Source organism: Thamnophis elegans, chromosome Z (genome assembly GCF_009769535.1).
Source record: "Thamnophis elegans isolate rThaEle1 chromosome Z, rThaEle1.pri, whole genome shotgun sequence".
NCBI lineage: Eukaryota > Metazoa > Chordata > Lepidosauria > Squamata > Colubridae > Thamnophis > Thamnophis elegans.
Window position 1 is genome coordinate 123,370,446 of NC_045558.1, and position 144,179 is coordinate 123,514,624.

At 44.6% G+C, this 144,179-nt stretch overlaps 4 protein-coding genes across 4 annotated transcripts in view; 3 read left to right on the forward strand and 1 right to left on the reverse strand.

Annotated features, from left to right (window-relative positions):
• LOC116521618 (carbonic anhydrase 4-like) overlaps positions 1–10,207 on the reverse strand; it is a 14,679-nt gene extending 4,472 nt beyond the window's left edge. Inside the window, exons 1-5 of the mRNA XM_032236276.1 lie at positions 10,165–10,207; positions 9,177–9,206; positions 8,230–8,394; positions 4,292–4,440; positions 1,566–1,655 (exon numbers count right to left, since the gene is read on the reverse strand). Of these exons, the coding sequence (XP_032092167.1) occupies positions 1,566–1,655; positions 4,292–4,440; positions 8,230–8,394; positions 9,177–9,206; positions 10,165–10,207 (477 nt within the window). The remainder of the gene's footprint in view (positions 1–1,565; positions 1,656–4,291; positions 4,441–8,229; positions 8,395–9,176; positions 9,207–10,164) is intronic.
• Positions 10,208–47,427: 37,220 nt separating this feature from the next.
• ARMC5 (armadillo repeat containing 5) lies at positions 47,428–61,144 on the forward strand. Its single transcript, XM_032235388.1, has 6 exons — positions 47,428–47,834; positions 49,846–49,953; positions 51,390–52,218; positions 54,954–56,206; positions 58,296–58,428; positions 59,439–61,144. The coding sequence occupies exons 1-6, from the start codon at positions 47,510–47,512 to the stop codon at positions 60,232–60,234; spliced, it is 3,444 nt and encodes a 1,147-aa protein (XP_032091279.1). The 5' UTR covers positions 47,428–47,509; the 3' UTR covers positions 60,235–61,144.
• An 18,555-nt stretch (positions 61,145–79,699) lies between these two features.
• On the forward strand, positions 79,700–102,386 carry TGFB1I1 (transforming growth factor beta 1 induced transcript 1). Its single transcript, XM_032236277.1, is given in 15 exon segments — positions 79,700–79,742; positions 80,417–80,446; positions 80,449–80,549; positions 83,913–83,992; positions 85,397–85,539; positions 88,483–88,579; positions 89,392–89,468; positions 89,471–89,490; positions 91,685–91,820; positions 91,823–91,956; positions 94,319–94,397; positions 94,400–94,491; positions 95,874–95,955; positions 98,592–98,740; positions 101,436–102,386. Coding segments are annotated over 15 exon segments (1,530 nt in total). The 3' UTR covers positions 101,703–102,386.
• A 19,605-nt stretch (positions 102,387–121,991) lies between these two features.
• The window catches only part of LOC116521620 (integrin alpha-D-like), a gene marked incomplete at its 5' end in the record, with an annotated part of 48,228 nt that continues 26,040 nt past the window's right edge, over positions 121,992–144,179 (forward strand). The window contains 14 exon segments of the mRNA XM_032236278.1: positions 121,992–122,106; positions 122,554–122,684; positions 124,404–124,537; positions 124,976–125,128; positions 125,467–125,618; positions 126,626–126,699; positions 129,122–129,254; positions 131,103–131,236; positions 133,116–133,250; positions 134,911–134,947; positions 134,950–135,152; positions 136,682–136,754; positions 136,757–136,811; positions 137,651–137,804. Of these exon segments, the coding sequence (XP_032092169.1) occupies positions 121,992–122,106; positions 122,554–122,684; positions 124,404–124,537; positions 124,976–125,128; positions 125,467–125,618; positions 126,626–126,699; positions 129,122–129,254; positions 131,103–131,236; positions 133,116–133,250; positions 134,911–134,947; positions 134,950–135,152; positions 136,682–136,754; positions 136,757–136,811; positions 137,651–137,804 (1,683 nt within the window).

The following is a 144,179-nucleotide window of genomic DNA, read 5'->3' on the forward strand; positions in this document are numbered from 1 at the left end:
AGTCTCCTCCCCTAACCAAATGCTTCCAGTTTTCCACCCGTCTATAATTTTAGAGTCAAAACCACGAACACAGGGAGGCATTCCTGATTGACATTGCTGATAGCATATTATGAAACTTACAGTGAAAAAATATTGGATTGGCAATGTTAGTTTTTGATGTCTGTTTGCTGCCACCTAGCAATGGTTTCTAGTTTTGCAATACAAATCTAATAGCCTTAAATGCAACTTATTGCAATTGAAATGCTGAAATTATACAACAGCCAATTATCCACCCCAAAAGTGCTTCTTAGGACGATATTTCAAATCAATTGGGGAAAATGAGCTATAGTTTGTAGGGAAATAGATTTTTCTCATCTCTTTCATTTACATTACACTCAAGTGGTGGCTGAGAGCAGATAGGGGAAAAAAGAAGCACAGAATCAAACCATATTTTGAGAATCGGATTAATTGCTTTTGCCTTTTTTTTATTTTTCTCTTGGTTTCTTCTTCAAAGTTGCAAAACTATTGATTCCCTCACTTTGGATCAATTAATCAATGGGAAAAATACAAAGATTTTCATACTCATTTCTCTGACAGAATGAATTTCTATACAAGTGGTTCTCAATATAGGACTGTAATTGAACAAGTAATTTTGGTCATAAGTTGTGTCATAAAACTGGTGACGTAGATTACTACATCATCAGACCTAATTTTACAAACTTTTTTGTGGCAGCCATTAAATGAATGCAGCAGTTGCTAAGTGAATCCTTTGTTTGCTATGGGTGAAGCCAAAAGTAAATGTCGGTTTTTGCAAAAAGATTATAGTAGTCATGTGATCAAGGGGTACTGTATATGGCTATAAATACAGGCAGGTTGGTGAACACCCAAAATGTGACCACATGATTACAGGACAATGGTGGAAATCAGAAATTCAAATCAGGGTTGTAAATATCTTTTGGGGAGGTTTGTCGTAACTTTGAGCTGCTTTTTTTTTTGATGTGATGAAATGTTACATGGTACACATAAAATTGCTGAGCAGGAATGTTATATCACAAATGACTCAAATGATGTTCACCAAAGAAAGAACTCATTGTTCTGGTTGTTAGTTGCAAAGGCATGTCCAACCCATCACGACCCTATGGACAATGTTCCTCCAGGCCTTCCTGTCCTCTACCATCCTCTAGAGTCCATTTAAGCTCACGCTTACTGCTTCGGTGACTCCATCCAACCACCTCATTCTCTGTCATCCCATTCTTCTTTTGCCCTCATTCTTTCCCAGCATTAGGCTCTTCTCCAGGGAGTCCTCCCTTTTCATTTGGCGGCCAAAGTATTTGACTTTCATATTCAGGATCTGTCCTTCTAAAGAACAGTCGGGGTTGATCTCCTCTAGGACTGACCAGTTTGATCATCTTGCAGTCCAAGGGACTCGCAGGAGTCTTCTCCAGCACCAGAGTTCAAAGGCCTCAATTCTCTGGCAATCAGACTTTCTTTTTGTACATTTTTGTAAATATCTTCTTTATCTTACTACCTGATTTTTATAGATAGGCATATTTGGCCAATGTAGCTGATTTGGATCAGACGCTCACCTCAATAAAAAATGCCAGCACCGCGATGCCCTTTGGATCCTTCACAGCATTTGCTATGCTAAGGTTGTTTCTGGTATGTACGATGTGCAACTGAAGAGAGAACACAAAGATTTTGGTATCCTGATTGTATATAGACCAAGCTTCCTTACCTGATTTTCATTTACTTTATTTATATGAATCCCGTCTTTATTAGTTTTACAAATAACTCAAAACCGTGAACATATCCAACACAACTCCCTCCTAACTATTTTCCTCACGGCAGCAATCCTGTGATGTGATTAGGCCGAGAAAGAATGGCCCAAAGTCACTCAAAGGCAGTGGTGGGATTCAAAAACTTAACAGCCAGTTCTCTGCCCTAATGACCAGCTGCGTAGATGTGGCTGGGTGGTCATGTGACTGGGTGGGCGTGGCCAACTCAATGTCACTCAGGTCGATGGGCGCTTCACCTTAGCTGTTACAATGTAATAAGGGTTAACCGGAGAGGCAGTTTCTGTAAGCAGGGCAATAAAGATGAGTCTAGAAACAACACCAGAATGTTTCCTTCCTGCCTTCCTTACAGGATTAGCCTTGTAAAGTGAAATAAAACAAAATGATATTTCTTCCAACAACCGGTTCTCCTAACTGTCTTAGAAAGTTAACAACCGGTTCTCCTGAATAGGTGCGAACTGGCTGAATCCCACCACTCAAAGGGCTTCCATAACTAAGATGGTCTCCTGCTTTCTAGTCTGGTACCTTAACCACTAGACCAGCCTGTTTTCCTCCAAGTATAGTGGATTATAACTCCCACAATTTTCCCTCAATATTTATTTATTATTTTTATCCCATCAACTCTTGGCAATTAACCCTCCTGCCTCTTGTTTCCCCCCACAACAACAATCTCTTAATGCAAATTGGACTGAGAAAGTGTGAGTGGCCTAATGTTATCTTTCAATGCTAAAGAAGAACTAGAACTCACAATCCCCTAGTTTCTAGTCTAGCATTTTAACCACTGACTCTTGAAGTCTATACAACATGAGCAGGGATGGGCTGCTATGGGTTCGGCCGGTTTCAGGAGAACCCGTAGCTGTTATAGCCAGTTCGGAGAACCTCCAAATCTCACCCCTGGCTGCCCCCCCCCCCTTCCAAAGTTTTGGAGTCTTCCAAAACTTCTGGGAGGCCCGTTTTCCCCACTCCCCAACCTCCACACAGCCCGTTTTGGATGTGAGGTAAGTACAGGGCCTGCATGGAGGCTTGCAGAGTGGGGAAAACAGGCCTCCCAGAGGTTTCGGAAGTCCAGAAACATTTCCATCTTCTGGGGGGCCTCCAGAGCCCAGGGGAGGCAGTTTTCACCCTCCCAGAGGCTCGAGGAAAGCCTAGGAAAAGGCAAAAACTGTCCCCCTGCCATGGTGCAGGAGGCTGACTAGGCCACACCCACCATGGCCACACCCATCCAGTAACCGGGCAGAGAACCCATCGCTGATATTTTTGAAGCCCACCCTTGAACATGAGGGATATCACATTGGGAAAAGTTGAGATATGCAACCAAGCCATGATAGATGTTGCAGCTTTCCCTTGGAAACGTGGAAGTTAAGATCCCATGTGGCCCTCGGGAATCTGAGATACAGTCCCCAACACAGTTCCAGAAGCTGCCAGAAGGTTGCTATTTTGAATGCAATAGAAACTATAAAACACATATAACTTAATGCGTCAATGCAATGCAATTGATGTGATTTTAAACTATATATTTAACTGAACCCTTGAACTAACTCCATTTCATTTGGGAAATGTGCCCGTGGTTGCATTCCAGGTCTGGCTTCAGTCCTTAAAATATTGCAAATTCTTATATTCTGTGGAAAATCTATAATTGGGAGAAGGACAATCAATTTCAGAAATTGCAATGGCAAACTCAGTCCTGAAAGCTCTTGGTTTTCCCAAGCTTCAGGCAAATTTTCAGAGGATTTAACCTTGTTACAGATAATCCTTGACCACAATTGAGCCCAAAATGTCTGTGGCTAAGCAAGACAGTTGTTGAGTTTTGCCCCATTTTACAATCTTTTTTGCCAGAGTTGTTAGATGAATCATGGCAGTTGTTAAGTTGTAGTCGTGACCCGACAAATGCGTGCCCAACAAATGCGTGCTGACAAAACCGCCACGAGAAAACGGCGACGTTGAAAGCGCGCCCATTAAAGCGTGCCAACAAAACCGCGCCCACAAAACCGCGATTAGGGTTTTTAGGTTGGATTAGGGTTAGGTTTAGGGTAAGGGTAAAGGTTAGGGTTGTTAACGTTGTTACTGTTATTTTCACATTGTTTCGATGGCACGCTTTTGTCAGTGCGCATTTGTCGACGCACTTTAGTGGGTGCGCTTTCGACGTCGCTGTTTTGTCGCGACGGTTTTGTCAGGCGCGCATTTGTCGGTGAACCGTTGTAGTAACATGGCTGTTAAGTGAATCAAGCTTCCACATTGATTTTGCTTGTCAGAAGGTCACAAAAGGGGGTCATATAACCCCAGGACATGGCTATCGTCATAAATATATGCTACATTTTGATCAAGTGTTCAAGTCATTTTTTTTCAGTGCCGTAACTTTGAATCATCACTAAACAAATGGTTGTACCTAAGTCGAGGACTATCTGTAACTGGCAACAGCTAAAACAATTGCTTATGCTGTAATAAAGCAGTATCGATAGACTCTTTGGGGGCACAAAAAGGAGAACTCCACGTAAGTCTGCTGGGGAATCTGATCTCACCTCCATTGAGTATTGTTTGCCATCAATCTGATGCTCCGAACCATGCCCTTTGGCACCGTCTCCCCAGTGAAGGTGAAAGGATTTGGCTGTATAGCGGGCGGGAAGGCCGAAACCAGCGAGATGAAGACCATCTTCCAGGGATACATCAGCTGCCGATTAAAGAGAGAAGAAAAATCCAGCTCTGTGCTCAGCGTTCTTGATCCTGTCTTCAACCTTCGGAGGCTTTTGATTGTGGAAGTTTAGCCCAAAGCACTTCAAGAGCCCAAGTTTGCTTTCCTTTGAGCTATAATCAAGGGTGGGTAACCATGGCAACTTTATGACCGGTGGACTTCAACTCCCAGAATTCCTGAGCCAGCATGGAGAGTTGAAATAAAGTTGCCACAGTCATCCACTCCTGAGCTAAATGCTAGAAATGAGAATCAATTATGCTAATTAGTGCAATTGAAAATACAGTTGGTCCTCGATTTATGACTACTGTTTATTTATTTATGACTATTATTTGTTTGTTTGTTTTGTCAAACATGTACAAGATAACAGGTATTAATATAAAGATGGACAAGAACAAGGAAATGAGCATAAATAAATAGGGACAGTAGGACAGGGATGGTAGACACACCTGTGTGCTTATGCACAATTGGGATCACAATTTCAGTCATTAAGCAATTCTGTTATTAAGCAAGCCATCATGTGACTGGACCTGATCTTACAATCATTTTTACTGCAGTTGTTAAGCAAAGCACCGGGGGTGTTCAACGAATGTAGTTTCCAAACTGATTTTGCTTGTGGGAAGATCACAAATCACAACTATGTGACTACCAGGTGCAACAAGTGTTATAAATGCGAGCCAGTTGCTAACACCCAAATTGTAATGACAAGATTTGCATGGATGATGCAACAGTTATCACTTCAAGGCCATCATAACTTCAACTTATCATTAAATGAACAGTCATAAGTCAAGGACTACCTGTATGAACTGTACACCTTCTGAAGATTTCATCTGATCTGGGTTGCCTGTTTTCCCCACCCTACATTTACCAAAGGCTATAACTAGGTAAATGTTCCCCTTGCACATATGTGCTAATTGTTCCCAACTCTAGGGAGCAGTGATCATCTCCGTTTCAAAGCCGAAGAGCCAGCGCTGTCCAAAGATGTCTCCGTGGTCATGTGGCCGGCATGACTAAATGCCGAAAGCGTACAGAACGCTGTTACCTTCCCACCAAAGGTGGTCCTATTTTTCTACTTGCATTTTTACATGTTTTCGCACTGCTAAGTTGGCAGAAGCTGGGACAAGTAACGGGAGCTCACTCCATTACGCAGTGCTAGGGATTCGAACCGCCGAACTGCCGACCTTTCTGATCAACAAGCTAAGTGTCTTAGCCCCTGAGCCACCACGTCACCAGGAAGTTGTAACTACAACTCCCAAAATTCCAAGCCAAGAACAACTGAGAACTCTGGGAATACATCAGTGACCATTGAGTTACAGGAAGTGGCTATGTAATTTTACACAATGGTAGCTTTTACATTCATTTTCATATCTAAGAATACTGATTTTAGTGAGATTAACTTTTGAAGCAAGGATTTGAGTCTTCCCTTTATTTCTACTTGGCGCTTGAGGCCTCATTTGTGGAAATATGCCTTTCCTTGGGAATTTCTAACGCATCAGCAAAGGAAAGAGCATCATTACTCAACTTGATGGGAGAAATGCTTGGTTCCTCCCCCTCCTTGGGTAATATGCTTGCAAATTACAACAATTGTGCAAAAACAAACATCAAAAGATAATCGCTGTATGGCTAGTTGCATGATCCCTTCATAACCAACATTCCTTTGCCCAATTGCTGTAGGAGTAAATCCACTGGGTAAAGTTAACACCTCTTCGAATTAAATTCACCCCTTGCATGCACCTACACAGTGTTCTTGGCAACATTTTAAGATTTGTTTTCCGCACTTCAGAGATTTCCATCCAAACTCACTCATCATTGCATTCACAAGTGGACAAGTTGCTAATTTTTGAGAAGCAATGCAGAGAAATTCACACTAAAGCAATTCCTGGCATGAACACAACTAGAGCCAAGGGATCGTGGAGTTTCTAATCTAATATTTAGAGAGAGAGAGAGTTTGGCACAGTGGTTAAAGGACGTGGTTCAAAAGCTAGGTGACTGTGAATTCTAGTCTTGTCGTAGGCAGTTGGGCTACATTAGGTCAGCCACTCTTGATCAGCAAATCAATGGTGGAAAAGATTTCTATGTAGTCTGTAGCGGATTGATCCTAGTTACCAAAAGCCAGGATCAACTGGAAGAGCCATACTAACAAGAGCCTAACATTAGAAGAGCATCAAATCCATTTTGACCCAGTTTCTTCTTCCCTTCTCCAACTATCAACTGTTAAAATTTTCCCTCACTGTAGTCCCTTTATTTTTCCTCCCCTACATCCTGCAACACAAATTCCCCAATAGTCTGAAATTCAGAGTGATTGGAGCAGCCTATAAATGCAGCACATACATTTCCACACAGCTAGGGAATGGACCCAAAAGAAGACCAATAAAGATGATTAGGGAACTGGAAGCTAAAGCATATGAAGAAATGTTGTAGGAAGTTTAATGAAAAGAAGGACTAGGGGTGATATGATAGCAGCGTTCCAATATCTCAGGGGCTGCCACAAAGAAGAGGGAATCAAGCTATTCTCCAAAGCACCTGAAGGCAGGACAAGAAGCAATGGGTGGAAACTAATCAAGGAGAGATGCAACCTAGAACTAAGGAGAAATTTCCTGACAGAACAATTGATCAGTGGAACAACTTGCCTCCAGATGTTGTGAATGCTCCAACACTGGAAGTTTTAAAGAAGATGTTGGATAACCATTTATCTGAAGTGGTATAGGGTTTCCTGCCTAGGCAGGAGTTGGACTAGAAGACCTCCAAGGTCCCTTCCAACTCTCTTATTCTATACTGTCACGGGTTTTGTGTTCCTTCTTGCACTTTGGCTGTTTGATTGGAGTCCCGTCCCCCACCCTTCCCGCTGTTCCTATTTTAGGACTAGAAACATTTTCATTTTAAAAGAGTGCATGAGAATTCTATATGCAAGAAATTGAAAGATACATAATCCCCACAAGAGAAGTAGGGATGGAAAAAGGGATGGAGCTAGCAGAGATGGCAAAAGATTATTTTAATAGGGGAAAAGAAATATTTCCAGGTTTGTGTCAACCGTTTCTGGACTTTGTGCTGGGAACAAAACAAAATGAATTCTTGGCATTGAGTTTTGCTGAGTAATCTAGTTTGTTGTTACATAAATGGCTAGTATTTTGTTTGTTTGTTTGTCCCTGCCTTTATTTATGCAAATAACTCAAGGCGGCAAACATGCCTAATATACCTTCCTTTTTCCCCATAACAACAACCCTGTGAGGTGAGCTGAAAGAGAATGACTGGCACAAAGTCACCTAGCTGGCTTTCATGGCTAAAGTGAGACTAGAACTCACAATCTCCTGATGTTTGGCCAAGGACACCCAGTTGGGTTTCATGTCTAACATGGGGTTTGAACTCATAGTCTCTCATTTTCAAGCCCGGTACCTTAACCATTGGACCAAACTGGCTCTCTAGTACTTGTCAGCACTGGGATTCACTTACCTTCCCTACTGGTTCGCAAATGTGAGCACATGTGCACTGTACCTGCACATGCGCAGTGCTTGTGAATTACATTGGGGCGGGTGGGCGGAGCTTCCGCAGCCACCACTACCGGTTCACCTGAATACCACTTCTGGGTATAAAATAAAAGTTGAGGCTATACAGTAATTCTATTTTGCATTTCATTGTGCTGAAAATAATTGGAAACTAATGCTTCTTTTTTTCTTTCCCCCTTCTTCCCTTTTTTTCCTACTACATTTTCATTTGTATTTCACATCATGATAATTTTAATAAAATTGCTGAAAACACAACATAGTAATTCACCTGTTTTCCCAGTATTCTTGATTTTCAGCAGCTTTTTGGGGTTGTCATAACCAACAAGATCCACAGGACCCAGACTGGGGTTGTGGGAAGCGTCTCGCCGAATAATGTTGATGGGTGATTGTCTCTTCCCGTTGCAATGGCCAAGAGATATCCAGGTTTTAGGACCTTCCCAACAATCCCCCCAAAAAGGGATAGCCATTAGACTGGAAGTGCCAAAGAAATACTTGGGGGAAAAAAAGCAGATGGATTCTAGTTTTCCTAAAGGCTACTATCGCTGCTGGGTATCCTGCTCATGGTTAGCAAATCATAAGAATAGGATTTTCTCTTTTTTTAAACTACAAAGTAAAGCCATGGGATGAGATATAGTAGCAAAGCTGAGTTTTGGAATTTAAATGCAATGGACGATCTCTGGCTGAGACTAAGTACAACTTGCGATCTAAGGCAGCGATGGCTAACCTTTTTGTCCTCGTGTGCCAAAAGCGTGTGTGCACGCAATTGTGTGTGTGTGTGTGTGTGTGTGTGTGCCTACACCCATAATGCAATGCACATGTGAAACCCTCGCCACCTGCAGATGTACACATGAACCACCCGCTCCCACACCTCCCTAGGCATGTGCGCGCCATCCCCCCCCCTTAACCCCGTTTTGGGCCTAGCAGGCCTTTCTGAAGCCTCCTGGGATCAAAAATGGGGCGTCGGGGATGCTTCTCCCCACACTATTCCCCGCCCCATGTACGTGTGCACAACCCTCCCCCCCGCGCATCGTCCCCGTCTCCTGCATGCATGGCAGAGAATTGAAAATCAGTGGGATAGTGGGAGGTGCACACACATGCGCTGGGCGACCGTTCGCCTGTCCACAGAGAGGGCTCCTCATGCCATCTGTGGCACATGTGACATTGGTTCTCTATCCCAGATCTAAGGGGTCAAAAGGAAGCTCTGTTTTTTCTTACCACAATGTGGCTCCATGTAACACCAGGATCCTAGAAAAGGAAAGAAATAGAGTGAGCTGGACTTCTAGCAATCTCAAGAATTTTTTGGAACTAGGGTGTCTAAAAATTATGGCGCAAAAAGTCAAAATGGCCACCCTAATCAAAACCTTGCTTAGTTTTGGACCATTAGAGGACCTCCAAGGCCCCTTCCAACTCTGTTATTCTATTCTTTTCTGTTCTGTTCTGATTCTACTCAGTTGCCGGACGTCTAAATTTTGATCATGTAACCATGGGAAAGCGGCAATGGTCATAAGTATTGAAAATGGCCCTGTTACTTTTTCCAGTGCAATCTCGAATGATCACTAAACAAACCGTTGTAAGTTGAGGACCACCTGTACTTCTGTGAGCGTTGACGTCATTTGACTTCGCCTGCTTCCACCTGCCTCTCAACAGGAAGTCAACTCTACCAACCAGCACGCAGGGCGTGCATTTCCACACATTTGGGAGCTGTACACATTGAGCTGTCTGCAGTTATCTGCAACCCCCCCACTTGTACATCAACCCCTTCGCAACATAGTTGTGTGCAGTGGTGGACAAATCAAAATCAAGATTCAGCCCTGCTTGAACTCTGTTCTGGTACCAATTCAGGGCTGAATTTAGTGGACTCGTTTCTTGTGTATAGGCCTGGGCATGAAATCTGGGCTGCAACCTAACACATGCCCCGGATCCTTGCCCCTGTCAGGATGCCTTGAATCCAGCCATAGTCCTTCTAACTTCCACGTATTTTTCATGGCCTCCAAACCAAAGTGTTTAGTCACCCATTTTTTTCCAACCCATCTCCAATCTAGCATTTCCCATTCAGGCTCAACCTTGTTAGCTTTCCAAAGTTGGGGAGCCAAATCCATCCAAAGAGGGTTTAGTTGAACCCTGGAAGGCCTTACTGGCCTTCCGCTGACCTACCCCCCCGCTCCCACCTCCCCATCAACATGCTTCCTAAATTCTGCATTACCTTCAGAACTGGAGTAACATCCACTTGGAAGCCAAAAGACCATCGTGAGGGTGGTGAGTATCTTGACAGAATCCATGGGGCAGGATTTTGTCCAGCTATGGGGAAAAGTGCAGGCCGATTGGTTAATCCATAAGGCGAACATTAGTAATAAGAACTCTGGTGGCACAATAATTAGAATTCAGGATTGCAGGCAAACTCCGCCCACAGCCTGGAGTTTGATCCTTATAGGCTCAAAATTGATTCAGCCTTCCAACCTTCCGAGGTCACTAAAATGAGGACACAGGTTGTTGGGGTCAATACTCTGACATTGTAAACTCCCCAGACAGTTCTAAAGCACTATGGGGAGGCATATAAGTCTATTATAATTAATAGTATAGGTATAAAGTGTTTCTTTTTCCTGGCTAGCTTTAGGATGAGTGAACTCCCAGAATTCCCCAGCCTTCCAGAATTCTGGGCGAGGAAGTCCATACATCTTCAAGTAGCCAACATTAAAAAAAACACTTATATGAACTATAGTAGCACTTATTTAGCATTAATAGTAGTAATAATATTAGTGGGATAAACAAATGGTAGTAGCAATACTAGTAGTATAATAAGCGTCATTGTGGCAACAAAGCATAGATAGATAGATAGATAGATAGATAGATAGATAGATAGATAGATAGATAGATAGATAGATAGATAGATATAGATATATAGATATATAGATATATAGATATATAGATATTTGTTTTCTGAGGTTTTCGCGGGTGTTAGTATGTAGGTCTCTAGTTGTTCGGGTTTTCTCCCGCGTAGAATTGGAGATGTCTTGGCGACGTTTCGACGAAGTCCATTGTTCACTGAAGCCTGAAGATGACGAATGTGACTTCGTCGAAACGTCGCCAAGACATCTCCAATTCTACGCGGGAGAAAACCCGAACAACTAGAGACCTATATATAGATATATAGATATATAGATATATAGATATATAGACAGATGTATAGACATATAGATTAGCTATCTATATCTGTCTGTCTGTCTGTCTGTCTGTCTGTCTGTCTGTCTGTCTATCTATCTATCTATCTATCTATCTATCTATCTATCTATCTATCTATCTATCTATCTATCTATCTATCTATCTATCTATCTATCCACCAGAAATCATTTATGAGAAACTAAGCATGGGATGAAACTTTGTTCAAAAGAAAAATCAAGATTTAGTCTTAGCATATGATTAATCTCGACAATCATCATACAAATTAGACATTATATCGAGTTTATGAACATATACTTGGTAAACTTAATGGCTGAACAATTTGCTGAATTTTTTCCTGCAGTTGTTTTAAATTTTTAAAATTAGAATTATTTCAAATTACTCCCCATAGCAATGCTGAATTCTAGAATCTTTTGAAAACAGGATTAATGGCAACTGATTGCAATTGTTCTTTGCAATTGTTGGTTTTCTTTTAAAATATTAGAAGCTTCATGGGCTGCTAATGCAGCTATAAACAAAAAGGACAAAAACTATATAGGATTGTTTATACATATTAATCAGTTGTCACGTCCCAACGTTCAGTTCTGGCACCAGAATGCCTAGATAAAAAGCTGAGTGTTTTGGGTGTAGTAGTTTGGTTGCCAAATTTTGAAAGAAGTAATCTATGATTGAGCGGATGACTTCACACACACATTTGCATTGGGCACCAGAAGCCACAACTAACTTCCATAGTGCAAAGCAAACACTTATATAACAACAAGGAACGTGTGATAATGAGACCATTGATAAGGAGTTGCCATACATGTTGCAACAGAGGAGAAATTTCTGTACACATACAGAAACTTTTAGGAGTGAGTACTGTATAAGATGAAACATTTTTTAAAAAAAACACAAGGCTAAGTGTTACCATATGATGAACGATAACAGTCCTGAGTTCTAATTAACTCATAGACATCCTTACCACAAGATGTGATAACAAACGTCTGAGACAAATTTACAGGAAACCAAACCATCACTTTCTAAATGAAGCTTCGCTTTTTCTGGTATCATTGTGCTCACAACATTTTTCTGCTCAGATTAAGCGAGGGGAAAGATGAGATTGCTTTCATGCCTTGTTTGATGGCAGTGTTCTAATATTTGAGGAACTGCCACAAAGAGAAGCCGGCAACCAGAAAGTAAGACAAGAAACAATGGATGGAAACTAATCAAGCAGAGAAGCAATCTGGCATTAAGGAAAAATTTCCTAATGGTGAGAACAATGAACCAGTGGAACAGCTTGTCTTCAGAAGTTGTGCATGCCCCATCACGCACAAGAGACTTTCAAGAAGAGACCCATTTATCTGAAATGGTATAGCATGTCCCTTACAGCTCTGTTATTATGTTCTGTATTTCTAGTATTTCTATACATGAAGGAGGATTTTATACCTTCCTTCCCCTTTCCTTTCCTTCTCTTCTCTTCCCTTTTTATTTATTTATAATTTATTTTATTGCTTTCATGCCTCATTTCTGTATATCAAGGAGAGTTTGGTGCATTTATTTCTTTAAGTTTTATCCCGCCTTTATTACTTGAGTTATTTGTAAAAATAATTGATGTGGCACTTAAACAAATAAACACACTGCAGGCAGCAAAATTTCTAATATTCCTTCCTCCTCCTATTTTCCCCATAACAATAAACCTGTGAGGTGGATTGGACTAAGAAAGGGAGAGGGAGGGAGGGAGACAGAGACAGAGATGGTTCAAAGTCACTTATTTGATTTTCATGTCCAAGGGAGGACTAGAACTCACAGTGTCCTGGTTTCTAGGTCAGCACCTTATACCACTACACTAAACTGGCTGTACATTATTACATTATTCTCAGAAAGACGCTACGGAAATATAAGAACTAGAAGTAAAATTGTCTGTGTAAAAACAAATTAATAGAATTAGCACAATTAATAGAGTTAAATAAAGTAAGAAGTATAGCGTTAGATATTTTAAATATTGGTATTAAACTGGAATAGATAAATAATGAATAGGATTGTAAATTTGAATTGTTATTGCACAAAATATTTGTACCCAGACGATACACTGTTTAATGGATGATGGCTTGTTTATATTATAATAAAATAAAAAACTTACTAGAAAAAAGAAAATGGCTATGAAAATTGATGGGTCCTTGGAGTAGTATTGAGTAGCATTTATTTTCTCAGTAAACCATAGAGGCCTTGATCACCACTAAAAATAGCCAGAAATTCAAAATCTTCTCCATTAGAAAGGTGCTCACCCACAATCTATCACAAAATAAAACTCTCCCAGCATCAATCGTCCAGCTTATCCAAATTTCTAACCCATTTATTTTTTGTTATTTAAAACCCCACCACTGGAAGGCTCACCTATCCGGCAGATGTCCCTCTTTCTGTCCTTCTATGACAAGGTGACAGTGATGATGGCAGAAGCATCCTTCCTTCTTTTTATATGTGTCTCTCTGCCTCTGTCTATATGTGTATGTGTATGTGTGTGTGAGTGAGTGTGTGGGCAAGCAATAAGGTCACCACCCTTCTTCTAATGGGGCGGGTGGAATTACTTGCAAAGGAGGGTGAGTTACAGTGAAGGAAAGGAAAGAGAAGCAGGTCAGGAAGGCTGCAAACTCCTAGCCCCGTGTACATGTGCAAGGAAGGTGAGCAATCAAGAGTTACACAATTCTTAGGAAATCATCTTTGCAGAAGCCGCCTTTTTAGACAAGGATGTAATCTGTTAGTCTTCCCTTTCCTGGTTTTGTTGGGATCTAGGTCTGAATGAAACCACTGGGCTCTTTCTCCCCCACCCCCCAATGAGACCTCCAAGGTCCCTTCCAGCTGTGTTCTGATTGATTTGTATTTATAGCAGTAGACTTATATACCGCTTCATAGGCCTTTCAGGCCTCTCTAAGCGGTTTACAGAGAGTCAGCATATTGCCCCCAACAATCTGGGTCCTCATTTTACCCACCTCGGAAGGATGGAAGGCTGAGTCAACCCTGAGCCGGTGAGATTTGAACCGCTGACCTGCTGATCTAGCAGTAGCCTGCAGTGCTGCATTTAACCACTGCGCCACGTTGGCTCTTCATTAGTTTATTACAACTTTATTAGTTTATTACATGTACAAGATAGCAGGTATAAATATAAACATGGATATGTACTAAAGAAACGAATACAAATAAATGGGGACAGTAGGACAGGGACGGTAGGCACGATTGATATAATATAGGGGCCTATAGAAAGGGGTGGGCTATTTTTCCTTAATGAAAAATCTGTCCGCTTCTCCCGTTTTAATCTAACATAGTTACTTCCCACAGAAGGTTGACTGGTTGATTTCCACCAGCCATTACAATTTCTAACTTTCTTTCTTCGTTAGAAGGTCGCCTGGGCATTCCTCTCTGAGCAGGCAATGAGACATTTGGTGCAAAACCATCTTGAGTGTGTGTTCACAGTTTTTTGTATCCTGCTTGGGAGGGTGGGGTGGGTTACCAGTGGTGAAATTCAATTTTTTTAAAACTATCGATTCTGTGGTTTTGGTGGACGTGGTTGGCTTGGTGGGCATGGCAAGGGAAGAATACTGCAAAATCTCCATTTCCACTGCATTCTGGGGCCAGCCAGAGGTGGCATTTGCCGGTTTTCTCCGAACTACTCAAAATTTCCACTACCGGTTCTCCAGAACCTGTCAGGATGTGTTGGGTTTTACCCCTGGGGGATACTCTTAAAAGCACAGGATCCTTGAAGGGAGACAACCCATGGCATTCATCTAACTCTTCATCAGCTGTTGTTCACTGGTTCTAGGAGTCTACCTTTACTATTGTTCCAGTGTTATATATATATAAAATTCTTACTTCCTTTTCAGAAATAACCCAGGAATAGTGCCAAGTCATGCTGGGTTTCCAATTCCTCAGAATGATTTTAAAAAAAAGATCATGCACACCGATGGTTTGAGGTTTTCTAAAGTATTTTAGAAAACTCTTTTCACAGCTTTAGTTTAGTTTAGTTTAGTTTATTTGTCTTGTATGCCGCCTACTCCCGAAGGACTCCGGGCGGCTCACAATAGACAAGGGAAGGGGGGATAAATAGACAAAGACAACATTTTAAAAACGCAACATTCACAATTTCCGTGGGGCTGGATGTTTCACCAGTCCCCCAGCTTGCTGGAGCAGCCAGGACTTGGTGGCTTTACGGAAGGCCGGGAGGGTAGTAAGGGTCCGGATCTCCACGGGGAGGTCATTCCAGAGGGCTGGAGCTGCAACAGAGAAGGCTCTCCCCCGGGGAATCGCCAGCCGGCATTGGCTGGCAGATGGAATCCGGAGAAGACCTAACCTGTGAGATCTAATCGGTCTAAGGGAGGTAATCGGCAGGAGGCGGTCTCTCAGGTACCCAGGTCCGATGCCATGTAGGGCTTTATAGGTTACGACCAGCACCTTGAAGCGGGTCCGGAGACTAATGGGTAGCCAGTGCAGCTCGCGGAGGATAGGTGTGACGTGGGTGTACCTGGGTGCACCCACAATCGCTCGCACGGCTGCATTCTGGACTAACTGAAGTCTTTGAACACTCTTTAAGGGCAGCCCCATGTAGAGCGCGTTACAGTAATAAACTTTGAGTGACGTTATCTGCAATTCTGGCTTGTAAGGAAAACAAGAGAATACTAGGTTGCATAAAACAACTACAATAACTCTACAATCCACCTGACTTTCTCCCCCGGAAGGAATAAAAATCCTGGGAATTATTTCCTGATCCATTTGGGTTCACTGGATTCTTTTTAGCTTTCGGAGACTTCAAGAATGAGGTTTGAGCTGTCAGGAAATCAAGGAAGAGAACTGTCTGAGCAAGCACTGTGTATGCAGGTAGTCCTCAACGTACGACCACAATTGAGCCCAAAATTTCTGTTATTAAGTGAGAAATTTCTTCAGTGAGGTTTGCTCCATTTGATGACTTTTCTTGCCACATTTGTTAAGTGAATCACTGAAGTTATGAAATTAGTAATACAGTTATTAAGTGAATCTGGTTTCACCATTGACTCTGCTGGTCAGAAGGTCACAAAAGGGGATCACATGACCCTAGGACACTCCATTCGTCATGAGTATGAATTCGTTGTCAAGTATCCACGTGTGAATCATGTGGCCATAGGGATGCTATAACGATCATAAGTGTGAAAAATGGCCATAGCTTACTTCTTTCAGTGCTGTCGTAAGTTTGAATGGCCACTAAATGAATGGCTAAAAGTCAAGGGCTGCCTGTACTTATCTTTAAGCTTAATTCAAATTAAATGTAGCTAATATGATTATCCTCCAGGCATTTTTTCCTAATTTCCCTTTTCTAATGATATGATCAGGAACATTCTACCTACAGATATGTAATTTTAATTTTAATCTTCCCCAGTTTACGATTGTGGTTTGCCATCCCCCACTCCAACGTCTTGCAGACATTTCATTACCTAAGCAGGTACCGTCATCAGTTTTACAGGCAGGATTGATGATGTTATCTAGTCCGGAAACGAAACCCCTGCAAGGAAACAGGCAAACTCAGACAATGACCTCCTCAGTTCAACCCTGAGCTGCAAATGTCGCTTCCCTCTCTTCCTTTTCCCATAAATATAAATATGCCTTTGATCTAAGTCACTTTGGATGGTTACTGAGCAGGTTTATTCTGTTATGTTTCTGGACATGACTTTGTCATCACTATAAACAGGATCAATTTCAGGAGAACCGGTTGGGTCAGGGCAGGTAGACATACCAGCTTTGACCCTCATTGTATACTCTTCCACCCCTTCCCCTATGCCCGTGGTAAAATGGTGACCCTTCCTCCATTGCTCCGGGACAGGGAAAGCCACCAGAAGTGTAGCCTGTCTCCTCACAAAGAAAATATCCATGTTTTCTTGCAACACAGAAATGGTTTCACCGCTCTAGGATGAGATTCCCTTGCCTTAACGGGATCTTACTTGGCTCATGTTTCTGAGATCAGCTCAAGTTGGCTAGCTGTTGTCTTATTTCATTCTCACGTTGACCTGGGGAGAAGGTCCAGCAGAAGAAGTACGGGTAGACCTTGGCTCACGACCACAACTGGAACTAGAACTTCTGTTTCTAAGCAAGGCAGCTGTTAAGTGACTTGCAATATTACAATCTTTATTTTGTTGTTAAGTGAATCATGTAGTTGTTAAGCAAATCTGCCCTCCCCCATTGGCTTTGTTTGTCTGAAGCTCTCTAGGAAGGTTGCAAATGATAGTTCTAGGATCTCAGGATGCTGCAACCATCATAAAAAAAATGCCGGTTGCCTGGCACCCAAATTTTGATTATGTGAGGATGCTGCAGTGCTGTTATAACTTTAAATAGTCACTAAATAAATAGTTGCAATTCAAGGACTACTTACATTGCATAGAAGAGAAAAATGCATTGGTAGAATGAAATAGGCAAATTTCAGTCAGGGCAGTACAGATAGTCCTCAATTTATGACCACAATTGAACCCAAGATTTGCATGGCTAGGGACGGCGTTGAATCTTACTAGATTTACAAACTTTTTCGCCACAGTTGTTAGGCGAATCACTGCAGTTTTTAAATGAACCATGGGGTCGTTAAGCAAATTTAGTTCCCGGTCCCCCATTGACATTACTTTTCAGAAGCCAGTTGGGATGGTCACAAAGGATGATCACATGATCTGAGGACAATGCAATTGACATAAATACATGCCAGTTGCCAAGCTCCCAAATTTTGTTCATATGATCGTGGGAATGCTACAACTGTGGAAAACCATCATACATAAGTCACTTTTTTCAGGCCCATTTTAAATTTCAACGATCACTAAATGAATAGTAAGTCAAAGACTACATTTAAGGTGGCATTAGGAAGTATGGGTGATTTGCTGCTGAGAAAGAGATATGAGATGGAAAAGAGGGGAGTTTTTCTGATTTTTTGGGGTGTGGGGGAAATAAAGGATTACCTTATACAGGGAAGGGATGGGGAAGGAATATGAGGGCCTCAAAATGTCAAATGACTTGATTGTCTTGAAAGAAATACCACCCCAAATGCTAAGAGCCAGGAGGGATTATGCTTTTCTAGTGGAAGAACTCAGAAACCGTCAGATACAGTATAGATGGGATGGGCCATTTGGTATTATAATTACATTTGATAAGCAAAAATATCGTCTCAACTCTGTATGGGAAGCCCGAGATTTCTGTCACAAGACCCTGAAGGTGGGACACCCTGAATCATCTGGATCTGGAGAAAGATTACGAGAAGGACAAAATAAACAGCAAATCACACAACTACCAGACAGAAAGCACAATTTCCTCCTTCTGGAAGGGCAAGGGACCAGAGAACAAGGACCTAGCCGTACGACTACCAGACGAATGGGAAAACAAGGCAGATTGCAACAACCTCAATAATCATCGGCCATTGATCAAGGAGTTATGTCTGAACTCTTTACAGAAGAGAAAGAAAATATTTTACTATTTCAAACAGTTCAAGAACGATATAACTTGTCTGCAAGAAATTCATATTAAATTAACTGATCCAAAATATCTGTTCAACCTCGAACTTGGTCAATATTTTGTGACCTCTGCTACGCAAAAGAAAAATGGTATAGTTGTATACTTAAGAAAAGACATTAAGGCTGAGTGAACTGAAGCAGATCCCTTTGGAAGATATATCGCATTAGACCTAATTCTAGAAGGGAAAAAGACTTGATGGACAACTTTGAATTTTATACAAATCACTAATGATTTATCTTCTAGGGTGAAGAAGACAAAGATTGCGGCGAGGGTTCTCTTGGATCATAACCCAGTCTGGACGGAATTGGGAAGGGTAGTGCAGGCAAGAAGGTCTTGGAGGTCGAATGGGAGTTTATTTTGATATGAAAAGTATATTAATGATTGTAAAAAATTGCTATCTGAATACTTTGTTCTGAATATGAATAAGGGTATATTCAGGCAATTTGTAGGAGATGTAAGTAAAGCATATATGAGAGGAGTACTGATGAATACAAAAAAAATATATAGACAGAAACAAGGGTAAAAACGAAAAGAGTTGGGAGAGGATACCAAAAGAAAAATTTGAAATGTATCTAAATTGTGTTATAGAGCAGTGTTTTTCAACCTTTTTTGTGCAAAGGCACACTTTTTTCATGAAAAAAATCACGAGGCACACCACCATTAGAAAATGTTAAAAAAATTAACACTTACCAAGTTGACAGCGCGCGTTCTCCTCGCTGCTCCGGTCCTCCGCGATTGTTGCTATGGGCGCACGCATGGGACATCAGTGCGTCCCTGTATGCGCTACCTCCTGGCGGTCCCCGCGTTTTTAAAGTAAACGCGGGGCCGCAGGGACTTAATAGAGGCATCCCTGTGTCCCGAAAGCAACTTTCGGGACACAGAGATGTCCCGAGGCAAAAACACCCGGCGGGTGTTTTTCCCACGGCACACCTTACACTATGTCACGGCACACTAGTGTGCCGCGGCACAGTGGTTGAAAAACACTGTTATAGAGGAAGGAGGCACAAAGGGGACAAAATTAAGGGTTTAGAAACAGACAGATACTTAGATAAAGAGATAAGGCCCCTAGCTAGAGAAGAGTACAAGCAAAAACTGAATCAACAAATAACTTCTGGGGAAATCCTGCAGGTAATCAAATAATTAAGATTAGGAACAATGTAAACTGCTTAAAGTTTGTGTAATGGTAAGAAGCTGAGTTCAACGCAGAGATTTTACTGACTTTTTTTCTTCTCTTTCTTTTTTCTCCCCCCCCTTTTTTCTTTATTATTATTTTCCCCCCCCAACTTTCTTGGTTTTAATACATCTTAGATTGTGTTTGATAAAAAGCTATACCGTGTACGGGCTCTGGGAAGTCGGGAGGGGGGAAGGGAGGTGGGGTCATAGGGGGGAGGGTGGGAGGGGGGAAATATAGTATGTGCCAGATTTTAAAGTAACATGATTGCACTTGTACACTGTTGCTTTTTTAAATTTTAGTATAAAAATAAGAAGCTGAATATATCGATAGATAGTAGAAATACACCCGAAGCGAGGGAAAGAAGAGGGAGGGGTAGAGAGGGTGGGAGAGAGGATCGGAAGGAGGGGGAGATGGAAGGGAGGGGGAGAAAGGAGTGACAGAGGGGGAGGGGAAGTAGGAGAGGGGAAAGTTGGAGGGGAGAAAGGAAAGTTGGAGGGGGGAGTAAGAAAGGGTGTATGGAGGGTTGAAGTGGTATATTGGTTTTGTATTTTGGGGAGTACAAGGATGGCTGTGTTTATTGCCCAATGTTATATGGCCCCAATTGTGCACAGTATATATGTGACTGTATGAAATGAAAATGAAAAAATGAAAATAAAACACTTGAATATCAGAGGGCCTCAAAATGTCTGGACCCACTGAGGCAAGGGGTTCAGCTCTAAGAAAGGGGGTCGATCCAAGTATTTGCATTGGTATTTGTATTTATTAGTTTGTCAGACATGTACAAGTTAGCAGATATAAATATAAACATGGATATGAACGAAAGAAATGAATACAAATATATAGGGACAGTAGGACAGGGATGGAAAGTACGCTGTTGCTCTTATGCACGCCCCCTTTACGGACCTCTTAGGAATGGGGTGAGGCCCACAGTAGACAATTTAAGGATAAAGCTGTGGGGGTTTGAGGATGTAACAATGAAGTCAGGTAGAGCATTCCAGGCGTTGACCACTCTGTGGCTGAAGTTGTATTTTCTGCAATCGAGTTTGGAACGGTTTACTTTGAGTTTGCATCGATTGTTTGCTCATATATTGTTGTGGCTGAAGCTGAAGAAGTCATTGACAGGTAGGACTTTGAAGCAGACAATTTTGTGTACTGTGCTTCCAAACCCAAAATTTCGAGCCTGGTGGCATAGGGAATTCTATTGTGAGTAGAGGAGTGGAGTACTCTTCTCGTTGATCCCAGTTGAGGTGACTCAGGGATGTGGTGTAAAAGGTGGAAACTTGAGCACCCACAAAGTAAGTAGGAAGAAGCCAGCTTTCAAAATTCAGGAAGAAATCCTATCAGGAAATTGGGAACCAAGGTTTTCCCCCCCTTACCATAATTTTGTTTTTGGTTTTAGGAAGTTGAGTCAACCGAAGAGCCTGAGGCAGAGAGAAGAATCAGTGAACATATTACTAAATGGAATGCAACTGGAGGAGGCCATTTCTTTCGTCATCCTGCCAGGTCCCAGTTTCACCCGGTGAGGAAACAAAGACCAGGAACCTCCGATTTGCATGAAGGGCATGATAAGAAGGATGTCCAAACCAACTTACTCAAGTATTGGCTGCCAAGTACAGACAAGGAATCTAGGAGCTGTCCAGGAAACACCTGTCAATTAAGATGTGTCCTACTTTCTATGCTAAGGCTAAAAAAGCAAAATGACATGTATTATGACAAGTTTACAACTTGGGTCCTTTCCTTCCCTTCCCTTCCTTTCCCTTCCCTTCCCCCCCCCTGTCCTCCCCCCTCCCTTCCCTTCCCCTCTCCTTTCCTTTCCTCCTTTCCTTTTTCCAAAATGTCTCCAAAATTAAGGTTGCGTGAGGCAAGCCCACGAACGTATTGGGACGGTTCAAGGCACTGTGAGTTTCTGCATTTGTTGTTATGTTTTTATGTACTGGTTGCCATATGCCCAGGATTATGTTGTGTAAGATGGGAGGCTATATAAATATTTTAAATAAATACCCAGATAAATAAATAAAAGATTGATTCTGCATGGGTGAAGTCTTTTGTGATGACTGGGCAACATCAGGCTTAGTTATCTGGGATCAGTTCTGGTTCACAGAGTGGGTAGGTTGCCTTCATGGTTGCTCACTTATTTATTTATTTATGCATTTTTTTATTTTTAAACATAAAAAAACAACATAAAAAATTCTCATCCATTACATACAGTATGTCGTTTGGTTACAAGTGTTTTTGCATCCATATTCTCAATTACATATACAATCACAGATTTTCCGTCTAATATAACTAGATACCTCACTTTCATTGTACAACATATATTCAATTACAATTAATATTTCTTTCTTTTCAATAAACCTAGTTCCCTTACATTCTTGATTGTCTGCTTAATAACAATATACCTTTATATAATCACTTATCCCATTCTGAATATTTTTACAGTATAAAAGAATTTACCAACTGTTTATATTTATATATCACTATTTTCAATTATGTATAATTCCACCAATCATCCATCAAGTATGCTCATGTTCATTATTGTCCTTGTCATGGTTGCTCATTTATGATCTTGGTCTAGGAGTATTCAATACCTCACTGCATGATGAATTGATGTCAATCACCATCAAGGGGACCAAGGTGCATTACTCCCCCCTCAGGGGGTCCTCCCTGAATCCATCTGTACTTGATACATATAATCCAAATCAGAATTCCTCTACAGAATGTGTCCTCAAACTATGGGCCATGGGCCACATATGACTTGCTGAAGCTATTAATCTGGCCCGCCCAGGATCACAAGGCTGCCCCGCCCACATTGCCCCACCCACTCTTCGGCCAAGTGCAAGACTTACCTTCGCGAGCTGTTCTGGAGGCAGGAGAGGTGAAAAACAGGGCTCACGGGCGCCCCAGGAGGCCAAAAACCTTGTGAAAAGAGTCTGTTTTTCACCTCCCCTTCCTGCAGAAGATAGATAGATAGATAAATAGATAGATAGATACATAGATAGATAGATAGATAGATAGATAGATAGAAAGAAAGAAAGAAAGAAAGAAAGAAAGAAAGAAAGAAAGAAAGAAAGAAAGAAAGAGGGAGAGGGGAGAGACAGTTGTTGATTGTAAACTCCTTGGGGCTGAGAAGAATTGCTGCAAAACCGAGTTTCCTGAAGTGGACCACTAGACTCCCAAATATCTGAAAAAACAATCTTGTAAAAAGAAAAGGCAACCAAAAGAGCAACATGCAAACAAAAGCAGGAGCAAAACAAATTAAAGTTGTTCAATGAACTGATAAATTGCCCACACCCACCTATTCACATGACCTAGCCATGCCCACCCAGCCGGTCCGGCACCCCAACAGTCTCCGGAACCATGAATTGGCCCCCTGTTTAAAAAATTTGAAGACCCCTGCTCTACAGAGTCCCTTTAGAAGAAGGACATCACCTGGCGGTTTTCTACTTGGGATTCAGACCTGGGCATGATACTGAGACAGTCTTATTTGATGACTTGTGTCATGGGATGTATAGAGAACGCAACTCTCCCAGATCTACTTTAGAAGTCTTCAGTACCATCAACCATGGCGTTCTTCTCAGAGGTGGATTCCTACCGATTCAGCCCGGTTCAGCCAAGTAAGTAGTAACTTGGCCACTCACGCACCCAAACCGGTTCTATTGTCGGTGGCAACATCTTGAATTTTGGTTCTACGCAGAACAATCTCCATTGCAGAAATATAATTCTTTCCCCTTTTCTAACGTTCTGCGCATGCAGAGGCATTTTTAGATGTAAATGTGCACATGCGCAGAGCACGTGTTTGATGTGCGCTTGAGCGATGCGTGCACACACACAATTTTTTGTGTGATGAACCGGCAGCAGTGCCGGTAGCAACCCACCTCCTGATCCTTCTAGATTACCTACAGGAGTTGGGAGATAGACACACTGAGTTGAATAGATCTGATTCTACTTCAGTGGACAAGTCCAATCAGTTTCTGGGAGGTTCATCACTGGAAGCTTTCAAGAAGAGACTGGACTGCCATCTATCAAAAATGCTGCAGAGTCTCCTGCTTGGATGGGGGGGGGGGGGTTGGACTAGATGACCTACAAGGTCCCTTCCGACTCTGTCATTCTGTTAAACCTGATACTGTTGAGAAGTAATAAATTTCACTTCCCATGGCTTTGTGCCATTGGACTTTGGACTGGTTAGGAATTATAGGAACCAATATACAGTACATCTGGACAGCATCAGGTGGAGAGAATCTGTAATGTAATTTAAATTCTTTATTATTCTCAATGTATACCTAGTTGAGTTGATTTCCTAATCATCCAGGTGACATTCGAGATGAAACCCAATCCTTTTGAAGTACCCTGTGTTGGTAAAGATTGCACCAATCTGTTATGTGGAAAGATTCCTAGGAATACAGGCCCAGAAAAGACCTGACAGAACATGAAGCAATTCATGAAGTGCAATTATGCGGTTTTGCTCTTTATTTTAAATGAGCTGATAACCTGGCATTGCACAGGTGTTTATTTTTCCTAATCCTATATTAAACAGGAAAAGCCCTGATTTTAGCGACAATTAAATTAGTTACAAATATTTTCCCTGTTCTCCCATAAGCCTCAAGGAAAGTGATACCACCTTCTTGTTTTGCTAGCTGATCCATGATCATTCTAAATCAAGATTCTGATCTTGATTTAGAAGTGGCTTCTTGTCCGCGATATTTTGCACTACGCTGTTCAACATTGTAGTTCTTTTCCCGTATGTAATCTGTGTGAAGTACGTCATGTGGGTCTTGTAGTGGTGCAGGCAGGCCGAGTTGCACTAATGTTTTATTGATCATGGCCATACACTTGTCCTCAAAAATAATCACAGCCTTGTTGAAAATGTCCGGACCAAATGTAATTTCTAATGTTGGATTTTCCCCCTTACCAAAGGGAGCCCCCTTTTGGAATACTGTGAAGCTTCTTACTATGGCAACTCCGCTGCACTGTACAGTAGAATCCATTTTACAGCAGTACAGTAGAAGCCATTTTAAGGCACAACCTTAACAAAACACACACCTCGAGGGGTGTTAGGGGTGTCTTACTTAATATTTGTTTCCAGAGTAAGTCATCTGTGTACCAAGTTTGGTTGAATTGCTCAAGGTGTTCCAGAGTTATGCTGGAATGAACACACACACACACACACAGCCATTTTTATATATAGATAGATACAGTTTGGGTCAGGAAGATGTGAACAGGGCTTTGATGCTCTTATGATCATTATTTATTGTTAACAAAAGATTTGCACAATTGCTATCAACAGGTAATATTTATTTCCAGTTCATGCTGTTACTACTTTGTCTCTCTTTTTCCAGCAGGATGAAGGTTCCGAGGCGCAATACAATATTTTACAGAAGTTTAATTTCTCCCGGAAGGAAATCAATAGAAGCCTCTGGAATTTCGTAACAGTAGGATTTGATTGCAAAAAGGGAATAGGAAAGGCACAGCTCAAAAGGACCAAAAATAAGCCAAATCCATTTGCGCTGCACCCTATATCTGAAGGTGAATGGAAATAAGAGATTGGCTGAGTGGTCCCTTGCTTGCAATGGCTGGTAAGGTTTGTTCCTTTATCTCCTACTCTTCAACTTTTATGTGAAACTCCTAAGAGAGATCATCAGAAGGTTTTGGCTTCAGATTTCATCAATAGGCTGATGACACCCAACTCTACATTGCTACTTGTTTGTGTTTTGTGGCTATGAGGATCTAGGTGGGGCAGAACAGGCTGACAAGATAGAATTATTGCTTGCTCATTGTGAGTTCTCAGTATCTCCTCCAGTTGTATTTCTTGATGGGGTGGCAGCGCTACATCAGGCTTGGGAACTGAGAAACTTCCTTGACTATTGACTATTGCGTGACAGTTTCGGCCTTGCTTAGGAGAGAATGATCTTGCAACACTGACTTGTGCCATCATCACCGTTGGCTAGAGCACTGTAATATGCTGTACACGGGGACACTTCTGAAGACATAGGAGCCTCAATGCATACAATGCAGCCACCCAATTATTGAAGTGCCAACATGAGCATATTAAACTTACATCCTAGTCTTGCACTGGCCTTCTATTAGCTTCTGTGTCCAATCTGAAGTGCTGTCTTCGAACTTGGAAGACCTACATGTCTTGATTCCAGAATATCTCCAGGGCCATCTCCTCCATTCATTATTAATTTGCCCAGTGGGGAGCTCTCAGGGGTATCTATTAAAAGCCCCTCCACTCAATGAGATAAGGGAGAAGCAGTTGTCCAAACGTTTGGCAGCCCCAAAGTTATGGAACTTCCTCTGTCTCCTAACACAGGAGGACCCTTAACTGCCTTGATGAGCTTCAGGAAATGATAAAAATTACAAATATCTAAGAGCGTCTTTAAAAGGGATGCGGTGGCTCAGTGGCTAAGATGCTGAGTTGTCGATCGGAAAGGTCAGCAGTTCAGCAGTTTGAATCCCTAGCACTGCGTAATGGAATGACCTCCCTTGTCCCAGCTTCTGCCAATCTAACATGTAAAATTGCAAGTAGAAAAGTAGGAACCACCTTTGGTGGGTAGGTAACAGCGTTCCATGCGCCTTCAGCATTTAGTCATGTCAGCCACATGACCATGGAGACGTCTTCGGACAGGGCTGGCTCTTCGGCTTTGAATCGGAGATGAGCACCGCCCCCTAGAGTTGGGAATGACTGGCACACTTGTGCAAGGGGAACCTTTACCTTTAAAAGGGTCTTTGGTTTGCAATACAGGTAATCCTCGAGTTATGACCACAACTGAGCCCAGTTTTTTGGCTATTAAGTGAGACATTTGTTAAGTGAGTTTTGTCCCATTTTATGATCTTTCTTGCCACAGTTGTTAAGTGAATCACTTTAGTTGGTAAGTTAGTGACCTGGTTGCTAAGTGAATCTGGCTTCCTTATTGACTTTGCTTGTCAGAAGGTTGCAAAGGGGATCACATGGCCCCCGGGGAGACTGCAACCGTCATAAATTTGAGCCAATTGTCAAGCATCGAAATATAAAATGTGACCATGGCGATGCTGCCACGGTTGTAAGTGTGAAAAATAGTCATAAGTCGCTTTTTTCAATGCTATTGTAACTTTGAAAGGTCACTACGAACTGTTGCAAGTTGAGCACTACCTATAATGGTAAGTATTTTTGGTTTTAATTATAGTCTTTCTATTTTATCTGTGGCTTAATTTTTGTTTATCATTATACAAAACTGTTGGTACAATGTATGCTTTATTGTTGAGACTGCCACAAATCTATTAACTGGCAGAAGAAAAAAGAAGAAAACAAATAAATACAGATAATCCTCAACCTACGGCCAAAACTGGGATCAGCATTTCTATTGCTAAGCAAGGCAGTTGTTCAGTGACTCACACCCAATTTTACAACCTCTTTGCCATAGTTTTTAAGTGAATCAGTGCAGTCATTAAGTGAATCCAGTTTCCTCCATTGATTTTATTTCTGAGGAGCCAGCCGGGAAGGTCACAAAATGGAGATCACACAAATAAAGACACTGCAACTGTTGTAAATGCAAATAGTCCTCGACTTATGACCACAATTGAGCCCCAATTTTCTGTTGTTCTGTTTGTTTTCCCCATTTTATAATAGGGCATTTTTCTTGCCATGGTTGTTAAGCGAATCACTGCAGTTGATAAGTTAGTAACCTGGTTGTGAAGTGCATCTGGCTTCCTTATTGACTTTGCTTGTCAGAAGTTTGCAAAAGGGGATCACATTGTCCCCAGGACACTGCAACTCTGGCAAATATGAACCAGTTGCCCAGCATCTGAATTTTGATCTTGTGACCAATGGGATGCTTCAATTGTCATAAGTGAAAAACGGTCATAAGGCACTTTTTTTAGTGCTGTTGTAACTTTGAATGGTCATTAAATGAACTGTTGTAAAGTGGAAGACTGCCTGTATGTGCCAATTGCCAAGGGCCCAAATTTTGATCATGTGACTGTGGGGATGCTGCGATGCTCATAACTACAAGAACCCGTCATAAGTCACATTTTTCAGTGCCATTGCAACTTCAAATGGTCACTAATTGAATGTTTGTAAGTTGAGGACTATCTGTGCGGCAGTGGTGGGATTCAAATTTTTTTTAGTACCAGCTCTGTGGGCATGGCTAGGTGGGCATGGCAGGGGAAGGTTGCTGCAAAATCCCCATTTCCTCCTGATCAGCTGGGACTCAGGAGGCAGAGAACAGATGGGGGCAGGGCCAGTCAGAGGTTGTATTTACCAGTTCTCGGAACTACTTAAAATTTCTGCTACCGGTTCTCCAGAACTGGTCAGAACCTGCTGAATACCACATCTGCTGTGCAGGCACCACAGCATCTATGCCTGTGATGGCAAACCTATGGCATTTGTGCCACAGGTGGCATGCGAGTTGTCACCCAGCTCAGCAGCACCATGCATGCACATGTACCTGCTTCCCACTGGCCAGCTGATTTTTGGGTCTCTGCTGCAGATGTGGGAGACATGCACATATGCGTGGGGAGTGGGAGGAACTCAGGGGGAGCGGCGTGCCCCCTTCCCCGTTTTTGTTTTCAAGAGGCTTCAGGGAGGCGTACTAGGCCCAAAATGACCCGGGGATGTCATGCGCATGTGTGTAGGTAGCACGGGGGAGAATACGGGGATGGGTGGGTCACATGTGCTATTTCAGCACATGAGGAGAAAAAGGTTAGCCGTCACAGATCTATGACATTGCCTATCATGGTCTTTCCAGTATGTTTTGCAGAAGTACTTTTAATAAGATGCATCTTTAACCCATTGACCCATTTGGCTTGAGATGTTATCACATCTGAAGCAAGAACAATTATCCTCTTGTCTTTGTTGGGAATATGTGCAAAATCCAGGGGGTGTGGGCAGCCAGGAAGTGAGAACATGCACGCTCCAACCTGCCCCACTGCATCATCCAACTCTGGGATTTTTATCAAGTGTCACCTGGGGAGGTAAAATCCAGAATGAGTTGGCATGTACAAAATAGAGCGTGTGTAGGATTACTAATCAACCCATTAGGGTTCCAGATGTTGGGAATGGGGATGAATGAAAGTCTTGGACCTGTAGTGCACCTGTAAATTTAATTCAAAGATGGTGGATAATCCAAGTGCGGAGGAAGCAGGTGGCCTGGATTAAAAAGAGGGGGAGGGGTTCGTGAACATGTCCTTCAACCTATATTTCTCTGTTTGTCTGAACTCGGTGCAGTACTGGAGGAAGTTTGAAAAACAGTGCCCCAAAGCTCCATTCTTCTTTAATGTTTAGCCAACACTTGTTTTGATTGTCCAGTTGATAGAAATAACCTGATAAATGTGTTTTTAGGAAATGTGAGATTGTTCCCTCTTGGGGACACTCTGCCCCCGCGCCACAATCTGATTTGCACATATAGTAGTGGCTACAGGTTGTGTGAGTTTACACTGTAATCAACCTTCTGTTTACCAGCTTGAATGTCCTCCACATCCTTTCTACGGAGAAAGCCAAGATGCCTCTAGATTTCCAGATGAGGCCAGTTCTCTCGCTATCAAGGAAGCCAGAAAATGGTCCCAGCAACGGAGAGACCTCCACCAAGGAGATTCTTAGTGTCCTGGTGTACCAGGATCCTTACTTTGACTCAGCGATCTTTTGACACAGGATATGAGTAGGAATAACAGAATACAGAAGAACAGACTTGGAAGGGACCTTGGAGGTCATCTAGTCCAACTCACTGCTCAGGCAGGAAGTCCTGGCCTACACCATTTCAGGAAAGAAATGGTTAACCAATCTCTTCTTTAAAAGCTCAGGAGTTGGAGCACATGCAACTTTTGGAGGCTAGTTGTTCCACTGATTAATTGTTCAGGAAATTTCTCCTTGGTTCTAGGTTGCGTCTCTCTTTGATTAGTTTCTATCCATTGCTTCTTGCCCTGACTTCAGGTGTTTTGGAGAATCCGTTGACCCTTTCTTCTTTGTGGCAGCCTCTGAGATATTGAAACACTGTTATCATGTCACCTCAAGTCCTTCTTTTCATTAGATTAGACCCGTGATGGCGAACCTATGGTATGGTGCCACAGGTGGCATGTGGAGCCCTCTCTGCAGGTACGCAAACCATTGCCCAGCTTACTCCACTGAGCTTGCGCATGCCTCTCACCAACCAGCTGATTTTAGGGTCTCTGCCATGCATATGGGAGATGCACATGCATGCACAGGGTTGTGGTCCATGCACACACGCGGGGGAGCAAGGGGAGCGGCAGGGGGTGCAGTGCGCCCCCCCCTTGCCCCATTTTTGGTCCCAGGAGGCTTCAAGGTGGTCTGCTAGGCCCAAAACAGGGGACGCAGGAGGAGGAATCACACACATGCATGGGGGAAGCATGGCAGGGGGGTTGCACGCATGTGTAGTGGCGGGACCCATTGCATTATGGCTGTGGGCACATGATCGTGTGCTGTCACGATGGCACACCAAGACAAAAAACTTAGCCATTACTGGACTACGCATTCCTACACCACAATAGGGCTATAGAACTTCAGAGAAGTCAAACTATAGGAGTTCATGAGAGAAGAATCTTTTTTCTGACAAAGTACTGTGGGAAGTTATCACCCAGCCCTCTCCCAGAAAAATGAAATATCCTAGGAAATATTGAAAAGGCAGAATATTATATTTCCCTGGATGTGAAAAGGAAAGGACGTTGGTCTTACCTGAACGTCTCTTTTCGGAGTGGAGGAGGGAGTGGTCACATGTGGGTTTTATCTTAGCCTGATTGGTCCAAGACTGAGAGCAAAGCTATAAATACTGGTGCCCTCCAATCCTGGCCCAGATTCTCGAAGACGAACGGTACAACTGAAACGACAAAAACAACAATACAACAAACCCCGGGAAACGCCCGGGCCCTCCCCTTGGCCCCAACCGACAGAACTCTGGGCGGGTTGTGACCACTCCCTCCTCCACTCCGAAAAGTGACGTTCAGGTAAGACCAACATCCTTTTTCCAGAGTGGGAGGAGGGAGTGGTCACATGTGGGACATACCCAAGCTAGAGTCCCAGGGAGGAAGAACAAGAACACTAGGGCCCAAGGGGAGCCTCAGTCGCCACCCCCTGCAAAACTCTCCGACCGAAGGACGCGTCCGCAGATGCGAAAGCATCCAGACGATAATGCCGGATGAAAGAAGTCAGAGAAGCCCAAGTGGCCACACGGCAGATGTCCTCAAACGGGGCCCTCATGGCCCACGCCGCCGTGGTCGCGGCACTCCTAGTAGAATGTGCCGTGATCCCCGACGAAGCCGGCCGATCCGAGGCCGTGTAAGCCTCCACGATGGCCTGACGCAGCCAACGGCCAATGGTAGCCGAAGACACCCTTGATCCCAGCGATCCTGGCTGGAAGGAGACAAATAGGACCTCCGACCTACGGACCTCCCCGGTACGCCGGAGGTAGATCCGCAGAGCGCGGCGGACATCCAACCGATGCCAGAGACGTTCCCTGTCATTGGATGGGCCCGGGCAAAAGTCGGGCAGGACGATCTCCTGGGCCCTATGAAAGAGAGTATTTATCTTCGGGACGAAGGCTGGGTCAAGATGAAGGACCACCCTGTCCTGATGAAAGTGACAAAGGTCGTCCCTGGAGGACAGGGCGCTTAGCTCAGAAATACGTCGTGCGGATGTGATCGCCACCAGGAAAGCCACTTTCAGCGACAAGAAGCGTAAGTGAACGGAGCGGAGGGGCTCAAACGGGGCCCCCGTCAAGGCCCTGAGGACCAGGAAAAGATCCCACGTAGGGAACCTGTGGACGGGGGGGAGGCCTGAGATTAGCCGCCCCCTTCAGGAAAAGCTTGATCGGGGAAACTGGGAAAGGGAAGAAGACCCTACCCCACCCCAGGACCGAAGACAGAGCCGCCAACTGGCGACGCAAGGTGTTCTGTGAAAGCCCGTCCTCAAGACCTTTCTGAAGGAAATCCAAGACGTTGGGAATGGTGGCCCTATCGGGAGAAATGCCCCTAGGCGAGCACCATCGGACGAAGGCCGCCCAGGTGGAGTTATAAATGCGGGTCGTTGACGGTCGTTGAGCCGCCTCGATGGTGTGAATGACCCTGGAGGACAGATGAGCCTCCCTCAGAAGCCGCCGTTCAAGAGCCACGCAGTCAGATGAAGCCACTGTGGCTCCGGGTGAACCACAGCCCCCTGCAGCAAGACCACCTCCTCCCACAGAATCCTCCACGGGGGAGCCACCGACAGCTGTACTAGGTCCACGAACCAGGGCCTCCTGGGCCAATACGGGGCCACCAGAATGACCAGGGCCCCCTCCGCCATTACCTTCCTGACGGTCCCCGGGATGAGGGGAATGGGAGGGAAGGCATAAAGAAGGCCTAGGGGCCACCAGCTCCTGAGGGCGTCCATGCCCTCCGCTGACCTGGACTGGAAACGGGTGAAGAACCGTGGAAGCTGGGAGTTTTGGGGTGACGCAGATCCTCCGGAACGACGGGTGGAGTTGCCACTCGCCGTTGTCCAGAGTCGCTCAACTGAGCCAATCCACCTGGAGGTTGGAGAGTCCCGAGATGTGTTCCAACACCAAGGACCGTAGGTGTTTCTCCGCCCAGGAGCCCAGCTGCAGAGCCTCCAGCCAGAGGCCCCATGAGTGAGTCCCACCCTGACGATTGATGTGAGCCTTGGTGGCCACATTGTCCGTCAGGAGGAGCACATGGCACCCCTCCACCGAGGACTGAAAGTGACGTAGAGCCAGTCGCGCAGCCTTCAGCTCCAGCCAATTTATATTGTGGCGAAGGTCCGAGGTCGTCCACCTGCCCTGTGCCATCCGAGAGCCCACCAGGGCCCCCCACCCGAACAGACTCGTGTCTGTGGTGATGGTCACCTGTCCGGCTCCCAGAAGCAGCAGCCCCGCTGAATGGCCGGGGAGAGCCACCATGCCAGAGAGACGCGGACCCCCGCCGGGAGATGGAGAGACCGAAGGGAATCGCTCAATCATCCCCTCTGGAAGGGGATGAGTTCCCACTGAAGGGGCCTGAGATGAAGCCTGGCCCATGGAACTATCCCGATGCAAGAGACCATCTTGCCCAATAGCTGTGTCAGAGAGAGGATGGAAGTGGACCGCTTTGCGCGAACGTACTCTGCCAGGCAACAGAGGCTGTCCTGCCGTTCCTGAGACAGACTTACCACCCCCAACTTGGAATCTATGACAGTCCCCAGATGCAGAATGCGAGTGGAGGGAGAAAGATAACTCTTGGCGAAGTTCACCAAAAAACCCAGGCTTTGAAGGCTGCGAATAGTGAGCCGAAGATCCGAGACGGCCTGAACCAAGACATCGTCTAAATAGCATTGGAGCCGAACCGGCACAGACCGCAGATGAGTCGCTAGAGCCGCCAGAACCTTCATGAAGGTCCGTGGAGCCGAAGCTAGGCCGAAGGGAAGAGCCCTGTACTGGTAGTGGCGGGACCCGTGAGAGAACCTCAAGAACCGGCGATGAGCGGGCAGGATGGGAATGTGAAGATAGGCCTCCGTGAGGTCCACGGAGGTCAGGAAGTCCCCCTTCCTGATGCCCTGAAGGATAGATCTGAGGGATGACATTTTGAAGCTCCTGTACACCAGGAACCTGCTCAGACGCTTGAGGTCTAGAATTGCCCTTCAGCCCCCCGTGCTCTTCGGAACCACGAATAGATTGGAGTAGTGGCCCAGGCCTCGCTCCCCTAAGGGAACCACGTCCACCGCCCGAATGTCGAGAAGGTGGGCAATTGCCTGACCCATCAGGCGGCGGCGCTCTTGACTCCGAGATGGAGGGAACGACTGGAAGAGATTTGGAGGGGTGGAGAGAAATTCTAACCTGAGACCGTGACGAACCGTGGCTCGGACCCAAGCGTCTCATCCCACTGATCAGCATAGAGGGAGAGGCGGCCGCCGATGGGACGACTCGGGTTCGAGTCACTTCCCTCTGCGGTAGGGACGGCCGCCTCCTCCACAAAAGGCCGCCAAGCCTGGCCCTGGAAGCCTGGTCCTGGAAGCGGTTCCTGTCCTCCGTATTTCAACTTTTTTATTTTTCTTTAAAAAAAAAAAACACAAATATGTCATCATTTGTCAATCATTAAGACATTGAAGTACAATTTTTTTTTTGTTGTGTGTATCCCTCCCTCCCTCCACCCCCCCACCCCCCCTCCTCCTTCCCCCCCCCCCCGACTTCCCAGAACCCGTACACGGTATGGATTTTTAACTAACACAGTCTAAAATCTATTGAGAAAAAAGAAATAAAGAAATTAATGACATTCTAGATTGACCTTAGCTTCTTCTTACTGAACTGACTTTTAACAGTTTAAATCATTTCTGATCTTAAGCATAGGCTAACTGGAATTTCTTAGTCCCGTATTTATTTTGTATATAGTCAATCCATTTTTTCCAGTCTCGTTTATATCTCTCATTTGAATGATCTTTGAGATATGCCGATATTTTAGCCATTTCAGCTAAGTTTGTTACTTTCAATGTCCATTCTTGGATTGTAGGCAAGTCTTCCTTCTTCCAATATTGCGCCACCAACAGTCTTGCTGCAGTTATCAGGTGCAGAGTCAAATTGGTCTCTACCACTGTAAAATCAGTACATATACCTAGTAAAAATAACTGAGGACTAAACTTTATCCTTCTTTTAAAAACATTTTGCATGACCCACCATATTTTTATCCAAAATGCCTTAACCTTTTGGCAGGTCCACCATATATGATAATATGTAGCATCGAGAGAACCACACCTCCAACATTTAGGCTGTACATTCGGATACATAGAAGCCAACTTTTTAGGATCTAAATGCCATCTATAGAACATCTTGTAAAAATTTTCTCTCAGATTTTGAGCTTGTGTAAATTTCACATTTCTTACCCAGATTCTTTCCCATGTATCCAACATTATTGGTTCCTCAATATTTTGAGCCCATTTTATCATACAATCTTTAACTAATTCTGTTTCCGAATCCATCTGTATTAATACATTATATATCCTCTTTATATGCATTAAGCTTTGATCTCTTATTTGTTTAAACAGATTATCCTCAACTTGAATAAAACCAATTTTTTGATCTATTTTCCACCTAGCCTGTAATTGCCCATACTGGAACCATGTTTGAACTACCTTCTCCTCTTTTAATACCTCTAAACATTTTAATTGTAATACCCCCCTTTCCGAGGTAAGAAGCTGTCTGTAAGTAATTCTGTCCTGTTTTTGTGCTGTATTCATATTTTCAATTGCGTGTCTAGGAATTGCCCACATGGGTATCTTGTCATTTAATTTATATTGATATTTCTTCCAGACCCGCAATAAAGCATTTCTTAAAATATGACTTTTAAAGGTCTTATCCAATTTTTTGCTGAATAACAGGTAAGCATGCCAACCAAATACCAGATCGTGTCCCTCAATGTTCAATATTCTATCATTAGTTAAATGAATCCAATCACTAATTACAGATAATGCCACTGCATCATAATATAGTTTTAAATTAGGTAGTTTCAATCCTCCTCTCTCACGTACATCTTGCATTATTTTCATCTTTACCCTCGGCTTCTTTCCTGCCCACACAAATTTGTTGATACCCTTCTGCCATTCTAAAAGGTTCGCATCTTTTTTAAGTATAGGTAACATTTGGAAGAGAAATAAAAATTTTGGTAAAATATTCATTTTCACTGCCGCTATCCTACCCAGCAAAGATAAGTGCAATTTCTCCCATTTTTTCATCTCTGTCTGTATGCTATACCAAAGTGGTTCATAATTATGCTTATATAATTTCCCATTTGAAGTTAAAATGTTAACTCCAAGATATTTGACTTTTTTAACTACCTCACATCCTAGCATCACTCCTAATTCTTCCTTTTGTTTAATATTCATATTTATAGCTAATATTTTCGTTTTTCCTAAGTTTATTTTAAAGCCTGACACTTGACCATATTGATTAATCATATTCATTAAAACCATACTGGATTCCTGCGGTTGTTCCAATATTATGACCAAATCATCCGCAAAAGCGCGGACTCTATATTCTTGCTGCCTAATCTTGATCCCTTTTAAACCATCCAAGCCCCGTATTTTATTCAACAATACTTCCAAAGTTATAATAAACAATAATGGGGACAAAGGACAGCCCTGTCTTGTACCTTTTCCAATTTGAAAAGAGTCTGTCAGACTTCCATTGACTATGATTTGTGCTGTTTGCTGTTGGTATATTGCTTTAATTGACTGTAAAAAATTATCTCCTATCTGCATTTTTTGCAGTATCTTCAACAGAAATTGCCAATTAACTCGATCAAAGGCCTTCTCAGCATCCAAAAATATAAACGCAGCAGGGATCTGGTTGTTCTTTCCCAAATATTCTAATGCATTAATAATTAATCTAACATTACTTTTCATCTGTCTCCCTTGTATAAAACCTGTTTGGTCCGTATGTATCAATTGTTGAATGACCAACATTAACCTATTTGCTAATATTTTAGCAAAAATTTTATAATCTACATTCAGTAATGAAATGGGTCTATAATTTTTGGGTTGAGTAGTATCTTGATCTTCTTTGGGTATCAAAGATATAAACGCTGTCTTCCAAGATGGAGGGACTTTACCTTCCGTTTGAATCATATTAAATAATTCTCTAAGAGGTTCTACCATTTCTAACTGTAAGTTTTTGTAGTAAACCGCTGTCAAGCCATCTGTACCTGGTGCTTTCCCTGGCTTTAATTGCTTAATTACCTGCAGGATTTCCCCCGAGGTTATTGGTTGATTCAATTTTTGCCTGTGTTCTTCTCTAACTGAAGGTATTTTCTCCTTGTCTAAATATTTGTCTATGTCTAAACCATTAATTTTATCCCCTTTATACAGTTCTGTAAAAAATTCCCAGAAAGCCTTTTGAATCTCTTCCTGTTGGAACACCTCCTTCCCTCTGTAAATCAGTTTAGATATATTTCGAGTTTTCCTTTTTTTCCTAATCTGATAAGCTAACCATCTGCCAGGTTTGTTTGCATTACAAAAAGTATTGTGTTTTGCATATAATAAATTAGTAGCTACCTGGTCAGAGATCAACATGTCGAATTGAGATTTTAATATGTTAATAGCTTCCTTAACCTTTGTATCGTCTGGTTTCCTTGTTAACTCCAGCTCTTTTCTCTTAATTTCCTCTTCCAGTTCTGTTCGTTTTAACCCTTGCTTATTTCTATGTGTTTTATTTATATTCATCAAAACTCCTCTCATATACGCTTTGCTTGCATCCCATACAAATTCCATAGATGTACCCTTATTCATATTCAAAACAAAATATTCAGATAGTAATTTTTTACAATCATTAATATAGTTTTCATATCTAAATAAATTTTCATTCAGTCTCCAAAACCTTCTTGCCTGCACTACCCTTCCCAACTCCATCCAAACTGGGTTATGGTCCGAAAGGACTCTAGCTGCAATCTGGTTTTCTTATCCTTCAGGCAAGAAGGAAAGAAGAAACTGTTTTGCTGGCAAATGCTCTTCGATTTTTGCAGCTTTTGTGCTTGCAAGGAAAGGGGGGCTAGCCCAAGGCAGAACGGCTGTCCGTGCTGGGAACTTCAAACTGCCTTGTGCAGGACAAAGTAGGTCTCTCCCACTCTGCTCTAAGTTTTGTTTGATTTAATCTTATCACGAGCTGAATCCGTTTACTGCGAGGACAATAATTGCTTATCAACATTTTAGCTTCTTCTCTTTTTCTCCTCCGAAAAATTATTTACTCAGAGGCTTTTAAAATGGCGCCGAGCAGGCTGGTTTCTCCGGTAATAACGAACACTTTTTGCTAATTCTCACAAGACTTCAAAAGAATTCAAAACAAAAGAGATAGCTTATCATATGTTTTGGTTTCACAATAGAAGAATTTTACTCCTTCATTAACTTTGCTTATTTGGAAGTTAAATGGTGACGAATCTGTTGAACGGTCTTGTTACAATGTTTACTCACTGAAACTTTTGCCAAGCCTTAAACTTCAAAATAAAAGCCTCTTTACTTAAAGCTGCATATTTAGGCAATAGAGTTTTATTAACTGCAGGCAGACAAATTTTGAAATGGCCTCAAAACCAAATATTAACTTGAAGTCGTCACCCTCCACTTCCAGGGGCACATCCTCAGTGCCTGGCACAAAGCTGCAGCCTCCGCTTCCTACGCCCCCTGCTGGGGATGTGTTAACGAAAGAATTTTTTCTGAGTAATCTAAGCGAGGCTCTTAATGCACAGACAATTAAAATGGAAGATAAATTTAGAGATAATAGAGAGGAGGGAAAAGAGGAAATAAAAGAAATGAAAGAAGAAATTAAAAGTGAAATTAAAAGTGAAATAAAAGGACTTAAACAGGAGTTGTATGAGAAATTTGAGGCTAAGGTTGATAAAATTAGAGATGACATGTTGAGTCTTGTAACTGTATTAACAGAACATATTTCTGGAGTGGAAGATACTCTAGAGGTTCTTAATGATGCCAATGCTAACTTGACATTGAAAACAGAGGTGGTGGAACAAAAAGTGGAAAATGCTGAAAAAGAAATTATTATGATACAGTACCGACAAATGGAGTTCGCATTAAGAGTAAGGGGGCTGCGTGAGGAGAAACAGGAGAACCTGAAACAGATCCTATCGGAAGCTTTTGACCGCCTGATGGGAAGACCAGGGACCAACCAAGGCTGGCAAATTGACAAAGCTTACCGCGTTAACTCCTGGCTGGCAAAGCAGAAGCAGCTTCCTCGAGACATCGTTATATATTTTACTACAAGAGAGTTCAGAAATATGGTACTGCAAGCGTCTTATAACACTAAGCTTCAAATTGGCGGTGAAGACCTGGCTGTTTTGAAAGAGATACCACCTCAAATGTTAAGAGCCAGAAGAGACTACGCTTTTTTGGTCGAAGAACTCAGAAATCGTCAGATACAGTATAGATGGGATGCACCATTCGGCATCATATTTACATTTGATAAGCAAAGGTACCGCCTCAACTCTGTATGGAAAGCCCGAGATTTTTATTATAATATATTGAAGGCCGGACACCCTGCACCATCTGGACCTAGAGAAAGACCACAAGAAGGACAGGATAGACAGCAAACTATACAACCACCAGACAAGATGGAGCATCTCTCTTCTCTAGAAGTGCAAGGTGCTATGGAACCAAGACCTAGCCGCATGACTACTAGACGTATGGAGAAACAAGCTAAGAAGCAACAGCATCAACAATCATCGGCCATCGATCAAGGAACTACAACAACAAATCTGGAAGCAGTGGGAGGAGCTAGACCTAAGGTTAAACAGGCCGTGCAGGAAGCTCTAAAAATGCTTCAACCAACCAAAGATGACAACTAAGATTTTAACATGGAATGTCAACGGACTGAACTCTCCACAGAAGAGGAAGAAAATATTTCATTATCTTAAACAGTTTAAGAACGATGTAATTTGTTTGCAAGAAACTCATATCAAGTCAACTGATCAAAAATATTTGATCAACTCAAAACTTGGTCAACATTTTGCAGCTTCTGCTATGGAAAAGAAGAATGGTATAGTTGTATACTTAAGAAAAGATATGAAAGCTGAATTAATAGAAGCAGATCCCTTCGGAAGATATATTGCTTTAGACTTAATCTTAGAAGGGAAAAAGACATTACTTTTGGGAATTTATGCTCCCAATCAACAGCAAGATAGATTCTATAGAAATCTTCATGCTAAATTAGTACAGTGGGACTATAGTTCCTGTATACTATTGGGTGACTGGAATGGAGTGATAGACACTAAGAGAGATAAGAAGATTTCCCGCCTAAATACCAAGATGCGAGCAAAGTTACCCAAATCTTTCTTTGACATTATGGATGATTTCGAATTGAGAGATATCTGGCGAGAAAGAAATGCAGAGGAATATGACTTCACTTTCTTCTCGGACAGGCATCAATCCCTTTCAAGGATTGATTTTATTCTAACCACTAATGATTTGCTTTCTAGGGTCAAGAAAACAAAGATTGAAGAAGCGGTTCCTGTCCTGAAAGGACTTCCCGGAGAACTGCCTATCAGCTGGGAAGGAAGAAAAGCACTGGTTAAAGCCATAATCAGCAGCCCTATACCTTTGCCTATGGAAAGGACGTGACTTGGTCTCGGGCTTCTTAGACATAGAAGGAAGGACCTTCTTCTTGTCCTCATCCTCCACAAGAATGGGAGTAAGAGCCTCCCCGAAAAGATTGGGCCCCTTGAAGGGGGCGGCCGCCAAATCCCATTTTGCCTTGTTGTCCATCTGCCAGTGATGCAACCAAAGAAGCCTATGAGAGGTGACAGAGGTGGCCAAGGCACTGGAGGCAAACTTGACCGTATCTAGGGTCGCATCAGCCGAGAACTGGCAGGCCGCCATGATCTTAAACAGATCCTGGTGGATTCGGTCGTCCTGGATAGGAATGCGCTCCTGAAGCTTCTTAAGCCACATGACTGTGGCACGGTTAAAGTAGGAAGCCGAGGCCGCGGACTTAATAGCCCACGCTGTGGCGTTAAAATTCTTCCGCAGGGTAAGCTCTGCACGCTTATCCTCCGGCTTCATCTTATCCGCCGCATCGCCCGACACCACTGGAGAGGAGGAGACTAGGGAGGCCACCGGGGTGTCAATGGCTGGCAGCTGAATGGCCTGAGCAAAGGTCTGCTCCACGTTATAGTGCCAGCGGTCATTACTGCCAGGAGCCGAGAAGTTGGAGGGGCGAGCCCACTGGTTAGTCAAGACCTCCCAAAACAGGGGAGGAGCAGGGATCTCCTCCTTGTTGGTGGCCGTAGCAGAAAACATGGCCATGTCAGGATCTCTAAGGGGGGGGGGGGCACTGAAGGATCCCCCGTCCCCACCTTAGTGGTCTGCCGCGCCTTGTCCAAGAGAATTTTAAACATGGCTGGAACAAAGAGGCCCTTGGAAGAAGGCTCATCAGAAAGGGTTGTATTCTCATCATCCGAGAAGCCCATTTCCTGGGGGATTCCCCCCCCCAAGAACGAAGCCTCGCTGACCATGGAAGGAGAGGAAGCTGAACCGATACTGACCCCTGCCTAGCCCCCCATGCTTAGAAGAAAAGGAGCCCTTGTCTCGTTGGGCAATGCCCCGTGAAATGGCTGCAGAAATAAGCCTTTTAATTCCTTCAGGAAGATTATCCAGATCCTCCACATCCCCATAAACAGAACCAGGGCCCTGGGGTGCCAACCTCTGAGAGGAACAGGGTCCCCTGGACGTACCCTCCAGGGGATCACCTGCAGGGGATGGAGAATGCCTCCTTCTGGAGTAGGCCCAAGACCTGCCAGAGGAGGAGCTTGAGGAAGATGCCAGGCTAAATCCCCTAGGGAAAGATCTGCTGGACATAGGCCCAAGGGGAGACCTAGACCTGTCCCGGGATGAAGGCCTGGCCGACTGGGCCTGCCTCTCCGCCCTCACAAAAGTCTTCTCCAGCGCCCTATGCCGCTTGGCCTCCTCCCTAGTGGAGGACCTAGAAGGGCGCCTAGCGACCAAGGATCCCTGGGGGGGAGCCCCCCGCCCCGCCCCACCTCCAGATCCAGGGCCTCACCACCCCCAGCTGGGCCCACCACCTGGCCCTGGGGAATCTCCGCTCCCTCGTCCATAGCAAACTCACGTATCCGACGAAGGGGCTGGAGCACAGGCCTCGAAGTCCCACCGGAACCAGGGCCTATGGGTCTGTGGGGAAAACCAGGCCCAAAGCCTCGTGCAAGGCTTCACCCCCAAGGTAGGCCGAAGCAAGGCCCTGCGCACGTGGCGACCTCCAAAATGGCCGCCGGAACGGACAGCAAGGCAAGCAACTCCTGCGGCTGAGCCTGGCTACCAGGAGCCGGCACCGCTCTGAAACGGGTCGGGGAGAGTCACGCGGCACTCTCTCCTCACCCCCGCTCAGCCCCCACAGTAATCAAGTAAATATACGGCGGAGTGGCAGCCGCCCGGGCCGATCAGCTGTGAAATGGGCGGCTCGCGCGCTCCACGTGGCGCTGAAGCTGCTCCTGCCGCCGCTGCTGCAAGCGAGCTGCTTTGGAAGCAGCCAAAACTGGAACTGGCACCCCCGCACTCCCGGGGATAGGGCTGAGGCTCCTGGCCTGTGGGGGAGAGACCAAACGCCCCACAGAGCCTTCCCCCAACTGCCCGAGGCAGAGATCTGTCCCTTGGGGCCGCAGCAGAACAATTTAGAACTTTTGGTAAAAATTTTAAAATGCCCAATTAAGCCAAATGGGAATCAAATTGAAAGAATAAGAAATCCTACCTAAGAAATACTCTAACAGTGCTTGGACCAAGACTGAGAGAATCTGGGCCAGGATTGGAAGGCACCAGTATTTATAGCTTTGCTCTCAGTCTTGGACCAATCAGGCTAAGATAAAACCCACATGTGACCACTCCCTCCTCCCACTCTGGAAAAGAAACATGTTTTAAATTGAGAATAGCTCCCTGCAGCTTCCTGACTCCACCCCGTTTGTCAATGGGCCATTAAGAAGGCCAAGACAGTCCCTTTACATAATAAAGAGTTGTCCCCTTCAGCTCTAGGGTGATGGGATTAAGGCATGACAATATTGGCCCTTTATCCAACTCACTACATATGCATCTGAAAACTCAACCAAAACTGGATTCAAAACACAGCCTAGAGAGTTGCCCCTGCATGGCAGTTTGACAACCAATCAGAATACAAGCTCAAGATCAAAGGCCAGAGGGCATAAAACCAGGGACTCAGCATCTCAGTCCTTCCTTCACTTTTCTCCACCAACGTTGAAGCATGTTATCCCCCTTTTCTGTTCAGGACTCAAGGCATGTGGTCCTGTCCACCATTAAACCATCTTTCCAAGCAGCCTCCATGTCTCCAGTGTCTTTTTCCCCACTTGGAGCCAAACCCAGAAGGACATTTCTTCCAACAGTACTTTGGGCTCCCGAAAGTAAAGAAGGTGGGAACACATTATGTGCCAGATTGCACCACAAAGGTCTTCCTTCTTTTTTGTCTCTGTCTCTTTAGGCTTCCCTCTGCCCTGCCTTGCTCTCAACCTGAAATTTGAGGAAATGAAACTGTTGGGAGAAATGTCCTTCTGAGTTCAGCTCCAAGTGGGGAAAAAGACACTGAAAACCTGGAGGTTACTTGGAAAGATGGTTTTTAATGGTGGACACAACCACATGGCTTGAGTCCTGAACAGAAAAGGGGGATAAAATGCTTCCAAATGTTAGGTGAAGAAGGAGGAGGAGGAGGAGGAGGAAGAGGAAGAGGAGGGGCTTGGTGTGTTTTTATACTCTGTTCAGCCCCACCTCTCTGTTTCCTGCTCCTGTGTAAGAAGATGTATTCTGATTGGTTGTCAGACTCCCATGGAGCCATGCAGGAGCAACTCTTTAGGCTGTGCTTTGAGTCCAAGTTTGAGTTTCCAGATACCATGTGGTGAGTGGGGTAAAGGGGTAATACTATCATGCCTTACAATACAATAGCAGAGTTGGAAGGGAGGTCTTCTACTCCAACCCCCTGCCTAGGCAGGAAACCCTATACCATTTCAGACAAATGGCTAGCCAACATCTTCTTAAAGACTTCCAGTGTTGGGGCTTTCACAACTTCTGGAGGCAATTTCTGTTCCACTGATTAATTGTTCTAATTGTCAGGAAATTTCTCCTCAGTTCTAAGTTGCTTCTCTCCTTGATTAGTTTCCACCCGTTGCTTCTTGTTCTACCCTCAGCTGCCTTGGAAAATAGTCTTCTCTGTGGCAACGCCTGAGATATTGGAACACTGCTATCATGTCTTCCCTAGTCCTAGTTTCATTAAACTAGGTTTAACCATAGCCTTAATCCCATCACTCTGGAGCTGAAGGGAGTGGGGGTGGGGGGGTGAGGAGACCTTTATTATGAAGAATAGACAGGCTTGGGCATCTTAATGCCTCATTAAGAATAGTGAGGGCTATTAATAGTGAGTCTGTTTCCTGGCTAAAAACATGTTTCTCCATTTCTGATTCAGGGAAATGCAATATTCATCCTTTTCAATGTTTCCTAGGATATTTCATTTTTCTAGGAGAGGGGGCAGGGAGTGCTAACTTTCTACAAAACAAAGCTCACCTTCTCCTATCAAGGGCATAATAATGTGGGGACATAGTGACACGAATCAATCTAACCTTTGCTGTTTGCTCTTGTTAAAAATTCCTTGTGCTATCTTGCTACAGTTTAGGAATTATTTGTTAGGAATTAATTCTATAAACCTCACTTGCTAAGAACTGTTATCTTTTTTGAAACCAGTTATCTGGTGTCTTGCTTCTGTTATTCGCTTAAAATCTAGGCATATCCTTGGAGAAAAAAATATAAATAAGGATGGGGGGGGCAGAGCAAGTCTGCCCAAGAATTCCCATAAAATAGATAAGAAGAGCACGAAACATGCAGGGCTGCAAAGAATGCTGTGTAAGATGAAGGATGTTCCATAGATAAAGTAGGCAGAGACAGGGCCTGATTTGAAGATGCCCACGTTGGGTAACGAACTTTGTCCCTGATTGGTTAAAAATGGGAATAAGATTTTGGGGCAACACTCACAGGTGTTGAGGTGGCTTTTCTCTTTGCATGTTTGTTGTCTATATGCATATGAAATTAGTTCACCACAGCTCTTCTTTATACAAAATAAACGTGTTATTTTCCAAGCCTCTTCTTGAGTCTCATTTTGGTGACTCAAGTGCAGTTTAACAGATTAACAGAGTTGGAAGGGACCTTATAGGTCATCTAGTCCAACACCCCCCCCCCCCACTCAAGCAGGAGACCCTACACCATTTCTGACAAGCGGCAGTCCAATCTCTTCTTGAAAGTCTCAAGTGATGAAGCTCCCACAATTTCCGAAGGCAACTTCTGTTCCATTGGTTGATTGTTCTTACTATCAGAAAATTTTTCCTTATTTCCAGATTGAATCTCTCCTTGATCAATTCCCATCTATTGTTTCTTGCTCTGCCTTCAGGTTCTTTGGAAAATAGCTTGACCCCCACCTCTCTGTCGCAGACCCACAAATATTGGAAGACTACTATCATGTCTCCCCTGATCCTTCTCTTCACTAGAGTAGCCATGCCCAATTCCTGTAACCATTCTTCATATGTTTTAGCCTCCAGTCCGCTAATCATCCTTGTTGCTCTTTTCTGCACTCTTTCTAGAGTCTCAACATCTTTTTTATAGTGTGGTGATCAAAACTGGATGCTATACTCTAGGTGTGGTCTTACTAAGGCTTTATAGAGTGGTATTAGTACCAGTGGTGGGTTGCCAATTTTTTTACTACAGGTTTGGTGCTCAAGCATGTGTGCGCAACGCTTCTGCGCATGTGCAGTAGTGTCTGGGTGGGTGGGTGGAGCCTGCTGCCGCTGTTACTACCAGTTCATCTGAGCTGAGCCCACCTCTGATTACTACCTCACTTGATCTTGATTGTATTCCTCTGTTAAAGCAACTTAGAATGCAGTTTTTGGACCTTACAATACCTAATGTAAATATTGAGAATTGAGAGAGAAAATGTCTTCAACTTCTCACACTCCCTGGGAAAAATTCAACAATACAGGTAGTCCTTGACTTACAATTTATTTAGTAGATTTATTTATTTATTTAGTAGATTTATAGGCCGCCCAATCCCGGAGGACAATTGAGCCCAAAATTTATTGCTAAGTGAGACATGTTTTACCCCATTTTACAACCTTTCTTGCCACTTGTTAAGCGAATCACTGAAGTTTTTGGCTTAGTAATACAGTTGTTAAGTGAATTTGACTTTCCCATTGATTTTGCTTTTCAATGGGATCATGTTGCAAAAGATGATCACATGACCCCAGGACACTGCAGTTGTCATTAATATGAGTCAGTTGCCAAGCGTCTGAATTTTGATTATGTGACCATGGGAATGCCGCAAGGATCGTTTATCGTTCGTTATCATTCGTTTCGTTTATCGTTTAATTTATTTGTATGCCGCCCTTTTCCCTGAAGGGACTCAGGATGGCTCACAACTCAAAAGGGAGGGGAAATACAAACAGAGTAACAAAACATAAAACCATACATAGTTAAAAGCACAACAATCATACCATTTGAAGTGGGGCAACGAGTCTTTAGCCCCAGGCCTGTCGGAACAGCCAGGTTTTAAGGGCTATGCGGAAGGCCTGGAGGGTGGTGAGGGTACGAATCTCCATGGGGAGTTCGTTCCAGAGGGTCGGAGCAGCCACAGAGAAGGCTCTCCTCCGGGTCGACACTGGCCGGCTGATGGAATTCGGAGGAGGCCTAGTCTGTGGGATCTAATTGGTCTAGTGGAGGTAATTGGCAGTAGGCGGTCTCTCAAGTACCCAGGTCCAATACCATGATCATAGGAAAAGAGTTATAAGTCACTTTTTTCAGTGCTGTGGTAACTTCGAATTGTCACTAAATGAACTGTTGTAAGTCATGTTGTAAGTCTGTTGTGCTAACAAAGCACTTGGTTGCTTTTTGGTGATTTTCTGAGGTGCTTTCTCGCTCTGTCTGATGGTAGGACCTGCTTAGGTAACCTATCTAAATTTTATTCAATTATTTTCTCCCCAATCTCATACCACCCAAATGTGTGAATTCCAACATCTCATGACCCGTCAAAACCGCGGTCCACAAAAGCGCGCTCAACGAAAGCGCGCATTTGACGTCATCACAGCGCGATGAAAAAAATTAAAAGTTGAAATAAAAATAAAATTAAAGCAAGCTGATTCACATAAAGGTAAGGGTTAGGGTTAGGGTTAGGGTTAGGGTTAGGTTAAGGGTTAGGGTTAGGTTTAGAGCGTTAGGGTTACGTTTAGCGTTAGGTTAAGGGTTAGCGTTAGGTTTAGGGTTAGGTTTAGGGTTAGGTTTAGGGTTAGGTTTAGGGTTAGGTTTGGGGGGGTTAGGGTAAGGTTTTCGCTTTATTTTTACATTTATCGATCACAGCGCGATGTTTTCGTCGCGCTGTGATGACGTCACGTACGCGCTTTCGGCGAGTGCGATTTTGTCGTCCGCGGTTTTGTGGTGGAACCCCAACATCTATCAGGTCCTTGATCGTCCAATAGTCTGGGATGGAAGACGGAGAGGAATGCTAGCTGATTTGAGCTTTACATTTTTGAAGGGATTCTCTGTCTTCTTCTTTTTAGCATTCCTTTTAAAATTTTGCTTGCAGTCTTCAATACATCACTACGCATGCTGCATAATTTAACTGCAATTTAAACACCAAGAAATGTATGCTTCAAAATAGCACTACAATATTAATATAAAATAAAATGTTTATTATAAAATTAAAAATTATTAATAAATATTAATACGTTTGTGGGATTTTTGAGTCTTGCAACAGGTCCCCAAAAACTTATTTCACCTTTCTCCAGAACTCGAAAAATCATTATAAAAAGTCTAGCGGCTCTAGCCTACCAGTAAAACTACTACTCCCAAAATGCAGTTCTCCGCTCCACTCCTCCCATTTTTGACAAGACCACGTAACTCAATGGGAGTGGTAGGGTACGGTTTAGCTCCTGTCATCCTTTGTTGCATACGTTCACGCCTGTCATTTGCTGGCGTATGGTCCTATGGAAGTTGCGGTCCTTCCTGTGAACGCTATCACAAAGGGCCAGGAAGGAACTACAGTTACCGTCATGCATCACTCCCTCCCCGGCCAAGCTTGGAACGGTGTGATCTATCCCGGGACTGATAGCCTCTCCCCTTTGGTCTTGAGGGGGGAAGGACTACAACTCCCGGCATGCCTCGCCCACATCTTTTGATGTTTACCCTTCCCCCCCGAGTCTTAGGAAGGGGATTCTCCCCAAGATGGCGCGTCCTGCTTTAAGGGGTTCGGGGGGTGGAGCCTGTACCCCCGCCGGCTCCCTGGATTATTGCTTGGCCCAGCTGCAGAGGGGGGCCGAGCCAGGGCTGGGCAAGGCCTTATTGGCCCTCAGAACCCAGCACATCAAGGAAGCGAAGGGCATTGCCCGTTTCAGGACCCACGGGGGGCTGGCGCCACTTTTGGGGATCCTATCCGGCTCCCCGCGATCGCGCCGCACTTTGGATCTGGCCCTCAGCATCTTGGGCAACTGCTGCACCGAAGGGGGCAGCCGCACCTATGTGCGCGAACTTGGGGGGATCCCGCCGCTAGGTGAGTGAAAAAAGTGTGTGGAGGGAGGCAGAAGGGAGGGGGTTATGGCTAAATAAGTGCGCCCCCCCCCCCGCGATTTCTGGAAGGGTGGGGCTGTTTCAACGTCTCCCGTCCGAGCCTTATCAGACACGTCTTGGACTTCAACTCCCAGGATTCCCAGGCAGACAGGCCGGTGGGCGAGCTGCAGCGGGAATTGTGGGAGTTGAAGTCCGCAGCGTCGGGAAAGGCATCTCGCCCTGGCCAAGGAGTGAAGAGAACAGCCTTGTGAGGAGGGGGAATCCCTGTTCCCATTAAGCCGAGCTTTCCCCTCTTCTTCCACCACTCCCCCCCCCCCCAGATCTCCCCACTTGTAGGTCGGGCTTCCTTCTTAAATCACGGCGCCCGGGGGGGGGGGGGAGAAGGGAGATCCGTTTTACGTCCCCTTAAATTGGAAGATTTATTATTCATTATTTTGTTTATTTATTTTGAAAACAATTACAAAGTGACAGGTATCAGTATAGTCATAGACATTATCGCAGGACATTTGTAGAAATAGATGGCTATAAATAAGCATAACCTGGCCATGAACACATCAAATGAGTACATATCAATCGGGACAGTAGGACGGGGACGGTAGGCACGCTGGTGTGCTTATGCTCGCGTGCGCGCGCGCGCACACACACACACACCTTTATGGACCTCTTAGAAATGGGGTGAGGTGGATAGTTTAAGGTTGAAGCTGTGGGGTTTGAGGATGTAACAACAATCAGGTAGAGTGTTCCAGGCATTGACCACTTTGTTGCTGAAGTTGTATTTTCTGCAGTCTAATTTGGAGCGGCTTACTGTGTAACCTTTGGATTCAAAAGGATGATAACCTCAAAAAGGACTTAAGGATGTTGGAAGTGGACAAGCATAATACTCAGGTTTTCTCCCCCTTAGTCTTAGAGAAGATTTCAACTAGAAGTAATTCTCATTTCTTTAAACTTGCAATCTTAAGGATTTAAAACCATGCCAATCTGAGCCTTGTGTATCGGCCCGGACTGTAGACCATCCCTAATACTGGAAGCATCTCAAGTTAGATTTGTGATGGTTTACGGGCTAAAATGCTTGCAAAGATCCTTTTTAAAAAATGACAGCTAAGTTATACCTAGTTTTGTAACTTGGGTCTGCAGTTCCTTTACTTGGCACGCCACCTGCCTGTTAATACTGTGAATACTGCAGCTTCGTCCTTTAAAATGAAAGGACGGGGGAAATGGATCATGATTTCCAGCCAGCAAAAACAAGTTTAGATTCTATTAATATTTACCTTTTGATTTTATCAGACTCTCTCTGATGCCAAGTTATGAGGCTATGCTAAGTACTTTTTGTTTAGATAACTAACTGCCTGCAAGAATTGGCTAATAGATGTTTTTTTCTGAATTGGAGCTTATACCAGGGCATGACCTAGCAGTGGAAAGATCTCATAAGTGCATGTATACTCTGCATGGAAGGGACTTGCAACTTTTCCAGAAATACCTAGCATCACACAGCACTTGGTATAATATGTAAAATGTAGGAAGTTGTTATTTATCTTTAAATTAGATGCATATCCTGCTTTTATTTTTTTACAGCTTAAGCCAGTATACATAATGCTATTTCCTCCAATTTTCCCTATGAGTAATAACCCTGTGAGATGGGTTTGGCTGAGAAAGAGTGACTGGCCAGAAGCCACACAGCTGACCTTTTTTTTTTTTTTTTGCTTAAGGAAAGACTAGAACTCACAATCTCCCAGCTTCTACATCAAACTGGTGTTTTTTAAAAGATGATATTCTATAATACATGGATTGGATTGGCATCAGATAGCAGGTGTTGCCCATCCTAGAAATTCCTGCCTCTTAGCAGAAAGTAATTAAAAAGCTAAATGTATTATTGTGCCACAAGATTCTTCCCTCCCCCCTCCCCCCTGGCTAAGACAGCTACTTCTCTGAAAGATGTTGTGGTTTTACAGCTGGATTATCAAATTGCAACCTTTCCCCACTTTCTCTGTTTCTAGTTACTATCCTGAAGTCGCTTGCTGTGGAAAGTATCCTGAATCGAGCAGCACGGGCACTCGGCAACTTGGCTATAGATTCAGAAAATTGCCAGGCCATCCATGAAGCAGGTTGAACAGGGGTTGGGTGGGGAAGAGGATAGGATCTATGTAAGTGTAGAACTGAGATTTGTAGCATGTGTATGTATTTAGACAGACATACACAAGTCCTCATTTACCAACCACTCATTCAGTGATCTTCTAAATTACAACAATGCTGAAAAAGGAGACTTGTGACCCCTCCTTGAAGTTGTAACTGTTGCCACTTTCTTGAGGTCACATGATTGCGGTTGGGGTGTTTTGACAACTGGTAAACATTTACAACGGTTGCAGCATCTGACAGTCATGTGATCTCCCTTTGCGACCTTCAGGGCTGGCTTCTGACAAGCAAAGTCATTGGGGAAGCCAACGGGAAGCTGTTAAATCGGAGTCATCTGACATTGTATTAAATCGTTGCAGGTGATTTCCTTAATGACAGCATCTGGAATTGATGTGGTCACATGTCACACTTAATGACCATGCCACTTAGCGACAGATTGTGGTTGGTAAGTGAGGAGTATCGGTGACTAGGAGGTATACCTATCTTTCTCACCCACTTAATGGTTAAAGGGCATTTCAAGTTTATTTTCCAATATTGTTAGTTAGACTTTCTCCTCCTCCCTTTCTCCATTATGAACAGACACAGAGAGAGAGAAGGAGAGAGAGGGGAAGATTAAGAGCTATTAATTGCTTGGAGTCAATATGGCACTGTGGAAGAAGATTCTTTGTTCAGCAGTATTAGGCACCCTCAGACAAATTTATGTTTCCACATTCTCGACTGCCCCTTACAAATATGCAGATTCTATTGCATATCTTTAGCATGTCTAATATGCTTGGCTACTCTGAGGGCTTGAAATAGTAAAAAAAATACATTTTATATATTCTGTTAATAATATCTGGTGCAAATTCTGGGGGGCATCATAAATATATAAAAATTCCTTAGTGGAATTTACATTTAACATAGTAAAACCTTTGCAATGCAGTAGTCCTCAACCTATGACTATAATTGAGCCTAGAATTTATGTTGCGGAGTGAGACATTTGTTAGGCAGGCTTTGCCCCATTTTATGACTTTTCTTGCCATATTTGTTGTGAATCACTGCAGTTGTTAAATTAGTGACATGGTTGATAAGTTAATTGGCTTCTCCATGGACTTTGCTTGTCAAGTCACCAAAAGGTGATCACATGACTCCTGGACATTGCAACCGTGTTAGATATGAGTCCATTGCCAAAGCATCTGGGTTTTGATCACATGACCATGGGGATGCTACAACAGTCATTTGTGAAAATTGGTCATAAGTCACTTTTTAAAAATGTTTAAAACTTTGAATGGTCATTAAACGAACTGTTGTAAGTCTACCTGTCATTTGAGACAACTAAAAATAGGTTTGACTCATGTTTATGTAGGATATTGTGACTGGACTTCTTTTCCTTGTCATTTTCTCACCACCCGAATATTTTTCCTTACAGGAGCCGTGCCCCAACTAATCCAGGTTCTCACTACCTCCCAGGACAGTGAATGTTTGCAGAGTGTGATCAGGGCCATTCGCTATCTGGCCAATACTCCTGCTCATCGTCTGGTGCTGGCCCAGCAGGGGGCGGTCCGCCCCATAGCGGAGCGCTTGACTTCCTCCCTGGAGGATGGGCCCCTGATTGCAGCCGCGGTGCGCGCTCTCATGGAGCTCTCAAAGGGCTGCAGTCGTGACTTTGCAGAGCAGCTCAGCTTGGGAGGCGGGATAGCACCCCTTGTGGCCTTAGCTAGCCACGAGAAACGGGTGGTGCAGGAATCGGCCCTTGCGGTCCTGGCCAACCTCTGTCTGCAGGGCATGCTGAGGCCAGCTGTAGGCAACGCTGGTGGGGTGGAGTTGCTAGTGGGGGAGATCCAACGTCGGAGGGGAGCCAGAGCACCTGGCGCCTCCCTCTATCCGCTGGTGAAAGCTTTGTGCCTCCTGTGCCGCGAGGCAGTTAATCGGAGCCGGGTGCGTGAAACCGGAGGGTTAGAGTTACTGCTCTCTCTCTTGCGGGACCAATGTCACAGCTATTCACATGCTCGGGTGGTGGTGGCTTTCTTGGCCTTTTTCTACGACGAGGAAGCCCTGGAGAAGCTGCAGGCTGGAGGACTGGTGCCCTTGCTGGTTGGCAGGCTGGCGGCCCAGAGTGAGTGGGCAGGCCGGGAGCAAGTGGAGAGGGAAGAACATGAAGATGAGAAAGATGCGGCATCGTTTGACTTCCCTGCTGAGGCGCGGCGAGGAGAGCAGGCTTTACCAGGAGCAGAGAGTTCCAGCTTTCAGAGCCTCAGGTAGATTTGGTTTTAGCCTGGAGATCATCTGAGTGCAGGGACTGTTCAACAGCTCTAGATGGGCTGGGCTACAAATCACTCAGATGTGTTGGGTCTGCTGCCTCATCGTCATTGGCCAAGTTGGGCTTGGGTTCCAGTAAGAAGCATTGTACAAGTAGTCCTCGACTTACAACACAACTGAATCCAAAATTTATGTTGTTAAGCGAGACACTTGTTAAGTGATTTTTATTTTGCCCCATTTTACGACCTTTATGGCTTCTGTTGTTAAGTGAATCACTGCAGTTGTTAAGTTAGTAACAGGTTTGTTAAATGAATCTGACTTCCCCATTGACTTTGTTTGTCAGAAGGTAGCAAAAGGAGATCACATGACCCCAGGGCCATTGCATCTGTCATAAATACGAATCAGTTCCCTAGCACCTGAATTTTGATCACATGACCATGGGGATGCTGCAATGGTCATGAAAGCTGCAACATTCAGTGCCTTTGTAACTTTGAATGGTCACTAAATGCACAGTAAGTCAAGAACTACCTATACGCCAATGCTCTTAAGCGGTATTGCAGTGGAAAAGGCAGCTTTATAAATCAGAGATGGATGGGATTAAGTCTGAAAAGCTGCCAGAAATGTGCTTACATTCTGAAGCCTATTTGGAAAATGGATGGTAAACATGAGCAGACAATTAAAAAAAAGGAAAACTTCATCAACCCTTTAGATTTTTTTAGCACATATGTAAATAAAGGACAGTTGTTTATCTTGCATATCCTAATGCAGTCCTAAGTTGCATTAACAGAGGGATTCAATCAAGATCATGTGAGGTCCTCATACCACCCTATAAAGCCTTAGTAAGACCAAACCTGGAATACTGCATCCAGTTTTTGTCACCATACTATCAAAAAGATGTTGAGACTCTATAAAAAGTGCAGAGAAGAGGAACAAAATGATTAGCAGACTGGAAGCTAAACCATAGGATGAATGGTTGCAGGAACTGGGCATGGCTAGTCTAGTGAAGAAAAGGACCAGGGGAGACATGATATCAGTGTTCCAATATTTGAGGGGCTGCCACAGAGAGGAAGGGGTCAAGCTATTTTCCAAGGACAGACAAGGAATAATGGATGGAAACTGATCAAGGAGGGATTAAACCTAGAAATAAGGATAATTTTTCTGACAGTGAGAACTATCAACCAATGGAATAGAAATTGCCTTCAGACGTTGTGGGAGCTTCATCACTGGAAGCTTTGAAGAAGAGACTGGGCTGTCAGAAATGGTGTAGGGTCTCCTGCTTGGGCAGGGGATTGGCCTAGATGACCTACAAGGTCCCTTCCAACTCTGTTATTTTGTTCTGTTCTGTTATTCTGATATCCGATCCTGGGATTTCCTAAATTGAAATTCTAGGAAATCCCTTGCAAACTGGAAAAGACAGAAATATCCAAATAAGGAGCGGGTGGGCAGTAGAGGAAAGCAGAGCTGGGCAATTTATTTTCTCTGATTGCTGCCAGCTCTGCAGAGTCACTTCTGCATTCTTCCTAGAAAGTTCACCTGGTTTACAGGTCCAGCTGTTTGTTTTTCTTTTAACGGGAAGTTGAATTTCTCTGAATTTGGGGCCTCTGATTTGATTTACTCCCGAAAACCCTTCAGCAGATGAAAATGCCTTGCTGACCCTGTGAAGCTAAGCAGAGTCAGGACTGGTTGATACCTGAATGGGAGACCAGCAATTACTATTCCAAAATAATTGGAATTTTTTTTTAAAAAAAAACATCCCAGAAGCCCTAGAGGTCACTATGAAGTCATCAGGAGTCGAGTTCAGTTGAAGGGGCTAGTCCTTGACTTACATGAATTCATTTAGTGACCGTTCAAAGTTGTAACGGCACAGAAAAAAGTGACTTGCAACAACTGATTCTCGTACTTGACTGTCACAATGCCCCTGGGGTCCCACGATCAAATTTTGAATCATCTGGCATCCTGCACGTATTTACGATCGTTGTGGCATCAAAGCCAAAGGGGGAAAGCCAGACTTTTCTTCACAACTGCATGATTCATTTAAAAGTTGCAAAGATTTGCTTATCTTGTTTCCCCTAAAATAAGATCTCCCCAGATAATAAGCCCAATCGGGCTTTTGAGCGCATGCACTAAAATAAACCCTCCCCAAAAAATATTGCAACACAGCAGCAGCCATGAGGTGATGCTGCCTCCTGCACTTCAAAAATAATAACACCTCCCCAAAAATAAGGTGAAGCACATATTTTGTGGGTCAAAAGAAAATAAGACCCTGTCTTATTTTCGGGGAAACACAGTATCAACTTTGGCAAGAAGGTTGTAAAATCATGCACGGCTCACAAGTGCCTTATTTAGCAATGGAAATTCCCCAGTGGCTGGCTGGGAAATTCTGGGAGTTGAAGTCCACATACCTTACAAGTTGCCAAGATTAAGACTACATACTGCATTGTAATAACACAAAAATTCAGTGTACTATAAACCAGTGGTCTTTTTGTGTCCTGAATGGCTTGGCACATCTTTCATTATTTTTCCACCAGGTATGGATGGCTTGTGAGGAGCATCACTCTGCAGAAGGAGAATCTTCTGATTTTCTAATTCGGATAATTGAAAAATTTGCAGTTAAGAGAGTTCAACTTTACACAGTTTTTGTTCTAGTGCTTTTAGCCAAACGTGCTCCTCTTCCACCATGTTTATATTTCAAAGTCTATTCTTCTGTGTCTCTCTTCTTTTGTCCCCAACGCAGATCCTGGCTTGTCTCAGAAGGCTACATTTCCAGTCCAGGAGATCTTTCCCCCCAGTGGTCTCCTGACACCACCCTTTCTGAGTTGGAGGCCCAAGGAGATATTAGTCCCAGCCAAGAACTGCAAGATGAGTCTATAGAGCCTTGCCACAGCACATCTGGGATGAAAACCCATTCTAGAGCCGAATCTCCCGATTTTTTACATTCTTCTTTCTTGGATTTGCCTCTTGGGGGCCAGGCCAGTCTTTCAGAGACTTTAAACTCAGCAACAAAAGGTGAAATTCTTCCAGATCACAAACTCAACCCTACAGTGGTAGTACCTTTGTCGGCTGAATCTGAAAATCTCCACCCAGAACCTATCTTGAAGGTCCTACAATCAGAGGGGAATAAGGAGGAAAAAACAGACGGGGCCAATAAGCTGCCAAAAGAGCTGGTGATGTCAGGACTGGCAAATTTAGAGGAGGAGGTTCTCTCTGGAGATGATATCTTACAGCTGCCTTGTTCATCCACGTCAAAGGAAATGCCAAATTCAGGAAAAATAGAGGGACGAGCTGAAAAGTCCCCTTGGGTTGCCTTGGTAGCCGGCCAGAACAGCCCTGGGCCCAGCAACTCCAGTCCGTCGGTCGTGATTCCAAGCAATAGTGACAGAATCCAGCTGTCACCTGGGCCTTTTGCCAAATCCCTGGTTGCAGAGGAAGCGTGCTCTGTCCCTCCAAAACCAAATGTTCAGGTTGTCCCAACTTCTTCCGAGGAGTACAAGACGCCCACCTCTTACTGGAAACGGCGCGCCAAGCTCCGCTCCTCCCTGGAGCAAAGCACACCGCCCGCTCAGGGCTTGTGCCCTGTCCCTGGGGCTTCATCTCCCTGGCTCTCCTTGACCTTGCCCCTCTCTTTTTCTCCCCACGTGGGTGATCCAGACTTCCATGCTCCGGAAGCGCCGGCCCTGCTCCTCCTTTCCCGCTTTTCTCAAGCCGAGGATCCTAGTCGGAGTTTGGTGACGCCGGACACACTGCAAGGACTGTTGCGTTACATCACTGGGAGTCCTTCCCCTTCCTCTCGCTGCCTTCGGCTGCTGCACCGTCTCACCTGCAATCCGGCTTGCCTGGAAGCCTTTGTGCGCTCCCACGGGCCCTCGCTTATCAGGGCTTGGTTGATACTGGGTGTATCCCCTGAGCAAGCAGCTACTGCCATCACTGGGGAAGCCGAAGAAGACGAGACAAGCGGTTTGGAAGATCCCGGGAGATTCAAGGAACTTGGTGTGTGTTTATTTGTTTGTGTGTGTGTGTGTTTTGTGTGTGTGTGACATTATCCCTGTAGGTTACGACAATCTTCCCCCACCTGTGAGTGACGTATGATTCCCTTCATTCTAGCCCACATGCTTCCTTGGGATTACAGTTAGTCCTTGACTTAACAACCACAGTTGAGGCCCCAAATTTCTGTTGCTAAGCGAGACAGTAAGTGAGTTTTGCCCCATTTTGCAACCTTTCTTGCCACAGTTGTTAAGTGAATCACTGCAGTTGTTAAATTAGTAACCCAGTTATTAAGTGAATCTGGTTTTCCCATTTACTTTGCTTATCAGAAAGTTGCAAAGGGGGACACTGCAATTGTCATAAATATAAGTCAGTTTCCAAGCATCTGAATTTTGACCACATGACTGCGGATGTTGTAGTGGTAGGTGTCATAAGTCACATTTTTCAGTGCTGTTATAACTTTGAATAGTCACTAAATGAATGGTTGTAATTTGAGGACTTCCTGTATAGGAGTTGGTTGGTTCAGACTACATCCCTAGGATGGGAAGGCTGTCCAGAATACTGTAATAGCAATAGCGTTTAGACTTATATACTGCTTTACAGTGCTTTACAGCCCTAAGCAGTTTGCAGAATCAACATATTTCCCCCAACAATCTGGGTCCTCATTTTATTCACCTTGGAAGAATGGAAGGCTGAGTCAATCAACCTGGAGCCTGGTGAGATTCGAACTGCCAAATTGCAGGCAGCCGGCAAGCAGCAGAAGTAGCCTGCAGTACAAGACAGGTAGTCCTTGACTTACCACAGTTCATTTAGCAACTGTTCAAAGTTACAGTGGCTCTGAAAAAGTGGCTTATGACTGTTTTTCACACTTATGACTTTTGCGATATCCCTGTTGTCACACGATCAAAATTCAGATGCTTCATAGCTGAGTCATATTTATGACAGTTGCAATGTCCCGTGATCCTCTTTTGTGACCTTCTAACAAACCAAGTTGATGGGGAAGCCAGATTCACTTAACCACCGTGTGACTCACTGGACAACTCCGGGGATTAACAACTATGGCAAAGAGGGCAAAACTCGCTTAACAAATGTCTCACTTGGCAAGAGAAATGATGGGCTCAGTTGTGGTCGTAAGTTGAGGACTACCTGTATCGGAGTGGATATTGGTTCAATTGCTAAGGAAGACAGTTGTTAAGTGAGTTTGTGTCCATTTTAGTATCTTTTTGCCATGGTTTTTAGGTGAATCACTGGATTTGTTAAGTGAAACATATGGCCATTAAGCAAATCTGGCTTCCCCCATTGACTTTGCTGGTCAGAAGCTCCATAGAAAGGTTGCAAATGACAATCCCAGGATACTACAACCATCATAAATGTGACTATGGGGATGCTGCAACGGTCGTAACGCTAAGAACTAGTCCTAAGTCACTTTTTTCAGTGCCGTTGTAACTTTGAACGGTCATTAAACGAATGATTGCAAGCTGAGAGCTTCTTACACCGGTGGCTTTCACATTGGGGATCTTCGCATCTCTTGCTTTCTGCTCTAATGTCCCACCTCACTGAATCTTTGACATCGGGGCAGCCACTGATAGAGATTGGGGTCTCCAAATTTTGCAACTTTAAGCCAAATCTCTAACTTTAAGAAGTGTGGATTTCAACTCCCAGAATTCTGTCTGGGGAATTCTGGGAGTTGAGGTCCACAACTCTTAAAGTTGCCAAGTTCAGAAAACCCTGATCTAGATTGGCATGCTGGGACTCCTGATCTCTTTTTACCATGACAGGTGGTGCTATAAACCAAGATTCAGTGGATCTTGGTGATGGAATGGGCAACGGGCAGCAATTCCAGATGTTGAGCTGCAGTTCTCATTGACCTCTTGTCTGTGATCATGGTGGCTACAGCCAAAAAGATCTAGGGTTAGGTCTCTTGAGCTTAGTGGAGCAGGAAGAGAAATGGGGGGAGAGGGGACCCTTTTAAATTAGTAGGACATATTGATTTACCCAGCTAGATTGTTGGCTGCTGTTCTCCCCAGTCGGTACAGCTTACCATTTTAGATGGAGACGCTGCATCTAACCCACTTGCCTTTTTCCCGCCCCACAGGAGAGACGCTACTGATGAACCTCTGCGTGCAGGCAGAGTCCCCCTTTGGCGTGGGGGTTCTCACTCACATGCTGCTGTCAGGCTGCGAATCAGACCAAGCAGCCTCTGCACTGGCGTTGCCCCTGATTTGCCGGTGAGTTGGGTACTAGAGGAGGCCTCAAACTGGACCCTGCGGGCAAAACATTTATTCCTTGGGTGGTCAAACTGGCAGCAAACGTTTGGAATGAGACACAGACTGCATTCACAGGATTCACTTAAAGATCCAACAAATACTTACCTTAGGTCAGGGGTGTTGAAATTCAATTTCTTTGAGGGCCGCATCAAGGCTGTATTTGACCTCGGGGGTCAGTGTGGGCACGGCCAGTGTAGGTGTGGCCAGCTTGATGTCACTCAACCGCTATGCCAGCAAAAATGGTCTCCCGAGCTCTGTTTTTCAGCCGCGATGGCCTTCTGCCACCATCTACCAGTGAAAACAGCCCGTGCCTCCCCCAGCTCCATTTTCACTGGCAGAGGGTGGCAGGGGGCTGTCTCGGCTGAAAATGGAGCCTGGAAGGGCCTCATGTGGCCATCATAAGCTCCATTTTCACTTGCAGAGGGCCGGTCTTTTGCTGTTTCTACAATGGCCTTGCGGGCCAGATCTAAGCACCCAGTGGCCCAGATCCGGGCCCTGGGTCTTGAGTTTGACACCCCCTGCCCTAGGTCAATGTTAACCTGGGTGGTCTTTTTGCGGTTGAGTATCATGAACGCAATCTATTTTGTTCAGGAGATAGTTGAAGGTAACAGAACACAAATAATAATGAGCCATTGCATGAGGTTGTCTTGGATTTTCTATTGATCCCCAGAAGGTTAAACATTGGGGGCTTAATGGCTCTGGAACCTCAAAGCCACGTCCATGCTGCTTATCCTCAAATGGATGAGATCACTTAAACAGTGGGAGATTTTTGAAAGAGGCCGGTTAATGCTGGAGGTACAGATCTCTCAGAAATCGGAAGATGATGGGAGAAGGTTGCATACCACCTGAGGTTGTTCCAAATTTGGGGAGAAATATTGTCAGAAGTGGACAATATTCCACTTTGGGGTGAGGAAGGAGATTGAATTGCAACAGGTGGCAATACTCTTCATTGTATCCTCTCTCTGTTGCAGGAAGGATTCTGTTTGTCGGAAGCTGCTGGTGGGCCTCTCTGGCCTGCGGATCTTGCTAGGGGTCCTGGCGAGGGACCCCGAACCCTATTTTGTCTTCTATACCTCCGACGCTCTTTCCCTCCTCCTGAGCTCCCAAGCTCCATCTCCTGCTTCTGTGTCGTCTCCTGCCTTGAAGCGGCCCCGCCTGGATTCCCCACAGCGTTGCCCTTACTCTCGCATCGTGGAAGAAGGTGGGGCCGACGTGTTCTTCCAGCTGGACTCTGGCTGCAGGGTACCCGCCGTGCGAAAGGTGATCAGCGCTGCTTCTGAGGTCTTCCAGGCCATGTTAAGTGGAGGCTTTGCAGAGTCATCTCACACCACTGTGACTCTTCGTGACGTGTTGCCAGAACCTTTCCTGGCTCTGGCCCATTTCCTCCATGGCTGTCGTGGGAAGCCCTGCCAGGTCCTGGGGATGCCGTTCCCCCTCGCATTAGCGGAAGAAATCTTGGTGGTGGCTGAACAGTATCTCCTCCCAGACCTCCAGTCCTTGGTGGACGAGGCGTTGTGCCAAGACTCTCTCTGCCCTGGGACTCTCGGGGAGGTGTACCGGCTGGCCGAGCAGCAGAACCGGCCCCGTCTCCTTCGGAATTGTGTGACATCCATTTTCACTAGGGAGGGGTCGACCCCCACCCACCGAGCTGCTGCCCTGGCAGAGCTGCTCCGATCTGCTGTAGATCCCAGCAGTTTAGCTGCCAAGCTGCTCGGAGTGGTGTTGGAATCTCCGTGGGGCAGTGGCTCGGAGGGCCAGCTAAGCTGACCTGTGGGTCATTCTGTCTCCTCTTTCCCAGTTCTTACACAACAGCTGATGCTGTTGTGTATTGGGCAAGGGAGAGGGCGGTTGGAGTATTAAACAAATAAATGACGAGGTGCTCGGAAAAGGGGAGTCTGGGTCAATGGACGATTCTGTAGTGGTCAGGACTTCAGGCGAGCAAGGAGGAAGATGTGGGGCCAAGCACTGTTTGATCAGTTGAGGGTGAGGCTGGGGGCGGAAAGGAAGAGGCCAGGTATCAGAAATAAGATTTGCCTGGCAGCTGCTACACCACTGTTTCTTAATCTCTCTAACTTTAAGAGGTGCGGATTTCAACTCCCAGAATTCTGACTGGGGAATTCTGGGAGTTGAAGTCCACCCCTCTTAAAGTCATAGAGGTTGAGAAACACTCTGCTAGACTAAACAACGTTAGGTAGAAGCCATAGAACTCCTATTCAGGAGCTTCGTGAATCCTTCCTGTCGGAAAGGGACTCCTGCTTTTTGATTGATGGAAACTCAAAGGAGGAGGAGTCTCCTTTTAGCCAGGGGCCAGTTGTGAAAGGTGTCAGCTTTGAATACATAGCCTATGGGGCAACCCTATTCTAGTGCTAGTTAGTTCAGAAATAAATCCCAAACTCAGAACTGGAGACGTTTCTTTTCCACCGTACACAGGAAGGAGACATCAAAAGCGTGTGATTGTAGCAGAAGGAAACTTAAGTCAGCAGGAGTCTCTCAGGCACCTGAAGGAACCTGTAGAGGTTGAGTTGTTGTCTCCTTCCAGACGAGGCAAGGGAGCAGTTACCCCGAGAATGTGGTCTAAAAAAAGTGGGGGGGCAAGGCCCAATTGTGCAGTCGGAACAATAAATGTATTTTAACTGTTATTGTACATAGAGAAATACAGAGAGGCATGAAATGCTCAGTGGCTGTGTAACTTGCCCTTATTTCCTCAATAGCACCTAAGGAAGACGGGGAGGGGAGGGGGAGTTCTTCACAATTCACACTGGAGCCTCACGCCCGTGGATATAACCTTGCAAAATCAAAATTGAAAACTAGTTGAGAGACACCACCACCACCACCACCCCGTGTGCCAATCCACCAAGAAGTGTGTTCATGCCTCTCTCTCCTCTGGGATGGATACCGTGCTGTTGACTTTTGGCACGAAGTCCCCTGGGATACCCTGGCCTCCGATCTGCTGAGTAAGCCGAGAGAGCTGATGGAATTTGCCTGCCCTCTTAATGCCAGTTTACGTCCCTTTGAATTGAATTGTGAGGCCTCTTGGCCCTTCTCCCGCCCTCCCCTTCTTCACCTTCCCATGCTGAGAACAGGAAACGCCTGTTTCTAACTGCATCCAGATGGTGTCCAGCACCCGGAGAAGAGAGGAGGGGGGGAAAAACCACTTCCTAAGAGTCTTGGTTTCTATAGGCCACATTCATCTGGAATGGGGGTGGGAGAAGGGATCCTAATCCCCCCCCTTTTTTTGAGGGTGGGCTGTCATCTGGCTATTCTACTCCTTTTTTACCATTTGTGGGCACATCCAGCAGTAGCCAAGATAAGCAGTTTTTTTCCCCAGTGAGATAATGAGAGCATATATTCTTAACATTAGCTACTTTTTTCCTTGCTTCTGATGCAGCTTCAACGTCAGTGAGAAAGTTCTCCTGTTTAGTATCCCTGGGGCTTCATGTTATGGAAAGCCACAGAAATCAGCCACCAGTGCTGGCAGCTGATTTTTCACAAAGCTGTCAGTATGGCACTGAAGCAAACCAGGTCATATAACTTCTTTGCTTCTGAACCCATGTCCTTTGCCCAAATTTGGGGTAGGTGCGTGTCTCTGCTTTTGTAACTCTTGCCAGTCCACACCAAGAACACATTTAGTCTTGCATAAACCAAACATGTTTAATGTGATCTTGCCAAAGCCTTTATAAAATGATCTCCCTGGATTAGTTCTTACTCCCTAGAACAGTGTTTCTCAATTTTTCAAATGTGTGGACTTCTGTCCCAGAATTCCCCAGCTGGCCTGCCAGTTAGGAAATTCTAGGAATTGAAGTCCACACTAATAGTCACCAATAGTGGTGATTGTGAGCGGGATCCTGGAATCCTAGTGGACAATCACTTAAATATGAGCCAGCCATGTGCTGCAGCTGCCAAAAAAGCCAATACACTTCTAGGCTGCATTAACATAGGGATAGAATAAAATGTTAATATCACTTATAATGCCTTCCTAAGGCCACACTTGGAATACTGCATCCAGTTTTAGTTGCCACGATGTAAAAAAGATGTGGAGACTCGTGCAGAGAAGAGCAGCAAAGATGATTAGGGGACTCAAGGATAAAACATATAAAGAACAGTTGCTCGAACTGGGTATGTCTAGTCTTATGAATAGAAGGACTAGCAGTGACATGATAGCAGCGTTCCAATATCTCAGGGGTTGCCACAAAGAAGAGGGAGTCAAACTATTCTCCAAAACACCCGAGGGTAAAACAAGAAGCAATGGGTGGAAACTAATCAAGGAGAGAAGCAACTTAGAACTGAGGAGAAATTTCCTGACAGAACAATTAATCAGTGGAACAACTTCCCTCCAGAAGTTATGAATGCTACAACACTGGATGTTTTTAAGGAGGGATTAGAGATCTCTTAAGAAGAGATTAAATAACTATCTAATAGATATGTGGTTATATGGTTTATCTAATGGAAGTGGTGTAGGGTTTTCTGCTTAAGCAGGGGGTTGGATTAGAAGACCTCCAAGGTCTCTCCCAACTCTGTTATTCTATTGTATTCTTATTCTACATGTCTTAAAGTTGCTGAAGTTCCAAAAATCCCACAACCCAATATTGCACAAAGACATTCGGGAAATTGTTAACATGATATAGGTAGTCCTCAACTTACGACCATTTCTGACGTTTTGTACACTTGCCATTTCTCTCTCTCTCTCTCTCTCTCTCTCTCTCTCCCTCCCTCCCTCCCTGTGTGTTGTGTGTGTGTGTTACTGTTCAATAGTGTCTGACTATCTGAAGGTCCCTGTACAGTCCTACAAAGTTTTCCAGAAGCGGTTTGCCATTGCCTCCTTCCAAAGGCTGAGAGGAAGTGGCCGCCAAGGTGAAGCCCAGATGACTAGGGCTCATGGACTAGATCCCAGAAAACGTTTTTTTTTTTTAGAGTGAATCTACAGAATAATACAATGCAGATCAATGTAAAAAAAAAAAGGTGTTCAAACTTCAGGGATGACTTCCTGTTAATCATTAAATCATCCCGCCTCAGGGCTACATTAACATTCATATTTGATGACTTTCCTCTCTCATTCTCCAACTTTTGTTCAGATTCCCACCCCTGTCTTTGTATCTTGCCTTCCCTCCCTCCACCCCCCCCCCCCCGAATCCTCTGAGTCAAATCATTTCAATGGTTCAGTGACTAAATTCATCCCCATGATTCTCAGCTACACCCAAGCCAGGAATATCGTCATTCACAAAACCACTCCTTAACCTCCAGAACACCTCTTTCCCTGTTTTTTGGCATTCAGAATACCTGACGGGCCTAACAGACGTGATATCAGAACTGCTTAAATTGGATCAGACTTATGGATGCCCAATATCTCTCTGGGGTGTCTGGACATGAACCTCAAAAAGCCAGCTGCTCTTCTGGTTTCCAGTGTGCATGAAAAATGGGCCAAAAATGGCCTGAAAATGGCCCAAAAACCAGCCGGAAAACAACTCCAAAATGGCCTGAAAATGGCCAAAAAACAGGCATGTGCACGCCGGCCATCTGATCTTTAGGTTTCCGGTGCTCCAGCACATGCACATGTCCATGTGTTTACCGGTTTGGGCACTTGGTGCCAAAAAGGCTCACCATCACTGTCTGTGCAAATGGAGCTTTTTCCACGGAGCTAGAAATCTTTTACTTTATATAGGTTTGTTCAATTGAAATTGGATACAGGTTTAATACAGGTCGCCTTTCACTTACTACCACAATTAACCCCAAAATTTATGTTGCTAAGTGAGAAATTTGTTCAGTGAGTTTTCCCCCCGTTTTGCTACTTTCCTTGCCACATTTGTTAAGTGAATCACCATGGCTGTTAAATTAGTAACCCAGTTGTTAAGTGAATCTGGCTTCCCACTTGATTTTGCTTGTCAGAAGGTCGCAAAAAGATGATCACATGACCCCAGAATGCTGCAACCATCATAAGTGTGAGTCAGTTATCAAGAATCCAAATGAATCATGTGACCATGAGGATAGCCCCCTGCCACGGTTGTAAATGTGGAAAATAATCATGTCACCTTTTTCAGTGGTGTCACTTTGAACCGTCACTAAGTGTTGTAAGTAAGTTGAGAACTACCTGTACTCCCCTCTCTTCTTTAACTCTTACTGCACTGTTGTCGATACCGTTCCATGTTAATACATCCAGCACAGTGCTACCATGTTTTCCCGAAAATAAGACAGGGTCTTATTTTCTTTTGATACCCACCCCCCAAAATAAGCACTTGGCCTTATTTTCAGTGGCGTCTTATTTTTTGAGGTCCAGGAGGCAACAAGCATAGTCACATCATGGCTGCTGCTGTGTTGCAATATTTTTGGGGAGGGCTATTTTGGGGGGGAGGGTTATTTTATCCCATGCGCTCAAAAACCCAATTGGACTTATTATCCAAGGAGGTCTTATTTTTGGGGAAACGGGGTAGTTTCTCTTAACCATCGAGGATCGCCTTCTCTGGTTTACCCAAGGGGGCTATAGGGTTTGCAAAAGGAAGTTGAAAAACCCACCTTGCTTCTCAACACCCCGCAGTACATGGGAATCTTATCCACTGTGGGTTGCCAATTTTTTACCATTGGTTCGGGGCGTGCTCCCGGCGCATGCTCAATGAGTCTGTGCATTTGCAGAAACATCCAGGTGGGTGGGCGGAGCCCTCCCACTGCTGCTACTACCAATTTGCCGATCCGGGCCAAACGGGGAGCAACCCAACTCTGAATCCAACTCTGAATCCGTCTCTTCATGGACTTCTTTCCAAAAGATTCTTCAACATCAATCCTATATCCTGATATCCTCACTCAAAACGTCTATGGAGATTCTTAGTCATCCAGTTCACAGTTGTCCCAAAGGTGCTTCTCCCCCCCCCCACACCTTCCATGAGGCAACTGGACTTTCTGGGTTTGAAGATGTTTTGCTTCTCATCCAAGAAGCTTCTTCAGCTTGGTTTTCAGAATTGAAGAAGCTTCTCCAAAAAACCGTCTTAAAATAAAATACACACACACTAGAAAGTTCAGTTGACTCTTGAAAAAAAGCACCTTTGGGACTCAACTGAAACTCAACTCAACCCCTTTCCCACCCGCATCACCCCACGCTTCCAAAATGTTACTAGGAGCGAGGCCTGGAGAGATGTGGGGAGGGGGTGTTCTTTGGATGGCTCGACGTTTCCTTGTCCTTAATTTAACCATCTTCTCCCGAGTGGGGCGCGAGGCCACGAAGCTCGCGACGTGTGTGTTTGTAAGTCGTGTCGGGGCGGACTATGGTGATGGGGCTGGAGGGGGGGGGGGGCGTCCATCCTCCTGCCCGAGCGCGAATCCCCTTTGCCATAAATGGTCACCGCACTGCAGCGGCGGCAAGGCAGCCAGTCGGGTTGACGGGCGGGCGCGGCAACAGCGCGGAGCCGCGCTCCGGGAAGGCACGTCACTGGGGTGGGAGCCGCCCAGCCTGCAACTGCCGGGCCGGAGTCCGGACCCAGCCGCACCGGCCCGGGATGGACGATCTGGGTAAGAAGTACCCGGAGGGAAAACCCATTCACCCCGTCTTCGTCGCCGCGTCCTTTGGGTCTCCAACCTCTTCCCCTCTCGCCCTTTCCCCGCCTTCCCCCTTCGTCTTTCGGCTTGCTTTTTCTCCCCATTGAGTCCCGGCCGATCTTCCCTTCTTTTGCGTTGCCCGATCGTCATTTTTTCCCCCTTCTCTTTTTTCCTCCTTCCTTCCTTAACATTCCCGCCTTCGTTTATTGCTTATTTCCTTCGGCCGGACTTTCTTTCCGCTCTTTTTTCTTCCTTCTTTTCGTTTCCAAACGGGCCGGGAGGGGTGGGGGTGGGGGTGAGAGGCCGATGCAGTGGCTGCCCATCTTCCTCCCCTCCAAATTCCACTTTTTAAAAAACTTCTTTTCTCTTTCCGTCGCGTTCTCGCGCAGCGACCGCCGCGGGTGTTAATTAATTAATTTGGTACTCGATCCCCCCCCCCCAGCTTTATCCTTTGCAAAATCCCCCCTTCCTTCCCTCCTTCCTCTGAGACTTCTTCGCGTGAGGGTCGCCCCCCTTTTTCACCGGAATTGCCCTTGCAAGGGAAGGGCGGGGGCCGGTGGGTCGGCGGAACTGTCTGGCTTCTTCCCACGAGAACGTGGGAATGCGACTGCCGCGAGGGACGCGCGTTTGCAACCCCGGGGTGGGTTTTTTTGTTTTGTTTTTTTGTTTGCCTTGCGTGTAGGTTCCGAGTTTTAATTCCAAATTGGAAAATTAAGCCTGACATCTCTGAGGGGACCATCACGTGTGAAGGGGATGTCATTGGGTTCTTAGGAAGCTGTGGCCTCTAAAGAAGAATTAGGGGTGACATGATAGCAGTATTCCAGTACTATTTAAGGGGCTGCCACAAAGAGGAACAGGGTCAAATAATTGTTCTCCAATCACCAGAGGGCAGGACAAGAAGCAATGGATGGAAACTAATCAAAGAGAGAAGCAACCTGGATTTTTGGAGAAACTGCCTAACAGTGAGGACAATTAATTAGTGGAACAGTTTGTCTCCAGAAGTTGTGGGTTCTTCATCACTGGAGGTTTTTAAGAAGAGAGTCTCTGCTTGTCTAAAATGGTATATAGCCCAGGATCTCCTGGTTAAGCAGGGGGCTGGACTAGAAGACCTCCAAGGCGCCTTCCAACTTTTCTTCTCTTCTTTTGCCTTTCTCAGGGTGGGGTGTGTGGAATGGGACAACTTGCCATGGTCAACTTGCTGTGGGACAACTCACTGCGGGACAATTTAACAATTCTATTTAATTATTTAAAATAAATAAAAAAATATTTTCATATTTTCCATTCTTATTTCATTCTGTCTTTCCTTTTGCATCCTTTCCTTAATGAGTCTATTCCACCATTCCTTTGGTGTTAACGTAACTCTCATCCCACAGTGACTTGTCCTGCAGCGAGTTGGTCATGGCGAATTATAGGTCTTTCTGGAATGGGACAACTTGCAGCAGCCAACTTGCTGCGGCCAACTCACCATGGCCTCTCATCCTTGTAGCTGGCGGCAGGGATGGGAGGGGGAGGAGAGGGTGCCTTTCCTCAGCCCTTCCCTTCTTGAGAAGGAAGGAATGCTATTTCTCAGCGTAGTCCTGTGGCTTTGTGGAATTGCTGAACCAGCCTGCTAGACGAACTTGCTTTGCAGCCTTCATTCTCCTCTCCTGCCTTCTGCATCCTACAACTTCTTTCAGAGAAATCAGCCTCCCACCCTTCTCACTTTGCCTTGGGAGAAAGCAACACACACACACACACACACACACACACATACACACACACACACGAATTAAGACCTGGATCCATCACTCCAAAAAAAGTGCTTTGATGCTATTATGCAAATTTCCCTGGAATGCTGCCACTGGAACTCAAAGTTAAATTTACCCCATCTGATCCTGGGCAGAAACAACTACAAAGCCCATCTGCTCCAGCCAGTTAGTAAAGGTTGTGCAATGTAAGCTTTGGGGGGGGGGGGCGCTACCCAAGGCAGCAGCTGCCAAACCCTAAAATAGGACTCTTAGCATCTGTTTTCGTTCCCCTACCCTGCCCCTTTATTCTTGACAAAAGTTCCTATTTTCCAGTGGTTTTGGTCGCTGGCATTCTCAAATGGTTTTTATCAAGAATAAGATGCAGACTTCCTGGCAGTTGGTCTGAATTAGTATTTCTCAAACTGGGCCACTGGTGTGGACTTCAACTCCCAGAATTCTCTAGCCAGCCATGCTGCCTGGAAAATTCTGAGAGTTGAGGTCCATAAATCTTCAAGTGGAAGTTCAGGTCAGCAGATCTTCAAATGGCTGCTTCAAGGTCCACAGATCTACAAGTTGAGGTCCACAGATCTTCAAGTGTCTCCACAGATCTTCAAGGTCCACAGGCCTTCAAGTGGAGTTGAGGTCCACAGATCTTCAAGTGGCTGCTTCAAGGTCCACATACCTTCAAGTGGAGTTGAGAGCCACAGATCTTCAATTCTGGGAGTTGAAGTCCACAGACCTTCAAGTGGAGTTGAGAGTCACAGACCTTCAAGTGGCTGCTTCAAGTTCTATAACTCTTCAAGTGGAGGTCCACAGATCCTCAGTTCTGGGAGTTGAGGTTCATAGATCTTCAAGTGGCTGCTAAGTGGAGTTGAGGGCCACAGATCCTCAATTCTGGGAGTTGAGGGCCACAGATCTTAAATTCTGAGTGTTGAAGTCCACAGATCTTCAAGTTCCTGCTTCAAAGTCCATAGACCTTTAAGTGGGAATTGAGATCCACAGATCTTCAAGTGGCTGCTTCAACATCCACAGCCCTTCAAGTGGAGTTGAGGTCCACAGATCTTTAATTCTGGGAGTTGAGGTCCACAGATCTTCAGTTCTTGGAGTTGAGGTCAACAGATCTTCAAGTATCCACAGATCTTCAAGCGGTTGAGATTTGAAAACATTGGTGATACAAAACACCCCAAGGGATTTTCTTATGTGCAGGAAATCAAACCATAATTTAAAAGGCTTGGAAAGTGGACTTTCACAGTCTGGTTGTCAGGGAGCTCGCTTGCCCCATCCTGCAGTTCATGCTTGGGAATAAAAGCAGTTCTTATCTAAGCTTCATTCCAGCCTCTGTAAAAATATCCTATATTAGCTTCTGCATTCCCTAAGATGGATTCCACAAGGATTGCGAAAATATCTCTTCTACTAAGCAGGAAACAGATTCGGGGGCCCTGAGCTGAATCATAAACTTTTGCAAATTCTTCCAAAGAAGCCTCAGAAATCCATCCTGTGATCTTTACTGGTGGTTAGCTCCTAGTCCAGCCTAGCCTTCCTTGCAGGACGGTTGTGGAGGTGCGGTGGTGGAATTATGGCTAGAGGAGGCTGAACAGGATTAGGGGCGGAGGAAATAAAATGAGGATAAAGTTGTTGATCTGGTGAGCGTGTCCCAGCCAGAGTTGATCTCTCTGGCTGGGACATTGGGGTGAGGGATCCATGCGATGAAGAAGGAGATGGTGGCTTGATCCCGTCTCTTTCCCTCCTCTCCGCCCCTTTCCATGTCTTACCCTCCCTTCTAGAGCACTGCATTCCTGCCTCTCCCTCTGTGTTTTCTCCCTAGACGCATTTCTGCCCTGTGACATCAGGCCAAAAGGAGCAGGAATGAGAGAGACCTTTCTTCGTCCCCTTTCCCCTCTTTTTATGCTTTGCCATCCCAGAAAGCAGCTGGAAAAACCAGTTAAATAGTCCCTTTTTTCTAATTAGGATTTCCAAAGCACTCTCCTTCCGACACCCACTTCCACTTCTATCCGAGGATATTCTGGGAAGATGGCATTGGCTGGTAAAGAGAGGGGTAGGGAAGGGAGATCGTCTGCTGTGGGTTGGGAGTTGGAAGGCTGTGGGTCAAAGGGAGGATGCAAGGGAAATGGGATATATAGCCATAGAAATGTGAGAGGCCAGGGTTTCTGGATAAGGACAGATGCAAAAAGCCTAGAACTTCCTGACAGTTGGAAAATTAACCGGTGGAATGGCTGGCCTTCAGAAGTTGGAGGTTTTTAAGAAGAGACTCGACAGTCATTTGTCTCGAATGGTATAGAACTCTGATGGCGAATCTATGGCATGGGTGGCATTGGGAGCCCTCTCTGTGGATATGTACGCCATTGCCAGCCAGCTGCTCTTCAGGTTTCCAGCACACATGTCAAGCTGGTCTTTGCAGACACTGGAGTGCTAGAAAATGGCCCAAAAACAGTTTTCCAGGCCTTTTTCCAGGCCGTTTTTAGGCTGTTTTGGGGGGGCATTTTGGTCCATTTTTGGCCTGAAAAATGGCCTGAAAACTAGCATGCATGCACCAGCCAGCTGGTGTTTGGATTTCTGGTGCTCCAGCGCGCACACATGCACGCGTCTGCACGCGTGTTCCAGTTTGGGTACTTGGTGCCGAAAAGGTTCGCCATCACTGGAATGAAATCTCCTGCTTGACAGGCAATTGGACTAAAACAGGAGTCCCCAACCTCCAGTCCATCGACAAACACCAATCTGCAGCATGCAGGAACCAGGCTGTGCAGCAAGTGAAACCCCATCCTCAGAATGCAGCAGCATGCAAAACCACACTTCCTCCAGTCTGCGGAAAAGCCTCTCTCCATGGAACCATCCCTAGTGCCCAAAAGATTGGGGGCGACTGGACTAGAAGACCTCCAAGTTCCATTCTAACTCTGTTATCCTGTTATTCTTTGACACCCGAATCTGTCACTAGATCTTGTCTGGGGACATTAGGCGAGACCAGAGTTTGCCAGACTGTTTATTTTAGAAGAGATTCTTTTGTGTTGTAGTGCCCCTCTTTGGAATATTAATTCATCCCCCCCAATAAGATTTGCCCTGATCCCACTTTCACAAGACACTTAAAGATCAAGCCTGACATCCTAATACTTGTAATGCTAGTGAATCGATTTCTTGCTTATATTGATTGTGGGATACTCTTGAGCAGGGGTCTCCAACCTTGGCAACTCTAAGACGTGTGGACTTCAACTCTCAGAATTCCAAGCTGGCTGAGGAATTCTGGGAGTTGAAGTCCACAAGTCTTAAAGTTCCCAAGATTGGAGACCCCTGCTCTTGAGGGTTCTTGCTTGCTATTTTTATGTCAGTTCTGTTTATTATTTTGGTAATGGGTTTATTCTGTTTTAATTGTCAGCCACCTAGAGCCCTGTACATGAGATGGGGAGAACATATACATTATTAAATAAGTACATGGGTTTTCAAGAACAACTAGAATGATCTTTTCAATAGGAGTCAGCTGCTTAAAAGAATTGAGGTAAAATAAACAGATTTCTTTTACTCCGCGTTTATTATTGGATATAGATCATTCAAGGTGGTTAGCATACCCAATACCCCTTCCTCCTATTTTCCACACGACAACAACCCTATGAGGTGGATTGGGCTGAGAGAGAGGGAGTGGCCCAAATCACCCAGCTGCTTTTCATGCCCATAGGCATGATAGAGGAGGGGAATGAGAGGGGGGGGATGATAGAGAGAGGGGAGGAAGGAGGGAGTGGAGGGAGAGAGGGAGGAGGGAAAGGGAGGGAGGGGAGGAAGAGAGGGAGGGAGAGAGTGGAGGATGGAGAGAGTGGGAGGGAAGGAGGGAGAGCAGGGGGGAGGGAGAAGGAAGAAAGAGGGAGAGGGGAGGAGGGAGATTGGAGTGGGAAGGAGAGAGTGGAGGAGCGGGAGAGAGAGGAAGGAGGGAGGGAGGGGGCAAGGGAGTGAGAGAGGAGAGAGGGGGGAGAGAGATATGAAAACAAACACATTAGAGGCCACACTCTGAATTATAATCCCAAAGGGGAAAATCTGAATAAAATGGGAAGATATTATTGAAAAGACTGTCCCGCCCAAATACTTCAATGTAGTATGTTTGTTGTGTTGTCCTGGTGTGATTAGCTGCTGCTAATTTTTCTTCAATAGCGTCCACAGAGTGTGTTACTGTCTACACAGAGTCAAAGTGGCAGTCCTTCACTTGGAATTTACAAGCACTTAAAATCACCATGGAGGAAATACAAACTGCCCTTGATTTTGGGGAGGGACTAATACAAGTATGACCAGCCAAGTATTATCGTATGAGCTGATGTATCTGGTAATACTTAGTTTGCATTAATACCTCCCAAATTCTAGGGCAGTTTGGTATTTCCTCCATATATATATATATATATATATATATATATATATATATAGATGTATGTATGTATGTATGTATGTATGTATGTATGTATGTATGTATATATATATATATATATTATATAATATACTATAATATATATATATAATATATTCCCACCTATATATATATATATATTCCCACTATATATATAGATATAATATATATATATATATATATATATATATATATATATATATATATATATATTCCCACTGACCAAACTCTCCACATAACCCATAATAATATAAAATATACAGATTTTTTGGTAAGCGTAAGGTATTTTGGTTATGATTTGGACTGATAACTAGTCTACCAAAGGAAACTGGTCCTCCAGAGAGGGTTGAATTTCTACCTCTCCTTGTCCCAGCCAGTATGGACAGCGGTCAGGAGTTAGGGATTTGAACTTCCACAAGTGACCAACCTAAAGACCTTTGCCAAGATTTGCATTCCATGGCTTGTCCTCAAAACCCAAGTCTGAATGCAGTCTCCTTGGAAAGGGCTGCGGCCTCAAACTGAGGAGGGTTTTAGCTGGCAGTGTTTAATAGTTGGTAGAGCCTTTTCTAGTCGACCTGCAGAATTTACAACATTACTGGGCTGGAATTTTGAAAAACTCAGATCTAGAGGTGTCTACCTTGGCAACTTTCACACCTGTGGACTTCAACTCCCAGAATTCTTCGGCTACAAAAATTCTGAAAGTTGAAGTCCACAAGTCTGAAGGTTGGACATCCTTACTCTAGTCCAGTGATGGCTAACCTTTTGTCGTCGCATGCTGAAAGCATGCATGCGCCCACGCCCATAATGCAATGTGCGCGCAATACCCCTATGTCCCCCCTCTCTGTGCATGTGTGTATGAATCCCTGCACGTGCGCACATTGATTGCAACCGTGCTCCCTGGCATGGATGTGTACCCCTGCGACCTATTTGGGCCTAGTAGGCCTCCTTTACAGCCTCATCGTGCATGCACGTCCACCTCCCACTTCGGCCTGCGTCTCACGCATGCATGGAAAACCCCAAAATCAGCTGGCCAATGGGAGGCATGCACACCAGGGGTGGGTTTCAACCAGTTTCGCGGCGGTCCCCCGCGAACGGGTTGGGTCGCGAACCCGAAAGTAAGTAACTTCCGGAATGGCGAAGGGCACACCTGCTCGCCCACAGCTCCTTACCCGGTTTTGACGAGTTCTGCGCTTCCACGCATGTGCAGGACGCATACAGCGCCTGCGCGATCCTCCAGGAGCAGCTGGAGCATCGCACAGACACTAGTACGCATGCGTGCACTGCGCGCGTGCACAAGGATGCCGCTGGCCCCATTCCAACCGAACCGGTTGGAACAGGGCGAGAAACCCACCGCCTGATGCACACATACGTAGTAGCGCTGTGCTAGGGGCGGTGGTTGGTGTGCAGATAGAGAGGGCTCTGTGTGCAACCTATGGCATATGTGCCATAGGTTCGCCATCATAGCTCTAGTCCATATTTTCAGCCACAGGGCTCCTAGCTTTCCAAAGCTCTGCAGCAGTGTTTTCTCAGCCTTAGTAACTAGGTTATGTGGACTTCAACTCCCAAAATTCCTCAGCCAGCATGTTTGTCCACTCAATGGCTAAGCTAAAGGGCAATGAAAGAAATGCCACCCTTAAACCCTACCACTGTCAGGCAGAAATCCTATTTAAATTACTAGAACAGTGTTTTCTCAATATCTTGGCACCTTTTTAATGTGTGGCCTCCAAGCAAAGCGGGCTGGGGAATTCTGGAGTTGAGTCCTCACATCTTAAAGGAGCCAGGATTGAGAGACCCTGAAACGGAATTGTATGAGGTCAGGAAGAAATACAATATACTGGATTATACATAAATTGCCCTTTTATTAGCACATTCAAATAGTTTTTTGTGTCCTTAAACACGGGAACAGGGGATGGTGTGCAGAGGATAGAAGGGAGGAAGATGAAGAGTTATGGATGGCTCACCTTGCTGGGTTTCAGAAAGGCCATCCAAACTAACTTGATTTTTTTTTGGAACAGGTCTGCAAAACAGGTGAGAAGGTGATATGAGCTACTTCTTCCTATAATTGGAGATTCATGAAAACAGAATTATTTTTATCTCTGGCCCTGTGTTTTCCATTAGATGGTCCTTTGTCAGTGGTGGGTTCCTACCAATTTCGGCCTAAACTGTAGTGGTTTGGCAGCCTGGTCACTGGAAGCGGGAGCAACCCAAGCCTACCATGCCCCCGAACCAGTTCTCCTATGGTACCGCCATCTTGTTTTTGGCTTCCACCCACGCACAGAGCAATTTTTATTGCACTGTGCATGCACGAGCCAGCGCGCATCAAGCACGCACGAGCGAACTGGCAGTAGTGCCTACCCAGTGATGGGTTGCATATGGTATGCCCCGGTACGGGCGTACCAGTGCCTGCCGGGAGCACTGGTACCGTTCCAAATCCAGTGCTCTGGGAGGGCCCACCCACGCACCCTTCCTCCTTACCTATATTTGAGCTCTTTGTCGCTTACGCGTACGGCTCGTACGGCGCCTGTGTGATGCTCCACCAAGCAGCTGGAGCGTCGCAGAGGTTTGTGGAGGCGTCGCAAGAGGTAAGGACGCATATGCTTGCTGTGCATGCGCATGCGCACTGCACGCATTCATGTTTGGATGCCGGGCCCCATTGCACCATACCGGTTGCAAACGGGATCCAGAACCCATCACTGTTCCTGCCGGAACTTACCACTGTCCTTCATGTTTTTGGTTATGTATTTTTTAATTCAATTGATGTAAGTAGAACTTGGAAACCACCCCAAAGTAGCTTCAACTGTAGTGGCACAACAGCCCTGCAAGTAAATAAAACAAATATGTTAGATTTATATCCTATCTAAGGTAGCCGCTTTCATTATTGGGAGCTAAAAGGTCAGTATGGCTGGCAGAGATGTGCAATTAAACCTCTGCCCCCCCCCCTTTTATAACCCTGCGTGGCACATTTTAGAAAGAATCAGAGCTTTGATCCCACTGTTGATCCACGGTTTTGATTTTTTCCCCTCACACAATACAGGGTGTCCTCGATTTACAACCATTCATTTAGCGACCATTTGAAGTTATAATGGCATCGAAAAAAGTGATTTATGACTGTTTTTCATCTTACGACCATTTCAATCATGTGATCAAAATTCGGGCATTTGGCAATTGACTCTTACTTATGACGGTTGCAGTATCTCGGTCCGCGTGATCCCCTTTTGCGACCTTCTGACAAGCAAAATCAACAGGCAAGCCAGATTCACTTAATGACCGTGTTACCTAACTTAACAACTGCACTGATTCACTTAACTCTGGCAACTCAGTTAGCAATTGTTTTGTTTAGCAACAGAAATTTTGGGCTCAATTGTGGTCAGAATTCAAGGATCACCTGTCGATCAAGTGTTTCTCTTCTTTGTTGGAAGTCCCACTTAAGATCCTTTCAAATCCTTGAGGGATTAGCAGAACAAGAACAGTTTTCCACAAATGTGTGTTTGTTTTAGCTTTGTCATTAGCTTTGTCACCCTCTCTATCTTGCTTTTATATTGCTGGGAACATTTTGAGATTGTTTTGCAGGGCGTGTGCCTTATTATTATTTATTTATTTATTTATTTATTTTTATTTATTTATTTGCTGGATTCATTTTTTTTGGCTTTCTGTTCAACAAAGACAGTTAACAGTTCACAAAACAACAAGACAACAAAGAAAAAAGAGGATGAATTAATATTATGTATATTAAATACAATTGCAATCACGGTGCTGGTCCAACCTGGAATTTGAGTGTTTTGGAGAAGCGGAATAATAATAATTATTATTATTATTATTATTATTATTATTATTATTATTATATTATTATATGGAATAAAGTGTTTAGTGAAGTTTGAACATGAGAAATTCAGGCAAATTGCAAAACCCAAAAAACAATATCACAAGCGGAAATAACTGATATTCAAGACACAACTAAAGACTTATAGTAGAACTCCCAGAAGAGCTCTTGGGGAGGAAATAACATCACCACCACTAGAACCAGTTATACACTGACCACTGATGAACTAACTCAAAAACAAAAGAATTGAAGGATAAAGATCATGGAGCATTTTCTGCTTATGAGGAAAAGGCAACGTTTAACCATCACTAAACTGATGTCTGAAGAAATTTGGCCCCTATCATGAAAATGGGTTATGCAGTGTTTTCAACAATTGACCGGGATCCATTTTGGAAACAAACCAGTTAATGTACAGCGCAGCTGTAATAGTCACTAATGAACTAGGCATTAAAATTAAAGTACCTAGTCATAACAGAAAAAGCATCAAAGCCAAAGAAAATCCGTTTAGAACAAAAAATAAAAAAATTAAGGGCAGATGCTAGTAACTTAAAGAACATGCATGAGCAACGGCTTAAAAACAACAAAATCATAGATCGGCTAATCAGGAGATATAGATTGGATACAAGAAACATCAATGAAGCTGTAGAGATTGTAAAACAGCAGATAACAGCAACAGCTAGAAAAATTGAAAGATATGAGGCACGAATCATCCAATATAAACAAAATCAGCAATTTCGATCAGACCAACGGCTTTTTATCAAAGTCTTAATGTAAATGGTGACACCAAAAGTGAAAAACCAGAAAAACAGGCCACAGTTGAATTCTGGAAAGAATTGTGGGAAAATGCAAAGGACTACAACAAGGAAGCAAAGTGGATACATGACTTTGAGAAAAGCATTGGCAACAAACAAATGCAAGTATTAGAAATAACAACTGAGATGATCAAAAAACGAGTTAAAAAGGTAAAGAATTGGACATCACCTGGAAAGGACCAATTACATGGTTTCTGGCTCAAATATCTGACCAGTTTACATGCAATATTGGCCAGGCAACTGAATTAAATTTTACAAAAGGGCCAAATTGATGAATGGTTGACAACTGGAAAAACATACTTGATTCAGAAAGATCCAACTAAAGGAACAACACCTGAAAACTATAGACCAATAACATGCTTGCCAACAACCTTCAAATTACTCACAGGCATTATTGCAGATAACATGATGGATTATTTGGAAACAAACAACATCTTGCCAGTAGAGCAAAAAGGCAACAAAAGAAGGAGCAGGGGCACAAAAGATCAGCTTCTAATTGATAAAATGATATTAGAAAATTGTAAGAACAGAAAAATGAACTTGAATATGGTCTGGATTGATTACAAAAAGGCATTTGACTCACTGCCACATAGTTGGATCATAAAATGCTTAGAAACAACTGGCATTAGCAAAAATATTACATCCTTTACTGAAAAGGCAATGAAACAATGGAGAACTGAGTTGGCAGTAGGGAATGAGAGCTACGGAATGGTTAATATCAAGCGAGGAATTTTCCAGGGTGATTCACTTTCACCTCTTCTCTTCATCATCGCAATGATCCCACTATCAGTAATCTTAAAAAAAATGAAATTAGGCTACCAAACAGCCAAAAAAGCTGAAAAAATTTCGCATTTACTATATATGGATGATTTGAAACTCTATGGAAAGTCAGAAATAGAAATCCAATCATTGACAAATACAGTCCGAGTATTCAGCACCGATATTCAATGCAGTTTGGCATGGAAAAATGCGCCACTGTATCCATAAAAAGGGGCAAAATCACTGCATCTGAGGGAATTGAAATGCCCAATGGCCAACTAATTAAATGCAAAGAAAATGAAGCCTACAAATACTTAGGCATTCTGCAGTTGGATAACATCAAGCATGGAGAAGTAAAAACTATTGTCAGACGAGAGTACACCAACAGAGTTAGGAAAATTTTGAAATCTAAATTGAATGGTGGAAATACAATCAAGGCCATAAATACCTGGGCAATACCAGTTATAAGATACACAGCTGGCATAGTTAACTGGACACAAACTGATTTGGACCTTTTGGACCGAAAAAACCAGGAAACTAATGACAATGCACTACAGTTTACATCCACGTGGTGATACTGATAGACTATATCTGCCCCGAAAATCAGGTGGCAGAGGATTATTACAAGTGAAGCAACAGTTGAAGAAGAAAAACATGCACTGGCTGATTATTTAAAGAAAGTCAAGAACATCTATTAATCGAAGTAAAGAACAAAAATCTACTGAAGGCCCAACAGACGAAACAAGAATACAGAAAAGATGTGATAAAATCAAGAATGGAGAGTTGGCAGAACAAAGCACTGCATGGTCAATTTCTGGAAAAAATAAAAGATAAAGTGGACAGTGAACAAACTTGGTTATGGTTAAAAACAGGTACATTAAAGACAGAAACAGAGTCCGAATCCTGGCTGCGCAAGAACAAGCTATCCGCACAAATGGCCTTAAGGCCAAAAATCGAAAATCCTCTGATGATGCCAAATGCAGACTTTGCAAAGAACTGACGAAACTGTTTGATCACATACTCAGCTGCTGTAAAAAAAATCACGCAGACTGATTATAATTGCGGCACAATTCATAGCACAAATGCATCCATTGGAATTTGTGCAAAAATTATAATATTACAACAGCAACAAACTGGTGGGAACATCAGCCTGAAAAAGTCACCGAAAATCAGATGGTCAAGTCTTGTGGGATTTCTGTATACAAACCGACAAATACTGGCGCATATACACCAGACATCACACTGGTTTGAGACAAATAAGGTCACCATCATAGACTCGCAATACCAGGTGATGCAGGGTCGCCGAGAAGGAACATGAAAAAAATCGCAAGATAACAGGACTTAAAAATCGAAATTCACGACTATGGCACAAACCAGCAGTGGTAATTCCAGTGGTAATTGGCACACTGGGTGCTATTCCAAAAGCACTGGAATTACATTGAAAACAGTTTAAAAATTGACAAAATCCCCATCCGTCAAATGCAAAAAGCCGCACTGCTTGGATCTGCACGGATATTACGAAAATACGTTACGACGTCCTAGGCCCCTGGGTGGGGCCCGACTAGTAACCAATGCCAAATCCGGCGAAACAACTGGCCGCTGTGATACAATTGTATAATAATAATAATAATAATAATACAACAACAACAACAACAACAACAGACAAAATAGTGGCGCATAATACACCAGACATCACGCTGGTTGAGAAAAATAAGGTCACAATCATAGACATCGCAATACCAGGGGATAGCAGAGTCGCCGAGAAGGACATGAAAAAAATCGCAAAATATCAGGACTTAAAAATCGAATTCAACGACTATGGCACAAACCAGCAGTGGTAATTCCAGTGGTAATTGGCACATTGGTGTTATTCCAAAAGCACTGGAATTACATTTAAAACAGTTAAAAATTGACAAAATCACCATCAGTCAATGCAAAAAGCCGCACTGCTTGGATCTGCACGCATATTACGAAAATATGTTACAATGTCCTAGGCCCCTGGGTGGGGCTTGACTAGTAACCATGCCAAATCCGGCGAAACAACTGGCCGCTGTGATACAACTGTATAATAATAATAATATTATAAATCACAAATTTCCAGTGGAATAACTTTTGGTGTTCGCCTTGGAGAACAAACCTGAATTTCTGCTTTAGGATGGGAATAACAAACAAACAAGGGATGTGCAAGTAGGGTATGTCCTCGATTTATGGCTACAATGGAGCCCAAAATCTCTGTTGTAAGCGAGACATTGTTAAGTGAATTTTGCCCCATTTTAGGACTTTTCTTGCCATGGTTGTTAAGTGAATCGCAGCAGTTATTAAGATAGTTACATGGTTGTTAAGCGAAGCTGGTTTCCCCATTAACTTTGCTTGTCAGAAGGTCGCAAAAGATAATCACATGACTTCGGGGCACTGTGACCATCATAAATATTCCTTCCTTCCTTCCTTCCTTCCTTCCTTCCTTCCTTCCTTTCCTATTTCCTTTCTCCAAGCATCTGAATTTCAATGATGTGACCTTAGAGGATGGATGCTGCAATGATTTTAAGTGCGAAAAGTGGTCATAAGCATTCAGCCAGTTTGCACCACTTCGGGAGAACCAGTTAACTTTCTGAGCAGTTTGGAGAATCGGTTGTTGGAAGAAATCATTCAGGCACAGAAGCTGTTAAATTGTTTAATCCCACCACTGGTCATAAGTCACTTTTTCCAGTGCTGTTGTAACTTAGAACAGTCACTAAATGAACTGTTGTAAGTGGAGGACTTCCTGTACTTCTTTGCAATGCTTCTCTTTCCTCTGCTGTTCAGAAGACTTTTCCTCTGTTGTCTCCCCTTAATATTTGGGTCCGCCTTCCCTTTCTGCCGCCTCTGTTTCTCCTTGTGTTCATTCTCGGTTGTGCGGTCTTTTGCCCTCCAGATGCTCTCCTGGCTGATCTTGAGACCACCACTCTATCTCCAAACGCCCCGTTCTACTCACCGACTCCGGGGGATCCCACAATCAAGAGAGGACTCCAGTCTCCAAGCCAACAACTTCATCTTACAACTCTCAGGTGGGTTGAGAGTAGTGGAAGACAACTGTATCAATTCATTTGTTCAGTCTAATCCAGTGTTTTTCAAATTGAGTGACTTTAAGACGTGTGGACTTCAACTCCAGAATTCCCCAGCCAGCAAAGGGAATTCTGGGGGTTGAAGTCCATACATTTAAAAAGTTGCTAAATTTGAAAAAACACTCAGCTACCCGCTTAAAGTGCTGGAACTGAGGGGAAATAAATTCTCGGCCAATTAATAGCATCATGCTATCCTTCTTTCTTTCTTTCTTTCTTTCTTTCTTTTTCTTCCTTCCTTCCTTCCTTCCTTCCTTTCCTTCTTCCTTCTCCCTTTCTTTCCCCACTCTCTTCTTTCTTTCTTTCTCTTTCTTTCTTTTTCTTTCTTCTTTCTTTCTTTCTTTCTTTCTTTCTTTCTTTCTTTCTTTCTTTCCCTACCCCTCTGTCCCTAGATTGGCAATGCAGTGGATCTCTCTTGTCTTCCTAGGCTGAAAGCCTTTCCATTCTAAATTGACTCTATAGAAGGCAGAAATAAACCGGTAAAGCTTTCTGAGGCCTGAAGATGAAGTTTCATTTCCTGCTGCCGGTGTCTTTCATGACAGCAAGTCCTTGTTTTATTAAAACAAAAGACGGTCACTATGATTTCACCGTGGTACACCAATCCTTTTCTAACTAAAAGACCCATCAGCACTGTTATCGTAATCAGCTATTCTTGAAAAATAAATAGCTGCTTCTGCTTACTTCAAAGTTATTCTGGGTGTAAAACTATCCTGGGAGTTGCATAGAGACGATAGATTTGTGGTTAAATGTGTGAAATAAGAATCTTGGTGGGTTTCCTCCCCCCACCCACACTTCAGACAGTCTTACTTTGCTCTTTGCAATTGATAGGCATTATGGTTAGGGGTTTCAATGCTATTCCAGTAATCTTCGACCTCATACCTTCTCATTTCTCAAGTAGCTTTTTAAAAAAACGAAGTTTATTCAGATACAGGCTTTTTGTCTCCTTTTGAAGGACAGCAGCACACGTAGGGGTGGGATTGAAAATTTTTAGCAACTGGTTCTCTGCCCAGTTGCTCGAGGGGGGAGGCGGGGCGTCATCATGGGGGCGTGGCCTACTCAGCTTCCTGCACCATAATGGGGGCAGACCCATTTTTTGCCCTCCCTAGGCTCCGGAGGCTTTCCTCGAGCCTCCAGGAGAACGAAAACGACCTTCCACGGGTTCTGAAGGCCCTCCAGAGGCTGGCAACAGGGCTGTTTCTGGACTCCCGGAACTTCGGGGAGGCCCATTTTTCGCCTTCCCACAGCCTCAGCATGCACCCTACGGTTACCTGGCATGAGTGAAAGAGTGCAGAGAAAAGCAACAAAGATGATTAGGGGACTGGAGACTAAAACATATGAGGAACGGTTGCAGGAACTGGGTATGTCTACTTTAATGAAAAGAAGGACTAGGGGAGACATGATAGCAGTCTTCCAATATCTCAGGGGCTGCCACAAAGAAGAGGGAGTCAAATTATTCTCAAAGGCACCTGAGGGCAGAACAAGAAACAATGGGTGGAAACTAATTAAGGAGAGAAGCAACTTAGAACTGAGGAGAAATTTCTTGACAGTTAGAACAATTAAGCAGTGGAACAGAAATTGCCTCCAGAAGTTGTGAATGCCTCAACACTGGATGTCTTTAAGAAGATGTTGGAGAGCCATTTGTCTGGAACGGTATAGGGTTTCCTGCCTAGGCAGGGGGTTGGACTAGAAGACCTTTGAGGCTCCTTCCAACTCGGCTATTGTATTGTATGATGAATGGGCCGTGTGAAAATTCCTGGGAGGGGAGAGGCAGGGCAGGCAGGGCCAGCCAGTCCTTCCCACTACTGGTTCGGTGAACCAGATTCAAAATTACCATGCAGTTCGCCCAACCAGTCCAAACCAGCTGAATCCGCCCCTGCCCACCCGGGTAAAACTTCATTTGAAGGAAGATGGATTAATTGTACAGGTAGTCCTCGACTTACAACCATTTGTTTAGTGACCATTTGTAGTTACAGTGGCACTGAAAAAAGTGACATGGCTTTCACACTTACGACCATTGAAGCCTCCCCATAGTCGCATGATCAAAGTTCAGATGCTTGGCAACTGGCCTGTATCTATGACAGTGGCAGCATCCTGGGATCATGTGGTCCCAGTTCTGACAAGTAAAATCAACTGGGAAGCCAGTTTCACTTGGCCACCATATTACTAACTTAAACAACTGCGGTAATTCAGTTAAAAATGTGATAAGAAAGGTTGTAAAATGGGACAAGAAAGGTTGTAAAATGGGACGGAACACTTAACCTCTGCTTTGCTTAGCAACAGAAAATTTGGGCTCATTCTGAGTGGGGGGACTACTTCTATGTGTTAGTTTCCAGCCTTGTGCCTCCCTCCTAAAAAACCAGTCTCTGTATTTATTAATTCAGCAGATCTGTTTCCCCTCTGAAATTAATTTCTCTGACAAAATGCAGAGAATGCAGCTTCATTCGTGGTGTCTCTCTGCACTTCCACAGATCCAAATGGGAATTTAGCCCAGTTTTCTATAATAGCCGCACATGCATTTTGATCCAGCTGCCCCTTTATGAGCAAATTTTTCCATAAACCTATAAAAGCTTTACATTTTAGAAACCTACAAAAACTTTAAGACGTTTCCAGTTTCCAGGGGCAAAGAACATAATGTTCTGCCTTTGGGACTCTTGGAAAAAACCCAAGTGGTTGGAATTTTACCGCAAGTCTCACTGGTGTCTGGCAGAAGCTCCGATGATATCATGGCATAATGATGTCATCACACAAGCGATGTCATGATACAAATGACATCACCCATAGTACTTGTGGCAATTGGGTGCTAATGGAATAGAGTTCTACTACAATTAAGGAAGTCGACTGCTTAGATTAGTGGGCCTATCATATTGCTCCTAGCTTTACATTCAGGAGGGAAAAAAACATCTGGAGACTTTAGAGCAGGGGTGGGCAATTAATTTTCCCAAGGGGCCACATCAGAAACTGGAACTGTTGTGGAGGGCCAGGCTAATAGAGCTCTGAAGATGTGAAGGGATGCACGCACATCCATAAATTGAAAAAATATTGGCAGCGTCCTTCAAAGTGAAAAGTAATCCATGTGGGCTGGACAAGGATGGCCAGATGTAGCCTGGGTCTGTTTTAGAGCAATGTTTTTCAACCTTGGTTGAAAGTTTTTCAACTTTAACATGCTCAGACTTCAGTTTTCAAGTCTTCTGCTGTTCTTTGCTGCAGAAGTTGCATCATTCAGACTAAGCCGAAATTCTTACTTGCCTTCTGAGTCCAGTTCTATTCCAGCTCTGCTTTATATAAGTTGTATCATCTTGTTTTTTTCAGGCTGGAAAAGCAGCCATGCCGGTTGATCCAATCCCAACACCACCCCTGCAAGGCGGGAGCGACAAGGAGCATCTCTACAGGTAAATCGAAGGGCAGGTTTGCTGAGGGTTTCTTTAACATGTATAGTAGGCACCCTTCGTTTGATTTTATTTGCTTAACCATTACAGGGGGGTGGGGGGAAAGAACCTGAAATACAAAGGGACAGAAATAACTGCATCAAACAGGCCTTGACTAATCTCTGGGAATTCTAAGCAGGCTTGTTCGTCACTGGATGGTAGACCGGTTCCACCACAAAACCGCGGATGACAAAATCGCGGTCGACGAAAGCGCGTATGTGACGTCATCACAGCGCGACGAAAAAGATCGAAAAATGTAAAAATAAAGCAAAACCTTACCCTAACCCCCCCAAACCTAACCCTAAACCTAACCCTAAACCTAACCCTTAACCTAACCCTAAACCTAACCCTAAACCTAACCCTTAACCTAACGAAAAACGTAACGCTAACCCTTAACCTAATGCTAAACGTAACGCTAACGCTCTAACCCTAACCCTAACCCTTAACCTAACCCTAATCCTAACCCTTAACCTAACCCTTACCTTTATGTGAATCGGCTTGCTGTAATTTAATTTTTATTTCAATTTTTCGATCTTTTTTGTCGCGTTGTGATGACGTCACATACGCGATTTCGTCGACCGCGCTTTTGTGGAACGCGATTTTGACGGGTCACGTGGTAGACCACTACGAGGTCCCTACACTAAGCTAGATGTAAAAGTAGAAAAGCCTTTTAAAAGAGAAACCACACTATTTCCATGCTGCTGCCAGGATCACCCTAAGACGCCCAGGTTTCAAGCTTGGGCCTTGAAAACACATGACGATGAAGGTGGTGATGTGGTTTGGGAAAGAGCCAGATGTTGGAAGTCACTCCAGTGCTCTGCAGGGCTGGTCTGCTTGCATAAAGAAAGGCAGACCCTGTTTTTATGGTTTCTGTCGTCCCTGCTGGAAACAAGAGTGAGCAGCTGCTGTTTCTGCTATCAGGGCAGCTGTTAGGTGGCAGAAACACAGCTGGAAACAATCGTCTGCTCTCTTAACAAGGCAGAAGCTTCATATCCAACATCCTGGAGGAAAGCACGCTGTCCCGTCCCCCCGTCTGGCCTTTAAGCTGGCAGGATATGGGGGTCGCAAGCACTGCCCGGGGGATGGAGGAAGAATTGGGGGGGGGGGGGGGGAGAGTGGAGTCTGGAGGCATTTGGCCTCCCTGGGAGCTTTGCCCAGATCTTCTGGCCTCGGTCCAGAGCTTCCATTAAGCGGAGGGATCCTATAAATAGCTGCCACCCTTTCCTCCCCATCTTCCCTGAAGAGACAGGCACCGCATCGCTCTCTTCAAGGTGTGGTGTGAATTCAGACTCCCTCTCTTCCCTGCTTGGAGCTGTCCCCAAAACCTCTTTGGCCGCTCATCCTCACCTCTTTTGCCTCCCACCTCAGTACAGTCTGCAAGCCCCTCTCACCAAAGGCAAAGGAAGCCGCCCCTCCACCCTTCTCCTCCTCCAGCGGGGTGCTCGGAGCCGGGCTTTGCGAACTGGATCGGCTTCTCCAAGAGCTCAACGCAACCCAGTTCAACATCACAGGTGTGTGTGTGTGTGTGGTTTGTGTAGCGGGGTGGGGGGGTGGGGACAGTGCTTCGGATGGCTTTTCGCATGCAGAAACGCTGGGCCTTGGAGTAGTTATTTTGTGATGTACACTTACCTTCTACACCAGCACGTAGAATTCACTAGCGTAGACAGCGTTAGAATAATTGCCCTGTTTATAGAGGGTGGGGGGCTACTAACTTTTAAATTAGAACCTCCATGGACACAGGCATTTTACCTCAGAGAATTAGAAGAAGTTGCAAGCTACCTTCAGGGGAGGGGGGCATTCATGGGTCCTGCCAACCTCCTTGGAAACCTCTTTTCTGTATCGTCCCTCGCGTGATCGGAAGTGGCATCAAACTGGACTGTGAGGCATCGCACCAAGCCGGAATGTCTATTGTTTTTGGCTTGGTGTGATGCGTGAACCCAACCATTGTCATTTGTTAACCGTGATTTATGGTTCGGTGTATTGTGTGAACCCAGCCAACCCAGCGGTGGTTTTTTCAGTAAACCATCGCAAACTAATCATGGCTTTGAGTGCCAATGTTTGCTGTTGTCCAGAAGAGTGATTCTAAAAGGATGAAATCCAACATTACAGTTCCTTCTTCGGTAGACTGGTGTCTTCTGGGTGTGCTGGGCTACAACCCTCATAATTTCTAGCTGGCCTAGGAACATGGTTGTAGGAGACATGGCCCAATACATCTGGAGAACATCTGGTTTGCAGTGGGGTTAAGCATCCTCTTTTCCCAAGTCTGCTTCAGATCCTGACACTGGGCTAACTAGATATGACACGAGAGCAATTCAGAATAAAGTTCTTGATTGATCTTTACGTTATCTTCTGGTTCGGCACCCCTTGTCTCCCCAATACAGGTAGTCCTCGACTTAACAACATTCTCAGAGATCCTTCCCCATCCTGCTTACAGTCTTTTTAGACTGTTGCCTTCTGGCAGAAGATACAGAACAATTAAAACTAGGACCTTACGTCTTCTGAATAGCTTTTATCCCAGAGCTATAATCACACTCAATAATGAACTAAAGGGCCACCATCAATGATCTATTGGACAGCACTACTTGGTCTTGTGTGGATGCTTGGGGGCTTTAGGGGCGGGAATTTTTTTGGTGTGTGTGTATGTTTTGGGGATTGTTATGTGTGTTGGGCCTGGTCTCTGGGTGTTATGTGAATTTCGTTGTATGTGTAAACTGTGTATAAGTACAATGACAATAAAGTAAAGTTTGTTTAGTAACCATTCAAAGTTCAGTGCCACTGAAAAATGTGAATTATGCCCATTTTTCATAGTTACGACCTCTACAGCAATCCTATGGTCACATGATCAGAATTTAGATGCTTGGCAACTGACTCATATTTATGACGGTTGTTGTGTCCCAGCGTCCCAGGCCCTTTTGTGACCTTCTGACTAGCAAAGTCAATGGGGAAGCCAGATTCACTTAACAACCGGGTTACTAGCTTACCAACTGCACTGATTCACTCAATTGTGTTCGTAAGTAGAGGACAAACTGTAGTTCTTAATTTAGCCATTACGGGTAGTCCTCTAGCCATTACGAACACAACTGAGCCCCAAATTTCTGTAGTTAAGTGAGACATTTGTTAAGTGAGTTTTGCCCCATTTTATGACTTTTCCTGCCACAGTTGTTAAGTGAATCGCTGCAGTTGATAAGTTGGTAACCTGGATGTTAAGTGGATCTGGTTTTCCCATTGACTTTGCTTGTCAGAAGGTCACAAAAGGGGATCACACGATCCCAGGACACAGCAATGGTCATGAACTAGTTGCCAAGTATCCGAATTTAATCCCTTGATCACGGGGATACTGCAAAGGTAACTCGGTAACTATGAAAAGCGATCGTAAGTCACATTTTTCAGTGCCGTTGTAACTTTGAACGAACTGTTGTAAGTCAAGGACTACCTGGAGTTTTCAATTTAGCCATTTTATGTATGCTCTGCCTTTTGCTTTGACACTCAACTTGGTGTGGCTGGGATATCACCTTCTTTTATTGTTAACAGAGCAATTTTATTGTTAACAAAGCAATCCTATCGATCAGGTCAGGCTGAGAGAACTGGATTCAATAAGATCTCTGGTTGAGTGAGAATTAAAATGGGATCTTTTCTGACCCTTTCCGGTCTCTAGATTTTGTCAAACATTCAGTACTAGGTAAATAAATCAGGGTGGTCCTTAAAATCCCTTGAGTACAAGTGATGGTTTGTGTAAAATGGCTGTGAAAAGTGGCTCCAGGCATTGCTCTTTGCTGTGGTATCTTGGGTGTTTATTTGCTGGTGGCTGGGGAATTCTGGGAGTTGAAGTCCACACGTTTTATGGTTGCCAAGTTTGGAAACCGCTGATGTAAATACTTCTGGGCTGACATAAAGCAGAGCACCCAGAAGTGCTTCACTTCTCAAAGTTTGTAACTTCCAAAACCAGCCTTAAGGCTGTCTCTCTCGACTGCAACTACCCCGTCTGTTGAACAGAGATGCCTCTACGTCTCAGAAGCTCTCTAAATGCACCTCCCGTTTCCAAGCAGATTTTCCCACCCACATCCAATATATCCCACGAGGCTTGACCTTTCCTTGCAATGGAGCATTTATTCCTTCCTCCATCGGCTTCTATGATTTGCACTTTCCAACATGAGGCAGGTTTGAATGAAGAATGGAAGTTCCTTCTCTGCCCTGGGTGACGTTGCCAGATTTCAGCGCAGCAGGAGGAAGTTGCTTCTTTTTCAACGTATTTCTGCCCAATTTTCCAAGCTTTTTTTTTTTTTTTACCATGTACTTCCTCTCTGGGTGTATATGTGTTTTCCAGATGTTCTTTCATGCCTAGAAGTGTGGCAGTGCTGCCCTCTGATGGCTGATGTGTGGAATAGCACGAGTCAAATATTTCTCCTTCCCTTCCCTTTCTCCTTTCCTTCCTTCCCTTCCCTTTCTATCCCCAGATGAAATAATGTCCCAATTCCCATCCAGCAAAAGCCCTGCTGCAGACAAGGACAAAGAGAGATTGGACGATTCGACAGACGGTACTTCTTTATCCCGGTAAGTGGCAGATATATGGGAGAAACTGAGATAGAATTTGCCACTAGTCCTAAAGAGGTTTGAGAAACATTGTTTTTGATGCATCTAAATACTAAGTAAATCTAAATACTAAGTAAAATTATCTTCTCATGATAGGTAATTAGTATTTCCATTTTATAACCTGGAGCAATGTGTTTCTCCATTGTGACTTTCTCTACTTTAAGATGGGAGGACTTCAACTCCCAGAATTCCAACCGACTTTATGACCTTTTTTTACCACTGTTGTTAAGGAAATCACTGCAGTTGTTAAGTGAATCGTGTAGTCGCTAAGCAAATCCAGCTTCCTTTGGAAGCCAGTGGGAAGACCACAAATGCTGGTCATGTGACCCCCCAGGATTCTGCGACAGTCATAATAGATGCCAGTTACCAAGTTCATGAATTTTGATCACATAACCATACAGATGCTGAGGTGATCATAAGTGGGAGAACCAGTTATAAGTCATTTTTTCATGGCTAACCTTTTTCTCCTCGCCGGCTGAAATCACAGCACACGTGCAGGCCCACATCATAATGCAATGTGCACCGCCCCCTCATATACACACGACCCACCCCTACTGCCCCCCCAGGCATGTTCCATGACACCACCACCCCCGTGCCCCTTTTGGGCCTAGCAGACCTCCCTGAAGAAACAAAAAACGGGGTGGGGGGTGGCCCTCCACGTGCCACCTGTGGCATGCGAGGTTTGTTATTATGGGTTGTAAGTATCATCTTGCCAGTGGGAGGACCATACAATACGTTCCCTTCCCTCCTTTTCATGGCTGTTCCTCTCACAGGTCAACAGCGTCTCCATCTGCCAAGCCAACGGCCACCTCAGCGACTTTGGAGCTGGACAAGCTCATGGCTTCCCTGTCGGATTCCGCGTCCAGAGCAATGTAAGCATGCTGATGAGTTAGTCTTAGGGATGGAGATGAAGGGGGCTCAGTGGTTTTCAGGATTGTTTGAGGGTTGACCACAGTATTGTGCATATAAGGATCTATACAACAGATCCTTGAGTACCAATGGGAGAAAATATTTGTAGTTGAAGTTGAACTGTGGGATTGTTGGTTCTCTATGAGCTTGGTGGTTTTCATTACCAGATTAAGTAACATCATCTGTGCCACTAGGGCACTGGTGTCTAACATGTTCCTGTCACGTGACATATCACAACTTTTTTCTCTTTGTGGAGCTAGGGTGGGCATAGCCTGCTATTCGGCCCTCAGACGCCAGTTTGACACCCTGCATTAGAGAGTGTCAGAGAGAGTAGAGATCCCAACACCCTATCAGCACTGATGATGTTATCTAGTATGGTAATGAAATGTCTACAAGCAAAGCTCGGAGAGCACCAAAGACCCCACAGATATTTCAGTACAAAAGAGAGCATTCTGCAAACCATGGGATTATTTTTTTAAAAAAATCCTTCGTTTTAGTTGCAAAGAAAAGCAGAAGAGTCTGATAAACTATAGAAGCTTTGTGTGTACAATTGTGTGTGTGTGTTCCCTACAGATAGAAATTTTGAGAAAGTTTCAAGATCCTGCATCATTTCCTCCACATAACACATAATTTCTACAGATAAAGTAGAATATTAGTTTTGTCTAAATTAAAATAAATGGCATGAATAAATGGATTGCACAGCAAGCAACCTCTTTGCTGTATGAATATGCACACAAACACGTACACAGAAGCACACAGCAGGCAGGGGTGGGCTTCAAAAATTTCAGCAATGGGTTCTCTGTCCAGTTGCTGGGTGGTCGTGGCCATGGTGGGTGTGGCCTAGTCAGCCTTCTGCACCATGGTGAGGGGAGGGGGGGCATTTTCACTTTTCCCAGACTCCGGAGGTGTTCCTCGAGCCTCTGGGAGGGCAAAAACTGCCTCCCCCGGTTTCCGGCCTTCTAAAACTTCTAGGAGGCCCGCTTCCCCGCCTCCCTGAGCCTCCACATGGGCCCTGCACTTACCTTGCATCCAAAACGGGCCGCGTGGAGACTCTTGGGATGGGGGGGTGAGCGGAGCCAGCTACGGGTGGGACTTGGAAGTTCTCCGAACCGGCCATAATGTTAGCTACGCTAACGTTAGCAGCCCACCCAACACCAGGTTTATTTCCAACTACCTCCTCAGAATGTAATGGCTCTCGATGCCCTCAGAATCTATTTTCCTGAAGTGAAACTACGGGGGGGGGGGGGGGGGAACCCTTCTAAAATAATGCTTAAAGTTTATCTGGCCAATTTTTTTGAGCCATGAATTAGATGTTCTGGTGTTTTTTTTTTCCCCAGCTATGCTGGGCACCATTCTAACTTTATTTGACCAGAGCAGGCAGGTAGTTCTCGATTTACGATCACAATTGAGCCCCAGATTTCTGCCGTTAAGTGAGTTTTGCTGCATTTCATTATTTTCTTTCTTGCCACAGTTCTTAAGTGAATCCCTGCAGTTTTTTTTTTTTAAAAAAACAACCAGTAACACTGTTTTTAAATGAATCTGGCTTCCACATTTACTTTTCTTGTCAGGAGGGCGCAAAAGAAGATCACGTGACCCCCCAAGACACTTCAACTATCATAAATATGAGTCAGTTGTCAAGCATCTGAATATAAATCCAATGACCATGGGGATGCTGCAATGGTGATGTTTGAAAACGGTCATGTCACCTTTTTCAGTGCCTTTGTAACTTCAAAAGGTCCCTAAAGGAACTGTTGTAAATTCACATCATTTTCTCCTAACACAAAAGAAAACAATTCTCTTAAGGTTTCTGGAGATCGGCTTTGAAGCCTTGCTACAAATAATAGCAATAGCAGCACTTAGAATTAGCACTTATATACCGCTTCGTTGTGCTTCACAGCCCTCTCTAAGCATTTTACAGAGTCAGCCTGGGTCCTCTGGGTCCTCATTTTAACCCAACTCGGAAGGGTGGAAGGCTGAGTCAACCTTGAGCCTGATGAGATTCGAACTGCCAAATTGCAGGCAGACGGCAGTCAGCAGAAGTAGCCTGCAGTACTGCACTCTAACCACTGCGCCACTGCGGCATAATAAGAGAAGTAGCAATTGATAACATTGTTCATACATGACTCTTAACTACCTTGTGTTTTCCTAAACTTTTAGCTTCCAGGAGTTTCTGCTCCCACCACAGCTGCCACCACGACCACCATGGTGCCACCAGCACCTGCTCCCGCCCAAGTGCCCTCAGCTCAGCAGCCTGTGGTGTCATCTGTTTGCCCAGGCCCCACGGCTATGCCCCCCAGATGTCCCCAGGCCAGCCCAGCGGGAACCTGGATAGCATGCTCGTGATGCTGGAGTCGGATCTCAGCCGCCAAGGCATTTCTACCACAGCTAAGGGGCTTTGTGCTTCCTGTCAAAAACCCATCGCCGGGCAGGTCAGCGTCGTCTTGTATGTGGGGTCAGATACCTGGGTAGATCTGATGGGTACAAGCAGGGAAATCAGGAAGAACCAACGTTGCATCTGGAAGTAGTAAGACATTAGCCGAACAAAATTTTTCCCGTCTGGTGAATTTTTAACTGCTATGGAATCCTTCTCCACTTTCCGTGTCCTTCTGAATTGTCATAGAAGGCTGAAGGAGGAATTGCTGACCCTCCCTATTGCTGTAATTTGGATTTAGGCTTACCGTTTTTCAGAGTATAAGACGCACCAAGATTTTGAAGAGGCAAATTAAAAAAAAAGTTTTGCATTCTGCAGACCTCCCAAAACGGCCCGTTTTTTTGTGAAAATGGGCCTTTTTTTTTTTTTACAAAAAAAGGGCATGCATAGCCTTTAGGAGTCTTGTAGAGTGTTCCTGGGGTGGGGTGGGGCTGGTCCCCCACAAAACTAGCAAAAAATGGCCCGTTTTTGCTCATTTTTGCCCGGCCCAGGCCTCAGGAGCACTCTACAAGCCTCCTAAAGGCTATGCACGGCCATTTTGGTGAAGGGGGGGGTTCAGGAGGCAAAAATGGTGGTATTCAGTGTATAAGACACACCCAGATTTTTAGCCTCTTTTTTTGAGGGAAAAAGGTGCATCTTATACTCCGAAAAGATGGTAGGTTTTAGACTTAGGTTTATATCTAGGTTTAGATCAGAGGTGGGTTCCTACCGGTTCGGACTGGTTCGGCCAAATAGGTAGTAACTCGGCTGGACACGTGACCCTACCAGTTCTATCCCGGGTGCCGCCATCTTTATTTTCTGTTCTGCACATGCGCAGAACAATTTTCACTGAAAAAATGTAATTCCCACCCTTTTTTAATAGTGAGCACATGCCAGTCCCAGAAAGATCCCAGAGATGGGCTGTTTTTTGCTAAAACTGAGGCCTTTTCCCCTTCTCCCAGCCTCCAGAAGCAGTATGCAAGCTTCAGCAGGGCTGGGGGAAGGGAAAAAATGCCCCTGTTTTTGCCAAAAAAAAAAAAAAGGCCTGTTTTTCGCCAAAACGGGCGTTTTTTTCCTTTTCCCAGCATAGCTGAAGCCTGCAGAGTGTTCCTGGGGCCTAGGGAGCACATTTTTTTTTCCTTACTGGGTAGTTTGCAGGCACTCCCTTAGCTCCCGCGAGGCTGGAGCCTCCCCTCCCCCCCGTGAAAATTTTTACCACCATTTCAGTGACCATGCCTTGGTAAGGGGGCATGAGTGACATCAAGTTGGCCACGCCCACTCAGTCACATGCCCCCTATCTAGCCACGCCCACCAAACCAATAGAAAAAAATTTGAAACCCACCCCTGGTTTAGATCAATGAGGCTAAAACACATCAAGAATGGTTGCTGGAATCAGATATAGTGTCTAGTTTAATGAAAAGAATATTCTGGGTTTTAAGTCATTTCATCTTTCTTCATTTTAATCTTTAACTTTGTACTTCTGTTTTTATGATGAAAGCTTCCAAGAGTCGCCCTGAGAGACGGCAGAAAATAAATTTAATAAATAAAATAACAAATAAATAAACTGCAGTCTGTGGAAGAAGAGAGGAGCAAAAAACTTTTTGGAGCAGAGATCTTTCATAGAGTCAGTTTGATCTGATGCTGGCCTAGAAATTAGGAGACAGTGAATTCAAGTGCTGCATTAGCCATGAAAGCCAGCTTGGTGACTGGGCCAGTCACCAGGAGCAGTGAATTCTAGTTCCCTGGGCATGAAAGCCATATGAGTGGATTCGGGCCAGTCTCCAGGAGACTGTGAGATCTAGTCCCACCTTAGGCCTGAAAATCGGCTGCCTGGGCCAGTCAATCTTCCTCAGCCTAGCCCACCTCACAGGGTGGTTGAAAATAGGAGGAGAAAGGTATATGTTGGATATGTTCCCCGCCTTGAATAATTTGTAAAAATAACAAAGGCAGGAAATACAATCAATCAATTTTGGCAGCCCTCAACTTATAACCACAATCAAGCCCAACATTTCTGTTGCTGTGAGATATTTGTTCAGTAAGTTTTGCCCCATTTTACAACCTTTCCTGCCACGGTCGTTAAGTGAATCACTGCAAGTTGTTAAGTGAATCTGCTTCCCCCATGGACTTTGCTCACCAGAAGCTCATCGCAAAATGTGATCACGTGACCCTGGCACACTACAACCGTCATAAATATGAGCCGGGGATGTCAGCATGGGGATGTCACAATGGTCGTAAGTGTGAAAAACGGTCTTTTCCGTGCCATTGTAACTTCGTACGGTCACTGAACGAACTGTTCTGATTCGAGGACTACCTGTAATGTCGCCGTCTCATGGACAGTTGTTCACGGGGCCTTCTTTCTTCCATTTTTTCCCCTCATCCAGGTGGTAACTGCCTTGGGGAGTACTTGGCACCCAGAGCATTTTGTCTGCACTTATTGCCAGAAGGAGATGGGAGGCAGCAACTTTTTGAGAAGGACGGCGCCCCTTACTGCGAGAGAGATTACTTTCAGCTTTTCTCTCCCCGCTGTGGATTCTGCAACGAACCCATCCTGGATGTGAGGTTTTTTTTTCCTCCTGCTTGAAAACGTGTGGTGCAGTTTTGAGCAAGTTCTGTATGTGTGTGATCTGTGTGTGATTTTTCTGAGAGTCCAATCTTGAATGTGGGTTTTGGGGGTCTGCTCATTCATTTCACCCTTTTTCTCCTCAAGGGCCTGAAGTGCTGGATAGCAGTAGAGAGAGAGAGCTGTGCAGTTTTTTTCTTTTATTTCACACCATAAAGCTGTTAAAAGGGCCTTCCCTGTGTTTCATTCTCTGACAGGGTTAGAAATCACTGGGTGTTGTGTTGTTTGCAGGGCAAACACCTGCAGCTTTCAGTTCCCGAGGGTAGCATGAAACGTGACATGGCCGTAATGGAGGCCAGAATTACAGTTATAAATCATGGCGATCGTTCATGGGTCACCACCCAACAATTCGCCTTGGCCAACTCGCCACAGGTCAACTCAAAAATTCAGTTTAATTATTTAAAAGTCATTTTAATTTTTGTCATTCACATTTCACTTTGTCCCTCTTTTGGCATCCTTTCTTTAATTATTCTATTCCACCATTTCTTGACATTAGTGTAACTCCTGTCCGGCAAGTTGGCTGCGTCAAAATGGCCGTGGCCAGTTGGCTGCAGTGAATTGTCCTAAATCAGGGGTGTCAAACTCAAGGCCCGGGGCCCGGATCTGACCCACGGGGTGCTTAGATCTGACCTGCAGGGCCACCCTGGAAACAGTGAAGGACCGGCGCATGGTGCTTCTATTAGCAATAAGGGCTCCCGAGCTGTGTTTCCGGCTGCAATGGCCTCCTGCAACCCTCTGCCAGTGAAAACGGAGCTCTGGAGGGCCATTCTGTTTTCACTGGCAGAGGGTTACAGGGGCAGCCATCACAGCCGAAAACACAGCTCGGGAACCTGTTTTCGCTGGCAGAGCGCTTGGGCCACCACAGGCGCCAACATGAGTGATGTTGAACTGGCCACACACGCACCCCCAGGTCAAACACAACCCTGATGCGGCCCTCAATGAAATCGAGTTTTTGACACTCCTGTCCTAAACCCACCTGACTGCCTGATTTTATCTTTTTTTGCGACACTCATTAAGCCAACTCTGCGGTCTGTAAGCAAACAGGATAGCTTTTTAAACAAACTCATTTTCTTCCATGGAAACCGGAAATAAATGCCATCAACCAATGGACAATAGGATTAGGATTTGAAATTTGCTGTGACATTCACAGGCAGCTTTTATACAGAAGACCTGGGTTGAAACATAGGAGGTTTGAAAAAAGAGGCTTGAGTAAGTTAAAAAGCCTTGGGAAATACAGAGCAGCAATAACCATGTTTAGCACATTTTTGACAAAGTGTTTTTCCTCCCCTTCTTCGGCCTTCCTGTGGTCCATTCAGAAAATGGTGACTGCGCTGGATAAGAATTGGCACCCAGAGCACTTCTGCTGTGTTAAGTGCAGGCGGCCCTTTGGAGAGGAAGGTCAGTACGGCAGCTGGCAGGGGGAGATTTTGACTTGGACCGGTTCTATCCTGTTTGGAACTCTTTAGATCAGGGGTCTCCAACCTTGGCAACTTTAAGATTTGTGGACTTCAGAAGTCTTAAAGTTTGCAAGGTTGGAGACCCCTGCTTTAGATGTGCCTAGCCGGATCTTTCAAGGTGGTTCAAACGTTTTGCCAGGAATTGACGTCACTTGAGTGACAGGTAGTCCTTGATTTACCACTGATCAGCAATTGTCTGAAGTTACATTCAACCTAAGAAAGGGTCCCTTCTGGGATCACGTGATCAAGCTTCAGGAGCTGAGCAATATGGCTGCTGCATTGACAATTCTTTGCAGCATCCTGTGGTCATGTGATCATGTTTTACAATGGTTTTGGTGTAAACGATCAGGGGTGAGCTTCAAAAATTTCAGCAATGGGTTCTTTGCTTGGTTGCTGGGTGGGTGTGGCCATGAGGGCGTGGCCTAGTCAGCTTCCTGCACCACAGCTGTGGGGACGGGACATTTTTGCCTTCCCCAGGCTCCTGAGGCCTTCCGGAAGACCTCCCAGAGCCTCTGTGCAGGCCTTGCACTTACCTTGCCTCCAAAATGGGCCACATGGAGACTCCTGGGAGGAGCATGGTGGGGTGGCAATGGTGGGACATGGTAGGCGAGGCCAGCCAGGTGTGGGAGTTAGGGGTTCTCCAAACAGCCATAACATTAGCTTTGGGTTCTCCTGACTCTGGGCAAACCCATAGCAGCCCACTCCTGAAACCGGTATTTAGTTCTGGTTTCCGGGAAACTTTGCACCATAGAGAACCATTGATTCACTTAATGACTGTGCAGTCGCTTTAGAACTGTGGTATTTGCATAATGGTCCTAATGCTGACGACTACCTGAGGTGATTCTTGACTTATGCCCACAATCGAAACCAAAATTTACGTTGCCAATCGAGAGAGTTGTCAAGTGAGTTTTGCCCCATTTTATGAGCTTTCTCGCCACAGTTGTTAAGTGAATCACTGAAGTTGTTAAGTTAGTAACATTGCTGCTAAGTGAATCTGGATTCTCCGTGGACTTTGCTTGTCAGAAGGTCGCAAAACGTGATCACATGACCCTGGGACACTGCAATGGTCATAAAAATGAGCCAGTTGCCAAACATATGAATTTTGATCACGTTACCATGGGGATGCTGCAATGGTTGTAAGTTTGAAAAAGAATCAGGTCATTTCTTCAGTGACATTCAAACTGACATTAAATGAATAGTTGTAAGTCAAGGACTGTCATAATGGTATGTGGAAAGACCTTGAGAGACAGAAGGAAGAGAGGCTGCCTAGGGAATGATGAGATAAGAAAGGGGGAAACCTGGAGCTGCATAACAGGCAGAGAAATAAACTCCTTACTATGCTGTAAAAAAAGACAGTGGGATATCTGTAGTTTCTCACTTGTTAAATTTTGCAAATGGAACTTTGCAATAATGTGGAATTAACTTGTTTGATTGTATTTTCTGTCTTGATCTATGTTCTGACCCAAGCTTCCCCAAAAAGCACGAGGCAGAGTCCTGGTCCCAACAAAACCCTTTTATTAAGCAAATGTGAATTCTTTTCATTCACATTCAGCAAGGCCTGGCAAACAGTCTTTCAAAGGAATATTTATGACTACAGACCTTATCTATCTTAGAAAGCTGCCATGTAAATGTTTTCCAAGGAAAGACTGGGCACAGTGTCTCTGAAATTCACAGACAGATTCACACTCCTGAAATGAATCTAACAACTGACTGAACGAATTGTTTCCTGCAAAAGTCCACCCCCCCTTTCACTCCTCTTTTATTTCCTGTGGGAGGGGCCATTCACCATCCTGTGGCTTTACTCCAAAATCTACCCTGGTTTCTGAGTTGTTCCTTTCTTCTGGCAGTGCACACTGCACATGCGCATGCTGGGAACAGGCTCCAGCTGTTCCTCTGCCTCACTGCTGTCTAGCTCCATAGGCAGCTGATAACTGCCAGACGGCCTCGGCCCCGTCTCTGCCTCCGGCACAGAGCCCTCATCAGAGCCTTCCCCGGACTCCAGGACTGGCCCATGTTCCTTCCCAACTGCCTCACTGTCCGAATCTGCCACAACAATCTGAGAGGGATGACATAAGTTTGTTGTGTCTACTAAATCAGGAGTAAATCTCTTTTTTGTGTCAGTTAACATTTAAAGTTTGATACTCCAAAAGCCATAGGGAGAATGGCAGAGATGGGATGATGTCATAGAGAAATTTTGGTACAACGTATGACTGGGTTCAATCTTTTTCGCATGCAACACAAGTGTGCAATTTAGCATTATGGTTCTTGTTGGCCTTTATGGACTACTGGTTGCCCACAGAACCGTCTTCCCAACTAGAGTCTCCTCAAATTTTTCGAATTTCATTTCCTGTTGTCCCCACCCAAAGGACTGCTGCCCATTATATGGCTTGAGGCCCACCTCAATTGGAGGGCTCCTGGTTGGAGAACGTTTGTGGTGTCCTTAAGTAAATTTCCACAACTTTAGCATTGCAAAGGAATTCTGAATCGGGCCTTGTGCAGTACTACTGATAGCCCTTGGGTGGCAGTGAGCTGCACCATTTTTGGTCCCTTCCCTATTGACTCTGTCTCCCCCTGCAGGCTTTCACGAGAAAGATGGGAAGCAGTATTGTCGCCAGGACTTTTATGAGCTCTTCTCCACTCGCTGTCAAGGGTGCAGCCAGGCTATTTTGGAGAACTATATCTCGGCTCTCAACGCTTTGTGGCATCCAGAATGTTTTGTTTGCAGGGTAAATATCAGCTCTGGGCCAGGGTTGGATTGTGTGCAATTTCGTCAGGATGGTTAGAAAACCAGAGAAGGGAAATGGTTTTAGTCACTTTGAGTTCTCAAGATGAAAATGAAACTGACCGGTTGTGGTTATCCTCTCACCGTCTTATAGTATTAATTTTGCCCTAGCCGCAACAGACAGGGAATCTCTCCATGGTGGGCAATTTGTTAGTATCTCTACTTGTGGCTCCCCTTGCAAAGGTGATGATTGTTAGGTGAGAAGAATAATAACGGTTGATTTGATCCTACTTAACATTTGCAAGATGAAGAAAACAACAGTTCAGTGTTAGCTCCTGAAAGCAACACAGGATTTTACTGATGAAATTTATCTTAACTTATGCCAGCTGAAGACGGCTCTGAAATTGGGGGGGAATGTCATATCTCCAAGAACCTAATTTTGGGACTCCTATGCATGTTAAAAGTGTGACTGAGACCTACTGTATCTGGATGTACTCCATAGCTTAGCCTTGAAACAGCTGTGAACTTAGATCTTGATACAGGTAGTCCTTGACTTATGACCACAATTTATTTATTTATTTGTTTGTCAAACATGTACAAGATATCAGGTATAAGTATAAACATGGATGTGAACAAAGAAAATGAGTACAAATAAGTGGGAACAGTAGGACAGGAACAGTAGACACGCTGGTGCACTTATGCACGCCCCTTTACAAACCTCTTAGGAATGGGGTGAGGTCAACAGTAGACAGTTGAAGGTTAAAGCTGTGAGGGTTTGAGGCTGTAACAATGGAGTCAGGTAGAGCATTCCAGGTGTTGCTGAAATCGTATTTTCTGCAATCGAGTTTGGAGCACTTTACCTTGACTTTGTATCGATTGTTTGCCAAGTATTATTGTGGTTGAAGCTGAAAAAGTCGTTGACAGGTAAGACGTTGCTAATTTCTGTTGCTAAGTGAGACATTTATTAAGTGAAGTTTGCCCCGTGTTATGACCTTTCTTGCCACAGTTGTTAAGTGAATCATGTCAGTGTTGTTAAGTCTGGTTTCCCATTGACTTTGCTTGTCAGAAGGTTGCAAAAGTTGATCACATGACCCCAGGACACTGCAACCGTCATAAATATGAGCCAGTTGTCAAGCATTTGAACGTAAATCACATGGCCATGGGGATGCTGCAGCAGTCATAAGTGTGAAAAACAGTCACAAATCCCTTTTTTCAGTGCCATTGTAGCTTTGAACTGTCACTAAACGAACTATTGTAAGTTGAGGATTATCTATACATAATGCCATCTAAACTAGAATGCACAGCACAAATTAAGGGGAAAATTCTGCCGTCGGGCAGAAATGGATTTTTGGGTTGAATTCAAGAAGGATAAAAGGCAAGGAACTTTTATTTTGAAAAATGAAAGATCTGCCCAAATTAGGAAAACCAGTTAAGATATTTACTAAACAAAAATTAATTTAAAAACAAATAAGGAGTGTCATATGGGTCTACTTGGCAAATTTTGGACAAATCCCGGCATTTCTCATCTTCTAAAAATTCAGCCTAAAAATCAATTTCTGATGAAGCCTTACTTGGAGGCAATCAAATCCCACAGATTGTGAACCAGTTTAGATAGATTGTGTGTCCCATCTGCTGCCTGCCAGACTTCAAGCCTTTCTAGTCATCCTGGCTGGGGAGATGAATTGTATGCCGAAAGAGACCCAGGTAGGGGAGTGGTGTGTGTAGGAAAAACATGTGCTCTGCATTGTGTGAGATTTTGCCCAGAGTGCAGAAAAACCTTCGGAAGGAATACAGGGGTGGGGTTCAAAATTTTTAGCAACCGGTTCTATCCCCAGTTGCAGGGTGAGTGTGGCCATGGTGGACATGGCCTACTCGACTTCCTGCACCATGGGTGGGGGCTATTTTCACCCCCCAAGCTCCAGAGGCCTTGTTTGAGCCTCCGGGAGGGTGAAAATGGCCTCTTCTGGGCTCTGGAGGCTCTCTGGAGGCTGGAAAAGACCTGTTTCCAGACTTCCAGAACTTCTGGGAGGCCCATTTTTCGCCCTCCCAGAGCCTCCGCACGGGCCCTGCACTTAACCTGGCATTCAAAACAGGCCATCTGGAGACTCCTGGGAGAGGCAGTTTGGGATAGGTGGGGCCAGCCAGGATGTAAAATTAGCACCTGGCTCACACGAACCCATCTGAACTGGCTGAATCCCACCCCTGGTTAAGGAAATGTAGCCTTGTAGATCCATATGGAGTTAGAGGTTGTCTTCGACTTATGACCAAAGTTTGTCCTTGACTTATGAAAACAATTGGGACCAGCATTTCCATTGCTAAACAAGGCAGTTGTTAACGGAGCTGCACCCAGTTTTGTGACTTTTGCCATGGGTGCTAAGTCAATCGCTGCAGCTTTTAAGTGAACTGCACGACTTTTCCAGATCCAGATTCCCCCACGGTCTTTGCCTGTTGGAAGTCAGCTGGGAAGGTCCCCAATGGTGACCACATGACCCTGGGATTCTGCAACCATGATAAATACAAATGCACAAATTTTGATAGGGTGACCATGGGGACACCGTGATGGTTATAAGAGCCAGGACTGATTGTCCCTTTTTTCAGTGTCATCTTCACTTGTCACTAAAGCGAATGATTGGTAAGTTGAGGGACAACCTGTACAGGTGGCTTTCTTTAATTCCCTCATGGTTTGCTCTATGTTCTAGGAATGCTACACCCCATTCATGAATGGCAGCTTCTTTGAGCATGGTGGACGCCCCTTCTGCGAAATCCATTACCACAAGCAAAGGGGCTCGCTCTGTTCTGGTTGCGAGAAACCCATCACCGGCCGCTGCATCACCGCCATGGGCCGGAAGTTCCACCCGGAGCATTTCGTATGCGCCTTCTGCCTCAAGCAGCTCAACAAAGGCACCTTCAAGGAGCAGAACGAGAAGCCCTATTGCCACCCTTGCTTTATCAAGCTCTTCGGGTGACTGGGAGGGGTCCTGGCCTTGCTGGGGTCAGGCCACGCCTCCTGCTGGCGTGGAAAGGGGGGAGGGCCCATCATCAGCTTTTGAATGAGCCGCACCCACTGCCATGCATGGGAGGGTGGGAAATACCTGTGCCTTAAGGGGCCCCAACCCTCAACCTGGGAGCCCATCCACCATTGCCAAAAACCACGCCTGTAGATCAGAGCTACTCGCAAAGCAAGCAATGAAGGAAGCAAGTCGGATCTGCTCCCATCCTTCTCAGGAGCCAGGCCTCTGTTCCCGCACAAGCAGCCAAGCGTTATCCCCCACCCAATACCAGGCCACTTTTAAGCCACCATTCCCCCCCCTCCAGCACCAGCACTTCTGACAGGAGGCCCTGCCTTAAGCCACGTCTCCAATATCAGCTGGTGAGGTCCTCAGAAGACCAGGATGTGATGCAACCCACCTCTGGTGTCTTTACCTCTAAGTCCAGCTGTATGGGTTGAGTGCTCTGCCCTACAGCTCTTCTCAACCATAAAGCCATCTTGGTGGGAGCCGGTCAGCTCATATCTAAGGTCTTTGGAACATCTGGATATTTTATCCTGGTATTTAATTTGTGGAGAGCAGTGGCCCATCAGTGGTGCAATTCAGACGGTTCTATCCAGTTTGGGTGAACCAGTAGCAGCGGCGGCGGGAGGCTCCGCCCACCCACCCGGACATCATCACATCCTGTTTTTGATGCTCTGCACATGCGCAGACGGTCCTGCGCATGCGCAGAGGTGGTGTGGTCATATTTGCGAATCGGTAGCGAAGGTAAGTTGATTTCACCCTGGGCTCCATCCAGGTCAATCTGAAAGACCTCTTGATCTCAGCACCCAAATTAATTCCATTGCAACCAAAGATCAACAGTAACTCCTTAGCCAACCTCTTATTTTATCGTGTACGAATACAGAAATGTGACCATCCAAACTTTAGTCAAAACTACAACTCCCAGAAGCGTCTGCCAACAGAAAGAGGTGCTACGAAGATGCTCAGGAACGCCTGGAGCTTTCCAACAGTTTATGCACTTTGATGCATTGAGTGGCTCCTTTTGAGACGGGATTGGGTGGGGGGGGCAGGGGTGTCGATATTTCTAAGGAAGTTGGTGGCACAAGGGCCTTTTGTCAACAGTGGGGAGACTGACAAAACACACATGGTTGTGCAATGCTGCAGTTTAAGCATTTGCATCAGACAACCAGGATGCAAGTTTTGCACTGACCCTGCTGCAGGTTATTTTTGCCTCCTTGTGGCCTGTGGTGGAGCTCTGTGGTTTATGGCCTACTGGACTTCCTTGGAGGAAGTTTTGATAAAGGACCAGCTAAAAAAGGATGCAACATCTTGTACCCCCCCCCCACCCTTGCATCTTCAATTTTCCTTTTCCTTGAAAAAAAAAATACTCCAAATGATGACAATCCTTCTTTTATTTAAAACAAATTGCCCATGAAGAAAGCAGGGAAGGAGAGTATGTCACAGCTTGCCATTAGGCTGCAATCAGGGCCATTTTAAAAAATCTTACTGTGTTAATAATCCCCATGGGGCTTTTATATAATACGACTTGGGGATTAAGGAGCATGGGCTCTTCCTTCTGCCACTCAATTTTTATGCCAACTTTTTACTGCTCACTGCTGTATTATATAATAAAATTCACTTAATTAAAATAAAACCAAGCAATGAGATCAGTTGCTTTTGTGGAGAGACCCGCATTTAGACACACACACCAGGGGTGAAATTCAGCAGGTTTTGACAGGTTCTGGAGAACTGGTAGCAGAAATTTTGAGTAGTTCGGAGAACCGGCAAAAACCATCTCTGGCTGATCCCAGAGTGGGGAGGGAATGGAGATTTTGCAGTATCCTTCCCCTGCTATGGCCACCAACCCACCCATAAAACCAGTAGTAAAAAAAATTGAATTTCACCACTGACACCCCCACTCCTGCAACCTAAGATAAGATTTACTGTCTTTTGAGCTAACTGTCTTTATAAGGTAGGAAGACTGAAGTGCCTTTTTTCACTTCTAATTCCTTACGAATGAAGGCAAATACACCGTGTTTCCCCAAAAATACAACATGTCCTGAAACTAAGGCCTTGCCACATTTTTCACATGGGCAAAAATATAAGCCCCCCCTGAAAATAAGCCCCTGGACAACACCCCCTCCAGCCAGCCAGAGCACCTCACCGACCTAGCGGTATCCCGAAGGTGTCAAGCCGCAGGAGCCGGGGGGGGGGGGGGAAGGCGCTCACATTGCTTGCTGCCTTTGCAATACTGTTAGTTTGGGGAGTGGTATTCTGCCTGGCCAGAGGGGGGAGTTGCCGGGCGGCTGTTCTCTTGCAAACAGGCTCCCGAAGAGCCAGACACAGCCTCAGAGGTGAAGCAGCCATGAGGTGACCACACTCACGAACAGCCGCCTGGCAAACCCCCTCCCATGCTGGGCAGAGCGCCATTCACTGACCTAGGGGGTATCCCTAAGGTGGCAAGCCACGGGGCACTCTGTCCGCTCCCAGCTTCCGTGGCTTGGCACATTCAGGATACCCCCTAGGTCAGTGCATGGAGCTCTGCCCGGCTGGAGAGGGTGGTTGCATGAGCACCTGTTCTGCCCCCCAGCTTGCATGCCTCCCAGCCTCACCATGCCCTGGCCCAGCTCTCCCTGCAGAGCCAGGGCACCGCCGCCACTTTTGCCACCGCCGCGCTTCAAACCTAACTTCTCCGACTTCGAAACTCCAGAATTTGGCTTTCAATTCTTCCAGCAGCGGCCGCTCTAGGAGTGTGCTCTATGTTGTGGACCCTATGGCATGGCCCACAGATTGGATTTAGTTCCTTGTTTGATGTGCAGTGATTAACTAATGCTGTACCTAAAGAATAATTATTAGGCTGTTGTTTGGGCAACATTTGGTCAGCAGAACCCAATTAGGGAATTGCAGGGTGGGTATTTATGACATAAAGTGTGTGGAATAGAGTCAAAGAGATGGGCAAGTCATATATTCCTCAAATATTACACAAAAAAGATATTACTCATTTATTCTGCAGTTGACTAGTACTGCCCCTGAAAAAATACTATTAGCTTGTGGCTTGGACAATATTTTGGCCATCAGGGACCAATGTTTCTTATCCTTGGCAATTTTTAACTTGGGTGGACTTCAATTCCCAGAATTCCCAGTGCTGAGTTGTGCTTTGTCAGAGTTGAGTTCTCGATAAAGTTCTTCCCACAATCCAGGCAACTGGAAAGCTGTTCTCCAATGTGGATTTTTTGGTGTTGAAAGAGACAGCCAAAACTTTTCTGACACAAGGAGGACTCATAAGTTTTTGGTTTTTTTGGGGGGGGGGGGCTCAGTAACTTTGGGCCAATCTGTTTCACAGCCTACCCTACTGGGCTGTTGTTGTGGGAAAAATAGAGGGAGAAAAAAGTAATCATGTAGTTTGCTTCCTTGAGTTACTTATAAAGTAACAAAGCTGGGATAAGTAATAAATAAACAAAACCAGCACTTTGAACCGAGTCTGGCAGCCAGTACAGATGGGAAAGGATTGGGAAAGTATCTACCATAATTTCAATCCTCCTGTCCTATCCCTTTCTCCCAAATATCTGTTTCTCCCAAAGACATACCATTTTTACTACTATGTAAAATTATTGCCGTGCTTCACCTTGAGCTTCTCACTAATTAACCTCGATTTATCCCTAAACTTCTGAACATTCTGTCTTATGGTAAAGGTTTGTATTGATCTTACTAAAAAGAAGAAAACTAGGAAAGGACTCACTAGAATAGCAGAAAATAATCAAGAGGAAATTCTTCTCAGGACAGAAACAAAGTGAGGATGTGGCTTTTTTTGGCTGAGAGAATTAACTTTCGGTTCATGTGGTCCTATTTTCATGTGTTTTTGTAAGAAATTGCTCAAATTCCTTCTCTTCAGGGAAGGGTACAAAAAAAATTCAAGATGATGGTTGCCATAGTGCTATAACACCAATAGGTGATACCAATAAAAGATGGTGGGTCTTTAATCATGCTCCCATCTTAATCTTGTGTCCCCGGTTGCTCTCCAATTTCTGGGTGGGTGTGGCCATGGTGGGTGTGGCCTACTTGACCTCCTGCACCACGGGGGGGATTTTTGCCCTCCCCAGGCTCTGGAAGCAACCCTTTAGGGCTTCGAAGGGCAAAAATGGCTTCCCCCGGGCTCCAGAAGCCCTCCAGAGGCCTGAAATGGGCATGTTTCTGAACTTCCGGAACTTCCAGGAGGCCTGTCTTTCACTCTACCAGAGCCTCCACGTGGACCCTGCATTTACCTGGCATCCAAAATGGGCCGCGCGAAGACTCCTTGGAGGGGAGGAGCAGGGCGGGAAGGGCCAGCTAGTCCTTGCAACTACCAGTTTGGTGAGCCAGATGTAAAATTAGCATCTGGTTTGGCCGAACCAGCTGAATCCCACACCTGCCTGCAGCCAATGTCCCTGCTTCATGTTTTAAGATGGCTACCCTGCTGTATTTCCTGAACTTCCATTCAGCATTTTTTTTGCATATAATACATACAAAAATTACAAGTCACTGGGATCATGATGGTGATAAACTAAGGTTGCAACCCCTCAGAGAGAAATATCTTTCAGAAAATAAGAGGAAGACAATATCAGCTTCCCCAAATTATCCTGTCATGGTTTTTGAAATATATTGGAGTAAATTCACTTGTGCATCACAGTTAGGAGCTGGGACAATCTTTAAAAAGTTTTCTTGGTTATTTTTCTATCTCCCCCTCCCTTTCTGCTAAAATATAGATAAGTGTGTGATAGTCCTTTCATGAAATGTTAATACCACAATGACCACTTTGCCACCTATGCTGAGTGAGAAAACAAAAGGCAAAGCTTTCATCACCTTTCTTGACAGCTAAATAACAGGAAAGGCAAAACTTTATTTTAAAAAGTGTTACCAGTAAGAGAAACAGGGTCAGCATACTTGAGTTCGCCACATCTATGGTTGTGAGCAAGCTGTAAAATGACAGATTTTCTTTCTTGGCATGAGTGCTTCCTTTCAGATCAGTTGGGCGCCATTTCGTTTTGTGAAAAAATAAAAGTTCATTTCAAGGGTCACTTAGGATAATTTCAGCCCAGTTGTAATAAATGTACTGCACCAGTGATGTTACTTAGTTTAGTAATGAAATGCCTGAAAGAAAACCACGAAAGTCAGAGAGCAACAGGGACCCCACACTTTGACCCTAAACTACACACATATTCTAATAATAAACATATTTTATGTTAAGAGTAAATTTAAACATTTCTTTCTATGTATCTAAAGTATCAGAGGAATACAGTAAATACTCCAATTAAAATTTCTTCTACTAAATACTCAGTGTGTGGACCACAGTTATTCAACCATTATGTATATTGAATTTTGATGTGAGAGAAGTGTCTGAAATTAACATGGACAGTTAAGAAAATAAAGAAGTGTATCATCAAACAAATCAACCTACAATTTTAGGCTCCTTTGTCTCTCGGAGGTAGTTCATGATGATGTTACCTAGTTGGGTAATGAAATGTCTGCAAGAAAACAGCCAAACTCAGCAAGCACTAAGAAGCCCTCATTTCAACCCTGAGTTACAAATGTTCTTTATCGCTACCTAGCGTTCTCATTCAAAGCACAGACAACCAAGTTCAAATTATCATATTGGGCATTTTGGGAAGACCTGGTTCTCTGGGGAAGGCTTTAATACAAGGGTATCAAACACAAGGCCAGCGGGCAAGATACGGCCTGTGGGGTGCTTAGATCTGGCCTGCAGGGCCGCCCTGGAAACAGCAAAGGACCAGTGGTGCCTCTTCCAGTGAATGTGGAGCTTGTGAGGGTTGCACACGGTCGTCCTCAGCTCCAGGGTTGCAGAAGGCCAGAGTTCAGGAGCCCATTTTCACTGGCAGAATGCTCAGGCCACCACAGGTGCCCCAGACATGAGTGATATTGAATTGGCCACGCCCACCCTGGCCCCCAGAGGTGAAACACAACCCTGATGCGGCCCTCAATGAAATCGAGTTTGACACCCCTGCGGTTGTGGACTGCCAGATGTGGATGATGATGAGGTTGGGGAGGAATTTGGGCCAGTCCTGGAGTCTGGGGAAGGCTCTGAAGGATGCCTCTGTGTCAGAAGCAGAGATAGCGCCAGGGTCGTCTGGCATTTCGACATTTCCCAGCTACCTTCTGAGTCAGAGATAAGTGGGGAAGAAGAACAGCTGGGACCTGTTACAGATGCACGTATGCGCAGAGCTGTCAGGAGAGGAGAACAAATGAGTACCAGGATCTAACTTAGGAAGAAAGGCAACACATTGAGCACTGAGCATGGCCCTCCCTAGTTGGAGAATAAATAGAAGGTGATTCGTGTCTCAGAAACTGCTTGAAAGAGTTTAATTTACTTTGTGGCTGGAAGCTCCCAGCCTGGCAATTATCCAAGAACTGATAAGGTCTGTACTTCAGTTAACTCTTGGAAGGATTATTGCCTGGACTTTTCTGTGTATGAATGCCATGAATGCACACTACTTAAATAAAGAGGGTTTTTTTTTCGGGACAAGGGGTTCTTTCTTGGTTCTGCTAAGGCTGGATCAGAACACCTGCTCTAATACCAGAAAGCATAGAAATAAAGAGAACAAGAAAGTGATCAGCAGCAAGGTATAATGCTGGGCTTCACTGTAGCAAGACCCAAGAACCAGGTTAGAGATAGGTTCCAAAAATGAGACTCTTGGTAGCTTAGGGTTGAACTTGGGAGTTTTTGATGTTCTCTGAGCACGTTTGCTTACAATCATGTTTGCTTGCAACCATGACCACACTTGGAATGTTGCGTGCAATTCTGGTCACAACAATACAAAAAGAAAATTTGAAACCTCAAAAGTATGCAGAGAAGAGCAAGAAAGAAGATTAAGGGTCTGGAGGCTAAATTTTATGACAAACGATGAGGGACCCTCGTAGGCCTAGCCAATTGGAGAAAAGGAGGGGACGCACACATGATAACTGTCTTCCAGTTAAAGTAGAATAAAATACGGATTAAAAATATAAGAATGAAGACATGGCATAAAAAGGATAGTTAGAAGCTTGCTTAAAGGAAATGTCATCATTCTCTAACCACAAGATGTTCTGGCCAACGTCCCTATGTCAAAAGTCCAAACCAAAAGGTTCAGATAAAGATAAATGACACGTAGTCCATATCTGTAACAAAAGGAGAAGTAAGAGCCCATCTCCTTATAAGGCTTTTTCCTCAAGGTAACCAATAGGAAATGAGTTAAGTATTTCTGTGTTACGCTGCCTTTGAGAATGTATAAGAACCCGTGCTTTGATAATGAAGGTGGTTCAGAACTTGCAATGTTAGCCCTGGGCTAGCTTTCTGAACCTGGCTGCCAAATAAACCTTTCCTATATCCTGAGAAGTCTAAAGCCTGTCATTTTCTGCAACACAGATTTGAAGGGCCAACGAAAAAAGAGGGGATTGACGTATTTTCTCGGACACCAATGGACAGAACAAGAAGTAATATAGGTGGAAACTTGTTAACAACCTAGAAGTAAGGATTTCTGACAGCTATGCATTGTGCTTGCCCTATCATTGGAGATTTTCAAGATGAGATTGGTCAAGCCTTTGATTGGAATAGTATGGGGTTGGACTAGAAGTGTTCCAAGGTCCAGCCTTATGTTTCTATGATGATGTTATTGCAGATGTTTCATAACCAGCTAGGTCACATCACCAGTGCTGACAATGTGACTAAATCCTGGTTTATGTTTCTGCTGGTTAGAAGAGCAACACCACAGTGATTTGTGCTCTGTACTGACAGTTTCACAAGGATTTCACTTGTTTTTAAATTTTGTCTTCCCTTGTTACTTTTATCAAAGGTTTGCTCAGTGATGGCTAATCTTTTTGTCGTCGGGTGCCAAAAATGTGTGTGTGTGCACAACAGCATGAATACACATGCCCACCCATAATGCAATGTGTGTGCGACCCAAGCCCCTGTACATTAAGGTGACCAGACGTCCCGCTTTTGGCGGGACACCCCCGCTTTTTAATGCATTTTCCCGCGTCCCGCACGCTTTTTTAAAAAGCACGCTTTTTTAAAAAGCACGCTTTTTTTGGCACTCGCAGCTCCCGCCCATCAGCTGCTAGCTTGCTGGGCTGGCTCATCCTTCTGTTCTATTTGCTACCTACAAATTTAAGCCAGCCCAGCCTGCCGCTCACTGATTTAATTGGCCAGGACTCCAGCCAATCAGTGAGCTGGCTGGGATGGAAAATTTTCCATCCCAACCAGCTCACTGATTGGCTGGACTCCTTAGCCTGAGGACGCCTGCGCGAGTCTCCATTTTCCTTTCGTCTTTTGGGGTTGCAGCTGCGCTTGTTGGTGAGTAATGATAATCTAATCTAATCAGAGAATTTTCCGCTCAGGACGAGAGGGGGGGGCGCTGGCAGCCGCCCGCAGACAACTTCCTCTCGCTTCCGGGGCTCCCGCCGCGGCAGAAGTTCTCTGCTGGCGTCTGCCGCTGCCCCGACCTCTCCTCCTTCCGTGGAGTCCGTTCGTGAATCAAAGGGATTCGCCGCAGAAGGAGGAGAGGTCGTGGCAGCGGCAGACGCTAGCAGAGAACACCCTCTCGCTTCTGGGGCTCCCGCTGCTGCCCAGACCTCTCCTCCTTCCGTGGAGTCCGTTCGTGAATCAATGGGATTCGCCGCAGAAGGAAGAGAGGTCGGGGGAGCGGCAGACGCCAGCAGAGAACGTCCTCTCGCTTCCAGGGCTCCCGCTGCTGCCCAGACCTCTCCTCCTTCCGTGGAGTCCGTTCGTGAATCAATGGGATTCGCCGCAGAAGGAAGAGAGGTCGGGGGAGCGGCAGACGCCAGCAGAGAACGTCCTCTCGCTTCTGGGGCTCCCGCTGCTGCCCAGACCTCTCTTCCTTCCGTGGAGTCCGTTCGTGAATCAATGGGATTCGCCGCGGAAGGAAGAGAGGTCGTGGCAGCGGCAGACGCCAGCAGAGAACGTCCTCTCGCTTCTGGGGCTCCCGCTGCTGCCCAGACCTCTCTTCCTTCCGTGGAGTCCGTTCGTGAATCAATGGGATTCGCCGCGGAAGGAAGAGCGGTCGGGGGAGCGGCAGACGCCAGCAGAGAACGTCCTCTCGCTTCCGGGGCTCCCGCTGCTGCCCAGACCTCTCCTCCTTCCGTGGAGTCCGTTCGTGAATCAATGGGATTCGCCGCGGAAGGAAGAGAGGTTGTGGCAGCGGCAGATGCCAGCAGAGAACGTCCTCTCGCTTCCGGGGCTCCCGCTGCTGCCCAGACCTCCCTCCTTCCGTGGAGTCCGTTCGTGAATCAATGGGATTCGCCGCAGAAGGAAGAGAGGTCGTGGCAGCGGCAGACGCCAGCAGAGAACGTCCTCTCACTTCTGGGGCCCGCTGCTGCCCAGACCTCTCTTCCTTCCGTGGAGTCCGGTGAATCAATGGGATTCTGTTAAGGTTACAATTGGATGTGTTGGACGAATCTTAAAAGATGAAACTTTTATTAAAACGTTGACTTAACTAAAAACGTCTTCCTTTTCTTCTTCTTCTTAAATATGATTTATTATTTATTTTTACTTCAGAAGTTTGATGACCGTTGTACAAACTAATCCAACCTAAATGTAGAGGAGGAGAGAAGGGGCGGGGTTAAAAAGAGCAGAGGAAAAAGAAAAGAAAGCATGAAGAAAACATAAAGAAAGGGATGGGAGGGAGGGAAGGAAGGAAGGCACTTTATGTTGAAACAGAAAATATTATAAGGAAGAAAATGGAAATAACTTAGGAAGGAAGGAAGGAAGGAAGGAATTGCACTTAATATTGAAGGAAAGAGAATGAAGGAAAAAGTATTGGAAGGATTGAAAGAAGGAAGGAGGAACAAAGAATTACACTTAATATTGAAATGGAAAGAAAATATAATGAATGAAAGAAGAAGTATAGGAAGGAAGGAAGGAAGGAAGGAAAGAAACAAAGACTGTTGAAACAGAAAAGATAATATAAGGAAGAAAATGGAAAAAATTATAGGAAGAAAGGAAGAAATGTACTTAATATTGAAACAGACAAGGGAATGAAGGAAAAAAATATTGGAAGGATTGAAAGAACAAGGTTTTCCTTGTATGGGATTGATAGTGTCATTCTTAAATTTATTCCCCAAAATTTTCCCATTTGTCTAGTTCAATGTTATAGCCAAAGTTCTGTGCCCATTTATCATTGGTTCTTTTACAGTTTCCAATTTCCTCTTCCATTTGATACTTCAAGAGGAAGTATATTTTCCCTATCATCTTTCTGTCCAGACTTTGAATAATTTTATTCAATTTGTGTGGTTCTGTTTCAATACCATATATTTTAGTGTCTTTATTGTATTTAGTTTTAATTTGGAGGTAGGTTAGCCAATCACCTTTCATATTCTGATCTGCCAATTCTTCAATTGTTTTAAATTTCCCTGTCTGTCAATTAGATCTCTGTATCTTAGAATTTTGTTCCAATCTGTAAAATTTGGGTGTGTCGTTCTTTCTGTTGGTGATAGCCAATTTGGGGTTTTCACATAGTGGATTTTTTGATTTTGAGCCATTGTTGCAGTAAAGTTCTAATTAAATGATTTTGAAAGTATTTGTGCGTTTTATGTTTGTCATTCATTCCATAAGAAATTATGCCAGCCTGCCTGCAGGTCATGGCCTTCTAAGATCAGAATTCTTTTATTCTTTAACTCAATCCAATCCTTCATCATTGTCATTGTTACTGCAGTTGTTTATATAGGCTCCCTGTGTGCTTCCATCCATCCCTACGAAGATCTGCTGACTCTGCCTGCCTGCTGGTAAGTGAGCTGGGTTTTTTCTTTTATTTTTTAATGTATTTTAAAATAATATTTTATTTATTGTGCATATGATTTTTTAAAATAGTGTTATTCTGTGTTGATTCTTTTTTTAAATTGTCTTAAACTATTTAAAAAAAGATTCTATCCAAATAAATTGAAACAAGCCATTTTTAAAATTTCTATGCACAATACTTTGAAATGGACTCAGGAGTCATGATTGACACTGAGTGAATTTGCACTTTTAATAATCAGGAAGATACAATGGCATTGAAAAAAGTGACTGATGACCATTTTTCACACTTAGCGACCGTTGCGACCATTTTTCACACTTAGCGACCGTTGCAGCATCCTCATGGTCACGTGATCAAAATTTTGTTTGGCAACAGATTCGTATTTATGCTGGTTTCAGTGTCCTGGGGTGACCTTTTGACAAAAAAAAATTTTTTTAATCAAGTCCCCCCCCCCCCCGGTCAAGGGCGCCCCTCTTTTCCAATCTGAAAATCTGGTCACCTTACTGTACATGAATGTGCGACCCCCCCCCTGCACCCCGTTTTGGGCCTAGCAGGCCTCCCTGAAACCTCCTGGGACCTCCCCACGTGCTCCCCATCCCCATGCATGTGTGTGTGACCACCTGCCCCCATGTATGAATGCACATCTCCCACATGCACCCAGTTCCCCCCAGATATGCAGCAGGGCCCTGAAAATCAGCTGGCCGGTGGGAGGCACGCATGCATGCGTGGTGGAGCTGGCTGTGGCGATGGCTCACATGTCCGCAGAGAAGGTTCCACATGACATAGATTTACTACCACAGTTTTAGCTGCTTTGCTCGACTGCAATGAGTACGTCAGGGTTCCAAGTAACACACCCAATGGAAACAAACTCCAAGGCATGCAATTTCCTCAAAGTATAGATTTATTAGGTATAGTGGGTTCACCGACAAAAGGGCACCCGACAAAAGCGCGCTCGACTAAACCGCGGTGAGAAAACCACGAGTTCTAGACTGCGCCAACAAATGAGCGCTGAAGCGCGCTGACAACAGGGCGCCGACAGAAGCACGCTCTAAACCTAACCCTAACCCTAACCCTAACCCTTACTTTAACTTAAATCGCGCTTCTGTCGGCGCATTGATGTTGCGGTTTTAGCGCCACGGTTTTGTTGGTGCACTTTTGTCGTGAGCGCATTTGTCGGGTCACGGTCTAGTGGGTTCCGGATTCCGTTCCAATAGGTATGGCTGGAACGGCCCCGGCGTCACCCACATGCATGTGCGCAGTGGGCGCATGCGCTGTATCTTCAAATAACGCTTCAGCAAGCCTCTGTGATGCTCCAGCTGCTCAGCAGAGTGTTGCGCAGGCACTGTATGTGCTATGCACATGCACAGAAGCACCGACACTTTTAAAACACAGTAAGGAGCTCAGGTGGGAGGGTGGGCCCTCCGGAGCACTGAACCGCAATGGTACCCGGTGCTCTGGGCAGGCTCCAGTACATCCGTACCGGGGCGTACTACCTGCAACCCAATACTGGGTATGCCGTACTGGCACATCTGAGGAAACCCGACTCTAAATCCACCTCGTGTTTCCCCCTAGTTAAAAGCAAAGTTTTCTTTCCCCTGCTCCTGCAGTCCATCACATGGTCCAATCAGGTCACAGTCCAAGGGTCACTTGGTCTTAGATCCCACCTCCTTGCACCTGGTGGGAAAGTCCTTGGTTCTCAGAGGAAAGAATGTTATTTTGGCTACAATCCCCCAGCTGTCCCTACCTCCCCCCTTCTCTCCCCCCACTGCTCCGCTGTGGCAGCCCTGAAGGTGGAGGGCGAAAATGGCTCCAGGGTTGACAGAGTAATCATAAAGATTAGCTAAACTTTTTAAAATAAGCAAAGTTTGTGTGAGTGTTGCAATGGCATTCTCATAAAATTAAGATTGCCCTATAGTATTTGGATTGAAAACCTCAAATTATCCATTAGATGGCAGTAAGGATTTATACTTTTATCAATGTCTTTGCTGCCATCTAATGGACCAGGATAGTCATGCTACTCCAATCAGCATTTTTTTGTTACCTATTGGTAATATTTCAGTCTCTGCCTGGATGCTGTCCATGAAACCTTACATTCTGAAATCTGTTAATCTTTAAAGTGTTCCTGGACTTTCCATTGTTTTGGCTGAAACTGAAACAATGAAACAAAGCACATCTATGCCTTCGCTAAACAAAAATTAGTTTTAATGTGAGTTAAGTCTCTGGGAAACAAAGAGTAGAGAAGAAGAAAGCTTCCCTCCTGTTAATTTAGTCACGCTAATTCTAAACCACATTTTGGTAATGAACCAAAATCCTCTAGCATATCTCAGCTTCTCAACCTGCTTAGCATCTGTTCCCACCCCTTCTCTGTCCTTTGAGGGCTGGACTTCCTTCTCAACATAAAAATAAAACCTCTCTCAGATTAAACCCGATTGCAAATTCCCTATAAAGGTCCCTCAAAGATTTTTCTTATCTTTCTTTCCTTGGGAACCAACCTGATTGCAAACTAATTCCTTCCAGGCATGGATTTTCCAGCGATGCTTTTCTACCTGGGCACAGGTGAGTGTCCCAAGCAAGGGAAATCCGGGCATTAATTGGGGACCCCCCCCCCTCCCTATCTCACCAATCTCTTTGTCCTAATTAAGAGCCTAAACATAAAAAAACCTCGTAAAGTCTAGCTGCAAACCTCAGCGTCTTTTAATCACAAAATTAGCATTTCTGTTCTTAGGTGTTGGTTTAAAAAACTCTGCTCCTACTTCTTTAAAAGTCACTAGCTGCAGTCGGGGGCAAATTGACTTGAGAGACAATCACCAGCTTCAAAAACACACTACCTGTGCTAACAATGCCACAGGGCAATGCAATTTATAATAACCACTTTTTTTTGCTTCTCCTTTTTAAACGAGGAAATCAAAATGCGCCAGGCAGCTAAAGGGGCATTTCATCTATGAAATGGCCAACATTAAAATTGTCTTTTAAAAAAAGATTTACTCACATCTACAGGGTTTTATTTTGTCACTACTAGCCTACCCTGCAAGCAAATCTATTCCTAATTTTGTAATACTGGTGAATAACTGTAGCTCGAGTGTAAGATGAGGGTTTGTTCTCCGAGCTTCTGAATGGCTTTCTGAACATTTTATTACTAGGCTAAGTAACATCTTCAGGGGAGTCAGCTGTCCCTGGTTGGCTACGTGGTTGATTTGGATCCTGGGATTCGTAGGCTGGTTGTAGGCCAATGTGTCTGTTGATGGAATTGCTTGTGGAGTGCCAGTCTTCGATGAACTCACAAGCATGGTGGGTGGCAGCGTGGCCTATGATTTTTTATTGCTCCAATCGAACTGGTGCTCTTTGGTGTCAGTGTGCGTAGAGATTAAGGATTTGGGATTGTGGCGTTTGACTGCCAGCCAGTGTTTGTGGATCTTGATTTTATAGTTGATGTGGTATTTGTCCCATGTAGAATTTGTTGCAATGGTTACAATTGATCTTGTCAATTACATCGTTCTTTTACCCTTTTGTAGTTTGTCTTTGGTTCTGGATATTTCTAGCAGAGTGTAACAGATTAGCAGAGTTGGAAGGGACCTTGCTGGTCATCTAGTCCAACCTCTTGCCCAAGCAGGAGACCCTACATCTGCCTCTACCTAGGATCAAACTCACAATCTCCTGATTGTGAGGTAAGAGCTCCACCTTTAGGCCACCACAACTGTTATGTATGTGTGTGGCTGTGGGTTTGTGGGCTATTGTTAGTCCTAGGGGTTGGAGGATTCTGGCTATCATTTCTGACACCCTTTTTATGTACGGTAGGCAGTGGCAGATTAAGGCTCTCTGGTGCCCTAAGCACTGACAAATTTTGGTGCCCCTTTGTACACACTGTACAAATCTTCACTGAGTTTTTTTTTTCTTTCTCAACTTTCTGGTGCCCCTTGGGCCCGGTGCCCTAAGTACGTGCTTAGTACACTTAATGGTTAATAGACCACTGACGGTAGGTTTAAAATGGGAAATAGGTAGGGGGAGTTTCCGGCTCTTTTATTGCTGTTTCACTCAGGGATGTGCTTCGGGTGCGCACACGCGCAGTAGTATAAAAATGGCTTCTGCGCATGCTCAGAAGCAAAAAACAAGATGGCGGTGCCAATAGAACCGGTTCAGGTGCGTGGATGGCCGAGTTGCTACCTACTCAGCTGAACCGGTCTAAACCACCTCTGGAAATAGGGGACAGTGACATCCCTAATCTCCACTGAAGATGTTACCTAGACTGGTAATGAAACATTCTGAGACCAACCCACAAGCTTGGAGAACCCTCACCCTTATATTCCTGATTCTGCAAGGGGGGGGATCATTCCAGGTAATATTCTGAGCCTCCTTAAATCCATCATTCTAGCCCTCTCCTTCTAGTTCTCTCTTCCTGAGGGAATATAATTTGAGGAAAAATGTGTGATTTTAAGAGGCTCAGTGAAAGTCTCTTTATCTCCAACAGTGTGGGTGCACTGGTGCTACGGATTCAGTGTGGATGTGGATGCCCCAATGATCTTTGAAGGCCAAAGTCAGAGTTTTGGCACAAGTATCTCCCAGATTAAGAATAAGTAAGAGGAAATGGATTTTAATTTAGTTTTTACACTCCTTGCAATGCTCATGCTGGCTTGTTTCAATTCTCATTTTCTATCCTTACTTCTTCCTTGCCTGCAGTGTTTATTCCTGTTTCTTGGAGACAGTCACTAGTTTGTTTCAAGCATTGATCTTTGTGGAACAGAAACTTATATATTAATACATTACATCGATTCAGCTCAGTTTCAGATCCTCTCTGAAGACTCTGACAGTGGAGCTAGGATAATATTAGTCTATCTCCATTGACTCACCAGGCGAATCCCAAAAATACCTGTGAAAATCTTTGTATTTCTATGTTACTTACTGTATTATTTATAATCTTTCTCACTCTGTGATATCTATCTATCTATCTATCTATCTATCTATCTATCTATCTATCTATCTATCATCTATCATCAATTACCTATCCACCCATCTCTCATATTTTCCCCAGATCCGCATAATATTTTCTGCATATTTTGACAATTCATCAGTATCACCCTTTAACTGCTTTCTTTCCTCTCTTGCTACTCCTGCCTATACTGCTTTGTCAGCAGCCAGTCATGTTAGATGTGTTGTGCAAATATTAATCCTTCTGTTCTATTCCCCCTTCCCCCCCCCCCCAGGGTGCTTGTTGGGGCCCCATTTGAGAAAGGATGGGCGAATGAAATGGGCAAACTCTACCAGTGCACCTATCCTTTGGGTGACTGTAAAGTGATTACCATTCCAAGTAAGTTTGAAAAACCCTTCAATTTCCTAGCTGTATGGTTGAATGGGTTGGGAATTTCAATTCTCTCCTTTTCAGAGGAAAGAAATTGCGTTTCCACAGAAATTCAGAAGAACAGGGGGTGAGAGCAAAGGGTAGTAAGTTATGGTCAGATATAAAGGTAAGATAAAGGTTCCCCTCGCATATATGTGCTAGTTGTTCCCAGCTCTCATCTCCGTTTCAAAGCCAAAGAGCCAGCGCTGTCCGAACACGTCTCTGTGGTCATGTGGCTGGCATGACTAAATGCCAAAGGCACATGGAACACTGTTATCTTCCCACCAAAGGTGGTTCCTATTTTTCCGCTTGCATTTTTAGATGCTTTCGAACTGCTAGGTTGGCAGAAGCTGGGGCAAGTAACAGGAGCTGGAAGCGCTAGGGATTCAAACCACTGAACTGCTGACCTGATCGATAAGCGCAGCATCTTAGCCACTGAGCTACCACGTATTTTTTATATATATAGTATAGTATAGTCCTATATATATATATATATATATATTATTATATATATATTATATATATATATATATATATATATATATATATACATACACACACACACACACACACATATATATATGTATATATATATACACACACACACACACATACACACATACATACATACATACTACATACACACTATATGCATATACTATACTATACTATACTATACTATACTATACGTATACTAGTATATAGTATATAGTAAAATGGTCAGCTGGGTTACAGCAAAGACTTTAAACCTTGGCTGAGCTACACAAGGCTCTTGATTGAAATGAATTACTGTATTTTTCAGAGTATAAGATGCACCTTTTTCCCTCAAAAAAGAGGCTTAAATCTGGGTGCATCTTATACACTGAATACAGCATTTTTGCCTCCCGAAACCCACCCCCTTCACCAAAATGGCCATGCATAGCTTCTAGGAAGCTTTTAAAGTGCTCCTGGGGCTGGGAAGGGCAGAAATGAGTGAAAAACAGGCAGATTTTTGCTCAATTTCATCCCCCTGCCCCCCAGGAGCACTCTACAAGTCTCCTAAAGGGTATTCATACCCTTTTTTTAAACGACCAGTTTTTGGGAGGTCTGTAGAGTGCAAAAACTTTTTTAATTTGCCTCTTCAAAATCTTGGTGCGTCTTATACTCCTGTGCATCTTATACTCCAAAAAATATGGTATTCAGAATCTTTCCTGCATTTTTAAAAGTTATACACTTGCAGGTAGGTATTTATGCTGGAGTTGCTCCAGGTACACTGGATAATGGCATCATCTTCATCCCTGTATATTCTTATAGGACCAAGAGATGCTTTCAATATGTCCTTTGGCTTGACCTTGGTTGCCCAGAATGATCAGGTCCTGGTAGGTATATAAATACACCCTGCTCCCAAACCATGAAATGAACTAGTGTATATCATTCCTACCACCAAATTATTTCTTTAATAGTGCAGAACAGGAGGGAAGCTCCTGGTGTCCTCCTTTCTATTTCTGCTAGTATAATCTATGTTAAAGGATTAAAGCTGGAATAACGAAAGATTATTCCCTTTGGGATTGTGCATAGCAATAGCACTTATATACCGCTTCACAGTACTTTTACAGACCTTTCTAAGTGGTTTACAGAGTCAGCATATTGTCCCCAACAATCTGGGTCCTCATTTTACCGACCTTGGAAGGATGGAAGGCTGACTCAACTTGGAGTTGATTAGGATCGAACTGCTGGCAGTCGGCAGAGTTAGCCTGCAATACTGCAGTCTAATCACTGCACCATTGCAGCTCCTTTTTTCCCATTTTTCCCAATACTTTCTTCTCTTCAGTTATGCTCTCATCATATGCTAAATAATAGTAATTGTTTCCAAAGTCTCCGAAAAGGTCCTTGAATATACGACAGTCCCAAAAACAAGCCCTAGCCCAATTTTCACACCTGTGCCTAATAATAGTAGATAAGCTCTATTCCAAAAGTAAGTCCTAGTTAAGTCCTGCCCACTCTGTCCCACAGTATGGTTGTACAAGGTAGGGTGAGGCGCATGTGTAAAATCAAGGTATGGGATCTGCCCCTCACTCCCTACACCCACTTACCTTAGCACCTGTAGCCCGTGACCCGACAATTGCGTGATAGACATATGCGCGCGACAAAATAGCGCTGCTTAAAACGTGACGTCAAAATCGCGCCGACAAATTCACGATGATAAAATCGCGATGACAAAAGCATGATGACAAGCACAATAAAATCGAAAAAATTACTGTTAGGGTTATGGTGAGGGTTAGGGTTACTCACTGGCGCGATTTTGTTGTCACGCATTTGTCAGCGCGCTACTGTCGAAAATCAATTAGCAATTTTGACGGCGCTCATTTGTCCATCGCGGTTTTGTCGGCGCACATATGTCTATTGCGCATTTGTCGGTGAACCCCTGTAGCCAAGCCTCCCACACTCCGACCCCTGTCACATGGCTGCCCAATTTCTGCTGTGGCCACTTGCAGTGTGGATACCACGTGGCTCATTGCACTGGTGCTGATGCTTGTGGCAAAAGGCCATGTGACACATTGTGAGGCTGCCGCAGCTCGCACACATAATGGCGCCACACACCACACAGCCTGCAGCCGAGAGCAGCGAAACGGTGCAACAAACCAGGCGGCATCTCGCTGTGAGCGGCCAGAGCAAGTCAGCCAGCAAAGTGACAGGGGTGGACGTGGGAGGGCTGGCTGCAGTGGTCCTAATGTAAGACATCCCCTGAAAATAACACCTAGTGCATATTTTGAGGATGAAAGAAAATAAGACTGGGTCTTATTTTTGGGAATACATGGTAGATAGGGGGGAGAGAGAGAGAGAGAAGAGAGAGAGAGAAGAGAAGAGATACAGATATTTTTGTATTTCTTCCTCTTCCTGTCTGCCTTTGCTCTCTTTTGCCGTAACTTTTTTTTTTTTAGGTTTGCTGGTATTTAAATATCAAGCGATATCTTTGCTAGCTAGACTACATGCTGTATCTGCTTGCTTTGTTTGGAAATAGAGCTGACAGAATTTGCTGGGGATAAACTAATCTGGAAATTACCATAATTTGTGAAGACTGTTAAGATTTTCAGCAAAGCTTTTCAAGTTAGATGAAGCATGAAGATTTTAACTCTTGTTTTATATTATTTGATGGAGGAGAAGTGGTCAATGCCTGATAGGAAGGAAGGAGGGGGGGAGGGAGGGAGGGGGGAGGGAAGGGAGGGAGGGAGGGAGGGAGGGGGGAGGGAAGGAAGGAAGGATATAATATTGTCCCTGAGCCCTGAAAGATAAATATTATCAAGACAGCTAACAAAAGAGGCAGTAATGGCTTTAAATCTTACCTAAAAGCAACCACCAGCTAAAATTTTACCCAGTATCCCCAAATTTCAAAATCCACAGCTGCAAAAACTTATTGTCCTTTATAGAAAATATTCCACCAATAGGACTCCCTCAATGTAAATGCCCTCCCCCACTTATTTTTTCCCCAGAAGTGTGTTTTAAACCCAGGTCAAGAATAATAAAATTCTAGTCAAGAATGTAGGTATGTACAGTATATTTTTAAGTTGCCTTTTGGCAAGGAAAGGGATGTTAATATTACATAGCGTTATAAAGCCTCAAAAAAGCCCTAAAAGTTTATTCATAATGCCAAAATAGGAGGCAAAGCTAAAATTGGAATTAATGTATTTTCTCAGATAATGAATTAAGGGCTTGACATGGTATTTTGTTGACTTCTGCTTTGCCTGTAACATGCCATCAGACACAAAGGAATTGCCCAAGTGAGGGTTTTTGCTGTAAGCTAAATTGTGAAGACCTCACATCCTGGAAGAAAACTTCTGTTGTTCCAAGATAATAAATTGCCAGGAAGGGAGCAAGCTCCACTTGGGAACATCTTTACTGCTCTCCCCCCTCCCTCCTCCTCTCCTTCCCTCTCCCTCCCCTTCCTTCTTCCTCCTCCCTCCCCCTTCTTCCTCCCTTCCGTTCCTCTCTCTCCCTCCTCCCTCCCCTCGCCCCTTTCCTTCCCTCTCTCCTTTCTCCCTTCCTTTTTCTCCCCTGCCCTCTTCCTCCCTTCCCTCCATCTCCCTCTCTCTCCTTTCCTCCCTCTACATCTCTCCCCCTCCTCTCCCCCTCTCCCTTCTTAAATAACTCTGGTTTCCATCTCTGTTTATTTAAGGTCTGTGGCCCTACAGTGCACCGGGCCTGTGGGGAAAATATGTATGTAAATGGCTACTGCTTTTTGTTGGACAAAAATCTTCAAGAAAGGAACATTTTCCAGAATCATTGCAAGGTAAATCTGGAGAAAAGATGGGAGGGGAGGAAGGGGGAGAGGAAGGAAGGAAAGAAGGAAGGAGATAGAAAGAAAGGGAAAAGGAATAAGAGAAGGGAAGGAGGAAAGAGGAAGGAGGGAGATAGGAATGAGAAGAAGGAAAGGAGGAAGGAAGAGAAAGGGATAGAAAAGGAAGGGAAGGAGGGAAGGAAAAAGGCGAAGTCTGGACTTGGATTCTTCCTGGGACACAAAGCAGCCAAAATGTGCCAAAGTTAATCAGTAGTGATTTTATACTTAATAGGCAATTAAGTCTGCTCTTTCCTTCTCTTAATAAAAGTGTTACATGAAAGCCTTATCTAAACTACACCATGGTGGGCATGGAGGTTGCTATCAATGGGCCTGGAATGGAATAGCATGATGGGTCCTTTAAATACATGTCTGCCCTTCTCTCCATATATCTACTGTCAGAGTGCGCCCACCGTCCAACCGACATTGCCTTCCTGATTGATGGCTCTTCCAGCATCTGGGAAGAAGACTTTGAAAAGATGAAGCAATTTGTTTCTGAGCTCATCAAGAATCTCTCTGGCAAAGATACATTGGTAAGGGGCCATGGGGAGAGGGCCATGGGGAGGATCCACCTTGCCAAATTCTCCATTGATGTGGCTTGCCTCCAGAAGTTTGAATGTTCCAATACTGGAAGTTTTAAAGAAGATGTTGGATAACCATTTGTCAAAATGATACAGACCTCTTGCCTGAACAGGGGAGGTGGACGAGAAGAACTCCAAGCCCCTTTCCAACTCTGTTATTCTGTGATGTGTGATAAGAGCCTGCTAAACCCTTCTGAGTCTTTATTGCTCAGGAAGCGATTGTCTCTGCTACTCTGGAAGCAGTCGGGAAAATTTGATATATTTATACCATTTATAATATGATTGGGCACAATGGCTCAGTGGTTAATAATGCTGAGCTTGTCAGCTGGAAGCTGACAGCCGAGGTTTGAATCCTGAGTGCTGTGGAGATGGGGTGAGTTCCTGTTCCTTGCTCCAGCGCCTGCCAACTAGCAGTTTGAAAGCATGTGAGTAGATAAATAGGTACCACTTCGGTGGGAAAGTAACAGTGTTCTGTGTGTCTCGGAACATAGGCATGCTGGCCACATGACCATGGAAGTGGATAACTCTGGCTCCCTTGGCTAATAACGGAGATGAGAACCAGACACGAATGGACAGGGAAACCTTTACCTTTATAATAAAAATGGCAGGGCTTCAGTCAGGTTTAAGATGACATTTACTCGTAATCATTGTGAAATATTATTTTATCTTGATTTTTTAAAGCCTTAGATCCGTGATGGCGAACCTATGGCACAGGTGGCACACAGAGCCATTTTCAGGGCATGCGAGGTGTGCCCTATCAGTTGGCCAGTGCACATGCATGTTCTGGCCAGCTGACTCCGGTCTTCTTTTGAGGCCGTTTTTTTCGCCCTCTGGAGGCTTCCTTGAAGCACGAAAGTAACTTCCGTTTCCTCGTAGGTCCATTTTGTGCCCTCCGGAGCCTTTAGGGAGCCTCCTGAAGGCCCCTGAAGGCTCCATGAAAAACCGGCCCTACGGGCAAACTGGAAGTTTGGGAACGGACTTCCGGTTTGGCCATAGGGCCATTTTACGCCCTCCAGAGCCTTTAGGGAAGCCTCCTGAAAGCACAGGAGTTCAAAAATCTGCCCTACAGACAAACCGGAAGTCACAATTCCCGAACTTCCATGTTCCCCATAGGTCTGTTTTTCGCCCTCCGGAGGCTTCAGGGAAGCTCCTGAGGCCTCCAGAGGCATCTGGGGAGGTGTGGGGGAGGCTGTTTTCACCCCCCCCCCCAGGCTCCTAGAAAGCCTCTGGAGTCTGGGGGGGCGAAAAAAACATGCCAAAAGTGGGGGTGGGGGTTGCTGGTCACGCGTGCATAGTATTTATGGGTGTGGTATGCTTGTGCATGCCCCCCCCTGTGCTTCCCCCGCTTTTGGCATGGGATCCAAAAAATGGTTCGCCATTACTGCCTTAGATGATAAGTCTCTTAGAACAGCACAGTGCAGTACTGAATTGGCCCAGTCAATATTTCCCAGTACAATTTCCTTTCAGCATCGAGAAGGGATAATAATTCTTCTGCAAAGGATCCTCTTATGCTTCCATTTATATTCTAAATTTGGAGAAGATGACTAAGTTTGTTTGTGACCTGGGTAGACCTGCCATAGTCAAAGAAAAGTGCTGCAAAACGGTATGTTTCCATACCACCATGCAGGCAGACTGCAACATAATAACCACATGCTTCTTTTCTTGCACCAGTTTGCTCTCATGCAGTTTTCAGGGGACTTCAGAGAACATTTTAATTTCAAAAGTCAAGACCGCTGCACACCTTATAATGGAAGTGAAGCAGCTGCATGGATATACCAAACAGCCACAGGCATCCGCAAAGTTGTGTATGTTCTGCCCCTCCCACTAAAATACTGTAATAATTCTTCTTCTTCTTCTTCTTCTTCTCTTCTTCTCTTCTTCTCTTCTTCTTCTTCTTCTTTTCTCTTCTTCTTCTTCTTCTTCTTCTTCTTCTTCTTCTTCTTCTTCTCCTCCTCCTCCTCCTCCTCCTCCTCCTCCTCCTCCTCTTCTTTTTCTTCTCCTCCTCCTCCTCTTCTTCCTCTTCTTCTCCTTCCTTCTCCTCCTCCTTCTCCTCCTCTTCTTCCCCTCCACCTTCATCTTGTTCTCCTTCCCCTCCTCCTCCTCCTCCTCCTCCTCTCCTCCTCCTCCTCCTCCTCCTCCTCCCTCTTTTCTTTTCCTCACCCTCCTTTCCACTGGTCAATATTCTTGGAAAAATATTAGGTAGCTGAATCACTGTTCATTCTTCCTTCCCGTTTCTTCTCAAGGAGGGAACTATTTATTGCAGAAAAAGGATCCCGGAATGAGGCTAGAAAGATCCTTATTGTGATAACCGATGGAAGCAAGGTGAATGATGCTGCTGAGTATTGGCAGGTGATACCAGAAGCTGAACAATCTGGGATCATCCGTTATGCCATTGGGGAGAATCTTCTTAGGAGTTTCAGTGACCAAATATGATCAGTCTTGTATTTCAGTTACATTGACCACCAAAAGGCCCACATCATCCTTATTGGAAATAGTCACAGGCAGCTGGGCAGATGTCATTCTTTGGGGTTCAAACCTTCTACCCAAAATTGAATCCACAGCTCCTTGCAATTTAGATTACAACAGTATATGCAGACCATTAGCTTTAGGAATTATCTGAACCCTGGGCTCATTACCAGAATGAATTTGGTACACATCATTTCTCCGCCACGCTGTATGGTTGCCAGTTGCAACAACTGTGTCTGAAATACCCTTCCTTCTTTTCCCATGTTAAGGTTGGTGACGCGTTTTCAACAATCGAAGTCCAGCAGGAACTGAAAGAAATAGCTTCTGAGCCAGACGATGAGCACGTTTTCAGAGTCAATAATTTTAATGCTTTGAAAAGCATCCAGGATCAGTTACAGAACAAAATCTTTGCAATTGAAGGTAACTTTGGGACTTTTTAAGGAGACAATCCCAGGTCCATTTTTTTGGCTATTTCCTAGCATCCCTCCTGAGGCAAGTTCCTATACAAAGTTTTTTTCTGAAACAATGAAGGCAGGAGGTGTAACTCTGAGAATAGCAGAATGATCCATTTGTGATGTATTTCTTACGCTTTTGTGTATTACTGGTCTGAACAAGCTTCTGGTTTGAAACTAGTCATTTGTGCCTAGATTGAAAACTCTGTATTGATTTATTCAATTATACATCTGTCAGTTTTACGGACTGAAACAAGAATTGTTCTGACCTGGGCTTCCCCAAAAAGCCCGAGGCAGAGTCCTGGTCCCGACAAAACCCCTTTTATTAAACGAATGTGAATTCCTCTCATTCACATTCAGCAAGGCCTGGCAAACAGTCTTTCAAAGGAGTATTAATGACTACAGACCTTATCTATCTTGGAAAGCTTCCACGTAAATATTTTCCCATGAGATGCTGTGCAAGGAAAGACTTGGGCACAGAGTCTCCGAGATTCACAGACAGATCTTCACACTCCTGAAACAAATCTAACAACCGAACGAACGAATTATTTTGTGCAAAAGCCCACTCCCCTTTCACTCCTCTTTTATTTCCAATGTGGGAGGGGGGGCAATCACCTTCCACCAGTGATTTTACTCCAAGTCTACCCTGATTTCTGGGTTGTTCTTTTCTTCTGCGTGTGGGCACACTGGGAACAGGCTTCAGCTGTTCCTCTGCCTCACTGTTGTCTAGCTCCGTAGGCACCTGATCACTGCCAGATGGCCTCAGCCCCATCTCTGCCTCGGATGCAGAGCCCTCATCAGAGCCTTCCCCAGCCTCCAAGACTGGCCCATGCTCCACCCCAACCCCCTCATTGTCTGACTCTGCTGCCACCTCCGTTGGCCCCTGGAGGGCCACAGCAAGAATATGCAATTTTACCCTATCCTTACTGATGGCATTCTGTCCTGCTTGCCTGCTGGCGTTGTGTCTCCCCATAGGCACCCAGTTCCAGAGTAGCAGCTCCTTCCAGATGGAAATGTCCCAGGAAGGTTTGAGCGCCCTGCTGACCCCGGTGAGTTTTTGACCCCTGCCTGTATCATAGAAACATAGAGCTAGAAGAGACCTTGGAGGTCTTTTAGTCCTCCTTCAAAAGTATGTGTCTTTATACCATCCCCAACAAATGATTGTCTAATTTTTTCCTTGAAAACCTCCAGTGATGGAGCACCCACAATTCCAGGAGGCAAGATGTTCTATTGATTAATTATTTTCACTGTCAGGAAATTCCTCCTTATTTACAGACTGGATCTTCCTCTGATGGACTTCCACCCACTGCATTCTTGGAGACAATATCTTAGTAGACTCTTAATGGTGGGCAATGAATGTCCTGTCCCCACTTTTCCCTTTCTCGCCATTTCTCTCTCTACCTTCAATAACAATCTCTGTCTTCTCTAAGAACCCCCCCCCCCCCCCAGAAATCTTACAGTAATAAATTCTACATTGGAACATTGCTCAAAATGACCAGTATCCAGACTGAACAATCCTGCTGAAATCACCAGAGATAGCTTAGCTTTGCAGAAATGTCTTATAAAATGCATCTTTTTTCTAGGAAAAAGGTATGTGAGACAGCAATGGAGGGAAATTACAGCCAGTTTGGTCTAGAGCCGTGATGGCAAACTTATGGCACACATGCCACAGGTGGCACATGGAGCCCTCTCTGCGGGCATGCGAGGGGTAGTCCCAGCTCAGCTCCACAACACATGCCTGCACACCTCCCACCGGCCAGCTGATTTTTGGGTCTCTGGCATGCATGCAGGAGACATGCTTGCATGCGCAGGGGGCGGGGGAGTTGTGTGCATGGCACGACAAAGCCGCGCTCGACTAAGCCGCGCCTGATTAAATCGTGTCGCTGACGTCATCAACAGGGCGACAACAGCGAGCACGGAGAAAGAAGGGTGCTTTAAATAGCGCTTTGAAAGCAAGCCGATTCAACTTAAGGTAAGGGTTAGGTTTAGGGTTAGCTTTAGGGTTAGGTTTAGGGTTAGGTTAAGGGTTAGGGTTAGGTTTAGGGTTAGGTTTAGGGTTAGGTTTAGGATTAGGTTTAGGGGAGTTAGGTTTAGGTTTAGGGGTCAATTTTAGGTTTAGCGTTTACAGCGTGCTTCTGTCTCCGCGCTGTTGTCGTGCTGTTGATGACGTCAGCTATGCGGTTTCGTCGAGCGCGGTTTAGTCGAACACAGTTTTGTGGTGGAACCGGTTGTGTGCATGCGGGGGAGATATGGGGAGTACGGGAGAGGGGTGCAGCGCACCTCCGTGCCCTGTTTTTGGTTGCAGGAGGCTTCAGGGAGGCCTGCTAGGCAAAACAGGATGCAGGTGGCTGGTCACGGGTACATGTGCAGGGGGAGGGGGAGCATATGGAGTTGTGCATGCATGCGCAGGGGATGGGGCATGGGGGTGTCGCATGCATATTGCACTATGGGTGTGGGCATGCACGCGCTGGGTGTCTCTCTCATGCGCTTTTGGCACGCAAGATCAAAAAGGTTCACCATCACAGGCCTAGAGGGTTAAAGCATCAAGTTAGAAAAAGGGAGAGAGTTCAGGTCCTGTCTTAGCCATGGAAGGGTGGCATTGGGCCCATCATAACTCTCTTAAATGGATCACCATGTGACTGGACCTGTTTTACGACCTTTTTTGCCATGGTTTTAAGCAAACTCAGCAATTGTTAAGTGAACTCATGGGGTATTTGTTGTGGGGTTGATTTTTGCCAGAAACACTGGTTTCTGACAAAAACATTGTAAATTGCAGTCACCTGACTGTAAGAAATTGCAAAACAGTCATAAATGCAATATATTGCCCAAAATATGTGATTGGGATGTGTGTGTGTGTGTGTGTGTGTGTGTGTGTGCGCGCGCGCGCACCTGGATATGAGAACTTCAAATCCAGGTCATAAATCCATTTTGCGGGATCTGTCATAGCTCCAAACAAATATTTGCTAAGCCACCAGTCTAAATTAAGAGCTATTTGTAGCAACCTGCAACAGTGAGAACTTAATCTTTTCTTAAAACTAACTTTTCTTTTCATTTGTCTACTGCTACCTTATGCTTGCTTGTGCTCTGCTGCTACAGACTGCCATGAACTGTGGGAGAGGGAATAAAGCTGGGAACGCTTGGGGAAACGAAAGTAAGGGCTGTACCTCCCCAAGATGCTGCTTCAAGGTCACCCAGCTGGAAGAAGAAGGGGGCTGCATGCCAAACTGCGCTCAGACTGACCGTTATTAAAACATCTTGCCGAAATAGAATTAGGGATTTTGGCACGTAATTTTCAGTTCTGGCTTTGCATTACTGCAAAACACTTGATCTCTAATAAACTATACCTTTCTCAAGAAATAGAGCCAAGGATCGTTTTTGTTTAAAGGTTCAAGTTGTGGTGGGTCCGACATTATTTCCACCCCCCACTATGATGATCCTATAGTCCTATTCTAACTTTTTGCTGTGATTTAGCTAGGCCCTGTCGTTGGAGCTGTGGGAGCCTATGATTGGTCTGGAGGATTACTTCTGTATCAAACCAGCAACCGAGACCCAAAATTTATTAATATGTCCAGCACCTTCAAAGATATGAGTAATTCCTATCTTGGTAAGAAATACCACCCAGAATTCATACCCTCCATTATGTTCTATCCCTCTTTCCAATAATTCTACTGAAATTATCATAATTAAACTCTTTTATGCCTGTTATTTTGGACTATGCAAGGCTTTCTTCTAGCAGAGTTGACAATTTTCCATTTAGTTCAGTGTCAGAAAGCAAGTTCACTACAGGTAATCCTCAATTTGCAGCCACAATTGGGACTAGAATATCTGTTGCTAAACAAGGTGGTTGTTAAGAGAATTGCACACAACTTTTTTTGCCACAGTTGTTAATTTAATGATTGCAGCAGTTAACCGACTCATGTGGTTTTTTTTTTTTTTTAGCAATAGCAGTAGACTTATATACCGCTTCATAGGGCTTTCAGCCCTCTCTAAGCGGTTTACAGAGAGTCAGCATATTGCCCCCAACAATCTGGGTCCTCATTTTACCCACCTCGGAAGGATGGAAGGCTGAGTCAACCCTGAGCCGGTGAGATTTGAACCGCTGAACTGCTGATCTAGCAGTAGCCTGCAGTGCTGCATTTAACCACTGCGCCACCTCGGCTCGGTGGTTTTTAAGCAGATCTGTTTTCCTCCCCACCCCCTTGACTTTGCTTGTCGGAAGCCACCTGGAAGGTTACAAATGGTGATTACATGACTGTGGCATGTAGTAAGTACATGCCAGTTGCCAAGAATCCAAATTTTGATCATGTGACCATGAGAATGCTGCAAGTGTGAAAAATGGTCATAAATCACTTTTTTCAATGACATTGTAACTTCAAATAGTCACTAAACGATGGTTGTAAATCGAGGACTACCTTATCTGCATTTTTAGATAATTATCTTCCACACACGGACCTGTCCCAAGCTTGATTGTAAGTTCAAAGGGTCCTTTATCATCATGTGAGTTATTTTGTTTATTATATCTCGCTATGTGCATGTATACATAGTATAGTCTTATTGTCATTGTACAAAATAAATACAATGAAATTGGTTAAATACATAAATACATCCGAATAGAGAATACGTTGCTTCTCTATGTCATATAATACATGTGGGTATATGCCAGGTGGGTTTCGACTCCTGTTGCAACCGGTACGCTGCAACGGGAGCTGGGCATGCACCATGGGCATGCACACTGTGCATGCATGCGCACTCACCGCATGTGATGCTCCAGCCTCTCGGCAGAGTGTCACACAGGCGCCATACACTGCGCACATGTGTGCAGATGGTGCATTTCCTTCAAAACAGGTAAGGAATGAGGGAGGGAGGGCAGGCGGCCCTCCAAAGTACAGAGCTCAGAGGTGCTGCAGATGGCCTTCCCGGGCTCAGTTTTTGCTGGCAGAGGGTTGCAGGAGGCTGTCACAGGTGAAATCAGATCCCATTTCACTGGCAGAATGCTTGGGCCATCACAGGTGCCCCCTGAACGAATGACTTGAGCTGGCTACGTCCACCTGGCCACCCCACTCCAGCCCCCATGTGTCAACACAACCCTGATGTGGCCCTCAATGAAATTGAGTTTGACACCTCTGATGTAGTGTATATTGGGAGGTGTGACCCTTTGAGAGCTGTAGGCAACGGAATTGCATTTTAATGTATGCCGATTAGTGTACATTCAAAGTAATCAGATGGTGTTGCTCCCAGTTTGGCCTGGATCGGGTGAACTGGTAGTAGCAGTGGCAGGAGCTCTGCCCAGCTGCCTGGATGCTTCTGCACATGCGCAAAAGCATCACTTGCGCACACACGTGCACAAGCAAACCCGTAGTAAAAAAAAAAAAGGAAGCTCATCACTGAAAGTGACAATAAAGTTATTCTAAGCCTTTACTGTCTCATTTCCCCTTTAGGCTATTCTTCTCAGCCTGTCCGGTTCCATGGAGGAATGGTCTGGTTGTGGGAGCTCCTCGCTATAATCACATCGGCAAAGTCGTCTACTTTGAGAATGAAGCCCTGAGTAGGGAATGGCGGCTGAAGATGGAGGCAGTCGGGGAACAGGTATGAACGGAGATAAAAGAGCCCCGAAAGAATTGAAGAGAGCCTGGATGGGCATCAGATTCCACCTAAAAACATCACTCAAAAATGTGGGCTATTCGGCAAAGGTTCACGGTCCCATACAGATAGCCCTCGACTTACGATGAAAATTGAGCCTGACGTTTCCAATGCTAAGCGAGGCTGACCACAATTGTTAAGTGAATCCCTGCGCTTCTCTATGGAGATTCTTAGTCATCATGTCCCAAAGATGCTTTTTCCAAGAAGCAAATGGGCTTTCTTTGTTTTACTTAGAAGATGTATCGCTCGGTTCCACCACAAAACCGCGGTAGACTAAAGCCCGCTCGATGAAAGCGCGTACATGACGTCATCACAGCATGACGAAAACAGCGGTAAACTTAAAATGAATGCGTAAATCTAAACCTAACCCCCCCAACCTAACCCTAACCTAACCCTAAGCCTAACCCTTAATCTAACCCCAAACCTAACCCTATACCTAACCCTTAACCTAACGCTAAACCTAACGCTAACCGTTAACCTAACCCTAAACGTAACCCTAATGCTTAACGTAACCCTAAACCTAACCCTAACCCTTAACCTAACCCTAACCCTAACCCTAAACCTAACCCTTACCTTTATGTGAATCGGCTTGCTTTAAAAGCGCTTTTTAAAGCGCCCTTTTTTCTCCGCAGTTTATTTGTCGCGCTGCTGATGACGTCAGGTACGCGCTTTATTCGGCGCGCTTTAGTGGACCGCGGTTTTGCCGGGTCACGGTATCGCTCCTCATCCAAGAAGCTTCTTCATCTCTGACTGGACAGTGGGGAATGGAAGGATTTATAATAGCTTCTTGCGAAACATCTTCAAATAAAAACAAGGAAGTCCAGTTGCCTCTTGAAAAAAGCACCTTTGGACAAACACTGCATTTGTTAAATTAGTAACACGGATGCTAAGTGAATCAGGCTTCCCACCTTTTCCCTGTTAGAAGATCATAAAAGGTAATCACATGATCCCGGGACACTGCAATTACAGGCAAATTGCCAAATGTCCAATTTGGACCTGACGATGGAGATGATGCCACAGTCATAAATGTAAAAACAGTCATAAGTCACTTTTTTCAGTGCAGTTATAGCTTTGAATGGTCACTCAAGAAATGACTAAGTCGAGGACTACCTGTATATACACGCATATCTTCAGGTTCAAATCTTACATCTTTTCCCTCCCTCAGCCTCCCAATGGACTGAGAGTGGATCAGAGTTCAGAGGCAGCTGACAATGTTCAGATGTTATTATGAAGTGCACCTGTCAATCTATTATAAATCTTCCTGACATGTCTCCTGTGTTGATATAAAAGTTCCATAATTTCAATAAAGATGAGATGATGGGACTGGCAATCCCAAAATACCAGGATCTGCCAGGTTACAAAATACTTAATTTTAGGCCCCAGATTGAAATTTTGGTCCTTCTGCTGGTTAATCCCTTTCGAGAGAGGTGAGAATTCCTGCTGATGGCAAAAGGAACTTTTCACAGCTTTGTAGAAGGCTTCATAGCTGAAAGATAAACAAATCTTCACTTTGGTTTTGGTTGAGCTGCCAGAAACAAATCAGTTCAGCTGCCAATCGCTAATACAGTTGATCTTGCAGGATTGCAAAGAACTAGGAGAGGGGCATTAAATATCTGAAAATACCTTTTTCCTTTATTGCCCGCATCCTTCACAACATATGGTTGAAGGCTTAAATATTAGACTCTTCAAAAACCTAATACTTCTTGCACCCAGCGGTAACATCTCTGCTGCTGCAATTAGAACATGAAACATGCAAATAATGGCCTTGATCCATTTTTCTTTTTTTAAAGTAGAATGAAATTAAGATGGTTATTTGATGCAATAGGTTGGTTCTTACTTTGGAGCAACTCTATGCTCAGTGGACCTCAATCAAGACACAAGCACAGATTTAGTTCTGATTGGAGCTCCCATGTACTATGATGCCACTGCAGGAGGAAGGGTTCACATCTGTCTTTTTAAGGTAAGAAACTTCTGGGTTTATGAAACACGGATAAACGATAGTTGAAGATGGACAGCTCTAGAGTTTCTATAATTTCCAACATCTGCTCAAAAGTGCCAGGTGTACACTGTAAATCAGGAGGAGGAAAAATTGAGGAAAACTGTTACTTTTATTACAGCTAGTCTTCAATTTACAACTCATGATTATTTGAAGTTTCAATGGACCTTCCCAGGTTATTTGTGACCTGATTCTGAAGTTCTGGTCTGCATTTGGGTGATCAGCAACCAGCTTGCATTCACAACTCTCTGTAGCATCCTCTAGTCACATGGCCATCTTTAACACACCTTTGCCAAAAACTGTCATTTTCTTCTGATTTTTTGGCAAAACTGGTCCGTGGCAAACAATTGACATCTGTCGCACTTGCTTAACAGCCACTGCAAAAAAAAAAAAAAGTCATAAATCAGGCCGGTGACATGAGTAACCCATTTTTCAAATGCCACGACTTATGACCATTAATGGGCAAGCTCCTTTACCATGGTATGTTGAGAAGTACCAATATTTCTTGATATTTTTTGAAGGCTGATCTCCAATACAGCAACAAATATTGGAAATGTGTGACACTTGGCATAAACATTTTAATTTGGCAATGGAATCTTCTACTTGTTGCTTCTGAGGAAAACACTGTTTTAAACAGAGGTTCTATCTTGAAGGAAAGAGATGGAGGGGAAAAAACCCCTGTGTATATGTCAAGAGATGTGAAATACTGAGGATCCATTTATGCCCTCGACCCCAAATGGGTTGGGAAGCACATTTATTCTCTCTGGGAATTCTAGTAATAATGGCTTATGCAACTAAAGGAAAGGCAGTGTTCAGAACTTTCACTAAACTACAAGTCCCAGAATTCCTTGGGGATTCTTTGGGAATGACAATCCACGATGGAATAAAATTGTATCCTAATGTAAATATGTTCACAGATGTTTAGTAAAATGTACTGAAGTAGGAACAAGCTTTCCGCTTGCTCCCAGGGAGGAAAGCTATGGCAAATCTAGGCAGCATACTAAAAAGCAGAGACATCACCCTGCCAACAAAAGTGCATATAGTCAAGGCTGTGGTTTTCCCAGTTGCAATGTATGGATGTGAAAGTTGGACCATAAGAAAGGCTGAGCGACAAAGAATTGAGGCCTTTGAACTCTGGTGCTGGAGAAGACTCCTGTGAGTCCCTTGGACTGGAAGGCATTCCAACCGGCCAGTCATGGAGGATATCCACCCTGACTGTTCTTTAGAAGGCCAGAGGGAACTGAAGAGGAAATTCAAATACTTTGGCCACCTAATGAGAAAGAAGGACTCACTGGAGAAGAGCCTAATGCTGGGAAAGAAGGAGGGCAAAAGAAGAAGGGGACGACAGAGAATGAGGTGGCTGGATGGAGTCACCGAAGCAGTTGGGGTGAGCTTAAATGAACTCCAGGGGATGGTAGAGGACAGGAAAGCCTGGAGGAACGTGGTCCATGGGATTGCAATGGGTCAGACACTACTTTGCAACTAGCAACAACAACAAGTAGTATAAAGTAATAGGAATTTTTTCAAAGACTATATTGGGGGGGTTTGCCCTCTGAGAAATCCATCTGAATTCCAGCATATTTTCTTACGTTTTGCAGAATGAAGGTTTTTCCTGTACAGACAGCAACACGCTTTGAAAGGAGAGCCAGGACATCTGTTTGGTCGTTTGGGGCCAGCATTGCAGAAGTGGGTGACATCACTGGGGATAAATGGACAGATGTAGCCATTGGGGCTCCCTTGGAAGACGAGAACGCAGGAGCCGTGTACATCTTTTCAGGGAACAGGGCATCCATCGAGCGGCAGTTATGTTCAGGTGAGCTGACCCTCAGGCTTTGCTTGACCAAAGGGCCCTCTCTTCCTCTGGAAGCAAGACTTGGAGGTCCCTTGAAGACCAGGGGTGGGTTGCTGCCGGCATTACTGCTGGTTTGCATCCTGCACCAGCCTGCCTTGATGAAGAATATCTAAAGATGATCCTTTTATTATATTGATTCTATCTATCTACCTATCTCTCTCTCTCTCTCTCTCTCTATCTATCTATCATCTCACCCTCTATTACATATTATCTTATCTCTCATCTGTCTGTCTGTCTGTCTCTCCATTCCATCCATCCATCCATTTCTCTGTCTGTTTGTCTGTCTGTCTGTCTGTCTGTCTGTCTGTCTGCCTGCCTGCCTGCCTACCTACCTCACTCACTCTATTACGTATTATCTTATCTATCTATCTGTCTGTCTGCCCATCCATCCATCCATCCATCCATCCATCCATCCCTATCATCTATCTGTCTGTCTGTCTGTCTGTCTGCCTGTCTGTCTGTCTATCTATCTATCTATCATCTCACCCTCTATTACATATTATCTTATCTCTCATCTGTCTGTCTGTCTGTCTGCCCATCCATCCATCCATATCTATCTATCTGTTTATCTGTCTATCTGTCTGTCTGTCTGTCTGCCTGCCTGCCTGCCTACCTACCTCACTCACTCTATTACGTATTATCTTATCTATCTATCTGTCTGTCTGCCCATCCATCCATCCATCCATCCATCTGTCTGTCTGTCTGTCTGTCTGTCTGTCTGTCTGTCTATCTATCTATCTATCTATCTATCTATCTATCTATCTATCTATCTATCTATCTATCATCTCCCCTCTATTACATATTATCTTATCTCTCATCTGTCTGTCTGTCTGTCTGCCCATCCATCCATCCATCCATCCATCCATATCTATCTATCTGTTTATCTGTCTATCTGTCTGTCTGTCTGTCTGTCTGTCTGCCTGCCTGCCTGCCTACCTACCTCACTCACTCTATTACGTATTATCTATCTATCTATCTATCTGTCTGTCTGCCCATCCATCCATCCATCCATCCATCCATCCATCCATCCATCCATCCATGATTCTATTTGTCTGTCTGTCTGTCTGTCTGTCTGTCTGTCTGTCTGTCTGTCTGTCTGTCTATCTATCTATCTATCTATCTATCTATCTATCTATCTATCTATCTATCTATCTATCTATCTATCTGATTTATTATATTTCATAGCCAGCCAGCCAACTATCTAGCTATCGAGCTGATATCTAGCTATCTTCTATTATCTATCTCTCTATTTACCTGTTATCTCTATCGCGCTCTCTATAAATAACATACACACGTGCACTCAAGATGGAAAATATGCTTAACACCCTTTGAAGCCATGAGTGCCCTGAAAAGGTTACTTATGACTATCCTCACACTTATGACTGTCCTCACACTTATGACTGTCACAGCCTTCCCCTGGTTATGTGGTCACAATCCAGGCAACTGGCTTGCATTTACAAACAAGGCAGTATCCCAGCACATTGTAATAGCCATTTGAGACCCCCATTTTTTTCCTTGCTTACCTTCCTTGATCTTTCCACAGCGCATTGAGGGACTGAAGTTTTCTGGAAGGTTTTCTTATTTCGGCCAAGCTATCAGTGGAGGAAGAGATCTTACGGGGATGGACTGAAGGATATCATTGTGGGACAACAAGGAAGAGTTTTGTTGATGAGGTGAGGAAGGACGACATTTTTCTCCTAGTTCTCCTGCCTTCTTAAATGTGCTTAATCAGGCCCATACCCTCAGTAAATAGAGATGTTTATATTAAGGCAAGATTATATTTATATATATGTTTACTTTTCTTGTCTTCCAAACGTAGACTCAGGATTCCTTCAGTTCTTCCTGTTCCTGATTTCAATCAGCTCATAAACTGCTGGGTTGGTGAATATAATGCTGTGGGGCCACACTGGAGTAAACCTTTTCATAAAAATAGGGGGTCTACAAATTAGACCAGTTTCCCATTGGCAGGACCTCTCACGTATCCTGTCTTCTGGTTCTGTGGGCTCGGTCTCTTCCGTAGAAGTTGAGATCTCCAGGTCCTCGGCTTTCTAAACTAGCAAATCTATTGTTTCTCACTAATCCCAAAAGACAACAATGAAATTGGAGGAGCAAGACAGTTTTTGAACCCTGTCATTGCTGCTGGAGGGACAAGTGGAAGAAGTAAGGATAGTAAGGTTGACACCAGTGAGGTCAGTTGCTACGTGGTAAAAAAAAACAATGCTCCTCAGAGATTGGGGAGTGAACCAGTGGCTGTGTGATGTACCCTCAGCTTAGATTAGTGTTCCTCAACCTTGTTATCTTTAAGAATTCTGGACTTCAATTTCCAGAATTCTCCAACTGAAAGAAGACAGCCAGGCAGGGGAATTCTGGAAGTTGAAGTCCAGATGCCTTAAAAGTCACCAAGGTTGAGAAACATCGGCTTAGATGCTTTGTGCTGGCTCATGTAGGATGCTGATTCCTAAACACACAATATTTTAATGACAATGATCTTCAATTTTCCTATTGCTTCCAGGTCTCGTCCTGTTCTGCAAGTAAAGATCTCCATCATCTTCCACCCACCTTCCATCCCAACCTCAGTCCTCCAGTCACAGAGGCCAACATCTCAGGAGAAAGTGACCAGCATGGCAGAAGTGTGCTTTACCATTTCGAAAGTCACTCAAGATTTCCTAGGTCCGTGATAGTGAGCCTCTCTGTAGGAACGTGAGCCATTGCCCAGCATGTACGCCTCCCACCGCCAGCTGATTTTGGGGTTTACCCTGCAGGCGGGAGATGCATGCGTATACCTTTCTCCTCATTTTCTGCAGCCCATGCCTTCCCAGATCTCCAGAGATTTCCCCTTCAGCACTGTTTTGAGTTGTGAGGCTCCCCTCCCCCGTCAGCGCTGTTTTGAGAAGGGAGGATTTTTCCCCTCCCCAGTGCTGTTTTGGGATGGGAGGCCATGGGGGGGATGTTGCACACGCATCTGTGAGGCGAGCACAGCGGGTCGCACGTGCATGCATGTAGGGTGAGGGGAGTGCAGGGTGTCACACATGGATGTGCAGGGAGGTGGGGCGCATGGGAGGAGCATTGCATTATGGGTGTGGGCAAGTGAGTGCGCGCAACAGCACATGTACGTGTGCTTTCAGCACCAGAGGAAAAAATGGTTAGCCATCACTGTCCTAGGTGATGGGAAATGCTGTAATCCTTTGGGGTCCTACAGCAATCCACATCCTTCAAACCCATGCAGGGCAGATTTTTTTTTAATTAATTTTTTATTTTATCAATTTCATATATACATTCACAATTATATGATCTCATAACTGTTATTAATAATATGTATTATAACAATTTTTTCCCTACAGTTGACAATATACTTGAAAATTGCTTTCTTACCATCCCATAGATCCATCTTATCTTACAACGGTCCTACTTCTTCTTCCCTCCCTCCCGCTTTCCTTCCCTCGTTTCTTCTCTCCTACGCTTCTTCCTTCCCTCCTTCCTTCCCTCCCTCCTTCCCCCTTCCCTCCCTCCTTTCTTCTCTCCTTCTCTCCTTCCCTCCTTCCTTCCTTCCCTTCTTTCTTCTCTCCTTCTCTCCTTCCTTTCCCCCTTCCTTTCCTCCTTCCTTCCCCCCTTCCTTCTCTCCTACATTCCCTCCTTCCTTCCCTCCTTTTCTTCTCTCCTTCCTTCCTTCCTTCCTTCCCTCCTTCCTTCCCTCCCTGCTACCCTCCCTCCTTCCTACCCCCTTTCTTCTCTTTTTTCTCTCCTTCCTTCCTTCCTCCTCTCCTTTCCCTTCTCTCCTTCAGGGCAGATTCTTGATTAATTTAAATATGTAAAGAAGTGCATGATATAGCCCTCTTATTGGCCTCCCGCTTCCAACACCATGTCGCTGGTTCATCTTTTCTAGCATTTCTCCATATTTACTGAGGAAACCTCTCACACACTTCCTCCTGCACTGAAGAATCTAGTACAGCGTTTCTCAACCTTAGCAATTTGAAGATGTGTGGACTTCAACTCCCAAAATTCCCCAACTGGCATGGAATTCTGGGAGTTGAAGTCCATACATCTTAAAGTTGCTGAATTGGCCTAACAAATATCAGTTACCAATATGTCTTCTTTTAACTCTTCATTTAACTTCCTCATTTTAATATTTTCTTTGCTCACAGCATGGCTCACCTTCTTGTAGATATTGGGTAACAGTAAGGGAATAATCTGTCACCAATTGTATTTAGCTGAATGTTTGCAAGATGGTTTCTGTGCCCCCAGATTATTCATTATTATTATACAATTGTATCACAGCGGCCAGTTGTTTCGCCGGATTTGGCATTGGTTACTAGTCGGGCCCCACCCAGGGGCCTAGGACGTCGTAACGTATTTTCGCAATATGCGTGCAGATCCAAGCAGTGCGGCTTTTTGCATTTGACTGATGGTGATTTTGTCAATTTTTAACTGTTTTAAATGTAATTCCAGTGCTTTTGGAATAGCACCCAGTGTGCCAATTACCACTGGAATTACCACTGCTGGTTTGTGCCATAGTCGTTGAATTTCGATTTTTAAGTCCTGGTATCTTGCGATTTTTTCATGTTCCTTCTCGGCGACCCTGCTATCACCTGGTATTGCGATGTCTATGATTGTGACCCTATTTTTCTCAACCAGTGTGATGTCTGGTGTATTATGCGCCAGTATTTTGTCGGTTTGTATACAGAAATCCCACAAGATCTTGACCATCTGATTTTCTGTGACTCTTTCAGGCTGATGTTCCCACCAGTTTGTTGCTGTTTTAATATTATAATTTTTGCACAAATTCCAATGGATCATTTGTGCTACTGAATTGTGCCGCAATTTATAATCAGTCTGCGCGATTTTTTTACAGCAGCTGAGTATGTGATCAACAGTTTCGTCAGCTTCTTTGCAAAGTCTGCATTTGGCATCATCAGAGGATTTTTCGATTTTGGCCTTAATGGCATTTGTGCGGATAGCTTGTTCTTGCGCAGCCAGGATTAGTGACTCTGTTTCTTTCTTTAATGTACCTGTTTTTAACCATAACCAAGTTTGTTCCCTGTCCACTTTATCTTTTATTTTTTCCAGAAATTGACCATGCAGTGCTTTGTTCTGCCAACTCTCCATTCTTGATTTTATCACATCTTTTCTGTATTCTTGTTTCGTCTGTTGGGCCTTCAGTAGATTTTTGTTCTTTACTTCGATTAATAGATGTTCTTGACTTTCTTTTAAATAATCAGCCAGTGCATGTTTTTCTTCTTCAACTGTTTGCTTCACTTGTAATAATCCTCTGCCACCAGATTTTCGTGGCAGGTATAGTCTATCAGTATCACCACGTGGATGTAAACTGTAGTGCATTGTCATTAGTTTCCTGGTTTTTCGGTCCAAAAGGTCCAAATCAGCTTGTGTCCAGTTAACTATGCCAGCTGTGTATCTTATAACTGGTATTGCCCAGGTATTTATGGCCTTGATTGTATTTCCACCATTCAATTTAGATTTCAAAATTTTCCTAACTCTGTTGGTGTACTCTCGTCTGACAATAGTTTTTACTTCTCCATGCTTGATGTTATCCAACTGCAGAATGCCTAAGTATTTGTAGGCTTCATTTTCTTTGCATTTAATTAGTTGGCCATTGGGCATTTCAATTCCCTCAGATGCAGTGATTTTGCCCCTTTTTATGGATACAGTGGCGCATTTTTCCATGCCAAACTGCATTGAAATATCGGTGCTGAATACTCGGACTGTGTTTGTCAATGATTGGATTTCTATTTCTGACTTTCCATAGAGTTTCAAATCATCCATATATAGAAATGCGAAATTTTTTCAGCTTCTTTGGCTGTTTGGTAGCCTAATTTCATTTTTTTTAAGATTACTGATAGTGGGATCATTGTGATGATGAAGAGAAGAGGTGAAAGTGAATCACCCTGGAAAATTCCCTCGCTTGATATTAACCATTCCGTAGATCTCATTCCCTACTGCCAACTCAGTTCTCCATTGTTTCATTGCCTTTTCAGTAAAGGATGTAATATTTTTGCTAATGCCAGTTGTTTCTAAGCATTTTCTGATCCAACTATGTGGCAGTGAGTCAAATGCCTTTTTGTAATCAATCCAGACCATATTCAAGTTCGTTTTTTCTGTTCTTACAATTTTCTAATATCATTTTATCAATTAGAAGCTGATCTTTTGTGCCCCTGCTCCTTCTTTTGTTGCCTTTTTGCTCTACTGGCAAGATGTTGTTTGTTTTCAAATAATCCATCATGTTATCTGCAATAATGCCTGTGAGTAATTTGAAGGTTGTTGGCAAGCATGTTATTGGTCTGTAGTTTTCAGGTGTTGTTCCTTTAGTTGCATCTTTCTGAATCAAGTATGTTTTTCCAGTTGTCAACCATTCATCAATTTGGCCCTTTTGTAAAATTTCATTCAGTTGCCTGGCCAATATTGCATGTAAACTGGTTAGATATTTGAGCCAGAAACCATGTAATTGGTCCTTTCCAGGTGATGTCCAATTCTTTACCTTTTTAACTCGATTTTTGACCATCTCAGTTGTTATTTCTAATACTTGCATTTGTTTGTTGCCAATGCTTTTCTCAAAGTCATGTATCCACTCTGCTTTCTTGTTGTAATCCTTTGCATTTTCCCACAATTCTTTCCAGAATTCAACTGTGGCCTGCTTTTCTGGTTTTTCACTTTTGGTGTCACCATTCACATTAAGACTTTGATAAAAAAGCCGTTGGTCTGATCGAAATTGCTGATTTTGTTTATATTGGATGATTCGTGCCTCATATCTTTCAATTTTTCTAGCTGTTGCTGTTATCTGCTGTTTTACAATCTCTACAGCTTCATTGATGTTTCTTGTATCCAATCTATATCTTCTGATTAGCCGATCTACGATTTTGTTGTTTTTAAGCCGTTACTCATGCATGTTCTTTAAGTTACTAGCATCTGCCCTTAAGTTTTTGATTTTTGTTCTAAACGGATTTTCCACTTTGGCTTTGATGCTTTTTCTGTTGTGTGACTAGGTACTTTAATTTTAATGCCTAGTTCATTAGTGACTATTACAGCTGCGCTGTACATTAACTGGTTTGTTTCCAAGATGGATCTTGGTTCAATTGTTGAAAACACTGCATTAACCATTTTCATGATAGGGGCCAAAATTTCTTAGGCACAGTTTTTAGTGATGGTAAACGTTGCCTTTCCTCATTAAGCAGAAAATGCTCCATGATCTTATCTTTCAATTCTTTTTGTTTTTGAGTTAGTTCATCAGTTGGCTCAGTGATAACTGGTTCTAGTGGTGGTGATGTTATTTCCTCCCCGAGAGCTTCTTCTGGGAGTTCTACTATAATGTCTTTAGTTGTGTCTTGAATATCAGTTATTTCCGCTTGTGATATTGTTTTTTGGGTTTTGCAATTTGCCTGAATTTCCTCATGTTCAACTTCACTAAACACTTTATTCCGTATAATAAATCGCCTTTGATCTGCTAGTCGTTGTTCACTAACATTTGAATCTGGATATTGTTGTTTCCATAATTCATATATTCGCTTTAAATAACCTCTTTTTTCTGGCTCTGAGTTGTAGTAACAGGCCATTATGGCACGGTTTTCATCTGCACTATATTTTTGTCGTTTTGTTGGCTGGTCCACTTGTAGCCCACTTGTTGACGGATGTCCAGGGACCCCAACATCCGCCGCGGCCCTTGTTAATCCGCGCGACGACCGATGCAGTATGGAATTCTTATTTGTTTTTTTCACCATATTGTATGGGTTGGCGGGGTTTTTTTTACGGGACCAGATGCCAACCTGACCCCAACCCTCCTCCTTTCTCATCCGGGCTTGGGACCGGCACCGACAGACTGATCAGGTCGACAAACCAAGTCCTCCTCGGCCAGTGAGGAGCGACTAGGAGCACCTCCGCAGCTTCGTCCAGAATCTTCCGAATGACATGTGGTATCAGAGGGAGTGGAGGGAAGGCGTACAGCTGACCCGGGGGCCAGCGGGATCTTAAAGCATCCGTGCCCTCCGCCCCTGGGCAATGGAACTGGGTGAAGTACCTTGGAAGTTGGGCGTTGGCCGGCGAGGCAAACAGGTCGACAACTGGGTGGCTGAACTTCTGAGACAGCTGGTAAAACAGTCTCGGGTGCAGATGCCAGTCCGAGTTCTGGATGGTTGTTCTGCTGAGCCAGTCCGCTGTCATGTTGTCCACGCCGAAGATGTGGTCTGCTCGTATTGACGCCAGATGACTCTCCGCCCAGCGACCCAGAGTCTCTGCTTCCAACATCAGCGCCAGAGACCGCGTGCCGCCCTGGTGGTTGATGTAGGCTTTGGCAGTGATGTTGTCCGTCAGAATCAGTACATCGCGGCCTCTGACCTGGTCGAGGAAGTGGCGCAGGGCGAGTCTTACGGCCCGGAGCTCTAGCCAGTTGATGTTGTGGGCGAGCTCCGCCTGTGACCACCTGCCCTGCACCACCGCTGTTCCCAGATGAGCACCCCAGTCGAAGAGGCTGGCGTCTGTGGTGATTATCAGCCTCTTTGGCTCCCTGAAGCATGTGCCTTTGAGGAGGGCTTCCGTCTGCCACCACCGGAGGGAGCGGAGGACCTTTGGTGGGACCTGTACCACCCGTTTGGAGTTGCTGGCCTTCTTCCTTTGGAGAGGGAGCAGGAACCATTGCAGTTCTCGCGTGTGCAGCCGCGCCCAAGGGACCACCGCGATGCAAGACACCAGCTTCCCCATCAGTTGTGATAGAGAGAGGATCGAGGCTGGCCCAGTCGAGCGGATGCTCCTCACCAGGGTCCAGATGCTGTCGACTCGCTCTTGAGTGAGGAAGACTTGGCAGATTTCGGAATTGATGATCTTTCCAAGGTGCTGGATCCTGCAGGTCCTGCAGGGTTCAGATGGCTCTTGGTGAGATTGACTGAGAACCCGTGAAGCTGCAGGGCCTTGATGGTGGTGGCCAGGTCTGCTGCTTATTATTATTATTATTATTATTATTATTATTATTATTATTATTATTATTATACAATTGTATCACAGCGGCCAGTTGTTTCACCGGATTTGGCATTGGTTACTAG

Excerpts from the sequence above, each read along its gene's own strand:
- ARMC5 (XM_032235388.1), top strand. The coding sequence starts at position 47,510 with ATGGCGCGTCCTGCTTTAAGGGGTTCGGGGGGTGGAGCCTGTACCCCC. Across the intron at positions 47,835-49,845 it reads TGGGGGGATCCCGCCGCTAG|TTACTATCCTGAAGTCGCTT; the intron begins GTGAGTGAAAAA and ends CTCTGTTTCTAG. Across the intron at positions 52,219-54,953 it reads TCCAGCTTTCAGAGCCTCAG|ATCCTGGCTTGTCTCAGAAG; the intron begins GTAGATTTGGTT and ends TCCCCAACGCAG.